The 142,168-nt window shown below is 52.4% G+C and overlaps 2 protein-coding genes across 3 annotated transcripts; one reads left to right on the forward strand and one right to left on the reverse strand.

Moving 5' to 3' along the window:
* The first annotated feature begins 3,381 nt into the window (after positions 1-3,381).
* On the forward strand, positions 3,382-9,931 carry PPIF (peptidylprolyl isomerase F). The gene is made up of 6 exons (XM_070433066.1): positions 3,382-3,644; positions 4,967-4,997; positions 5,445-5,533; positions 7,116-7,212; positions 7,706-7,781; positions 8,935-9,931. The coding sequence occupies exons 1-6, from the start codon at positions 3,453-3,455 to the stop codon at positions 9,068-9,070; spliced, it is 621 nt and encodes a 206-aa protein (XP_070289167.1). The 5' UTR covers positions 3,382-3,452; the 3' UTR covers positions 9,071-9,931.
* A 6,756-nt stretch (positions 9,932-16,687) lies between these two features.
* ZCCHC24 (zinc finger CCHC-type containing 24) lies at positions 16,688-88,427 on the reverse strand. 2 transcript variants are annotated; one of them, XM_070433068.1, is made up of 4 exons: positions 88,095-88,427; positions 76,532-76,732; positions 37,907-38,071; positions 16,688-18,096 (listed from the first exon to the last, which is right to left on the reverse strand). In XM_070433068.1, exons 1-4 carry the CDS (start codon positions 88,335-88,337, stop codon positions 18,064-18,066), a joined length of 642 nt encoding a protein of 213 aa, XP_070289169.1. In that variant the 5' UTR covers positions 88,338-88,427; the 3' UTR covers positions 16,688-18,063. The 2 variants fall into 2 exon arrangements, with proteins under 2 accessions (XP_070289169.1, XP_070289168.1); XM_070433067.1 differs by lacking the exon at positions 16,688-18,096 and adding an exon at positions 27,453-31,384.
* Positions 88,428-142,168: the final 53,741 nt, after the last annotated feature.

A 142,168-nucleotide genomic window follows, 5' to 3' on the forward strand; every position in this document is an offset into this window, starting at 1 on the left:
GACTGGTGTTACAGGACCCATGGGTGACGAAAGCCCCGGATTGACACCCTGGCTAAGTCACTTGGGCTGAGTAATGGAGAAACTGCTGTTTCCTAGGATGACACAGAGGCTATGAATAGCCTCAGAGCCAGGTGAGTGCTGATACCTGCCTGTCCACTTGTGCCACAGTCCCAAGGGCTGGGCACTCTTCAGTTGATGGCTCAGCCCACGGACTGTGCCTCTTCCTGATGCCACTGAAGACAGTCAGGAAGAGATGGCCACACCGCTGAGCCCGTGGGGGAGGGAAGCTTTCCTCTTTGGAAGAAGGTAATGATGATGCTTGGTTTTCTAAAGATGGTGGAAGGCGTAACAGGAGTGAAGGAAGCTGGTACTTGGTCCAGGTCCTGGGGACGGGGTGGGGGGGAGGGACGGGGGCATTGCACCATCAATGGGTCACCAGTTCTAGCTATCCAACAACGTCAGACTGTGCTGGGCTGCATATCTGGCGCTTCGGCCAGGCGGGGCGCTCTGTGCTCTCTGTTCCTAAAACGTAGATAGGAAGGTAGTCACTGTACTGATGCTGTACTGTGTTGGGAACAAATTGTGTAAACAAGGCTTTGTAACTAACTTTGTGGTTTTTGCAAATAAAAACGCTGTAACTCCTGTAGTCGGCACTGCAGTTCAGCCTCTGCTTCGGCAGGGTGCTGTAACTGTCGTCACTGGCCAGCTTAATAAAGGCTCCTAAATCTTGATCTGAGTCCCTGGTGGTTGTCTCCACAGGTCGCCCCATTACAAGACCTCAGCCTGGCCTCCAGGGCCCCTGTGTTTCCCCCCACATCACCTCTTTCAAAGCCTTTCAGCTCATGGTCAATGTCACAGCTTTTGCTTGAAAGTGCCCTGATCTCCCCCAGCTCTGAGCTGGTTTTGGCTCATTCCCCCTCCTCTCCACATCTTTGTGTCTCTGCCCCTCAAATGTGCTCCCCCAAGCAGATACCTCCCCAGTTCCTGTCTTCCACAGTCCCTTGGCTAACTCCTCAGTCCCCTGTCTTCCACAATCCCCTGGCTAACTCCTCAGTTTCTGTCTTGCTGTGTTGCCTATTCAAGGCTTGTCTCCCTTGCCTTTCTCACCCTGTCCCAATATCCAGCTCCTCAATGACAAGTGAGAAGGCCTTCACATACCTGACCTTGGAGTCAGACAGATTCCAAGGGAATGAGGGCAGCTCTTCCCAAGTAGGGCTGCTCATGCTTCAGTGGTGAGGATAAACTGAGGCCTGCCAGGAGCAGGCTTGAGGGACAAGCGGTACCACTAGGGCTGGGTGAGCTGGGGGCCTGAAACTGATGAGTGGGGTGATTCCTCTCTTTCTCTTTCAAATTGACAGTATGCACTGATACAGGGTAACCTGGGAGATGGGCCGGGGGGCCCAGGTGGGCTCCCCCTTCAGGTCACAATTGTGAGAACGGGGGAGGCATTTCCCAGGAAAGAGTGAGGCCCTGTCCTGAGCTGACCTAGAGAGCAGCTGGGGCTTCACTGAGTGACCGAGTCCTCCTAGACCAGGAATACAGACAAGGGGACTGTGAACCTCCATGAAAGGCCTAAGCTAGCATTCTCACGAGGCTAGGACACTCCGCTCTGACCTCCTGACTTAGCTCAGGTCAGCATTTTGCGGCCCACCCCCTTCCCAGGAGTTGGTTCAGTCTGGCAGGAAAGCCCAGAGCTGGTCCCAGCTCAAGTCCACCTGGCTTCAAGTCCGGCTGCCACCCTCTTCTCTGGCCCCTCAGACCTCTGAGCCCCTGCAAAGGAGACCCATTGCTGTCTGAGCCCCAAACCCTGAGCAAAGACTGTTTAGACTCTGCCCATTGCTGGTGGCATAGTACTTAACAGGTGACAGACTCCTCTCTCTCTCTCTCTCTCTCTCTCTCTCTCTCTCTCTCATCTTATCCTCCGAACAGGTTGGGAAAAGGCAGAATAAAGATTATCCTCACACCCTTATTCTTATTCTCCAGAGAGGAACCTGAGGCCCAGAGAGGTCTGGGAGGACTGGCACAGGCTGGTGGCGGGGACTCCAGGGTTCTCCCACCCCTGGACAGTGCTTTCCTCTCCCTGGGCCTCAGTTTCCCATCTGGAGGGCACAGATGCTCTCCTAGGACCCCTGCCTGGTAACCCCTTGCTGTGGGCCTCCCATGCCTCGCGGGCCTCTGTGAAGCCCACCTCAGCATGTGGGGTCAATCCCACACCCGCAGTTCCTCCCACTCAGTTCCCTTTCTCTTCCTGTCTTGCTTTTTCCCTTTCCCTGCACTCCCTATGCACTGACCCCTGTGCAGGCAGCGGGAGGTCTGTTTTGGGGCAAGTGGGGGCGGGAGGGGAGCCAGTAGCCTGGTGGAGGGGCAGAGGATAAGGAGGCAATGTACAAAGACCCTGCGACCTCAGACCCAGGTGAAAAGTTATGAACTTGGGTGCTGCTGTGAGACAGAGGAATGGGAGGGCCGCAGGATGCGCAGAAAATGTGTGTGTGGTTCATTTATTCCTCCAGCCCATTCACATATACGGCGGAGTCAGACCCAGTCCTGGTGCAGGGCTGGGGCCTGTGGGAGCAGACAGGCCCAGGCAGTTTCCAGTTTTGCAGGAAGATCTGACCTCTAGAAGCATCTGCGGGCAGGAAAAGCCTCTGGTCACCGTTGGGAGCTGTCTCCTCCTGCCACTCCTCACTCCAATCGGCCTCTCACTCCACCTTTCCTTGACTGACTCTCAGTGCCACTATGTCCCTTGGTCTATGCTTGCAGGGCCTATGGGGGTGGAGGGGAGGGCGGGAAGGGGTAGCCCTATAGTCCAGTGGTCGGCAAACTCATTAGTCAACAGAGCCAAATATCAACAGTACAACGATTGAAATTTCTTTTGAGAGCCAAATTTTTTAAACTTAAACTATATAGGTAGGTACATTGTTATTAACTTAATTAGGGTATTCCTAAGGCTTAGGAAGAGCCACACTCAAGGGGCCAAAGAGCTGCATGTGGCTCGCGAGCCGCAGTTTGCCGACCACCGCCCTGTACAAATGTAGGCATTTGTTACAGTCAAATAAAAACATACAGATGCTCATATTTTGGAGCTAACCACGTTTTAACATTTGTTCCCTTTTTGAAGTTAATCTATTGGGACCCTCACAAAATGGAACTGGCCCCCTTTTTGCGAGGTCGTACCTGTCCTCAGGTCTCTGGTCCTGGTGAAGTTCAGAGGACATCGAGCTCTGCCGCCTCACCAGTCGGCTGCGTTACCCATCGAGGCCGACAGGGGGCGCCCGCGGACAGGCCCAGAGGGGGCGTGTCGGGGGCGGGGCCACGAGCCTGACGGGCCAATAAAGGCGGCGCGCGGCGGCGTGGGACTTTATTCGTCCGGGTGCGCGTGACCTTCGCAGCCGTTTCCTTCGCTTGCACCGGGGATCTCCCGTCCCGACCCGATCCCACCGACCCGCGTCGCTATGCTGGCGCTGCGCTGCGGCTCCCGCCTGCTCGGCCTGCGCCCTGTCGCGCGCTCCTCGCCGCTGCGCCTCCCCGCGGCCCGCACCTGTAGCGGCGGCGGCGCCCGCGACCCCTCCGCTTCCGCCGGGAACCCGCTCGTGTACCTGGACGTGGGCGCCGACGGGCAGCCGCTCGGCCGAGTGGTGCTGGAGGTGAGCCACGGCCGGACCGCGCCGCACTGCGGTGGGGGGCGTCCTCGGGAGAGCCCTGGACCCCAGGCCGGCGCTGTGCCCGGCGCTCTGGGTGCCCTTGCCTCCCACTCCCGGGCTCCGGCCTCGGTTTCCCCATCTCTAGGAAGGGGCGTCGGACGGGTCTCCGCTCTCCCCCCGGAACTTCGGGGAAATGGAGGCGGGGGAAGGGTATGTGTGGGCGGGAGAGCTCAAGGTCAGGTCGTGGATGGTGAGGGCCCGGCCCACTAGTCCGCCCGGGTGAGGGGAGGGGTTCCCGGGCCGCTCGGTGTCGGAACCGAGACCAGAACCGCGAGGTGGGTACCAGGGGTCCGGATCCTGATGGCGCGGTGGGCCGGCCTGGGCGCGCACGTGGCGGCCTTTGCTCCGGGCGAGCGAGGTCCGGCCCCGCCCCCACCCGGCCCGCTTTCGGGCTCCCGGGCCATCGGGCACCCCTGTGATCGGGCTTCTCGGACATGGGGCTCCCCGTCTTCGGGCTCCCCCGCCAGGCTCTGGGGAAGGAGGGAGGTGGCTAGGACACCGCCCCCGGCGGAGTGCGGGGCTGGGCGGCTCCCGCCACCAGGCGGACCCCGGGTACCGAGCGGGCTGTGTGCCTGGACCCCAGTTCCAACCCCAGCCACCCTTCCAGTCAGTTCCTGCTCCTGACTCTTCGGGCCGTTTTTTTAAAACGAAAGCAAGAAGCAAAGAGTCCTGAAGGTAACGGCGGGAAGATATCAGAAGCTCCGTGTGACCTTCAAGCGTGGCCCTATTTTGAGCAAAGGGGGCTCAGTTAGGCCTCAGCTTCTCTGCTGGAACATGGAGATCGGCGTTCCTGCTCCCATGTACTTTCATGGTTTGGCGCCAGGGTGGCGTTTGAAGCTGGGAAACAGGGACCAGCGTGCCCGGGGCTCCGGCCTCCTTATTCCCACCCCTCTTGCCTCTCTGAGCCTCGGTTTCCCATCTGCGCATTGGGAAGCGTGAACTGGCTCCCCCGGGCCATGAGGCTGGTGCTTTGGGCCCAGCTGTATGGATAGCTCTTCCCCGGGGAAGCAAGCCACGACCCTGTGATCTCTCCTGACACATTGGGAAACCGAGGCTGCCTCCTCCCAGCCTTGGATTCAGGAAGCAGCTGGCAAAAATGATAGTTGCTTAGGCTGCCTCCTACACAGCGGGAGTAACAGGAATGGAATGGCACATGGTGATTTCTCCATCTCCCGGCCTCTGTGGAGGTTGGGTGGTGAAGAGGTTCCTTCCTTCACCGGCCTTTGGACTAACCATCTTCTCTCATCCCTCCTCTCTCCCTGCAGCTGAAGGCAGATGTTGTCCCAAAGACAGCGGGTAAGAGAGGGGCAAGGCCAGGTGGGTGGGCTGGCAGGAGGGGTCTGGGCAAGACGCAGGATCAGATGGGAGTTCCATGTGGGGCTCAGTGTTGGCCCTGCCCACCTGTCTGGTAGCAGCCTCAGTATCAATAGAGGCCACGTGTAAATTTCCCTGGGACAACTTCCTCCCTCGTGGTGTCCAGTGTGACCGGCTGGTGGCTCACAGCCTTGAACTCCCTACCCCGCTGGCCTGGTGCTGGAACAGCGAGGATTGTTTGCTCTGCCACTGAGGTCAGAGAAGGAGATGACATGTCCCAGGTCACAGCCAGAGCAGACTTGGGGCGGGCTAGGGTCTTCCATGCCCTGCTCGCCTGGGGGGCTCGAGGGGATGCTGGGTGGAAGGAAGTACCACCTTTGGGGCTGAGTTGAGGCCTGGCCTGCTGACTGACTCTCCCTTGCACCCTAGAGAACTTCCGGGCCCTGTGTACCGGGGAGAAGGGCTTTGGCTACAAAGGCTCCACGTTTCACAGAGTGATTCCGTCCTTCATGTGCCAGGTACTGTGGCCTCGCTGCTCAGGGGCCTCTGTGAGGGGACAGTGGGGGCCACTTCACAGCAGTGTTCTGAGGGGTGATGGGTGAGCATGTGCCTGGTGCTTGGAAAGTTCCCAATGGAGGGCAACTGTAATTACTCTCCTGGCCTCTCACCCTGGGAGGCTAGAACCTGTCTGCGCTGCCACAGCCCTTCCTGCCCCAGAAGTTATGCAACAGGGCAAGTGGCCGAGTGGCCCTGCCTAGCTGCATTGGGAAAGTTGAGCCTGTGGAGGGAGCACTGGCATTGGGTATGGACGTGCGTGGAGGTGGATCTTAAGGCTTAGAGGACTAGTGTACAAAGTCTGAGGGTGCCCCTGTGTGTCACGGAGCCTGTGACATGGGAGAAGAGGAAGAGGAAGAGGAGGAGGGAGAGCACGAACAGGAACGTGCAGGTCTGGGCTTGGAGCTTCCATTTCCAGAGAAGAGCATCTCTCGGTTGGATGAATGTGTTGTTTAGTCATGTGTCCTGCCCGTTTGTCAGAGGCGTTAGCCCATTTGTCAGAGGCGTTAGTATTGCTGAGTCAGGTTTTAGGGTAGCTGTCGACAGCAAGAACTTCCTAGGGGTCAGGACCTGTGCTTCCTTGGGGATTGTCCTCTGTTGGGTCAGACCCTTCTAGGGCAGGGGGCTGGGTCCTGAGCCAGCAAACCCAGAGGTAGGGTAACCCTATGGTAGCGAGTGGCATTGGGTTGGAGCTGGGCTTGCTAATGTGGTAATTGCCACAGGAGGGGCAGAGAGGCTGTGGCGTGGGACAGGCTTGGCCAGGCCCTGTAGCTTTCTGCTTCAGAGGCTCCCAGGAGCTGCGGTGGGTGTCCCGAGCCGGGCTAGTCTTCCTCTGAGCAGCGGCAGACAAGGCGGGGACTTGCAAAGCTGGAGGCTCTCGGAGGCCTGAGGAGGCCCCACCGCAGGGCCCAGGCCAACGTTTAGAATCATCCCTCCTTGGGGACACCTTATTGGCATTTGAGGGTGCTGCAGGTGGGCTGCCCAGGTCACCCCTGTGACCTGAGAAGATCCCTTCTCGGGAAAATGGCAGCAAGCCCTGAGGAGGGGACCCATCCCTGCAAAGGCAGAGGGGAGCCAGGGAAAGACTGGGACAGGGAGGGGCTCAGCATGGGGACCGACTCTGTGCCAGCTGCTGCTCCCCACATTCCAGACCTGGGATCAGGCCCCTGGACACCTCCCTGTTTATCCTCTAAGTTGTGGGTAGAAAAGTCTGGGTCAGTAAGAATCCTGTCCTTGGTTGTTAAATCCTTGAGGGTCATTTAAAAACTTGCTCAGACAAAAAATGAGTCATTCAGAGACCAGGATAGTTATTGTCAAAAAATATTGAAGCTTATTTTACTTTTGCTTATTTTCCTTATTATTTTATTAGTCCTTATATAATTGGATGTTTTTTGACCCCTTTGCCTAAAGGCTTCCAGCGGGGTGGGCCTGGTGGGTGGGTGGTTTCTGAGGGGGGGTGGTGGCTGGTGAACGAGGGGCTCCCCAGCGCTGCAGCAGTGTCCCCCTGCCGTCTGGCAGCCGCTCAGAAAGTGCTCTGTGCTACAGGCTGGCGACTTCACCAACCACAACGGCACAGGGGGGAAGTCCATCTACGGAAGCCGCTTTCCCGATGAGAACTTCACACTGAAGCACGTGGGGCCAGGTGAGTGGGGGCCGAGTTCCCTGGTCCGAGTGCCCAAGCTTTGACCCCGCCTCTGGCGTGCCGGGCAGGCCTGGAGGCTGCAGTGTGAGCCCTGACAGCTCTGTCCCATCATGCGCCTCCTTCCTTCAGTGCTCAGTTTGTTGGGGTTTGCCTGCAGCTTTTTCCTTCTGAGCTCTCCATTTAAAAACCAACTAGCCTTTGGGAACCTGGTAAGGGGGAGAGCCTTCTAGCCAAACCTCAGCATTGTGTCGGCTTTCAGGCCCACGGTGCAGCGTGAGAAGCCCAGAGTCGGTGGATCCTGCCCTGGCTCTAGCTGAGAGCTTCCCAGCCCTCTCCTTCCTCTGGAGGGCGGCCCGGAGCTGCTCGTCCTCGGGGCCTGGTCCTCTTCTGACTCAAGGGTCCTTGGTGTCGTTTGAGCCATCTGCTCTTTCGAGTGACACCCCAGGTGAGATGCCTCCTGGGGCAGTGTGGCTCACCCCTGCCTGTTTCTCAGGTGTCCTGTCCATGGCAAACGCAGGCCCCAACACCAACGGCTCCCAGTTCTTCATTTGCACCATCAAGACAGACTGGTGAGTTCCTGCTCCTGGCTCCAAGCATGGGGGGCAGCCTTGCAGCTGGAGGAGGGGTTGTGTGCTTTGGGAGGAAGGTAGTTTGGGGCTGGACTGTCTGCTCTGGGCCAGCAGCCCTCCCGGGGCTGTGCCTCTGTATGAGAGAAAGAGGAAGTTCCTGAGAGGATTGAGGGAGAGTATGGGTAGTTCTTGCAACTCTTGCGGTCAGTTGGGATTTTCTCAGTGTGTTTTGCACACACATACAGAGTACATTTGGGAAGTGCTGCGGAACATATCAGACCTCGTGGCCTGTCCTAGAAGCCATCTCCTGTTTGCCTGGTGTGAGCTGTTGTTTCCCAGGCTTATCTGGACCGTGGAGTACACTCGGAAACTGTTGTAGCAGGCTTATGGGTGTTAACCCATTTTCATCAGGCATGAGCAGAGGCCTGCAAGCAGCCCAGCCCCTTTCCCACATGCCCATGGATTTTAGGGACGTCTTCCCAGCAAGGGATGCGTTTCTCTGCCAAAGACCCTTGTGTCCCAGCCCTGGGGGCTAAGACTTACTAAAGCCCATTCCTGAGGACTCTGGGGAGACCTGGGTGAGGGTAGATACTAGTTGTCTCCAGCCTCCAAGCCAGAAGGGCCGGTTGTCAGGCTGGGCAGGCAGTTGCTCGCTCCGCCTGCTCTTGGCTCGGAACCCTTCCTGGGCCCTGCAGTTCTGCCCTTGGCTGACTAGCCGGGGCCCTGCTGGTGCTGGATGAAGCTGCATTTTAGATTCTCGGAACTCTGTCAGGTTGAGGACTGCTCAGGACTCAGTCTCACACACTTGCTATCTGGGCTCTCACTTCATGACTTAAAATAGTTCCATTTACACAGACCTATTCCTTTCGAGTGGTTCACTATCCTGAGCAGAGCAAGAATAACTCCTTTTTCCTGGGTGAGGTTGCCAGGCCCGGGCACACAGTGGAGCCCTGGGGGAGGCATCCTTCGCTCTACTCGGGGAGCTCAGCAAGGCTCGATTGATTGCAGGAGCCTTGGGGGGCAGCTCCCACTTCTCGGTGTGCGTCCCTTTCAGAACGGCTGTTCTGGTAGCTAGTGCCATGAGCAGTGACCGTGATGTTGGCTGACATGCACTCCTCTTGCTTCTGTCCACCTGGCTCACCTGTCCTCACAGGTTGGATGGCAAACATGTTGTGTTTGGCCACGTCAAAGAGGGCATGGATGTTGTGAAGAAAATAGAATCCTATGGCTCCAAGAGCGGGAAGACGTCCAAGAAGATTGTCATCACGGACTGCGGCCAGTTGAGCTAACCCCTGTGGCCAGGGTGCTAGGCCCACAGCAGCTGCACCTGGGAGCCGACTCACCAGGTGGCTGCCTCGGGCTCCCGGTGGAGGCTCCCGCAGAGGTACCTGTGCTTGCTCCATCACCATGTGCTTGAGGGAGGCATCTCGGACATCAGAGCTCCCCGGACCCCCCAGGCTGCTTCCTCAGTGCCCGCCCTTCTTCAGGACCCTGTCTGGGCCCCCGTTGTGGACATCATGTCACTGCTCCTCCTCAGGAATCGGTTGTGGCCGTCTAGCCCGAGTACACACGTGCCTTGGACATTGGGGGGTGGTGATGGGTTCTGATTTCTGCCTTTTCCTCGATCAAGGGGGAAAGCCAGATGCTGCAAAAAAAAGGCTGTGAATGTCTGTAATGATATCTTCCTAATAGGAATCATTTAGTTAACAAGACTACCTGGAGATGAAGCTGTGACACTAACGACTCCATGCTGTGAGGTGGCCCCGTCCACAGACCTCCAGCACGTGGCCTCTGGGACGCAGCCAGGGCTTCTCTGAAGGGTCTCGTGGCCCAGGCCTGGCCCAGCCCCCGGGAATCCTGGCACCTTGTTGCTATTTCTGAGGAGAGTCTGTGGGGCAGAAGCAGATGAACCTGGGAACCAGGCCGTTGCGAGCTGAGCCTAGTCAATGTGAATGCCTGGGTGGAAATTGAAAACGGCCCATGAGCACCGTGGGCTCTGGGAGAAAGTAAATGTGTGTTTCCTGGTGGGCTTTGGTTTTTCTGTATTTAATAATTTAATCAGTAATTTGAATCTACTGATGATGTGTAGACTTCAGGGACATGTATTTGTGTTCTCCTTAAATGTGAAAATAAACCCTGTTTTCTATAAAGATTGGTGTGTGTGACCGCCTTTACTGAGTGACTCTGTGTCTGCTGCTGTGCTGAGGGCGTTTCCATGGACTGTCAGTCACCCCAGCCACCATGAGGGTGTACTGCCCTCCTGTTTTACAGGTGAGGGAATGGGCTCAGACATCAGCCTTTCCAGGAGCACTGCTTCCACCCAGCATGCCAGCTGCCCTTGGTGACAAACTCAGTTTTGCTCAGCTCACAGGGGAACAGTAGCGCTCACCTCACCGGGTGAGGGTCTGCTGGATGCATGCGGAGCATGGCACAGTGCCTGGCACATCTTAGCAAGCACTTGGAGAGGCAAGGATGGTACTTCCGTGTGTCAGGATTTTAGAGGAGAAGGCTCCATCATCTAAGGTTAGGCATGGACTTCACTATCCGAAGTGTGCCGTTTACATTTGGAATAGTTTCTAGGTGTTTCTGAATCCACAGGGAAGGCAGACTAGGGGGTAAGAGGAAGACTAAGAGCGTCCCTCATCAGCCAGCTGTGGCACAGTCCACACAGTGGAATAATCATTGTATTCACAGTGGGAATGGAATTGTTTCACACGGGTTCCCGGGTCAGATTGTGTGTGGTCACATGTCCTTATAATCATCTTGAGGTCAGTGGCTGGATTGAGTCACTGGGAGGAGGGGGCTGTGAGTCAGGTTTCGTGGCGTCACAGGTTGACATGGTCACTGGAGTCATGGCTGGATTGGGTCATGTGGTGTCATGGAGAGTTTCCATGAAGTCAGAGCTCTGCTGCATGGGTTGGGAGCTCAGCCTACCCAGCAGTTTTTAAATAATGAGAGCCTTAGGGGTTCTCAAAGTAGAACAGCAGGGAGAGAAGAGGAGGGGCTTCTGAGCCCCATTTTCAACCAGGTTCCCCCCAATTTTTTCTTATTGGGGCTCTGCAAGGAATTTCATTTGAATAATGGAAATTTGAGCTGAATAATAATAATTAGCAATTGCTCACCCAGTCCCACATTTTATAGGTGGGTAAACTGAGGACACGAGTCATGATTGCCCAAGGTGAGCCTGTGAATACCCAGGCAGAGCAGGGGCTGGGAGGCTAGGGTTCAGTCAGGGGCTTTTCAGAATGCACAGGCCTCTGTCCTCAGGTCACACACATCTGAGGTCACAGCTTCAGTCCCTGCAGTTTCCCTTGACCCCCAGGGATTAGGGAGGCAGAGGTGCTGTTGACAAGTTTGAGGAGTGCCCGCCCCTTGAGGTGGGACCTGCTGGTCCGTGGCGATTTCTGAGGTGGTCTCGGTGTGTGGTGTGTCCATCCAGAGGGCTCTGAGGTATGGGGACAGGGCCAGTATGCAGGGATTTTCTAAAACAGTTTCCTGAAAATGGGGCCATTTACAGCAGCTCCCTTCCCAGCACCCTGCACAGGAGCCAGAGCCTGGTCTTATATGAGCAGAAGCCTAAGTGATAACACAGGCAAGACACTGACTTATTGCTGGCATTGCTGGCGTGAGTCCCTTAGGCATGAAGGGGCAGTGAGTCATGCACATGCTATCAGAAATTAATCACGTGGAGCCGTGTAAACACGTGTGTAAATATCTGGAATCACATTTTTCTCAGACACTTCACAATGACTTCATTGAGGCATCGTTTGCATACAGTAAACTTTACACATTTTAAGTGTATAATCGATGACTTTGAGGAATTCATACACGAAGGAACCACCACTCAAATTATAGGACATTTCCATTCTCCAGAAAGTAACCTTCCTGTCCCTCTGAGGCAGCTACTGAACTAGAGATTAATTTTGCCCGCCCTAGGACTTTTTTATCAATGGAATCATACAAGCTTTACTTTTCGTGTCTAACTTCCTAGTGTAGCAGGGGTGAGAACACGGAGAATTTCAGAGCCTCTGGGCTCTGTGAGATGCTGGACTGGGATGAGCAATGTCCACCGATGTTTCTCGGGCTGGTAAGGCCTAGGCAAGGCTCCCAGAATCGCAGGGGCTGGTGGAGAATGAAGATCCCCCAGCCGCCCCCGACACCTGCTGAATGCAGGTTTCTAGGGTGGCATCTAGGAATCTGAATTTTAAAATAATAATTCTGCTAAAGCGGGAATATGTGCGTGTAGGCCAGAGAGGCAAGATTGAAAGGGAGGTCATGGCTCACGGCTCGAGTCCTTGTTTACTTCTGGGCACATACTTGCTGGATGCTCTGCGGGTCTGAGTGAGACCCTCCGCTTATAAAGATGCCTCACCTGAGGAGTCACCACTCTCGGGTGGAGGCAGCTGTGCTCTCCATAGACCAAGGGCAGCTGCCGCCGCCTCCCCATGGCCGCCTGTGAGGGAGGAGAGTCCCACGGTGGCGCCTCAGCTGCTCCTTTGCCATCACGGAGGAGGGTCTGGCTTGGGTGGGCCCATGATGGAGGGAACTTCTCAGTGAGTGAGAAACGGGCACCAGAAGTCAGATCATGTTCCAAGTCCACTGGAACGGGGTAGGTAGAGAGAGTCTGGGTTCCACACTGCACCCCAGATCCGCCTCAGCTTTTAGAATCATGATGCTAGTGTTATTATTTACTATTATATTGTAACTAGAGGCCCGGTGCACAAAAATTTGTGCACTGGGGGGGGGGGGGGGAGAGGGGGTCCCTCAGCCCTGCCTGTGCCCTCTCGCAGTCTGGGACCCCTCAGTAGATAATGACCTGCTGGCTTAGGCCTGCTCCTGGGTGGCAGAGGGCAGGCCCAATCCCTAGGTGCAGCCCCTGGTCGGGCTCAGAGCAGGGCCGATTGGGGAGTTGGGGCGCCGCCCCCTGTCATGCACAGAGCAGGGCGGATGGGGAGGTTGCGGCGCCACCCCCTGCCACGCACAGAGCAGGGCCGATCAGGGGGTAGGGGCGCTGCCCCCTGCCATGCACAGAGCAGGGACCATCAGGGGGGTTGAGGCTCTGTACTCTGTCACACACAGAGCAGGGCCCATCAGGGGTTTGGGGAGCTCCCCCCTGTCATGCACAGAGCAGGGCCAATCAGGGGGTTGGGGAGCTGCCCCCTGTCACACACAGAGCAGGGCCAATCAGGGGTTTTGGGAGCTCCCCCCTGTCATGCACAGAGCAGGGCTGATCAGGGGGTTGGGGCGCTGCCCCCTGTCACACACAGAGCAGGGACCATCAGGGGGGTTGAGGCTCCGTACTCTGTCACACACAGAGCAGGGTCAATCAGGGTTTTGGGAGCTCCCCCCTGTCATGCACAGAGCAGGGCCGATCAGGGGGTTGGGGAGCTGCCCCCTGTCATGCACAGAGCAGGGCCAATCAGGGGGTTGAGGAGCTCCCCCCGTCACATACAGAGCAGGGCCCATGGGGGGGGGGGGTAGTTGAGGCGCCACACCCTGTCACACTCAGGGCAGGGCCGATGGGGAGGTATGGCTCTACCCCGTCTTACATAGAGCAGGGCCCGTGGGGGGGTTGGGGTGCCGCCACTGTCACACACGGAGCCGCAGGACAATCGGGGTTGGGGCGCCGCCCTCTATCACCCACAGAGCAGGGCCGATCAGGGGGTTGGGGCGCTGCCCCCTGTCACACACAGAGCCGCAGGGCAATCAGGGCGTTTGGGCGTTGCCCCTTGTCACGCTGATCCCGGTGCCGGGAGGCCTCACGGCTCCGCTGATCCCGCCCGGCAGGGTCCCAGATCCAGGTCCTGGGACCGCAGACAGCCTTGCCTGCTGCCGCCTGCCTTCAGTATGCAAATTAGCCGCCATCTTGTTGCTTCAGGGTGGGGGTCCCCACTGGGGTGCCTGGCTAGTCTGGGTGAGGGACTGAGGGCCGTTTTCAGGCTGGTGGGCGACTGGAGCTCCAAACCTCTCCTTTTTTTCTTTTTTTTTTTATTCTGGCATTTATTTACCTCCTATGGCTGTCACTGGAGCTGAGAGCCGGCTTTCTCTCTGAGGCTTGGCTGAAAGCAGGTTTCTGGCCTTTGTTTTCTGTATTCGAAACAATGTTGCGACTCCAGCTCTGAGATCCCGGCTGACTGACAGGAGCTTTCTGGAGTTTTGTTTATCTTCTGTAAATGTTACTATGTTTCCAACTGAAGCTCAGAGGCCGGCGGGGAACGTTGGAGTACACAGCAAGCAAGCCTCCTGTTAGCTTCCAGCTGCCTGGCTGCCGGCCGCCATCTTGGCTGACAGTTAATTTGCATAAGGATACGCTGATTAGCCAATGGGAAGGGTAGCGGTCGTATGCCAATTACCATGTTTCTCTTTTATTAGTGTAGATGGTTAACCTGGCTGGCCACAGGGTGCCCAGACACCTAGGCAGGTATTATTCTGGTTGTGTGTGAGGGTGTTTCTGGGGGAGATTAAAATCTGCAGAAAGCAGGCTGCCCTCCCTAATGTGGGTGGCTTCACCCAGGCAGTCGGCCGTGAGGAGGAAAAAGGGAACTCCTCCTTCTGAGCTGGGACGGGAGCAGCTTTCTCTCCTTCGGACTCGCACTGAAGCATCAGGTCTTCCTGGGTCCTGGGCCTGCTGACTTTTGGACCTGAAGTTACCCCACGGGCCCTCCTGGTTCTCAGTCCTCTGGACGTGGACGGAACTTACACCCCTGGTCCTGGCTCTCAACTTACCGACTGCAGGTCCTGGGACTTCTCCCCATAATTGCACGAGCCAGTTTCTTACAGTAATTCATTCATATTCATTCTCTCTCGCTCTCTCTCTCTCCACCCTATTGGTTCTATTTCTCTGAAAAACTCTGGCTGATACACATATACTCATTTCTCCTACTCATAAACCAAAATGTACTTGTAAAAATTCAGATGTTACATAAATAAGTAATATAGACAATTAAATGACCTACAGCCCTGTCATATTAGTAATTGGTTTGGGTATCTGCATTTGCTTAGGAGGTAGAAAGCTGCAAAAACCATCATTCCTACCCCAACAAGAAGAGAAGGCTGAATAAGTAACAAAGTCATAACTTTTTGAGTTCATCAGAAAGGCAACCAGGTGACGTGAGTTCCAAAGAGGAACAAAGCCCTGGTGGGAGAGATGGGACACGAGGAAGATGTGGCCATGGGACAAGCGGGTAAGATGAAGGTGTGGCCACGGGACAGGCGGGTAAAATGAAGTTAGGTGGAATTTTAATGAATTGCTAAAGGCAAATGGCCTGGTGTGTCCGTCTGAAATAGCTGGGGCTCCCCACGGGTTCACTTGCTGGCCAGGTCTCCCGTGGGCTCACGTGATGCTCAGGAGAAAGGCTGGGCATGGGAGGGCCCAGGAGGGCCTGCCTTGGAGCGCAGGCTGTGGCGGTTTCAGCTCTTGGAGCAAAACATGAGCCGTGCTCACTCCCAAGGTTCTCCTCTCCTATGAAGCAAAATCCCTAATCCCCTGGGGAGGACAGTGGTCCCTTCACCCCTGAAAGAAGTAGAAGCTCACCACGGCTGGGGACAAGGTAGAATAAAGAATTATACCCTTGGGGAGGGGCGAGGGAACATCCAGGGCCAAAGAGCCTATACTGATACCAACCAGAAATCAGCTGCCACTGGGGAAAGGGCAAACGCCCACTGAGGACATGCCTCAGACTGAGGCTGGACCAGGGCCGCACCCCAGCCTGGTCTACTGCTCGGCGGGAAGGAAAGGCACAGAGAGATACCTTCTGTGCTGCAGAAAGCTGCAAGTGGAGGCCAAACACTGAGAAAAACCCTTCAGCACCCCTTTCCCACCCCAAGCACCGGCAGCAGTTGCCCACACCATAGGCATTTGCACCTGTGGGACTCCGAAGGTAAGGACACCAGCACCAAAACTCAAGCCCAGCTCAACTCCTGACAATCAACTCAATGCCCCACAGTAAAGACCTGAAGCAAGTAACAGCACACCCACTTTCCAGTGTGCATACTATATCACTCTCTTCTATTGCACAGCAATGTTCAATATTCAATAAAAAAAACTAAAAGTCACTAAAGAGAAAGGGAAAAAATAGTCAATAAGTAAGACAATCAACATAATCAGACTCAGATATAACCCTGCCAGCTAGGGACATTAAAATAACTATGATTAATATGTTAAAGGATCTAGTGGGGAAGGTGGGCAACATGCATGAACAGATGGAGAATCATTTTAGCCAAGAGGAATGATAAGGAAGAGTCAAATGGAGATGCTACAAAAAAAAGGATACCAAAAATGAAGAATTCCTTGATGAACTCAACAGTAAACTCAGCACTGCTGAGGGCTATGTCAGTGATTGGCCAAAGGATTATAGATGTAACACCAAAGAGCAGTCAAGAAAAGAAAAATTAGATAAGTTGGAATTCACCAACATCAAAATTTAAAATGTCTGTGCTTCAGAGGACACCATAAAGAAAGTGGAAAACACCCCACACGATGGGAGAAGATAATTGCTGTGGTGGGATGTAAGGTGGCCCAGCCTGGCAGTTCCTCAAGTGATTAGACATAAAGTTAACAAGACCCAGAAATTCCACTCCTGGGAATACAGTGGGGCCTTAACTTACGAGTTTAATTCGTTCAGTGACGGAGCTCATAACTCAAATTACTTGTATGTCAAATCATAAAGTGAACGAGTGAGACACGTGATGCTGGCCTGATGTTGTAGCGTTCACTGTGACGTTCGCTGCGCCAACTAGCAGTGGGGTATCTGAAGCTGGCTCGTAACCCGAATTTTAGCTCGCAACTCAAAGCAAAAAAAATCGGCCGAGAGACGGCTCATAACTCAAAAAACTCGTTAGTCGGAACATCCGTAAGTCAAGGCCCCACTGTATACCCAAGAGAAATGAAAACATGTCCACATGGAAACTTGCACACAAATGTTTATTGTAGCATTCTTGATAATGGCCACAAAATGGAAACAACCCAAATGTTCATGGTGAAAAGGTAAACCCACAAAATGTGGCATAGCCATCCAGTGGAATATTATCCTATATAGTAAAAGGCTAATATGCAAATTGACCGAACAGCAAAATGACTGGTTGCTATGACACGCACTGACCACCAGGGGGGAGACGCTCAATGCAGGAGCTGCTCCCTAGTGGTCAGTGCGCTCCCACAGGGGGAGAGCTGCTCAGTCAGAAGCCCTGAGCTGCGCTCATGGCTGGCGAGCACAGCGGTGGTGGTGGTGATGGTAGCCTCTCCCTCCTCTGCAGCGCCTCCCCTAGGACTGATGGGGAGATAAGTGGGTGACATCTAAAGTGTATGTATGATTATGTGTGATTCGAGTTTTCTTCAATGGGATGATAATAATGTTCTAAAAATCAACTGTTCTGATGGTTGTAGATACCTGTGAATATACTGAAATCCATTGAATCTTACACTTTAAATGGGTGAGTTGTATGACATGTGAACTATATTTTAATAAATCTGCTTAAAAATCTGTAGTAGTAGTCTCAATTTTTTTTTTTTTTTTTTTTTTTTTTTTTGTACATGTAAGCTCTTTCCTCAGAGTCCCCTGCTGTTTCTTTGGGAAATGCTGAGATTTGACCTCGTTTTGGAAGTTGTGGTGGTGGGTCTTGGGCATCACCTTTGAAAGCATCTGTCCCAGGTGAAGTCAGCAGAGTGTCTTTAAGCAAAGAAGCCTATTCTCAGACGCAGAAGGGAAGCTGCTCTGGCAGGGGAGGGACAGAGTGCCTTGAGGGTTCAAGTTGCTTCCTTGGGATCCAACGAGATGTCCCCATCACAGATTTCAGGATCCCACTCTTTCCCATCAATGTCCTTGCACAAGACGAATTTATTGTGACTGTGAAGTCAGGTGATACTGTAATTAATCCACCTACACAATTAAATTTCTGTCCGATTTTAAGCGATATAGTTAGAGAATCTTTTAGAGTTGTAATGGAAGCTTTGTGGACACACCACAATTTAAAGGACATGAGTTTGTCATTTTCTTTTGGTAAGTAATCAAGCATGCTCAAAATGATTCATTCCACGCCACAGTCCTTACGGTCGTCACTACTGACATTAACAGCCAAGTGCTGCAGCCACCTGGCCTCCCACGGCACACGCTTCTCTCATCACTTAATCACAGGTGATAGCATGATAAATTGTGGTGTCACTGCATGCCGTACGTGACCAGAATTCCATTTCTCCTTGTCAGGTAATTCAGCCTTGCCTTCAAGTCCAAGAGCACAGCCAAACAAATCTCTAAATCCCATCTTTGTGGGGTCATCTCCAGTGTCAATTCTTTATTGGATGGGTCCAAACAGGATCCTGGAACAACACAGTAATTTCATCAGGAGAAGCTCAATATAAAAAAATTATTAACCATAGCATGTGTTTACCTTCTGAGGGAAAAAAAGAGAATGCTGAAGAGTAAAGTGTCTCTCCAGTGCCCTCTACTGGTAAAGCTTAATATAATTTCAGGTGGCAATTACTTTGTCACAAACGGGGCAATGGAGGATGATTTACAACTAGAGAAATGGACTCATAAGGTGCATTAAGCATTGCTTTCTTATCCAACCTGATGATCTCTGCCATTCAATTAAATATTTAGACCATTTATACTTGATTATCAATATAGTTAGATTTAAATTGGCCACCTAGCTATTATTTTCTCTTTGTCCCATCTGTTTTTTGTTCCATTTTTTACTTCCTTTTGGAATGTGTTTCCCCCCCCCAAATGATTCTATTTTATCTTTATTATTGACTTATTAGATTTAATTCTTCATTTTATATTACTAGTGGTTTCTCTGGGGTTTACACTATGTGGTTTAACTTATTACAGATTACCTGCAAATGGTACTATACCACTTTACATGTAGTATAAGAATTGGTGGGTCAAATGGCAATTCAATATATAATGTTTTGAGGAAACTTCAAACTGTTTTCCAACGTAGCTACAAATATTTACATTCCCACCAGCAATGCATGAGGGTTTCAATTTCTCCACAACTTCACTAACGCTTGTCATCATCTGTCTTTTTCATTCTAGTCACTCTAGCAGATATGAAGGGTGGCTCGTTGCAGTTTTGATTTGCATGCCCCCAGTGACTAATGCTCTTGAGCACATTCTCCCGTGCTTATGAGCCATTTGCATATCTTCTTAGAAGAAAAGTCTATTCAGATCCTTTGCCTGTTTTAAATTGGGTTGTCTTTATTGTTGAGTTGTAAGAGCTCTTTCTATGTTCTAAATACAATGCCTTATCAAAGATGATTTGCAAATATTTTTTTCCATTGTGTGAGTTAACTTTTTACTTTCTTAATGGCGTCCTTGAAGCATAACACTTGTACATATGGAGGAAGTCCAATTTATCTATTGCTTTCAAAATGACCATAGGCTTGAATATTCCCCCTCTCTGTTTCAAAAAATAAAATAAAACCAGTTTCTCTGTGGAGAGCTTTGGAGCTCTTGTTTTAGGGATTGCTCCCCTTCCTGGGCAAAATCTCCGAGCCGCTCCTCTGGAAGCCGGGCAGGTGGCAGCCTCTGATGCTCTGGGCTCACTTCTCATGGTGTGGAACCTGTGCCCTGGAGTGAGCTGGACCAGGGGAGATTAGGGTCCCGTATTCTTGATGCTCTCCCTGGGGTAGAACCTCCATCATATGGGTGAGGAAGGAGCCCCCGTCCTCTCAGCCATACGCCTGCAGAATTTAGCCTCTTCGACGTGAAGGTGGAGGAGGCTGGACATTCTCTGGCCTACCTCTCCTCCTCAGACAGAGCGAGGTGAGGGAAAGCCTCATCTTCTTGGCAGCCCCACCCGCTGAGAAGCTTCCACCAGGCAGAGCTGGAAGTGGGGGGAGGGTGTCGCTATGTGCCAAGGCCACAGGCTCTTAAGTTTAGTGAATTTTCCTGAATAACTGTTTTTTCATTTGTTCTACACTCTTATGAAAATTTCCAGAGACTTTAAATGGTTTGGCTTTTTAAAATAGTTTTTACCAACTCTGCTTACTTCACAGAGGACTAGGTATATGGAGCTCTTCACATGCCTTCCATAAGGGGGACATCACCTTTAATTTGCATCTTTGTATTTAAAGGTGGTGTCTTGTAGACAGTATATGACTGGGTCTTGGGTTTTTTTTAATTCTAGTCGTCTTTGTATTTTAATTGGTTTGTTTAGACCACTTATACTTAATGTAATTATTGATATGGTTGTGTTTGTATTTGCCATCTTGATATTTCGTTTCTATTCATCCCATAGTTATTTGTTTTCTTTTCCCTCTTCTTTTGCCTCCTTTTGGATTGAGATTTTTATTATTCCATTTACCTTCTCTGTTGGATTATTAACTATAATTTGTTATGTTGCTTTAGGTTTATAGTTTACATCTTAAACTTAACACAGTCTACCTTCAAGAGACACTGTACCACTTTACATATAGTATAAAGACTTCACCACAATAGACTTTCATTTCTCCCTTACATGGCCTTTGCTCTACTGTTGTCATACTGTTGACATGCTATAAACATATATTGTGATTTTAAACAGTCACTTATCTTTTGAATACATTTAAATAATAATGTATTCACTATTTTTAAAAAGTCTTTTGTATTTACCCACATTGTAACCATTTTTCAATGTCTTCATTCATTTGTGAAGAAGTAGATATCTATCTGGTATAATTTTTTTTCTGGCCAAAAGACTTCCTTTATATTTCTTATAAAACATGTCTTCTGATGATGAATTATCTTGTCTTTGAATATCTGAAAAGTCTTTACTTTGCCTTCATATTTGAAAAATATTTTTGCTGAGTTAGAATTCTAGACTGATAGTTTCTCCTTCCAGTAATGTTGCTCCAGTGTCTTCTGGCTTGAATTTCTTTGTTTCCTGATGAGCAATGTGCTACCATTTTAATATTTATTCTTCTTTATGTAATGTATCCTTTTCCCCAATCTTCTTATCACTGATTTTAAGCAACTTGATTATGATGTGACATGATGTGGTTTTCTTTCTTTACTTCTTGTATTTGGGTTGATTGAATTTACAGGTTCATAGTTTTCAACAACTTTTATCAATTATTTCTTTGAATATCTTTCTCTTGTATTTTACTTTTCCCTGTCCTTTGGAGACTCCTATTATTTATACTAATCTGACAGGAGTTGTCTCACAGCTCATTGATGCCCTGTTCTTTTGGAAGGTTCTTTTCAGACTTTTTATATTTGTGTGTTTCATTTTGAATAGTTTCTAAAACGATGTTTTCAATGTCATTGATCTTTTCTTCTTTTCATTTGCTGTTAATCTCATTCAGTGTATTTTTCATATCAGAAATTTTATTTTTTACCACTAAAGGTTTGATATAGGTCTTTAAAAAGGTAATTTCTATGTTTCTCTTTGACCTGCTCATGCTTCCCTCATTCTCTTGAACATATGGAATTCAGTTATAATAACTGGTTTTATATCCTTGTCTACCTGTCATCTGTGTCGTGTCTGTTTTAAATAATTTTTCCTCCTCGTTATGGGTTATACATTTCTGCTTCTCTAGATACCTAGCTTATTGGATGCCAGACATTTCAACTTAAGCACTGAATATGTTTGCATTCCTCTAAATACTCATAAGCTTTATCTGGAATGCAGTAAGTTCTTTGGAAACAGTTCAGTTCTTTTGAGCCTGGTTAGAAGAGACTGGAACTCGTTAGTCAAGGACTGAGTTTGCCCACCACCAAGGTCAGATCCTTCTAAGAACTCTCCCTGTTTATTATTGGGTTTTGCAGTCTGGCTGATGGGAACTCAAACTATTTCTGGCCCCTGTGAGCTCTGGGGACTTAGTTCTGCTTGTTCCTTTTTGTGGTCTTTCAGCAGCTGAAGGTAATTTCCTCACACACGCGTGCTCATCAGTCTCCAGCTGGAGTTGAGGGAGTCACGCGCACAGCCTGGAGCCCTCTCTCTGCAGCTTCCTCCTCTCCAGGGCATTCTCCATTCTTGCTTCAGCTCTCTTCTTCCCAGTACTCTGGTCGGAAAGTTCTACCCATCCCTTGCCTTCCCAAATTCCCAACCCTGTCTCGGCAACGCCTGGCTCCGGCCCCCCTTCCCTGCACGCCGACCTGGAAACTTGGGCCAGGCAGCTCGGCACCTGTAGGGCTCACCTCATTTGCTTTCCTTTCTCAAGAACTCCTGCTCTGCACTGCCTGAAAACCATTTCTTCATATATTTTGTCTTTTTGTTTAGTTGTTTAAAGCAGCAGGGTAAATCCTGCTTTTACTCCATCAGGGCCAGAAGAAGTCATCTGCTGTATTGTCTGAAGTGCTTACAAGGAGAATACATCCTCTGTTGCTTGGGTAACATACAATGTCAGCACAGGGCTGGGGGAGCCAGATATGGGCGCCCACATTCCCCTCCTGGAGAAAGCAGCCAGCCAGGGGCCCGGGTGCACCAGAAGAGGACTGTGGGTCAGACCTCAGTCTTCCTCTCCGAGTCAGCCTCACTCTTGAGGGGCAGCAGGCTCAGGTCTGAGCAGGCAGCACCCCAGGCTGTTTCTCTCCACAACTGTCTAAGTGCTCAGTGGCCTCAGGCCTCAAATAGGTTTTGAGCTCACAGGCCCCCCTCACTGCACCAGCCCCCAAAACTGTATGGGTGACCGCAGAGCAGCCTGTAGGCTCTGCCAACCCAATGGGAACCAGCTCAGAGGGATTGCCAGGGTGAAGGTTCTACGTGGAGCCCAGTGCCCTAGTGTGCGGATGGGGAAACTGAGGCCTTGGGGTGAGGCATCAGGATGTGATCAAAAACAGTGGGCTGAGACCTATCAAGTCAGACCTTGGCTTTCCTGACTCCAGATCCTCCTACTGCACCAAACAAAAAGGTAATTAAAAAGAAGACTGACTTTCGAAAACAACAGTGCTTCAATAGGGGATTGATAAGTATGTCACTCAACAGAGGAACGCAATTAGCTATTAGACAAAGGAGGCAGACCTCTGTGCTAACGGGCAAAGGTGGTGAAGAAAGCAGGTTACAGAGCAGCATGTCACGTGTGATCCTGTTAACATATGTGTGTGTGTATGTTCATCACACACACATATTTATACAAACAAAAGACCATGGAAGGATATTGCCAGACGCTGGACATAGTGGGGGAAGTTGGGCTACTAGGAGTTTTCAAATCCTGCTTCCTGTTTTCCTGTGCTGTTGCCACTTCACATTGCGTGTGCATTTTTTTATAATTGAGTAGAAGATCCAGATATTACAACGTGACACTCTTACCCAAGATAGGTATATGAGGCCTGAGTAGCCCTGTGCTGGAAGATCAGGACTCACCTGGGATTTGGGAGAGAAAAATAATTCTCTTTTGTCCACCTTACAGGCTTGCAGCCTACAGGAAAGTTGCATTTCTCAGCTTCAGCCACCAGGGGGAAGCAGGGGATCAGGCGATCCCTGAGGAGGAAAGCCGGGAATTTCTGAGCTGGCCAGGATGTGGGGGGAGCGGGACCACACTGTTTGAAGCCGGCTCCACTGTGGGGCAGGGCTGGGGTCAGGTTCCAGGGAGAGGAGGCCCAGTTACATGCCAGGGGAGGGTCCTTTGCCTCAGCACAGAGGGAAACGGAGACAGACGCCAGAAATGAACTAACAGAGTGTGGGTGCCTGAGGAAGGAAGGCTAGGATCTTGGGTCTGTCTGGCCCCTGGGCGAGCAGGGAGCCCTCACTCCTGCCACCTGGTTCCTGGGTTGACAGGTAGGAGGCAGAGCAGAGGGGAAATTGAGGGCCATTTTCAGGGCAGCACAGGCCCAGGTAACAGTCACCGCCTCCGTGGCGGGTGCAGTGGCCAACACGGTCTTGAGCACGTCCCAGGTGCAAGCACTTAGCCTCACCCCGTCAGTCCTGACGCTGACCCTCACGCAGGTGGCAGGCAGCATCATGCCCGTTTCCCAAGGCAGGGAGTCGGGGCCGAGAGGGGAGGTGACTGGCTTAGGGGGACGGTCCCTCTGACCCCCAGTCCTTGCCAGGATGAGGATGAGGAGGCAAGTGCCACGGTCCCGGACACACGAGGCAGGACTTGGGCCCCAAATGGCCCCACAGGCTGCAGGGCCGCCCCAACCTCAAGGGGTGACCAGAGGTGGAAGTGTGGGATGTTGAGAAGGTGTAGGGAGGGTGCTGCTCGGCTCTCAGCATGGGGTGTGTGGGGTGGGGAGGAAGCCCCTCTGCTTCCTGGACCAAGAGGGAGGAGGTGGGAGGGCGGCTGACCTGAGTCCAGGTGCTGGAGGCTGTGGGCAGGCGAGGAGGACAAGAATGAGCGAGCGTCCAGGAGAGAAGGTGCAGGTGCCAGGACTGGTCACCCTGGAGGCAGTGGAGGCAGGAGCAACTGGGGTTGGGGGCTGTGTTGGGGGCTCTGTTGAGTTCTGGCTTCCACACAGGCCTGCAGACCCACCACGGGGCTTGGACTAGTTGGTTTTGGGCTCTGAGCGACAGCAGAAGGCTGGCCGGCCAGGCTGGGCAGGTGTGAGGGCCCAGGGCAGAGTGGAGGACTGAGGTCAGGCATAGTAGGTGTGTATGAGTGTGTGGCAGGGGCAGGGGCAGGGGCAGGGGCAGGGGCAGGGCCATCATGGGGCCTCTATCATCTCTGATAAATGGGGGGTTTGGAGGGGCCTTTGTCCCAGGACAGGCTGCTCCTGGCTCTGGCCAGAGCTCTGGGGAACAGCCAGAGAGAGGCCTGACTCCAGAGGTGGCGAGCCTCCCCCAGCTGGTGGCCCCTTGATCTTAGCTCCTCTAGTCCCTTCTCCCCCTCCCCGGCCGGGGAGCTGGGTCAGGGCATCTGGGCGGAGGGGCTGATGCCAAGTGCTGGGCTGGCCCCAGAAGCGCCATAACGTTTGCCCAAGGCCTGCACAGGCTCCTGGGAACCACTGGGCGTCTCGTCAGGATCAGGAACAGCTCGGAGCTGGGAGCGGGGGCGCAGCAGGGGAACCCAGCTCTTAATCTTCTGTATCAGGCTTCTCCCGGGCCTCAGTTTCTCCACCTGTCACGTTGGCATATTGTTCCCTGCCCTGGCTCCTGCCAGGCCTGTTAGGAGGGCACAGGAGAGACTTGGGCCTGGGATGGGACTAAGCACAGAGCCGGAGGGCCACCCGGGCCCAGCCTGGGGCGTGAGGAACTGCAGGGGGTGGTGGGAAGGGAAGCAGCCACACGGAACATCTGGGTGCAGGCGCTGCCTGTAGTCACTGTAGCCGCAGGTGCGTCCCGATGGCCCCGATGTCAGAGAAGGACACAGGCTCATCACATGTCAGGAAGGGGTGGTGGCGGGAGCCTGGCCTGGGGCACGGGAGGGGCCCTGCTCCTGCTGTTCTGGTGCTGAGGAGCGAGGGGGGGGGGGGGTGAGCGCTGCGCCCTCTCCCGCAGGCCTGGGCCTGGCATGGTCGCCCTTCTCTGTGTCGGGAGCAGGTGCCAGGGGCTCCTTATACCAAGGCCTTTGTGGGTTGGAGCAGCCTGTCCCTCCAGAGCACCTCAGCCCCGGGCTTCATTCTTCACCTCACCTCTGCACCCCTGGGAGCAGGAGCTGCCTGGGCCCCGCCCAGGTCCGCCTCAGACTGCACTGAGTGGGAACTGGGGTTCGGATCCGGGCTCGGTCCCTGCCCGCGGGGTGCCCTCCTAGCCTTTACTCACTGGGGCCTCGACTTCATTCCGACAGAAATATGGGGTGGGTGTCAGTTTCGAAGGAAGGCGGGTGTGGGCCCATCGCTGGGCCGTCCTCCCTGGGTCCCCTGACGCCCCTTTCGGTGGCGGACTCTGCTCTCTCCCAGCCCTCAGCGCTGGCAGCCTCTGGACATGGACATTAAGTCCGACCGGAAACCCTTCCTGTCCAGGGGAATGACTGGTTTCCACGGCTCTGGGAGATGTCGAAATGCAGGCTGTGTTTGCCTTGGTTTTTTTTTTTTTTTCCACGGAAAACAAAACAAGCACAGGGGCACCTGCACACTGACACGCAAGGGCAGATGAGCGAGTGTGAAACTGTAGCCTCAGCCCAGCACACAGTGGGCACTCGGCGAACCTGGCACACAGTGGGTGCTCAGTGAGCCCAGGGGTCCCAGGAGGGAGGCCCACTCCCCCTCTGACTTCCTGTGTGATTTCTGGCAAGGCTTCTTCTGCCTGAGCCACAAGCAGTGGGAGCAGGAGATCCACTGCCCCTGGCTCCCGGGTGCCAAGCGTGCACCGCGCCTCGTGCTCCCTGGGCCATCCTGTCTGCACCCTAACCCCGCGGAAGCTGGGGCTCGGAGGCGAGGATCTGCCACCTCACACAGCCGGGCAGGTCTTGGGGACGGGGCGCACTGAGACAGACCCTGCTCTGTCCTCAGCCTGTCCCTGGAGGGCAGCCCCTTCCTGGCCACTGGCAGTGTCTGCGGAGCAGCAGGGGCAGGTGATTATTCTCTCTGCCTCCCACTCTGTGTGGGTTGAGTCCCCTCACCGCTCACGGCCTGGCCAGCTGACGCCACCTGCCTTCAGACCTGGCCCAGCGCCTTGCACACGCCTGAGGGGAGGCCGCAGAGGCGTGTCCTCCCTTTGTGCCCATAAGCAGGAAAGGGCTGGCGGCTTCCAGACTCGCTGTGCACCCCAAGGGAGACAAGGGGTCCTGCTCTGGAGTGTGGGGGGGTCTCTGTTCCTGCCCCATCCCAAGGCCTCCCATCTTGTTTCTCTGCCCCATCTCAGAGGCTGAACTCAGGAGCTGGCCCGCAGACATGGTGTGATCTGTACACTTGGTAAATATTTAGCAAACTAGTTGCCAAAATTAAAACGGACAATTTCACACAAGAACCTGCATTTCCAGCCTCCCTCCCCCCACCACACACACTCTGGGCAGTACACTCGCAGCACCACTGGCTGGAGCCCAGGGTGCGGTGCCCCCCAGTGAGGCTGCCCCGCCCACCTGCCTCCACACGATGTCACTGTCACCCCCACGGGACCACGAGGGACCACTGCGAAGCCCGGTCTCCTCAGCTGTGCCCATCGGCCTGACCAGGGCTTTAAGAACCCGAGGACATGTCCAGGCCGGTATCGCAGGGTCTCCGGTGAGAACAAGGCCCCCGTAGGTGCTTCTGTGAGCAGAAAGGCTGGGGATGCCCAGAGTCTGATCCTGGGCCGAAGACTCCGGATGCAGGTCGCTTTGCGTGGTTCCCGAGCCGCTGAGCGTGGCTTCCTGTCTGTGGCCCCAGCAAAGCCCACCACGTGACAGCCCAGCCCCTCGGGGACTTGCTCAGAAGAGGGACCCTCGGTTCCTTTGCCTGACTCCCCAGGAGGCCCGGGACACGGCGCTTTGCTGACTGTGATGCCCAGCGTCAGAGGCCCCAACCCCAGCCTTGGCATGAGGGCCAGTGTGAGCAGGGGCGCAGGGCCCAGGGCGCCCGCTGGCTCTGCTCCCAGGAAGATTCGCTCCTATATATGGTCACCGGCAGTCCCATCGCCCAGCTAACGTGTGACCTAATGTGCTGACAATCTCGCCCGACTTGGGGAGGGCTCTCGCCCGGAGAGAGTGTCCACTTGGGGCAGAGGGGCTGGGGGGAGGCCCATCAGTGGATGGAGGCAGAGCACGGACGGTGGACCCAGGCCCTGGAGAGCAGAGGGCGGCCGCAAGTCCCTCCCTCCCCCTCGGCCCTGAATCTGCGAAAGCGCCCAGCTCCCCACTGATGTTTGTGTAAACAAGGAAAGCCACGAGCCTCCGGCCTTTAAAGTCCTTTAATGCCGCAGGAAAAGACTATGTTTCTATGGGCAAGCCGCATACAGATTCTCCAGGAATAAGGCACACAACGGAATGCCATCCCGAGGGCGACCCTCGGAGAGGTCAGGGGCCTTGCCGTGCTCTCCGAGCTGGGCCCACGGGCCATTTGTCTCTTTAGCTGGACACACACGCATTAATGGATACAGACACGGACAGGTCACCCCACGGGAGTGGAGGAGGTGAGCGGTGAGGCCGGCAGCGGAGAGCAGCAAGCCCGCTGCCACCAGCCCCGGGGACACCTCCCGCACGTCAGGGTTAGTTGTTGCGCTGGCTACAATGTAGTGATGTTGGTTAAATACTCAGGTAGAATAGGTTCAAGTCTATTAGACGTTGGAGGGCAAGTGAGGGCTCTGGTTGACAAATCCAAGTTCTAAGAGCCTGGGGCTCCGAGGCATGGCTCAGATGGCCACCCAGAGGGGTGTGAAGACTGCCTCCCTTCCTCTTGCTGCCCTCCGGGACCCTGCTGACCGGGCCTTCCCCAGGCAAGGCCACAGCGGGCTGGTTAGTCACATGCCCCTCCCTCCCCTAGCCCACCTCCTTGCCCCCTACTAAACTAGTAACCATAATAACGAGAGAATAATGAGAAGGTGCAAGGAAACGGATTACAATGCTGTTTGTTATCCTCAGCTGAGGAGGCTCAAAGGGGTCACCATCCCCTTTCACTACATACCTAAGAAGAGCTTCCCTTAAAAAGGCAATACTTTCCAGATACACATATGTATAAATACAGGACAGACACATATCACTGAGTCTAAGCACTGGGGTAATATGCTGGTTACTTAATACTGATATTTTCATCCAAGGAAAACAACACAGAATAGCAACAATATGGCTTAAAAATTGCAAAGGTGTTTTTTTTCCTCGTCAGAATTATGTACCAACTTCATAAAATATTCTATGGAGACAATATTTCCTTCTTAATGTAGTTCAGTTGCATACTTTTTACAGACCAAAGTATAGTAAAAAAAAAAAAAAAAAAAAAAAAAATCAAACGAAAAAAACCCCAGGAGAGAAAAGTTCTCACCATAAATATTTTCTCGCACCTCAACAAGAAGGTTTGCAAAATACTTCCAGATATTTTGTTTGATATTCTATTGCCCTCCCAAAAGCTCTGAAGTTTTGAAAATGCCTCTTTTTGTTTGTTTGTTTTTATGTCAAAAATCAAACAATTATTTTTTTCTTTTCTTTTCTTTTTTTTTTTTTTAAAAAGGCCTTCAAATATATACAGACAAAAATCACTGTGAGGATTTTTCAGGAGAAGGTAACAAATTCAGTGTTGTGAGAAAAATTGGTAACTATGCAGAAATTTTAACATCTATGATTTTTTTTCAAAATACACAAATAGTATTTTTTCTTTTAAAAAAGGAATTCTGTGTCAAGTATAACTCAAAATAAATACAAATTCACAAGTAGAACTACTGAATACTTCAAATGGGGTAAACACTGTTCTCTCCCAGCTACATCACTAGACCTACTAACTGCAAGCGATTGTCCCTTTTGAACATATTAAACCACACACTTGCTCGTCCCCTGGGCTCCCAGGCCTCTGAGCACTTCATTCCCACAGCAGCCAGCCTGGGCATCAGAGGCTTTTGCTGACCAAGTTCTGCCAGAACAATACCGGAGGGGGGTGCAGAGGGCCCAGCCCCCCGTGGCCAGCTGGGCACAGATGGCAGGGGCAATGGCTGCCAGCTGGACAAGCCCACGGGGAAGGTCACTTTGGGTGATAGTCCATCTCCTGTGGCCCGTGGAAGGCCCTGGCCTCCGGCGCCCTGGAGTCCCGGTTGTTTTAGGGTATGGGCTTCCCCCACCTCTGCAGCAGACTTGGCAGGTCCCACTGTGGGGCCAGGTCCCTGGGAGAGTTGGGGCCAGGTGCTGGCAGTGGACAAGCACACTGCCCACCACTGGGAGCATTACCTGTGGCTGTGCACTAGGATGACCGGCACAGTCTCCTCGGGCACAGTGCCTCCAGCCAGGGCGACTCCGCTCACCTTGGCCCGGTGGAGACAGCGGAAACAGCTGGGCAGGGACTCCACAGTGGCATTCCCAGTGGGTGGGAGGGTGGCCACAGCCAGCGGTCAGGCATGGCTGCTGTGGGTAGGAGGGAGGCAGCTTTGGGGCTCAGGTTGGAGCAAATACCCCCCTTTTAAGTGCTCAGAGGCCGCGACCCCCTGAAATCTCCTCTGCAGCCCCCCTGGCTTCAAACACACTCACTCCATCTTCTCCACTTGCTCCCTGGACTCCTGGTTAACTTGACTGTAACTCCTCAGCTGTACAAACATTTTCATTTGAAAACAAAGGCACTGGACCCCGGCTGGGTGTCCCTGAGCCGCGGTAAACACTGGATTTCAGGCCCATTTCGTGGTCTGACTTTTTCCCACAGAGGCATCATGTTGGGGCAAAATCAAGTGACTCAGTCCTGCCAACCAGCTTTCTCCCTGTCCCTGGGAGAAAGGAAGGACGCAGGACAATAGAAACAGGCTCCTCCCTGAAGAGGGTGGTCCTCCCGCTGCGCTGCCGGACAGTGTCTCCCTGCTCCCCCGGGGGGAGGGGTTCTGCAGCGTGGCTTGGGGCTGCCCCGTGCGAGGTGGAGGGGGACCCTTCTCCTTCACTTTTGCAGAGGTGGGGACCACAGGCAGGGATGGGGACCACAGGCAGGGGTGGGGACCACAGGCAGGGATGGGGACGACAGGCAGGGATGGGGCTGGCACCCTTGGTTTGACTGCAGTGATGGACTGATGGGGGATGGTGTGAATGTGGGACCTAGTGACACTCTCCAAATTCAGTCCTGTGCCCAGGAGGTGCCCCCCCACCCCCACTTACTAGTGTCACTCACTGACCTAATGGGGAAACTGAGGCCCGGAGACGAGAAGTCCTCCCCAGGTTCCATATTTTGTCAGCAGCAGGGCCAGCACTTGAACAAAGGTCTCCAGACTGCCAGGCCCGTGCCCTTCCTGCCACAGCGGCTGCCACAGGGCCCTCCAACCTCCATCGGGGATGGGCCGGGGGTGGGAGGTGAAGAAGGGAAGGGATGGGCTGACACGTGGGGAAAGTGTGTGGTGGGGGAGGTGATGCCTGGTGTGCCCCAGGCCACACCTTGGACTCTGTCCAACATTCACTGCTGCCCCGTCCCTGACCTCTGGGTCTTTGGGGAGGCAGGTGCAGAACCCGAGTGTAATACCAGTGACGTCAGAGGCAGTCAGGTTCGGGGCTCAAAGTGGACAAGGGGCAGAGAGGCTCACTCCCAGCAGCCGCTAGACCAGGCCTCAGCTCGCCATGACTGCTGACCTGAACGGGACACAGAAACGGGGCTCTGTGAGGGTGCTGTGTGCACGGGGCAGCCTGGAAGGCCCAGGGGAGGAGAAGGCGCCGGCTGGTCTTGGGGAGACAACCCCCACAGGCTTTGGGATTCACAGTAAATTTAGTGCACTTGTGGCCAATGCAAGGCTGCTCACCAAAGGGGTCTCAGAGGAGGAGAGCCTGCAGGGGACCCCGAGGGCTTTGTGGGTCCTGTGCATCCACCCCTGCTCGCCCCCAGTCCCCCACAGACTCAGCCCACCTGGGGAGGCCCAGAGACCCCGCCTTCCGCGGGGCAGCTATGTCAGTAACACTGTTTGTCAACACACATGAAACAAGAACCTAAGACCCCCTGCCCAGACCCGCATGCCTGTGAGGACACCCTCACACACATGGGGACACGCAGCAACATGGACGAACACGGCGGGTCTTCTCTGGCTGGCGGAGGCGGCGCACGGGCCGGTCATTGCACTCGGCGGCAGTAGTAGCCCAGCACCTTGCACTTCTCGCACAGGTGCTGGGGGTGCTCCTTGCTCTGGTCGGACACGTCCAGGCCATCGGGCTTCTCCAGGGGCCTCTGCAGAGAGGAAGTGGGAAGAGGGCTCAAGGCGGGGAGACCAAGGGGCAGCAAGAAACACAGAGTGAAGCCGGAGAGAGAGAGGGCGAGAGAGAGGAAGAGATAGGAGGAGTGAGACATACACAGAGCGAGCCCAGAGGGAGTGTGCTGTGGCCACAGAGGTTGCTTCCCTAGGCACCAGGGCCCTTCCGGCCTCTGGCTGTCCCCAGAGGCACAGGCTGGGGCCTTGGGCTGGGCCAGGGCTGGGGGAGAGGGTCCTATACCCAGAGCCCGGGTCTGGACACCCTTTGCCATTCCCCAGTACCCTCTGAGCAGCCACCGCCAGAAGCTCACAAAAACCTGGGATAGAGGCAAGACAGGTGCACAGACATTATGCAGAAAAGGGAACCAAGGCCCCGAGCCAGGGAGACCCCAGCCCACACCTCCGGCCTCCCGGCACCCAGCGCTTCTTCCCTGGCTGCTGTCATTCCCGTGCCTCCCCGTGTGGCCTCGGGACTCAAGCAGAGTTTAACCTGGACACGGTCGCAACTCTTCAGGTCTGAGGGAATGAGCCCTCAGTTCTGTGAGGGGCCGGCAGCCGGTGCTCTGGATCCCCACTCCCCAGGGCCAGGCACGCCATCTGCCATGTCTGTGGAGGCTACATGAGCGGAACCTCCTGGTTTCCTAATAGGGAAACTGAGGCCCAGAGCAGGGAGCTGTCTCGCCAGGCCTACAATGCTGCTCACTCCCTGTGCGACCTCAGGAAGCCTCAGTTTCCATGTCTGTGAAGTGGGCCATCGTCACACCTCATTTGCAGGGCACCGGGAGGATTCTGTGGTCTTGGCGTTTGTAAACCAAGCAGCGTAGGCACCTTTCTGTTACCAGGAGCACGTCCCTGCTCCCTCTCCCCCCACCCCACCCCTCCCTGGCCTCACAGCCAGCCAAGCCTGGTCTCCTTGGAAGGTTTATGGATGCTATTAGGTGCGTTCCCGAGCAGTTCCTTGGCACAGCCCTGACCCAGAACCCTGCCTGCAGAAGGGTCCCCTGCACGGATTTGGGGGGAAGCTGGCCAGGGCGGGGAGTCTTAGGGCCATTGACCATGACCCAGGATGGTCCTGGGAGGACAGTGAAGGTGAGCGCTGCCCCCTGGCTAGACCGCAAGCCACTCAAAGGTAAAATACTGCCTTTTCTGCCCAATGATGCAGCGCCTGGCCCCAAGGTGGCACTCAGAGTGAGCAATTGGGGATGGAGAGGCAGAGGGCTCTGAGAGATGCGCATAGGGACCGTGGGTGGGCATGGTTAGGATCCAGGGGCAGGAAGCCCATCCCTGTGCTTCCAGGCCTGAACAACACAGGACGGACTGGAAAAAGGATGGGAGCATTGACCTCATAGCCAGGGGCTTACAGATGACCGGCTTTCCTGGCCAGAGAAGAATTCGTCCCCAGGGCACCTGGGCTGGACACCAGCTCTGCTGCCCGCGACCTTGAGCAGGCCACCTGACCTCCCTCCGACCCTCCATTTCCCCATCTGTAAAAGGAGATGTTACAACAGGTTTCTTATGAGATGCTGTTCCAACTCAATGAAGACCAGGAATAGAAAGAGACGGCACATAGACGCTATTCATGCTGCTGCCGCCGATGATGATGGTGATTAATGGAAGGGGGACAGTTGGTAGAGTCAATACAAGTTGAAGCCAGGATTCCAAGCTGAAAGGCCCAGGCAGGTCACATCCCCTGCCCCCGCCCCCCCCCCCCCCCCCCCGCCCCCCAGACATCTCCACAAACACCTACACCATCTCCATGGCCTACAAGCCCCGAGGGCTGGGAGCTCCCTGCAGGCCCGCTGAGCTCACTGCCTGAGCTGTAAGAAGGGCTTCCCGATCTTGCACTGACACCCGGGTCCCTGTACCCCCATCCTAGTGATCCCGGCCACACAGGGGTCACACAGAAGTCTCCCATCCCCTGACCAAACCCAGCCTGGTTCCACTCCCTGCCCCCCTCTTCATGCTGGCCAGGGCCCCTTCCCTGAATGGGTCTTCCAGGTGGGGCCAGAGAGGCAGAGGAAGCAGGCTGACACTCCCTTGCTCCCACGGTCTATACTTTGCAAAGTGCTGCCACATAAATCATGGCACCTGACCTCACCCTTCCTGTGAGGGGCAGATCACCATCTGCCTCACAGATGAGGAAACTGAGGACCAGGACATCACGGGCCTCACCCAGGGGCCTGCAGCTTCACCTCTTCACCAAGGGCTGGTGGCCAAGATCTTTCTCCTCTAGAACCTCAACTTGCCCTTCTGTAACCGGGGCGGGGGGCGGGGGGGGGGGGGGTGGCGGGGGGGACGGGGTGGTTAGTCACATTGGCTGTATGTGTGATGGAGACAGCACTAAATGAGATCACTTTATAACCATCAAGAGCTCTGCAAGAGTTGTTGCTGTGTGACATTTAGCAAGTCACTTAACCTCTCTGTGCCTCAATTTTCTCCTCTGTAAAACTGGGCTAATAAGAGGACCCACTTGATAGGGTTGTTGGGAAGAGTAAATAAGCTAATATATGCAAAATTGTTAAGACAGTGCCTGGTACATGAAAAGCAAAGTGCTGGCCAGTATTAATATCATATATTATTACCATTAGTGCTATATAGGGCTGGGGGCAGGCTAGGAGCAGGGGAGCCAGCTGAGACCTGAACCACCCCTGCAACATCCTCTCGGTCCCCCTTGCTGTGATCCTATCAGTGCCCTGCCCGCCTCTGCTGTTCCCCCTCCCATGGGTCCTGGCTCAGCCCCGTGTGGGTGAAGGAGCAGGGAAGCTGTCAAGACGACTCCCCTCCACCCTCCACCCTCCTCAGAGGGAAACAAGCAGCAGCTGGGACTAATCGCTCAGGGCCAACCCCACCCCTGCAGTGAGGCAAAGCCCCAAGTGTTTTCCTCTGTGGGGGGCAGGGCGGGAAGGGGGCTCAGCTGGAGCCTGACAGAAAGCAGATGTGGCAGGGGAGGGAGGAGCGGGGAGGAGGAGGGTTCTCAGGAGATGGCTGCCCCAGAGGTCAGAGCTCAGGGGGCAGGAGAAATAAAGCAGCCCCTCTCCACCACCCCACCACCGGGGCCAGGGGAGGGACACCAAACCCTCCTCTCAGCTCTTCAAAAGCTCCTGACACCACCCCTCACCCTCAGCCGGGTCTGCAGCCTCCCTGAGGGAGGAGACCCCTGTGGCAGGAGGCGGGTGGTGACGGGAGCCCGGTCCTAGGCCCCTTGGTGCTCCAGTTCCGGTCCTGCCTTGGCCTCCGTCTCCCTGTGGCACAGCGAGGGCTCCACAGACAAGGGCTGGATGGCTGAGGAGGGCCTGGGGACAGGGAAGCAGGCCACATGCTCTTGGAAGAGCCTTGCAGGTGGGGCCAGGACTCTGATCCTGGGCACGGAAACGGGGAAGGGGTCAGGGAGGCTGTGCTCCACTGAGCTTGGCAGGAAAGAAACGAGGAAGCGGATGAGGCACAGCCGGCCTGAGGAAGGTGGTGCCAGCCAGGATGGGCCTGGCATGGAGGGAGGGCTGCTGGGCAATGTAGGGGCAGGGCCTAGGAGGCTGGAGCCGCTGCAGGAAGTGGGTCCCACCTGCCTGGTGGCATCGGTCATGCCTCTCTGCTTAGGTCACAGAGGGTGTGAAAGTCACAAAAACGAGCCTCCCAGACCCCCAGCACAGACCCCAGCCCCTGCCCACCCGCGCCCCGGCAGGAACTGGCCCATTCTGGCTCCCTGGCTCACCAGCCACGTGACCTGTCCTCCCGGGTCCCCTCATCCCCACCCAGGCTACTCATCTGCCCCCTGCAGCCCCGAACTTTCTCCCTCTTTTCTACTAACCTTGGGTGAGTCACGTACACCCCTTGCCTCATTTTGCTCCTCTGTAGTTTGGGGAAATAAGAGAGCTGACTTCAGGGGGTGGCTGAGAGGACGAACGTATAAAGCACTCGGAGGAGGGCCCGCCACCGCTCGCTGCGGTCACACTCTTCCCAGTGCTGCCTCTCCCGCCACTGAAACCTCCTCCCTCCTGACGGGGACCATGGCACTTTGGTCCAGCACGTGGGTGGGCCCAGCTCACGGGAGGCCGAGCTGGGGCACAAACTGGGCCTGTGTGCTTCAGGGCAGGGCTCCCGACAGCTCAATAGACAAGGGCAAGTTCAGCTCTGGGCCCCACTTCCACCTGGGGATCCTGGGAACCCCATGTGGCTTCTCAGGACCGTGACTTCCCTGCCTGTGAAATTGGGATGAACGAACCCAGGGAGGGCGTGCGGGGGCTTGGCACACGGTACCGGGGTGACCACGCCCGCGATTCTGATGCCAGTGGCTAACCCTGTCTGACCTGTTCGCTTGGAGAGGAAGCTCCTGGGATGCCTAGCACCCCCGACCTTCACCTTCTTTCAGCGCCTGCACAGACCTGGTGAGAGCCCCCGAGCCCCCGAACAGCACGGCCACGCCCAGGGCTGGGAGCGCGGAGCCCAGCCAGGCGAGCCTCTGACCATCAGAACGGTGCGTGTGTTTGTGGCCTGGGCCCAGGCCTTGTCAGGAGTCACCAGGAGAGCTCAGGACCGGACGGTCTCCTCCAGACTGCCCACCCCACTCCAGCCCCCGACATGCTCCCCAACACTGTGTGCCCTGTGCCCGCCCGCCTGCCCGCTCGGTCACCGGGGCCTCTCCCGCAGCGCCCTTAGGATGTGGGCCTGCCCCTTGGCCACGGCCAGTTTCCAGTCTGTCCGCCTGCGTGTGACTGTGGCTGATGGGACCATGAAAACCTTTGGGGGTGGGGGATGGTGAGCCTGCAAACAGGAAATGGAGGCCAGCACGAGGGTCAGACAATCACAGAGCATTTGGACCATGACACACTCTCCTCCTTCTTCTAGTAGGACAGGGGCCAAGTTCTCTGCCTGGCCTCCAACGGCCCAACAGCCGCCCCGCCCCCCCTCCAGACTCTGTTCCCCCCAGCTCCTCCCACGCCCCGTGCCAGCCCTGCCCCCTACTTGCACATGCTGTCCCCTCACCAGCAGTGCCTGTCCCCTCTGCCACTCCCACCCAGCCCCCTGAGTCCATGACTCCACTCCCCATCCCAGCTCATCACTGCCTCAGGGGGCCTCCCCAAGTGCCCCCAATGCCCGCCTCCGCACCCCTCTGCCTCCCTTCCCCTCAGGCCCCTCCACCTCTGGCTGCCGCCACTTCCCTTGGTGACGCAGCTGACACAGGGACGACTCACCAACCCCGGCTCCTCAGTGCCCCAGGTCTCATCAATAGTGACCTCTCTCCTACCATCTCCTGGGCGGTCCCCTGCAACAACTCCTCTCTTTCCAGAACCCTGGCGCCCGGGCCTCCCCCAGTCCTGGCCCCACCTCTCCATCAGGACCACTGTGGCTTCCCTTCCTGCCACCTAGTCTGACACCCAGGATCATGCATTACCCCATTTGTCTAAATATGCCCCACTCATCAACCTTCTTCCCTCTGACACACTCTCCCGCCTCCACCCCCTGCAAACCCCTCGTTCACCCGCCCCCCAGCCAGGCTGCTCACCTGGCTGACAACCACTCACCCACTCAGGTGCTCAAACCCCAAGTGCGATTGTTCTGGGTCCCTGCCCCGCCCGCGCCTTCCGTATCCAATCCGGTGACCCTTGTGTAGAGTCCAGATGGAGCCACCCCCCTCATTCAGACCTCGGCCAGCTCACGTGGGACTTCCCAATGGTTTCCCATTTTCAATCTCTCAGTGCCCTCCCCACCCCAAAACTAATCCTATACAACCGGAGTAACCGTCCCAAAGGGGAGCAGCTGCCTTGCTGCTCAGGAGTCCCCTCTCGTGACCCCCAAGGCTCTGGTGACCGCCATTCGGTGCCCCAGCCCTTCCTCTCACTCCACTCTCCTACTCTCCCACTGAGCTCTGGGCCAGGAGCACCCCAAGTCCTGTGGCCTCAAGGCGTTTGCGCCTGCTACACCCCCCCCCCCCCCCCCCGCCCTCTTTCTAGGATGGCCACTCCTGCTTGCGAAAGCTCTGGCTTCCTTTGCTCCCTCAGGTCCCAGAGTAAATGGCCCCTCCTCCTGGCAGCTGCAGTGAGTGGGTCCTCCCTGGATCAGCTGCCCTCCCCCCAGGGCAGGCCTCTGGGTGCCTTGACCACTAGCCCTGTGCACAGCGCCTGGCGCCCTGCAGCTGCCCCGCACACGTGACTGGGCTGGAGGAATAAACGCACAACGCGCATGTTTCCTGTGCATCCTGCTGCCCTCCCGTCCCTCTGTCTCACTGCAGCATCCAGGTCCCAACGTCCCTAATGCACCCGGGCTGCGTCTCAGGGCCTCGCGCATTGCCCTTATCCTCCTCCCCTTCCCCCTTCCCCTGGCAGTGCTCTCTCACCCCATCTCAGATGAGACAGGAAAGAAAGCCAACTTGGAGAGATCTGGTCTCATCCTTGCCATAAGAAGGCCTAATGAGAGACAAAGTCACCCTCCCTCAGCCCTTCAGAGCCCTGAGCCCCCTGCTTCCCGCCCCCACCCCCCCCACCCGCCCCGCCCCGCCCGCTCACCTGCTTGTGCGGGTACACGTTGATGTGGCACTTGATGCACTCCTGCCCCATGTTGGCCCAGGAGTTCCCGCTCATCCATTTTCTCTTGCACTTGGGACACTTGTACTCGCCGAAGCAGCGCTTTTTGCCCTGGTATGGGGTCAGACCCTCGCCTTTGGGGCGTGCCTGGAGGACAGGAAGAAAACACAGGGGGTTGGGGTCCACCAGGCCAAAATGCTGCCCCTTGGGGTCCCCCTCTTCAGCTCTTATACCCCGTGTCCCCATGTGCAAGCATTCTGTCCCCAGTCCTGAGAACACCAGGGTCACCCCAGAGCACACACGGGAATCCAAGGCTGGGGGCAGAGGACAGAGGACAGAGGAGGGGGGGGCACACCTTTTTCAGTTAAGGGAGCGAAGCCCTTGGTGGTGCTAGGAGTCACTTCTTTAGCTCAGCTGTCACAGAGGCGCGTGAACCCGCACACAGGTGCTCCTTGGCCCACAGTGTGTGGTTTAATGGTTACTGACGAGGCAACATGGGCACCGCAGCTTCGTACACATGCCGTGCCTCACCCCTGCTCCCCGCCACCCTCTCCCCGACCTGGAGGCTCACCACCCCGAAGACACACTTCGCACTTACAAACATATGCAACATATGTGCACACACACTTTCTTCCCCTCGCTCGCTTAGAGACGTTATACTGGTTCTGCCTCTTTCTTTTTTTTACTTAACAATGTATCTTGGACATATTATTGTAAGATATACACAGGATGTCCCCCAAAAGGTATGCACACTTAACAGCTAATAACTCAATTGATTTTTCTTTCTTTTCAGATTTAACCCATTGGAATTACTAATTATTCAAAGTGTGTATACCTTTTTGGGGACACCCTATATCTAATCAAGTATCTTTCCCCACATGAGGACAAACAGAGCTACTGTTTTCTAACGGTTGCCCAGTATTCGCACACTTGCAGTTCCAGTACAGTCACAGAGCATCTGGGTGGTTTCCACTCTTCCGCTATTACCAACAACGCTCCAGTGAATAATGTGCATGCGTGTGCGTGTGCGCGTGTGCGTGTGTGTGTGTGTGTGTGCGTGCATGTGTGTAGAAAGAGAGAGAACATTTGCGGAATAAATTCCTAGAAATAGAAGTGGACATGCACTTTTAAGTTTTAAAGGTAATGACAAATTGCCACTGCCTCCCTCTGCGTGTCTGACTTCACCTCACCAACAGTCTCCATCGTTGTTGACATGAGAGGCAACCTTCTCAGAGCAGCTTCGACTCCTATGTCTTCTATGAGGAGCAAGAGAGATGTCCCCCAGGCATTTAAGAACCAGCTGCAAACTTTTAGTTTGAATCCTTTGTAAATCTTTTTCCCTGCTGGGGTTTGGGGTTTGGTGATTTGTAACTGCACTTTATACGTTAAGGAAACTAGCTTTTCCTACATGGCATTTTTAAAAATAGCTTTATTGAGACATGATTCTACATTTTACCTATTTAAGGTGTACGAGTCAATGTTTTGTGGTATAGTCACAGTTATACAACCATCACTACAAGCTAATTTTAGAACATTTTGTCACCCCCACAGGAAACCCTGTACCCATTAACAGTCACTCCCCATCCTACCCCCACCTCCTCACCACTCAGGCCTAGGCAACCCCTAATCTACTCTCTGACTCTAAAGAGTTCCCTATTCTAAATATTTCATGTAAGTGGGATCATGCAATAATGGTCCTTTTGGGTCTGACTTCTTTTCCTTCGTGTAATGACCTTAAGGTTCATCCATATTGTGGCATGTGTCAGTACTTCATTCATTTTGTTACTGAACAATAGTCCATTGTATGGGCATGCCAGGTTGTATGTGCACTCATTCACCAGGTGATGGACACTGAGCTGCTTCCAGTTCTCGGCTGTTGTGAGTAACGTTGCTGTGAACACTCATGTACAAGCTGCTCAGTGCTTTATAAAGTTGAATCCGTTGCCCCAATATTTAAAAATGAGAGACTGCACACAGAAATATGACCACATTGGTCTAGAATGCTTATGGCGTCTACCAGCTGAAGTTGCGAAGTGGCCACCCCATCAGACCGACGCCACCTGCACTGTGTCACCTACGTGGCATGTGCAGGCTCGGAGCCTGAGACAGGCTTTCACACAGGCCCTGCACTGTGACCACACACCTGTCCCCTGTCCCTCCTGGACTGGCCTGAGCAGCACCCCGAGGACGCGTTAGAAATGCAAAACCGCAGGCCCCACCTCAGATCTACAGACTCAGAATCTGCATTTCAACACGAGGCCCAGGGGGTTCCCATGCCATAGAGTTTAAGAAGCACTGAGCTATGAGATGATCTGTTTCCATAGTAAGATTTGCCTGGGTAACTGCCTGTTTATGAGGTTGTGCACCAGGTTAAGAGCACAGACTCCGGATCCAAATCCAGCTCCGTGCTCCTGAGCAGGTCACTTCACAAGGACAACGACAGGAGCTTCCACAGAAGCGCGCTCTCAGGACTACAAGAGCTAATGCACGTAAAACGCTTAGAACTGCAGACCACTCGACCTCTGTGCCTCGGCGTCTTCATGTGGAAACCCAGGTGACGATGGGCCTGCCCGGGGCTGTTGGAAGAACGGCTGCTTTCGTGCACATGGACGTCTTAGCTCGGTGGCTGGGCACGGCAAGTGCTCCGTCCCTTCGGCGATTTAGTGTGATTCTCTCCGGGGCCTGCCCAGGGAGAGGGAGCAGGCTCCGTCCAGGAGAAGGGAGGCTAGGGCTGAGACCAACAGGTGCGAAACGTAAGAGGAAAGTTCCCAGGGTGGGGGGAGGCCCGGGTAGAGGTGGGCTTGCTACCCCTGGGCTGTGGGGAAGCGAAAAAGGAGCAGCATTAGGTGCCTTCCCCTCTGGAATGCTCAGGCAGGGACCCAGAGTGAGGAGGCTACGGAGGGGAAGGCGAAGAGAACAGACATTTACGAAGCACTGTGTGTGCTGGCTTTGCGCTCAGGGCTCCGCATCCTGCAGGCCCCCATTCATCTCTCCTCATAACCCTGTGGGGCAGGGGATATTACCAACCCATTTACCAGATGGCAAAACTGAGGCCCGGGAAGGAACAGGACTTGCCAAAGAGTTTCCAGTGTGAGAAGCAGGAGGTGAGGCCCAGTCTTGGCTCACCTTTCCCAAGCGTGTCCCCATCATAAAGCTGGGGCCTGTGCTCAGGAGGAGAAATCCACCAGGCCCCGGGGCCCCCAGCTCAGCTGGCCAGTGGCTCTGCCCTCCTGCAGGTCAGAGGAGAAACGTGGCCTGGCGAGCAGGGGTGATGCCTCCTGGAAGGGCACAGTCCCAACGTGGTTTATGCCTACAGATGAGGGTAGGGCCAAAGGGAGCAGGACTTTTTGACAGAACAAAGGCTTCTCTACCCCCCACACGATCCCTCGGCCTCTTCTCATAAACTTCGCATGAAACAGCCGGTTATGCTGACGGCTCTGCAGGGGCCGCCACTGCCTCAGCCGGGAAGGGTGCCAGGTCCAACCAGGCTCTCCTGACCCGGGCCCCTGCCACGTCCCCTCCGGGGAATCAGATCTGCCAGGAGCCTGGGCAAAGCTCTCTGGGGCTCAGAAACTACTGCTTCAAGCACAGACGGGCCCTCTGGATACCAGAGAATCAAGGGTCTTGCTCAAGGACACACAGAAGACCGGGGACTGAGCTGGGACGAGGGACGGGGTCCCCCTGACCTCCGAAGCTGGGGTGGAATTGCCGTGGGGGCAGCCTGGGAAGTGGGCGGTGACGGCCGGCATGGGAGTAGGAGGAGGCCCTGTGCCAGGAGCAGTGAAAGCGGGGCTGGGTGGGGGTGGGAGAGCCGTCCAGGCGGCCAGCGTCTTGGGAAGAGACACAGATGATGCTGACACTATTTGGGCGCTTCTTCGGTTTTCTTTCCACCAACTCATGAGATTTCTGGCCGTTGGCCATAAGATGGTGCCCTGCCTGTCACAGGGGATAGGAAAGCAGAAGCTGGGTGAACAGGAAAGTTGCCAAGGGGACTTATGACCTGGTCAGGCAGTCAGGCCGAGTAACTCTGAGGGCATCTCCAGCTCTGCAGTCCTTTCGCCTCTTGTGAAGGGCCACCGGGCAGGTGTGAGAGGGGCACGCGCAAAAGCTGCTGGGCTGAGGGTGGAACAAGTATGTTTCCTACTGTATTTTCATCATGCAACTTGGCAGTAAGACTTCAAACGTGGAAAAAAAAAAAAAAGTCCATCCCTTCCCCTCAGCAAATCCAGGCCTGAGCGACCATCCTAACCGTGACCAGAGTTGTGGACCAGAGTCCTGTCCTGGGATGTTCATCATTGTTTATGACAGTGAACAACTGGAACAAGCTAAGCATCCAACACGATGTCACACCCACTGGATGAGTGACAACAGAGCCACTAAAATATTTATGAGGATTTTTTAAGGGTTTGGGAAAATGCTTATAAGAAAGCAGGATAAATGATCACATATCGACTGCTTGCAGGGCGAAACTGTAAAAAGGAAAACGAGGCAAGAGAAGGGCTGGCGGGAAATCAGCCTCCAGGAGTCAGCGTGCTCTACTCTGTCTTCAACGCGTAGGTATGCCTTCAACGAAGATAGTTCAGCGGACTCCCTGGCCTGCAGGCTCTGCCTGCCCACAAGGGGGCACCCTGCACTTTCCCAACAGAGATGGTGGCTCTTTCCTGCTTTGCCCCTGCAGGTGTGGACACTGGGGCCTGGGTTCAGGGCACTGGTGACCTCTGGCTGCTGGTTCTGTTGGACTCTGCTCGGGTCCAAAGAGCTGCCCTCCCGCCATTCATGGAGTGGACTTCCTACTCCTGGATCCCATCTGCTCCCTGGGTTTGAGGACAGCCAGAGAAGTATCCACACCTGTCACAGGACACAAGAGCCCAGCTGGTCACTCTGCCCATTAGCGTCCCTGCCCTGCTTCCCAAAGTCCCACCAGGAGTGAGCCAGCCTTTAGGGTGAAGCAAGTTAGAGGGAGTCCCTTTTGCGGGGAGATGACTCAGCTGTGGCAGCGTGAGGCCGAGCATCCCAGGGACCCTGGGCTCAGGAGGTGGTCGCACCGCGGGGTTGCTGAAGACTTGCGGCTACGCCCTGCACAGCCCGACCCCAGGCCGGTTCCACCCCAGGACACACAGGGTCTGCTCTCAGGGTACTGTCCCGGCTGTGGGCCCAGCGCAGGGCCCGTCCCAGCCCTGCCGCACCCCCTCCACCTGCCCAGAGAGCAGGCTGTGCCTGGCCAAGCTCTGGGACAGACGAATAGCCACACAAGTTAGGTGTCTAGTCAGGGCCAGACCCTCTCTGAGTCACTTTATGAACCCAATAGGATTAGTCCCAGGTTTGGGATGAGAACCCCGAGGCGTGAAGAGCTTGAGGAACTTGCCCAAGGCTACACCACCAGCAAGTGGCAGAGTCTGGATCTGAACCCTGGCCGTCTGGCTCAAGCCCACTCTCTCAATTGCCCTGCAACATGCCAGGAGGGACCCGCCCAGCCAGGATGGTGAGAAACAGGGAAGGGTTGACACTAGCGGATATTGGCACACTGGGTGGCCTGGGAGGCAGCCTTCCCCTCTCTGGGCCTCAGTTTCCCCATCTCCAGCATGAAGGTGACCCTGACCGCTGGGCAAGGTCACTCTCCTCCTGAGATCCAGAGGTCGGCTGGTGCTCAGCAGCCCCACGGCGGCTCCCCCTCTGCCATGGGGCTCTAGGCCGGCCCCACAGTGCGTCCAGCTGAGAGGCACTGGCTGGAGCCAGAGGAGCGGGGAGGAAATCAGGAACAGATGGGCTCCCGCTGGCTCGCTGTCCGCCCGTCTGCCGGCTCTCCTGCAGCTGGGCCACTGAGGTGGTCCTGGCCGAGAGGAGAGGCAGGAAGAGCCGGGTCTCAGGACTGCGCAACGCCCTTCCCGCAGCTGAGGACACCAGGCTGAGAGGCAGGGGGTCTGGCCCACAGGCCCAGGACTCTGCGCATCCTATTGGCCCTTCCTGGACAGTCCCAAGGGTTCTGGGGACCCTTTCTGGAGGCTAGGGGGCCGCCATGGGGAGGACTGTGCTCTTCTCTCTTTTGCGGGATAATCGATCCTTTTGAGCCCCGCCTCTCGGCCCACAGGCGCCCCTCTGCCCTCCTGTGTGTCTCCTGGAGCCTGGGCCAGTGGGGAGGAAGTGGGCTGCGGCCAGAGGCCCCGATTTGGGCCGGGCTGCCTCATACCCGGCTGAGAGCCTCCTTTTCTTCATTTGCCAAGTGAGGGGCTGCTCTGGAGGAGCTGGGATACTGACCTTTTTATTTTTTTAAGTCTTTCTTTATTTTATTTTTAATTTTTTTTTTTATTGATTTCAGAGAGGAAGAAAGAGGGATAGAGAGATAGAAACATCAATGAGAGAGAATCATTGATTGGCTGCCTCCCATACCCCCCCCCCCCCCCCACTGGGGGCAGGGAGGGATCGAGCCCGCAACCTGGGCATGTGCCCTTGGCCAGAATTGAACCTGGGACCCCTCAGTCCGCAGGCCGACACTCTATCCACTGAGCCAAACCAGCTAGGGCGGGACACTGACCTTTAGTGAGCAGTTACTATGTGCCCTCCACTTCCCGACCCCCTCCATCCGACGGGAGAATACACTGAGGCCCGGAGAAGCCAAGCATCGTGTTCAGGGCCCCCCAGTCGCGCAGCCAAGACCTGAGCCCTAGCTGCTGACTCCAAAGCGACACTTTCCACCTCACGCACGGCCTCTCACGAAAGGTTGTGAGAAAATTAGAGAACAAGCCTGTTCCAGGAACACGACCCACCTCTGACCTCCGACCCCGGGCCACCACCCCAATCAGTTCTTCCTTCAGCTAACGTTTAGTGAGCACCCGCTCTGCACAGGCTTGTGGTACCTTCCAGGAACATGGACGTAAGGCAGACAGATGAGGAATCCTCTCAGACTCCCAGGCCTTCCAAAGGGGCCAGCCCGCTGACCAACGGTGGCCCTGCCAGGCACCGACACCACCAGCCACACTTCCACACCCAAGTCACTCGCACCCCCAGGAACACCTTCGGACCCACAGCCTTAGGCAGCGGCCGCTCTCCACCCAGCCCTCCTGCGTGCAGGCCTGCGGCCAGCGAGGGGCCCATAAAGTGATCGCTCATCGATGCAACAGCCCCACGCGATGAGCACCCTTGACCCTAATGGCCGGTGAGGAAACGGGCTCGGGATGGGGCAGTGACTGGTCTGAAGTCACCATCAGTAAGCGGCAGGGCCAGTTTCTGAGCTCAAGTCTGTTCAGTGCCAAAGCCCACGCTTTCCTTCCCACGTGCTCCGAGTGACGCTGTTTTAGGGACACTCAGGAGACTCCTACACTCCAGCGTCCGCAGATGTGGCCTCAGGAGGCGGCGGGAGGACCGGTCCAGCAGCTGCAGACTCCATGGAGGCCCCAGAGGAAGCGGAGATCAGAGGACAGGTGGGCTGGGCCGAGAGGCCGGCCGGCTGCAGGGATGGGGGAGGACGCTGCGAGCCCCCCCCCCCCTGCTTCCTCCGAGCCTCAAGGGCCCCCTTGTCTGAGCACAGGCATCCTCGCCGCCCGCCCCAGACCCCCTCCCCTCTTCGGGTTCCTGCCGCAGCCCAGCATGGGCCCAGAAGGCCCAGCCTCCTCGGCACTCCTCCCACTGGGTTCCCAGGCCAAAGCCACCGCAGAAATGCCATCCTGACTCCACAACACTGGGGTTTGTCAGAGTGCAGGGAACAATGGGAGCTTTCACAGTGCCAGGAAAAGGGCTCAGGGAACCCTGGGGAGGGGGCACGGAGCGGGCGTGGAGGGAGGGGAGGGCCAGCGAGAGAGGAGAAACCAAGGGGAGACAGAGGCAGGGAAGAGAGGCAGCGGACAGCAGGAGTCAGGGGCAGGGGGTGGGTGGCGTGAGAGCCGAGGGCATGAGCAGGACAGGACAGAGTGGGAAGACAGGGCCACTGCTGTGAAGGGCGAGGTGAGAGAAGGTGGGAATGAACAGAAGGAACAGAGGAAACGGCACAGGGTGAGACAGAGGCCCTTCCAGGACCCAGAGGGGTCCGAGGCCCCAGCACCCCCACATGCCTCGGGGTGCATGGCCCCGAGGAAGCCCGGCCCAGAAGTGAGAAAAGAAAGCCCTCTCTCCAAACCCTGCCCCGGGCCAGGCGATTTGAAGTTCTCTCGGGCAAAACATTGTGGAAAGCGAAGACTTTTTAATCACATGATCCGCCACTCCCTGAGTTATCTGTTTCCTGCTTCTGGCTTTCCTCCACTAGCAAACCGCACAGAGCAGAGCTGGGGCGGGAGGGGAAGAGGGGCCGTCCACAGGGGTGGAAAACATCCGAATCCTAGTGACTGCCGAGGCCTGGGCCTCCCTCCCCTCGTGCGACTGCAGAGCCTGTGCGGCCCGGGGGTGGGGTGAGCCCTGCAACCACCAGCCGTGGGCAGATAGCTGGGTGCTGCTCGAACTCAACACCACTGCTGTCCCGAGTGGTTTCCAGGTCCCTGTCTGGGGGCTGTTCGCTCAGTTAGTCCTCTCCGCTGCCTGTGGCCCCTGCCCTGCTACAGCCACGACCCCGTTCAGCCAGGTGGAGCCCCCTGGGGACTTCAGTGGCCATTTCAGGCTTCAGGGTGGAGGCAAACACTCGAGGCTTTGGAGCCCCTTCCCCTCTGGCCCAGCTGATCTTCTGGTTGCTGCTACTCCCTCCTACAAAACTCATACGCAAACAACAACAGTCAGTTCCTGCAAAAGATGCGTCCCACCCCCACCCCATTCCCCCGAATTTGCTGCTCCCTGCACCCCACACACTTCTCCGCCTGGCGCATGCCCGCGTAGCCTTCAAGGCCCAGCTCAAAGGGCACCCCTCTGGTCCCCCCCCCCACCCCCACCCCCTGCAGCTCAGACAGGCTTGGCTCTCCTCCGGCTGCTCACCCCACCTTCTGAGTCCCAGCCTCGTGCGCTGGCGAGAACCCTCCTGCGGCCTCCCCAGAGGAGGTCTTGGCTCCCCAAGCTCCCAGGGGACCCTGTGGTCTGCACCACTTACTCTGCTTCGGTCATGTCCTGCCCTGACCCGGCCTCCGCATGCCAGGGATTTCATCCCAAATAGAAAGACTTCCACGAACTGCTGTTTCTGGCGTCTTGTTTCCCACTGGCCTCTGAGCGTGCTACGGCCACACGAGGCCCTCCGTGTCTCCTGCTCCCTCGGAGCACCCTAGGGCCTCAGCACACAGGGAACTGGAGGGGACACAGGTGTGGCAGTGTCCAGGATGGGTGAAGAGTGCCGGCCAGGGCCAGGGCAACCCACGCAGGAGGTGGTGATGCTGGTCCCCAGCCTGGCTCCATCCACGGCCAGGACGCCCTCCGGGGCTGTGCTGACCACTCTGGTGGGCCACCTCGGGCAGGATTTTCACAGATGGGCTGGTCCCTGGCTCTGCACCTGAGGCCGCCCCTGGTGAGGCCTGGGCAGAGGTGACCGGGCTAGATGAGGCCACGACCAGCCCAGTCCTACCTGGGGGCGGGACCGGGGGCAGGAAGGTGGTGGGTTAAGAGGAAGAAAGGCTACAACCTGGAGTGCGGCTTTGGGTGTGAGGGCCACAGCCCTGGGAAAAGGGGACAGGGAACTCGGCTCAAAATAGCGATGGGGGCAGGGTGTGGAGTGGCTGAGTGCCAGGAGGGAAATCTGAGCTGCCCTGGCCAGGGAAACGCTGAAGTCAGCCGTTTGGGGCCACTCTGGCAGGAGCCGTGGGGGCTGGGAGGCTGCAGGCCTGACTCCAGCTTGGGCTCATGCTCCTATCAGTCCCTCCTTTCCCGGGTCCCACTCTCCTCCTCTGGCCACTGAGGGAGAGGGAGAAGCACGCTGTCTGTCTGGGAGAACTTTCAGCAGGTGCGTGTTGGAGACCACGGCAGCCACAGCAGCGCCGTGCACCTGCCTTGTAGGTGGCTTCCTGGTGACCCCATTTCCAGGTGAGAAAACAGAGGCCCAGAGAGGTTAAGTCACCTGTCCAAGGTCACAAAGCAAGTAAGTGGCAGGGTTTGAACCCCAGGCTTTGTGGCTATTGTCTGATACCTTCATTGCTGAGTGAGGTCCAGAAGGCTGTGGACTGCTTTCAGGGTCACCAGAGGCAGCTGTCGTGGGGCAGGGGTTAAGAGATTCCCGGGGGCCAGCCAGGCATCTGCCAGCTTCCACTGTCGCTGGTATTGGAAATCAGCGGGAGGAGAGTGTGTGTGTGTGTGTGTGAGCATGCAGGTGTATTTGAGCGTGGTCACGGCAGGGCGCCGTGGTCTTCCCCTTGGGGGTGGGGGGCGTCTCTCAGTGTAAGAGCTGCTCTGATGTCACTTTCCAGGGAGCCCCGGGGGGTGGGAAGCAACCCTGACATTTCCCACGCCCACAGCCCAGGCTGCCGCTGGCCTCGCTTCTTCACCCAGGGCCTGGAAGCGTCTGCAGAACTGTCCCTCCCACGGTCCCCAAGGGAAAGGTGCCTGCATGGCTCTGCAGGAGGCAGGATGAGGGCGCCGTGCTGGGTGCCCCAGATGCTCCGTTCCTCTCCCTCGGCTCCGGGCCCCTCAGCTGTGAAGCCCGAACAGCTGCTGCCACGTGCAGCATCACATCCACCCACCAATTCCATCCCCACCATAACTCCTACTGAGGGGGACGCCGGGCACAGAGAGGCTGGGAGCTTTGCCTGAGGTCACACAGCCAGAAACTAGCAGACGTGGGATCCAGACCCAGGCCTGGCTGACTCCCGCAGCACCACAGGCCTTCCACGTGGTCCACAGCTCTGCCCTTTTGAGGTGCCCTCGCCATTGTCTGTGGGCAGCCTCATGTGACCATAACCTTGCTGGTGCCCTGAGAATGGAGAAAGAGTGTGTGACCAGTACAGGGGAGGGCCTAGCTGGTGGTGCTCACTCTCACACCCACCTCCGCACGTTCTAAGGTGCTAGTCCACCACCTGGCAGACCTCTCTCCCCAGGTGGAAGTCGCACCTTCCGGGAAGCTCTCCTTGACTGCTCCTGTCTGCGGGGGCCCCTCTGGTCTCTGCTCCCCAGGGGGCTCCCTCTCTGTGCCACAGGCCCTCAGCAGTCCCAGGACCCACGGTGCCGCTGCTGCGGCCTGAGCCCGGCCGACGGGGACCTTCTTCTCGGAGCGCGTGTCCCGAGAGCTCTGGTATGGGGGCTGGGCTGGCCGGGCTGGGTGCTAACCGTCTCGTGTACTTGGCACAGTGACCCTACCACACACAGTGCTAAGAACACCAGTCCATTTTCCTTACCAGAAAACTAAGGCTCCTTTCCAAGCCACACAGATGCCAAGTCTGCATTCCATGTTTCTGACTCCAGATGCCCAGGCTCCTCATTCCAGAGCCCAGGCTGGTTCTCGCCCTTGAGCAGGCATCTGAGCCACAGCCTGCTGGGCCCTGGCCCAGACTCCCTAACCCCCAGGTCTGGGTGGGCCTGAGAATCTGCATCCTAACAAGCTCCTGCGTGAGGCTGACTCTGCTGATCCCACTCCAGGAAACACTGCTCTAAATGATTCTGCGAAAGCAGGAGTGCCGACCAGGGACCACCTTCCCCACGCTGCCCACTCCCCACAGGCTCACTCTACCCCGGGAAACAGAGGCACAGGGGAGCAGGGGCCTGTCCACGCCATAGCTTAGGGTCGGGGCCAGGAATGGAGCCCGGGCGCCTCACTGCAGAGCGGCTGATGCGGGACAGCGAGGCGGCTGCGCTCCCTCGGGTGGGGCTGCGGCGGTGGAGGTGGTGGCAGGGTGCTGGGGGTGGGCCAGCCCGGCTCTCCTGGACCAGCCCCAAACCTGTGACTCCTCGGCATCTGGAAACTATCACGGGGAACAATGAAGGGAGTGGGGAGCCTGGCTGCTCGGGCTCGAGCCTTGTCTGTGTGGGACAGCAAAGGACCCGAGGCCTGCAGGCACCCCCTGCCCCCACCTCCACCGCCACTGTTTGCCTTGGCCTGGACACACAGGTCCCCAGGGCCAGCTGTCAGGAAAAGCCTGCCCCTGCGCTGCAGTGGGGGCTGCTGGCCAGGCTGGATGCCCAGGAGCCTGGCCAGCAGTCAGGAGGTCCCAGGCGGCTCAGCTTCCTGCTCAGCCTGCAGGACTCCGAGCTGATTATTGTGCCTCCCTGGGCCTTGGTTTCCCCAAAGGAAGCTCAGGTACCACCCGCCTGGCTGGCTGCTCACCACATGCCAGCGTGGATCTGACCAGCTTGGTGCCGGGGCCTACGCTGCCACTGTCCCCTGTGGAGCAGGAGAGGGACCGAGGAATAGTCACCGTGTGCACTTGCCCTGCCCGCCACCCGGTCCTCCGCTCGTGCCCTCAGCTCCCATGAACCGAGTGCCCACTGTCCACAAGGCCCTGGAGCAGGTGGAGCAGGGTAATTAACAAGAACTTACAGTCGGGAGGAAGGAAACAAACAAGTATTTCATGCAAATGGAGTTGTGAGGAAGCTATGGCAGAACTGGGTGCCACAACAGATGCAATGGGAATCCGTTCTTCAGAGAGAGGGCGGCCACACTGCAGGTTCTGTCCCAGCCTCTGACGTTGCACAGCTCAAACTTCTTCAAGGTGGGTGTCTTTAACTGCCCCCTGCCCCAGCCCCAACACTGTGGCCTGGGACGAGTCCTCTCCCTGCCTGGATCTCAGATTCCCCAGGTGTCAACTGGGTGGGGGAGAGGCGGGGAGTCAAACCAGGAAAGGCAAATACTTCTTCCTGGGTGTGCATGCCAACTACTTGCTACCAGAACACTGTGTTGAGGATTCTGCAGCTGTATCCTAGCTCAATAGGCCAGAATGGCGTGATTTTGGTGATGTCCGCCTCACCATGGCCATGGGCAGGAGTAACGTGACCTGTGTTAGCATTCCTGCCAAGGTGATTCCTAAAGAGCCACCTGGTGCATATGCTCTCCAAGTAGACAGCACGCAGGCTGGAGACGCGGAGTTCGAGCCTAGAATGAACCCTGACCTGTCGTGAGGAAGGGGCCATGGTTTCTCCCCTCTTGTCACAGATGCTAGTCTTGCCCTGCCTGTGTCACGTGGCTGCTGTGTGCCAACACATGATGTGGCTGCAAAAGCACTTTAGACCATGTAGGACTCCTCTCTGATCCCCGGGCCCAGATGGGTCTGGCACAGAGCACGGAGCCCCTGGGGAGGAGGTGAAGGACAAAGTGACCGTTTTAGACGTGACTATCACCTAAAATAAGTGGCCAGAGGAGAAAGTCGGGAAGAGCCCGGGGAGGGGGCAGGCAGCAGCCTGGTGACTTCCTGGGCAAGCACGCCAGCCCATGTCCCTGGTCCTCAGTGTGGCTATTGTCCCTGCTGGCCCAGAGAGCGGGCTCAATGGGGCCTCTGTCCCTCCTCGGGCAAGCCAGTCCAGCTCGGTGGCGTCCCACCCAGGCAGCTGGGAAGCGAGGGCCGACACTTCCTGTCCCCACTGCGAGTGTTCGAGTGTTCGGAGAGGCAGGGGGAGGGCAGGGGGGCTCTTAAGACAAGCACCCATCTGTGTCCCCAGAGGAGGGCTGCCCAGCTGGGGGATGCGGCGGGAGAGGGACAGCAGAGCTGAGGCCGGGCTCACCCCTGGGCTCAGCCCCTCTCCTCTAACCCGTCTCCTCTGAGCTGGTGCTGTCAGGAGGCTAGCTGGCCCTCTGGCTCTTCCTCGCAGGCCAAGCACGCCCTTGCCTCCCCAAGGGCCTTTGCTCTTGCTGTTCCCTGCACCAGGAATGCGCTTCCCCGGATCTCACATCATCTGTTCCCTGCTTCAAGTCTCTATTCCCGTTGCACCTCCTCAGACAGGCCTGCCCGGCAACCCTGTCTGAACACGACCTAACACCACAGCATCTGTTCTTATGTCTTTACTCTCTGTCACCCCACAGCAGGTGACCTAAATTCTCCCCTTCTCTTTCATGGTCCTAGAACAGTACCTGGCACATAGTAGGTGCTCAATAAATACATGCTGAGTGAGCAGACAAAGGAACACACACTGATCTACATGTCCCCCACCCCCACCCCCGTCCTTCAGCCCGAGGTTCACACAGCAGGTGGCTGATTACCAGGACTCCAGGGGAGGGGACGCCAGCATCACAGCCTGTGCAGGGCAGGACAGAGCTCGGACCTCCTGGATCCAAGTCCAGTGCTAGACGACAGTCTGAGGCAGAGACAGAGAGGAAGGAAGGGTGGCCCACTTCCAGACAACTCTTCCCGTCCCTTCTGGAGCCACTTGCTCAGCCAGGGACCCCCGCCATGCTGCCAGAGGGCTGCCAGGCCGCAGGAGAGGGCTGGTCAACCTGACCGGTATCATCAGGGGCACATCTTCCTCCCAGGGGGGACGCCAGGGCAGTACTAGGTACAGGGGCCCAAGGCAGGCCCCTGGGAGCCCCCCACCCCCAGTCCCTGGAACCCATCTGTGGGTGCCCCTTACTGGTCCCTGACCACCTCTCGCATCCTTGCCTTGCTCCCAGCAGCCCCGAGGCCAGAACAGCAGGAGTGGAAGGAACCACCCGGGCGACCTGGGCTTGTGGAAGCCCCAGAGCAAAGCTTCCTCACTCTGCCCACAAAGGGGCATTGAGCCTGCGCACTGAGCTGGCCTGGGCGGGCACATGGCCGCAGACAGGCACCGGCTGGCAAGGCCCACAGGAACGACGCGCACAGCTGGTGTTCACGGGCACACACTTTGGGATGACCTGCCAGCTCTATTTTAAGTCAAACGACAGGGAAAGAAGGGGTCGAGAAGGCAGTAGCAGCTCCCTGTGCCTGTCCCAGGGCCTAAAGGAGGTGGGTTGGCTGAGCTTCCTGTCCCCCTCGGGGCTCCCTGGGCTGGCGGCAGTGTGCAGCGGTACGGGCCTCTCTGAGTGTGCTCACCACCACAGCGGGGAGGGGTGTGCACATGGCTGGGCAGAGCCCCCTGCAACACACCCACCTCCACAGCCTCAGTAGGTTGGGGGTAGGTCAGGGCTGGTCAGCCACAGGCAGCTCTGGATTTATGGAAATGATTCAAGATAAATGCATGAGCCCCGCTGAGGGTCGTCCTGTACACCAAAAGGCTGCAGGCTGAATTCCTGGACAGGGCACACATCTAGGTTTCGGGTTCAATCCCTGGTTGGGGCGTGTTCGATAGGCAACCGATCGATGTTCACATTGATGTTTCTCTCTCTTTCACCTGTCACCACCACCCCGCGCCCCCCCCCCCCCCCGCCCCCGGTGAGGATTTAAAAAAAAAATCACTGTGTGAAAAATTAGGAGAATCATGCTGAAGGAAGGAAAAATGCAATCATACTTGTCTCTTCTGGAGAATGTCTTTCTATCCCTTGCTGCATGAGGAGGTGCCTACTGTCCATCTCGTGACCTGCATCTTCTCTGCCATCCGAGAGCAAAGGGAAAGAGAGCTGTGGCTACACACCTCTGGGACCTGGGTTCGAATCCTGACTCTGCCATTACTGGCAGCAAGAGTGTGGGGTGGTTCCCCAGCCCAAGTGGGGATAACATTATCTACTGGGCGGGGAACTGAGAAGATGTAATGAGCTTATGAATGCAAAGTGCTCCGCACATGGTTGTCACTCAATATAAACACACCTCAACCCTCATTGTCACTAGATGGATACTTAACCTGAAATCTCAGATGTCCAAGGCCTTTACACTTTCTTCCCTATCTTGCTAACCCTCTGAAAATGCAAGTCTGAAATCCAAAATGTCACCCTCAGCAAATATAAATAAGCCCACTCAGCCTCCTTCAACAAACACGGCTGCTGGTCAGAGCTGGGCCGAGTGCGAGGCACTGGGGCGGAGGAGGCCGCCTCTGCCCCTCCCAGCTGGTCAGGTTTGCCGTAGAGGAGCTCGCTTAACCCTCACAGTCACAGTCACAGTCATGACCCGCCGGTCCCAGCATGGGAAGGCCCAACGAGGAGAGGGACTTTCTCAAGGTCTCACAGTGAGTACGTGGGGGGCTCACCCCACACCTGTCTGTCCCAGCCCCCCTTTGCCTCCTGGCCTCCGAGCCTGACGTGCAGGAGTGCAGGAAATGGCCAGGGGAGGTCGCACGGGGCAGGGAGAGCCAGGCCTGGGGAGATCCACCGGCTCCGGTCATCCTGAGCCACAGGGCTGGTCCCTGTCACCTCCGGGAGACCCAAGAGTCAACGAGGTCCTGCAGAAGGTCAATGGTTCAGCACAAAAAGCGAGGCCTGCGAAGGACGGACGGAGACACCCTGAGGTAGCTGGACACTTAGCTGGGAGCCCTGGGTTCGAGCACAGGCTCTCTCAGGCAAGTCACTGCCTCCCCTGGGCCTCAGTCTTCTCATTGGAATCGGGGTGTGTGTTTAGGGAGATGCTTTGGGTGCAACAGACTCATGTCTGAGCCAAAACTGACACTGGGGGAACCGGCGGCTCTGCTGTGAGACGGGCCAGTGAAGGGACAGAATAAGAGATGCTGCTCCGAGAACTCGCGGCCCTCCTGCTGTGGGCAAACAGGGCCCACACTTGCTCCACCTTCCGCTCCATCTCCCACTCCTCTGTCCACGGCGATGGAGCCAGAGCCTGAGCAGAGAGCGCCCTGCGGGGTCTCCGCTCTCCCCTTCCCCGCTCTGTCCCCCAAGAGGCCGTCCAGGCCAAGCAGGGGAGGGGCACACGTCCAGGCTCACACAATCGCCACCTTGTCTCCGGGAGGCAAAGGCCAGGCTCCAGGCCTTGGCGGCCAGCTGCCCGGATGGAGTGGCAGATCACAGAGCAGCCGCATTTGGAATTTTTTAAAACATTAGACCATAGTAGCTTAGAGTCTTAGAATCTCTAAAATCCATAATAACAACAGACGCGGAGAAGCCTCCTCTCAAAGAAGTGCAGCAGCTGTTTCAGGAGGTTCCGAATCACACGGCTTCGATACGGAACCTCAGACTTGAAAAATTCAGAACCTCCAACATCAGAATTGCCCAGTGTGGGAAGCCCAGTTTTTCAGAATAATACAACTTTGTCATCACACGGTCTAAGACACCTGGGAGTGAACATCGGATAGTGTCACACAGTGGGACCCCCTGGAACATGGATTTGGGAATCTTACGGAACCGGCAGTCCACCATTCCTGGGACCTCAGAGGACCTGCAGTCCCCATACCCCCACCTCACCCCCCCCCCCAGCCACACACACACCTGCCTGAGCACCACAGCACTTCAGACCTGGGCAAAGGTGTGTCCGAATCACCAGGAGAGCTAAGCAAATGCCCGTAGCCAGGCCCACGTTAGAGCTACTGAATCAGAATTCCTAGCACCAAGCTCAAAAAAGCTCCCTAGGTCCATGGTTGGCAAACTGCGGCTCGCAAGCCACATGCGGCTCTTTGGCCCCTTGAGTGTGGCTCTTCCTAAGCCTTAGGAGTATCCTAATTAAGTTAATAACAATGTATCTACCTATACAGTTTAAGTTTAAAAAATTTGGCTCTCAAAAGAAATTTCAATCGTTGTACTGTTGATATTTGGCTCTGTTGGCTAATGAGTTTGCCGACCACTGCCCTAGGTGATTCTAATGTGAAGCCTCAGGTAAGAATCACTGATCTGGTAACCTCTCTTCCCTATTAAAAATGGGGAAACAGAGAATGCATGTAACCAGCCCAAGGACACACAGCCTCTAGACCAGCAGTTCTCAACCCGTGGGTCCGACCCCTTTGGGGGTTGAACAACCCTTTCACATTGGTCGCCTAGACCAGCCGTGAGCAAACTACGGCCCGCGGGCCAGATCCGGCCCGTTTGAAATGAATAAAACTAAAAAAAAAAAAAAAGACCGTACCCTTTTATGTAATGATGTTTACTTTGAATTTATATTAGTTCACACAAACACTCCATCCATGCTTTTGTTCCGGCCCTCCGGTACAGTTTGAGAACCCATTGTGGCCCTCGAGTCAAAAAGTTTGCCCACCCCTGGCCTAGACCATCGGAAAACACATATATAATTACATATTGTTTTTGTGACTAATCACTATGCTTTAATTATGTTCAATTTGTAACAATGAAAATACATCCTGCATATCAAATATTTACATTTTCATAACAGAAGCAAAATTAAAGTTATGAAGTAGCAACAAAAATAATTTTATGGTTGGGGGTCACCACAACATGAGGAACTGTATTAAAGGGTCACGGCATTAGGAAGGTTGGGAACCACTGCTCTGGACCAAGGTCAGACCCCTCAGGCCTCTCTCTCTACCCGTTTCCTCTGCCTGGACCCCTCTGGCCCCAGGGGTCCCGTCCCCAACTCTCGGCACCTGCCTCCGAGCCCCCCGCTCCAGGGCTGCTCCTGTGTCTTGGGCACCAAGTGGGCCAGGACGGTGAGAGACCTGGAGGCCACTCGGCTCCCAAAACCAGCCCCTCCCTCCTCCCACCCACACGCTCAAAGCGCTCCAGGTTGTTCCAAAGCCGGGGCTGCAGGGCCACTATGAAGGTCACCTCGAGGGAGGCCTGGGCCATAAGCCGGCTGTCACTAGCTTCTGTGTGGCCTCAGACAAGTCACTCAGCCTCTCTGGGTCCAAAGTGCTCAAGGCAGAGGCTGGACAGAGAGCCCCTGGGAATCCCTTCAGCTCTGTCTCCCGACCTCACACCACATGGCCACACACTCAAGGCCAACGGAGCCCTCAGATCCTCTGGCTTATTCCCGATCAATCAGGAGGTTCCTTCTTACATCTAACTTGAAACCACCTGGCTATAGTTTCGTCCCTTTGCCTCCTGCATAAAGATGGAGACTATCTGGGCACACATGCCCTTTCCTTGCTCAGAGGAAATCCTGCCTTCTGCACCTGGCTGAGGGGCCCTCTCCCTGCCCTGGTGCAGGTCTGGCTGGCCTGCTGACTCCCAACAAACGGGGGTGGGCCCTCAGGGGCTGCAGGAGTGAGAGGCTGTCAGAGCCAAGCCTGACCCCAGTTTTAATCGAATGTGCTCACAGCCCCTGAGCAGCTAGGAGGGCGGGGGTCCTGCTGGCCGGTGCGTTTCCTCCAGCCAAGAACCCGTGGGCTGTGGAGAGAAGAATGGAGAAGCCTCGGGATGGAGAAGCAGAGCCCAGACAGTCCTTAGACCAGTGCTTCCCAGATTTTACCGCAGCCACGTGTCCTGGGAGCTTGTGAAAGTGCTGATTCTGGCTCAGCAGCTCTGGGGCGGGGCCCTCAGTTCTGCATTCTGATAAGCGCCTGCTGAAGCAGCTGCTGGCCCTCGGACCACACTGTGCGAGGCAAGCCTAGATGTTCACAAATAACCATCTATTCTTCCCCAGGAGCCCTACTCTTGTTCAGCTTGGCTTGCAGGTCATTTCCAGTTCTGTCAGGTCATGAGATCCACATGGCCGTGCCGAGGGGCAGACAGACTGCATGCTGCTGGGCCCATTGCACAGAAGGGGAAACAGGTGTAGCAAAGGCGAAGGGCTTGTTCAGGGTTACCCACCTGGCTATGCTCCCTCCTCTAGACTCCTCCTTCGTGACGGGTTAGAACCATGCGCCTGCAATGCCTTACCTCAGCCAGCGACTCCCTGTCCTGCCGCCCCACTCTGCAGGCCTGGAGGTAGCAGCCAGCTCCTCTGCCCGGAGGCCTCCCAGGGGTCTCCAGGGACCCTTCTCTGAACTGTGCTGGCTGCTGCTCTGGCTCCCAGTGGGCTGAGTGGGTGAATGGAGAGTTAGGAATCGGCTGGATTCACTGGGCCTAAATCCCAGCTGTGCCCTTGGCTCCTATGCGACCCTGGGGGAATTCCTGGATGTCTCTGAGAACATCTTTGGCCCCCAGCACATGGAGGGTACTCAGCCCATGTCAGCTCCCTGCCCTCCTTTCCTTCCCCACATCCCAAGTGAGTCTTGCTCATTTTCCCTTCCTTATTTACATATTTATGACAGCATGGCCTCTGAAGCAAGACTGCCTCGAATGATATCTGAGCTGTGTGACCCTGGGCAAGTCACTTACCCTCTCTGTGCCTCAGTTTCCTCCTCTGTGCAATGGGGATAATAAGAGGAGTAGATGAGTCAATATGTGTACAGTGCTCAGAGCAGCACCTGGGACACGGCCAACGCTCCCTGAAGCAAGAGCTACCACACCGTTAGCACCTTCTCCATACGACGGCCCGGCTCTGCGGCAGGTGTCCTGGCAGACACTGGGGCCACAGTATCGAAGCAGCAGCCATGGCTCACGTTTGCTGGGCACTCAACATGTGCCAGGCACTGTGCTGGTGATTGTGTGGACTCCCTGGCCCCACCCCACCCCGCCCCCAGATCATAGTCAAAAGAGAAAACCAAGGACTAAGCTGGGCCCTGGGTGGGGTCAGACAGACTTGGCCTGATATTAACCAGCTGTGAGACCATAGGCAAGTTACTTACCCTCTCTGTGCTACTTTGTTACAAAATAAAAGTAAAAAGAAAGGAAGGGAGGAGAGAGTGACAGAGAGAGAACAGGCTAGACTGAGAATCCAATGAAACCGTGAGGTGGAGGTGCTTTCAGGCCACACATGAGGGAGGTCTCATTTCTCCAGCCTCCCCACCCCACCCCAGGGAGCCCTTCGCTGTACCTGCGGCCTGATTTCTCTGCAGCCTCAACCTTAGGATGGGGGCAGGGGCTGAGGAAAAGGAAGCCTGGCTCTTTAAGGTCGGTGGTGCCAAGTCCTCAAACCCAGAGGCTGGGCCACCTCCAGCCCCAGACCAAGCCACAGGGTGCAGAAGGGACTCAGCGCAGGCTCCATCCCCATCCGGGGAGGGGCACCGGGACGCTGTGAGTGATTTGCCATCATAGGTGTGCCTGTGAGACCCTGGCAGGCAGGGCAGGGCCTTGGCAGCCCCCTGGCTCACACCCACCCCAGAGGCCCCTAAACCCTCATTGCTCCCCTCCAGTCATGTCAGCAAACACTGAGCACCTGCTGAATGCAGGGCCTGAGCTTGGCTGCTCACCGAGCAGAGGGGCACATAGTGCAACGGTGCTGTTTTCAAAGCACGTTTGCTTGTCTCCTCGCCTCCGGGTCTCACAGAGGCCCTGACGGAGGGGCCTCGTCGGTGACCCCATTTCACACACCGGCAGGTGTGGGGCTCAAGGGCAGGGTCGACTTGGCCCAGGCTGAACAGCTACTGAGGATCAGGCCTTGGATAAGAGCTCGGGTCCTCTGACCCCGAAGCCCATGTGCCCCGTGCCTGCCAAGCGGACACAGACCCTGCCTGAGATGGGCCCTCGGGAAGCTGGGGACACGGCTATGCCAGGGTCAGCCCCAGGAGAGGCCGGGCTCAGCAAGACAGTGCGGGAGCACGAGGACACCCCAGGGGAGGGGAGCGTTTGGGACGGGCGTGGAGGAGATGTGCCTGAGTACTGGCGAGGGCACAGCGCGGCCAAGTCCCGGGCGTGTGGAGGCTCAGCAGAACTCAAATGGCAAACAGCTGGACCCGCTCCTGACACCCAGGCTGGAGCCACACTGCAGGACCACGGCCGGGCAGAGTGGAGCTCACACAACGAGGGGGCAGCCCCTGTCCTCCAGGGACCAGATGGGGAGGCAGGAGAGGTGAGAGGCCTTAGAACCAGGCCCTGGGTGGAGGTGCTGGCCATGAACAGTGGGGTTCAGAGAGGAGAGCCTGTGGGCCTGGCGTCGCTGGGGAAGGTGTCCCGAAGATGAGGGTGGGGGTTCAAGCTGGGCTCTGAAGGAGCGGTAAGGAGGGAGAAGGTTAGGGAAGGGCATGCAGGCTGCGCAACCGCATGAGCATCGGCACAGAGGTCGGGGAGCCCCAGGTGTGCGTGTGTGTGTGTGTGTGTGTGTGCGTGCAGGTGTGGGTGCGCACCTGTGTGGGGTGAGCTGCCTGGCCGGGAGGGGCAGGGCAAGGAGGCTTAATGCCCTGGCGTTCAGACTGATGCTTACCTCCCTCACACCAACCCCGCAAAGCCAAGCTCCTGATCCTCACTTTACAAACGAGGGCAGATGGGCTGGCGGCCCAGCAACCTGACAGGTATACCAACAAGAGAGCTGCCACTGACTGCTGTTGGCCACCAAGCCCTGAGTCCGCTGCTTTGCCCACACATTTCCCAGGAACACCCACACGGTGGTAAGCCCCTTTCACAGATGCCGAGGTGAAACTGTGAGCGCACAGTAGGGACACAGTGGGACAGGGCACAGTGAGGTCTGAGGCCACCTCAGGAGACTCGGCTGCCTGTGCACTGAGGCTGAGGAGAGCAGAACAAGACCCAGTCAGAACCTTCCATCGCCCTGAACTACTCAAGAGGAAAGCAAGCCGTGTGAGAGGCTCGGGTCAAGAGTGTGGCCTACAGCAGGCCATGGCAGGGGTTGTTAATGAGTGAGTGAGTGAGTGAGTGAGTGAAGGGGGTCCTTCTGGTGTTCAGAGGAGAGCAATCCTTTTGAGCTTGGGGACAGGTGAAATCAGAGAAGGCTGCTAGGAGAAGGTGACACCAGGCAGCTATTCAGCCCAAGGATGCAACTGCTCCCCTCCAGGTCTCCATCCACTAAGCCTTGCAGGTGATTCAAGGACCAGGATGGTTCCTAGCTCCCAGGCTCTGCCAACATCCCTGTCCCTTGGGGCCCAGGGGCAGAGGAATGAGAAGGTGAGGCTAATCAATATGGCAATATCCTGGGGGCTCTGATAAGTATGGGAACACGGGCGCTCCGAGTCACCATCTGTGGTCCATTTAAAAGGAGAGCTGCCTGGCCGGCATGGCTCAGTGGTTGAGCATTGACCCATGAACCATGAGGTCACGCTTTGATTCCTGGTCAGGGCACATGCCCAGGTTTGGGGGCTCAATCCCCAGTAGGGGGCGTGCAGGAGGCAGCCGATCGATGATTCCCTCTCATCATTGATGTTTCGATGTCTCTTTCCCTCTCCTTTCCTCTCCCTGAAAAGCAATAAAAACATTTTTTTTAAAAAAAAAAAAAAAAAAAAGGAGAACTGGCAGCTGAGGATGTGAAAGTGGCCCTGTGGGACTCTTCCCTGCTGGTCTGGAGCAGCAGGAAGGACATACAAGTGACTGCCTGTGAGCCCCACGCCCTGTGCCCCGCCTCTCCATCCCCCCTGCAGCTGCTCTCACTCCTCTGTGCCAGGGAGAGCACTTGGCAGGGTCATCCCCCTGCCTGGCCAGAGCGGAGCTGACAGGCCACAGGTGGCACTGGGCACCTTCCAGCCATGCCCCACCACCCCTCCTCCTGGAGCACCCACCCTGTGCCAAGCAGAGCCTCCAGGACCCAGTCCCTCCCTCCTCGCCCTTCAAGCCAACCTGGGTGACCCAAAGTCGCCAGAGCCTGCCCTGCCCCCGCCCCAAGGCTCCTGAGAAAGCGGGCCTTGTTGCATGGCCTCCCTGCAGCCCATCCCCAAGGCAGCCCCTCTGTGGGATGAGGGTGTGATGGAGGACCAGGGCCCCCTGTGATAGCCGCCCCCCCCCCCCCAGCCCTGAAGCACCTCTGGAACGTCGCGAACCATCTGAGGCGTAAAAATAATGACAGTCGTTCATAGTCACTACAGAACACTCGGTACATATGGGGTGCCCGGCTCTCTGCTAAGCACTTTATGTGAAATAACTGCCCTGTCTGGTGCAGCTCAGTTGGTTGGAGCAGCATCCTGTACACCAAAAAAGGTTGCGGGTTCGAGTCCCAGTCAGGACACATAACCAGGTTGCAGGTTCCATCCCCCGTCAGAGCGCAAGCAGGAGACAACCGATTGATGTTTCCCACATCGATGTCTCTCTCTCCCTCTCCCCCGCTTCCTCTCTCTCTAATATCAATAAGCATGTCCTCAGATGATCATTTTAAAAGATAACGAAGTATCTTTTAAAGGTATCATTAAAGGTATCATGATCTTCATCTTACGGAAGAGAAAACTGAGACCTAAAGACATTGACTTTTCCCAAAGGCCCCCGTTAGTTCGAGGCAGAGTGGGGGGCTGGCTCCAGGCGGTGCGCACCTCCCCACATCGCAAGGAGAGGGCCTTGGAAAGGCCAACGCCAGCAGTCAGCACACCATCCCCAGCAACACGCAGCCAGGCTAGCATTCCCTGGGCACTCGCCACATTCCAGGTTCTATGCCAAGTGCTGGAGCATCGCAGCCCAGGCCCCTTGGCCAGCGAGCCAGCCCCAGGCTCCTGAGGGGCCCTGCAATGATGCCTGCGATGCTCACAGGCCCGGACCCAGTTCTTGCTCAGTGGAAGCTACCATGACGCTGTGTCCTCTCTCCCTCCCTCCTTCTCCCAAGTATTCCTTTCTTCCTTCCTTCCCCACCTCCTTCCCGTCCTCGCTCTATTGATCTTTCATAACATGCAGGGCCCGTGCTGTGAGGAAACCTGTTTCCCCAGCGGCACATGGATGGGTCTGAACCAATCAGCGCCCTGGCCCCGGGTTCTGCAGGGGAAATCCCAACACCCTCATGCCCCTCGGCCTGTCACCTCCCCAGGCTGCAGCCACTCCGGCCGATGAGACCCAGGCCTGCAGTGAGGTCAGCACCTGAATGGGAAATTGGAAACCCAGGCAGGGGTCAGACACAGGCTGATGGCATAGGCCAGTGATGGCGAACCTATGATACGCGTGTCAGAGGTGGCCCGCGAACTCATTTTTTTTGGTTGATTTTTTTTTTGTTAAATGGCATTTAAATATATAAAATAAATATCAAAAATATAAGTCTTTGTTTTACTATGGTTGCAAATATCAAAAAATTTCTATATGTGACACGGCACCAGAGTTAAGTTAGGGTTTTTCAAAATGCTGACATGCCGAGCTCAAAAGGTTCGCCATCACTGGCCTAGGCCCTCCCGGCCTCCTGGGGACACCCACAGGGACCAGGCTGCCCTGACCTGGGTCCAGAGTGCAACAGAGACCGGTCAGGCAACGGAGTCTGGACCAGTCTCTGCCTCCCCGTTGCCTCCCGCCCCTCCCCCAGCAGGACCCTGAAACGATTTACATCCCTCCTCTAAGGTTTCAGCTGTTCTAGGATTCGATTCTTTCCCTGTTCTATTTTTCTTCTTCTTTTTCGATCTCCAAGAAACCCGAGCCGCCAGATGGGTGGGGGTGACGATTGTTTTCTGTCTGACATCTGGATCCCATTAGCAGCGCTGGGCATGCTGACTCAGGACTAGCAGCTCCCTGAGCCCAGCCCTCCCCCGGCCCCTCACAGCGCCCATCCTCTGCTGATGTGGGAGCACAGGTGACAACACCCTCAGCCACCCCTCAAAGCAGTTAACCGGCCCCCTAAGGATGCCTTGCGAGTGGTGGAGGCTGAGGCTTAGAGAATTTCTGTTTTCAGCTCAGTGGACGGTTGCCAGGCCGGGTGTGGCCGGGCCTGACCACCATGAAGGGTGGACAGAGGGATTAGAGAATGGATGCCAGGACCTGGAGCTACTGCCCCCATCTGCACCCCAGTCTCCATTCCTACAGACGTGCCAGGTAGGCCATTGGGCAGGAAGCCCTGCACTGACCCCAAATCGCACATACATTTTGGAGGTGAGGAAAGGTGGCCCAGAGAGGTTAAATGGCTTGGTCGAGGTTGCACAGCAGGTAAACAGCAGAGCTGGAATTTGAACTCTGGTCATTAGGTTATAAAATTGAAGCCGTTTCCTTTGACCTCAACAAGCTGTCCCCTCCCTAAGATCAGGGTGCTTATGTGGGCATATGGACCCTGACCCTGTCTGACCTTCAGATGGCAGGTGAGAGCTGGAGTTTCCACATCCTACCCCCAGAGAGGCCCGCGGTGGCCCCCCATCTAAAGCAGCCACGGAGATTCTTCAGGGCCACAGTGTGACTCCTGTGGGCCAGTTCCTCGGTAAAAAAGTTGTTAAAAATGATATTTCATTGCTGCATTGGTATAAAGACAAGCATTATCCCGGCTGGATCATGATTAGTTTATTTATTCTTTTCTCCCGGCTTTAAAATAAGGAAACGCTAAAGCATTTCTGTGGGCCCGTAACATATCCTGCCTGCTGTTTGTCCGTCAGAGCCTCGTGCCCTGCAGAGCGAGGCTCCTACCTGCTCTCTCCTCATCTTCTTAACCTCTGCCTGTTGTCTAACTTCACCGACTAGAGGGTGAGCTCCACAAGACGGGTCCGTCCTGGGCTGTTCCTTATGGCACCCTGACCCGTTGGGCCATAACAGGTGTTCAGTAAATACTTGCTGAATGAATAGAGCAGCGGTTTTCAACCTGTGGGTCGAGACCCCTTGGGGGTAGAATGACCCTTTCACAGGGGTTGCCTAAGACCATCGGAAAACACATATATAGTTACATATTGTTTTTGTGATTAATCACTATGCTTTAATTATGTTCAATTTGTAACAAAATACACCCTGCATATCAGATATTTACATTACGATTTCATAACAGTAGCAAAATTACAGTTATGAAGTAGCAACGAAAATAATTGTATGGTTGGGGGTCACCACAACATGAGGAACTGTATTAACGGGTTGCGGCATTAGGAAGGTTGAGAACCACTGGAATAGAGGAAGGAGAGCCTATCTATTCAGGCAGGTATATGTGAATCCCAGTTAGTAGCACCACACTTGCCCAGGTGGTCACCTCAGAAAGCAGGCAGCCCTCCTGACCCCTTAGCCCTCTGCCCCTCCCCCTCATGGTCACCTGCCCCACAGATGCTACAATCTCATGGTGTCCAGAATTTGTCCCTCACCTCCAATTTTTGCTCAGTCCTGCCCTGCATCTGGCTTTATCCTCTATCCATGTTCCTGGACCGGTTTTGTCTGGAGAATTGCCTCCTCCAACCCAGCCTCTAACCTGCCACCAGGGTGACTTTCCTTCCTCCCCCCCTTCCTTCCTCCCTCCCTTCCTTCCTTCCTTTGTGATATTTCAACCTGCCAGTCGGGGATGTCACTTAAAACCCTTGGGTGGCTTTTCCCTTCCCTCAAGATAAAGTCCAAGTGTGTGCAGCCTGGCACACAGGCCTTCCCCACAGCGGTGGCCACACCTCCTGCTCCTCCCCTCAGGCATCCAGGGGGCCAGCTGTCACCAAGGCCTGCAGTTCTCCTGCTAGAAACATAATGGCTTGGAAGGTGTTCCCCCCTGCCCCCTCCAAGCCCAGACTCCTCCCCTTGGAGGTCCCCCAGAAGCTCAGGCAGAACTGGTTTCTCACTGCAAACCTCAGATGTAGCCCTGATCACCCTGAAAGGCCAACAGTGTCTCCGTCTGTCCCACTGAGGACAGGGGTAGGGCCTTACCTAGCCTAGGCCTGGCACACAGTAGGCGCTCAGGCAGGGCTGGGGATTGTAGTGAGTCCTGAGTCTGGCTCTGTCCTAAATAGACTGTGTCCTGGGTACAGATGTGACACCATGCCAAGTCCTCACCACACACCCACATACGTATGCAGGCAAGTGCAGCGGGCTGAGAGTGTACTGTTGCTCGGGTCTTCTCGGTCCTGCCACATGGGTGTCAGAGGCCAGCATGAGATGCCCAGGCAGACAGGCCCAACAGATAGCAACCAGGGCTCTCCTACAGCCACCTGGGATCTCTGTAGCCTCTACAGCGGGCAGCCCCAAACCAGCCCTGGCCTCCTTGACTGCCCTGGGGCAGTAGACACCCTGGAACTGGACCAGTGGTGGAATCGACTAAACACATCGACATGGCCAGACCAGGCCTAGTATGACCTCTGTCCATGTTGTCCTTGTCCCTCTTTATTTCCAGTAATCCATCTTTTTTTTAAACCCTGACTTTCTGAGAATGATAGTGAAGAGCCAAGTTTGGATGCAAAGGTAGATAGTAGAACCTATTTTGAAAAGCATGGGCTCTGGAATTGGGAAGACCCCAAGTTCCAATTCCACATTAGCTGTGTGACTTTAGGCAAGTCACTTAACTTCTCTGGGCCTCAGTTTTATCATCTGGTAATCAATTGATAGAGTTTTTAAATAATTAAATGAGCTAATGCATATTACGCATTACACTCAATGCTTAGAAACTATTATTATTGTCAATGTTATTATTATCCTTGAACTAGAGGCCTGGCACACTGTCTGTGGACAGCAGTAGAGGCAGGCTTTTCAAGAACTGAATGGTAAACATTCTTGGCTCCCTAGACTTCTTGAGCAGGTCCTGACATTGGCTGGAGACGGACCCTGGTCCACGCAAGTCTCACCCCACAACAGGGGCGCCCTTCAGTGAATTGGAAACTGGTCTCCAGCACCTTCCATCTCTGCTTTGGGTTCTCCCATTCTTCCTACAGAACCCAATCCCCCGAGAATACCCCCGGGACCTATGAGAAACCCCACTGGTCTGATGAGCTGAACTCTGGATATCTCTATCCTACCCTTAAGGTTGGAAAAGAATAGGTTTCCATCCCCTGGTTCCTGGTTGTGCCACCGGGGCACTGGCAGTGAGCGTTTTAGCAGCACTTTCGCTGCTGCCTTCCTCAGAGCCCTGCATGAACAGCTTCAGGAGCTAGGCAGGGCTGGCTCGGGCTTCTGCACATCCCACTCCCAGTTAGTCCATTTAAAAGTGTAAAGGCATTTAGATCATTTAAAAATCATTCCACAGGAGAGGAGAAAAGAGCAGGAAAAATATTCAAAGAAATAATGGCTGAAAACTTTCCAATCTGATGAAAAACTTTAATCAACACATCTAAGCAGCTCCAGAGACTCCACGTAGGAGAAATGTGAGGAGAGCCACAAATGAACACACCAGAGTAAAACTGCTGAAAGCTAAAACAAGGAGGATATCTTGAAAGCATCAAGAGAAAAATAACACACCATTTACAATGGAATGCCAATAATATTAACAACTGACTCCTCATAAGAAACAATGGAGGTCAAAGGGCAGTAAGATAACACAGTCAATGTACACAAAGGAAAATAAAACAAGTCAGCCAAGAATTCTATACCCAGCAAAGCTATCTTTAAAATGAAAATGAGATAAAGACATTCCCAAATAAACAAAAACAGAGATTTCATTGCTAGCACAGCAATCTTTCAAGAAATGCTAAAGGAAATTCTTCAGGCTGAAAGCAGTAATGTAAATACACATGGAAAAAAACAAAGAGCACTGATTAGGGGATTGTGTAATGTAAAAGACAGTGTAAATAAGTATTTCCTTTTGCTTCTTCTTTAGTGGTTCTCAACCTTCCTAATGCCGCGACCCTTTAATACAGTTCCTCATGTTGTGGTGACCCCCAACCATAAAATTATTTTCGTTGCTACTTCATAACTGTAATTTTGCTACTGTTATGAATCGTAATGTAAATATCTGATATGCTATATGTGTTTCCCGATGGTCGTGACCCACAGGTTGAGAACCGCTGTAGCTGATGTAAAAAGCAATTGTAGCCTGGCCAACATGGCTCAATGGTTGAGCATGGACTTATGAACCAGGAGGTCAACAGTTCAATTCCTGGTCAGGGCACATACCCAGTTGCAGGCTCAATTCCCAGTGTAGGGCATGCAGGAGGCAACCGATCAGTGATTATCTCTCATCATTGATATGTCTATCTCTCTCTCTCCCTCCCCTTCCTCTATGAAATCAATAAAAATATATTAAAAAGAAAAAAAAAACAATTGTATAAAACAATATGGCTCTGGCCAGTATGGTTCAGTGGATAGAGTCAGCCAGTGCACTGGGTTCAATTCCTGGTCAAGGGCACATACCTGGGTTGCAGGTTTGATCTCTACCCCAGTCAAAGCACATGGGGAGGCAACCAATTAATGTGTTTCTCTCACACTGATGTTTCTCTCTCGCCCCTCATCCCTTCTCTCCCTTCCACTCTCTCTAAAAATCAATGGAAAAAATATCCTTGGGTGAAGATTAACAAAAAAATAAAACAATATGTATATAATTATACCATTTGTCCTATAATATATAGAAATGTAATATATTTGCCAACAATAGCACAAAGGACGCAGGTAAGCACAAATCTGTCTTGGGCTAAGAAATAAACTCAAAATGTATAGAAGACTTAAATGTAAGATGGGAAACCATGAAAATTTTAGAAGAATCCAAAGGCAACAAAATATCAGACATATCGTGTAGCAATATCTTTACCAATACATCTCCTAGGACAATGGAAACTAAGGAGAAAATAAACAAATGGGACTATATCAAAATAAAAAGCTTCTGCACAGCAAAAGAAACCATCAACAAAACAACAAGAGAGCCCACTGCATGGGAGAACATATTTGCTAATGTTATCCCCGATAAGGGTTTAATCTCCAAAATTTAGAGGGAACTCATACAACTTAACAAAAGGAAGATAAACAATCCAATCAAAAAATGGGCAAAAGATCTACATGAACACTTTTCAAAAGAGGACATACAGAAGGCCAAGAGACATATAAAAAAATGCTCAAAGTTACTAATCATCCGAGAGATGCAAATCAAAACAACAATGAGGTACCATCTCACACCTGTCAGAATGGCTATCATCAACAAATCAACAAACGACAAGTGCTGGCGAGGATGGGGAGAAAAAGGAACCCTCGTGCAATGCTGGTGGGAATGCAGACTGGTGCAGCCACCGTGGAAACAGTATGGAGTTTCCTCAAGGAATTAAAAATGGAACTCCCATTTGACCCAGTGATCCCACTTCTAGGAATATATCTCAAGAAATCAGAAACACCCATCAGAAAAAATATATGCACCCCCATGTTCACAGCAGCACAATTTACAATAGCTAAGATTGGAAACAGCCTAAGTGCCCATCAGCAGATGAGTGGATTAAAAAACTGTGGTACATCTACACAATGGAATACTACACTGCTGTAAAAAAGAAAGAACTCTTACCATTTGCAACAGCATGGATGGACCTGGAGAGCATTATGCTAAGCGAAATAAGCCAGTTGGAGAAAGATAAATATCACATGATCTCACTCATTTGTGGAATATAATGAACAACATAAACTGATGAACAAAAATAGATCCAGAGACATAGAAGCGTCAAACAGACTGGCCAACCTCAGAGGGAAGGCAGGTGAGGGTGGGGAGGGGTGTAAAAGATCAACCAAAGGACTTGTATGCATGCATATGAGCATAACCAATGAACACAGACAATAGGGGGGTGAGGGCATGTGCTGGGGGGTGGGAGTGGCCGGGGAGAGGTCAATGGGGAAGGGGGCGGGGGGAGAAGAAGGCTTATGTAATACTTTCAACAATAAAGAATTTAAATTTAAAAGAAGAAAATGACTCCAGGTGGTAACTTGAATCTACAACAACAAATGAAGAGAACCAGAAATAGGACATAAGAAGGTTAATCTGACAAAAGCTCTAACATATATATATATACTAGAGGCCCAGTGCACAAAAATTTGTGCAGGGGGGTGGGGGGCCCAGCCCGGCCTGTGCCCTCTCGCAGTCTGGGACCCCTCGGGAGATAACGACCTGCTGGCTTAGGCCTGCTCCCGGGTGGCAGAGGGCAGGCCCAATCCCTAGGTGCAGCCCCTGGTCAGGCTCAGAGCAGGGCCGATTGGAGAGTTGGGGCGCCGCCCCATCATGCACAGAGCAGGGCGGATCGGGAGGTTGTGATGCCACCCTCAGTCACGCTCAGGGTAGGGCCGATTGGGGGGTTGGGGCACCACCCCCTGTCACACTCAAGGCAGGGTGGATGGGGAGGTTGCGGCTCCACCCCCTGTCATGCACAGAGCAGGGCCGATCAGGGGGTTGGGGAGCTCCCCCCTGTCACGCACAGAACAGGGCCGATCAGGGGGTTGGGGCGCTGCCCCCTGTCACTCACAGAGCAGGGCCCATCAGGGGGGTTGGGGCTCCATACCCTGTCACACACAGAGCAGGGTGGATCAGGGTGTTGGGGTGCCGCCACTGTCACACTCAGGGCAGGGCCGATGGAGAGGTTATAGTTCTACCCTGTCACACACAGAGCAGGGCCCGTGGGGGTGGGGGGGGGCACCGCACCCTGTCACACACAGAGCCGCAGGGTGATCAGGGGATTGGGGAGCTCCCCCCTATCAGGCACAGAGCAGGGCTGTTCAGGGGGTTTGGGCGCTGCCCCCTGTCACGCTGTTCCCGGTGCTGGGAGCCTCGCTGCTCCGCTGATCCCAGTGCTGGGAGGCATATTACCCTTTTACTATATAGGATAGAGGCCTGATGCATGGGTAGGGGCTGGTTGGTTTACCCTGAAGGGTGTCCTGGATCAGGGTGGGGGTCCCCACTGGGGTGCCTGGCCAGTCTGGGTGAGGGGCTGAGGACTGTTTTCTGGAAGCGGGTGACTGAAGCTCCCAACCGCTCCTTTTTTTCTTTCTTTTTTTTTTTTTATTCTGGGCCAGCTTTAGCTCTGAGGCCTCACTGCTGAAAACATCGATACAATGTTGCGGTCCGGCTGGCTGAAGCCTGGCTGAATGAAAGCCGGTTTCTGGGTGTTGTTTAGCTTCTTATTTGCAACATAGTACATAGTTGCTTAGAGTTGCAGCTGAGAGGCCAGCAGCAGCAGGCGGGGAACGTTGGAGTTTGCCGTCACTGGAGCAAGCAAGCCTCCCTGCTCGCTTCAGTGCATGGCTGCCGGCCACCATCTTGGCTGACAGTTAATTTGCATAAGGATATGCTGATTAGCCAATGGGAAGGGTAGTGGTCGTATGCTAATTACCATGTTTCTCTTTTATTAGTGTAGATATGTGTGTGTGTGTGTGTGTGTATTTGCTCTCTCATGTATATATTTGCTTTCCTTTCTTCTTACAGCCTTTAAAACACATAAAATTATATAAAGTAATAGTTATAACAAGTATTGTTGAATTTATAACATATATAGATGTAATATGTACAACTATAATATCACCACCAAGAAGGAAAAGAGACTAGAGCTATATAAGAGTGGCAGCCCTATATCTCCTTGGTGTTAAATCAGTATACATCTGAAACAGACTTTGGTAAGTTAAGATATATAAGATAAGCCCTGGAGTAACCACTAAGTAAATAGCTTTAAAAATAGTAAAAATTTTTCATTAAAGAAATTAAAATGTTACATTAAAAAATATCATTTAATGCAAAAGGAAGGAGTAAAAGAAGAATAGAAGACCAAAAAAAAAAAAACATGAGTAGTTTGGAAAACAGAAAGTAAAATGGAGCCAAATCCAACTATATCAATAATAGCATATCTCAAAAGAGCATTAACAATAGCATTATCAATAATGTGAATGGATTAAAAAAGCCAAACAAAAGGCAGAGACTGTCAGATTGGATAAAAAGTAAACCAAGATCTATCTGTAGGTTATCTATAGGAGACACACTCTAGGGTCAAAGATTTGAACAGATTGAAAGTTAAAAAAATAAAAATAAAGGAAAAGATCAATCATGTAAACGGCAACCATAAAAATAGCTGGCTACACTAATATCAAACAAAATAGGTTTCAAAATAGAAAATGTTATTAGAGATAAAGAGGGCATTTTTAATGATAAAAAGGATCAACCAGGGAAGTGCAATTATAAACATAGATGTACCTAATAACAGAGCACCAAAATACATGCAGCAAAAACTGGCTGCATTGAAGAAAATTGAAGAAAATTGAAGAGAATTGAAGAAAAAATAGGCAATTAAACAATAATGGAGATTTCAGTACCCCTACTTACTATAATGACAGAGAAGTAGGCAGAATTTCAAGGATTCAGAAGATGTGAACAACACTATAAACCAAACAGACCTAGCAGACATCTATAGGACATCCCACCCAACAACGCAGGCTACATTCTTCTCAAGTGCACACGAGCCGTTCTCTAAGGTAGCCACATGCTAGGCTACGGAATAATCCACAATCAAGTTAGAAGCATCGGAATAACATAAAGTATGTTCTGTGACCACATTAGAATAAAATTAGAAATCATTTTGAAAAGATAACTGGGAAACTCATAAATATGTGGATTTTAAACAACGCACTTCTAAATCACCAGTGCGCCAAAAAAAAAAAAAAAAAAAAGCAATATCAGAAAATACCCTGGGATAGGTTAAAATGAAGACAGGACACTCCAAAACCTATGGGATGCAGCTCAGAGGAAAATGTGTAGTTGTAAACCTCAATGTCATTGGTACGATTATGTGACTTTAAGTGAAACACGAATAACGAAACCGATTTCATCATGGGCTAATTGATATAAACAGGAGTGAACTTTCGACGGCATCTCATCGATGTTACAATGAAGGCACACCGAATGATGATGTGCTGTACATATGAGAAGGAAGAAAGAATGTAAAGTCAGTAACCCAACCTTCCACTTAAGAAACTAGAAAAAGAAGAGAAAAGAAACTCAAAGCAAGCTGAAGGAAGGAAATACGATTAGAGTCAAGACTTAAAAGTAAGGACTCAGCCCTAACCGGTTTGGCTCAGTGGATAGAGCATCGGCCTGCAGACTCAAGGGTCCCAGGTTCGATTCCAGTCAAGGGCATGTACCTTGGTTGCGGGCACATCCCCAGTGGGGAGGATGCAGGAGGCAGCTGATCGATGTTTCTCTCACATCGATGTTTCTAACTCTCTATCCCTCTCCCTTCCTCTCTGTAAAAAAAAAAAAATCAATAAAATATATATTTTTTTAAAAAGGCAAGGACTCAGAAGAATATTTGTACACCCATGTTCATTACAGCATTATTCACAATAGCCAAAAGGTGGAAGCATGCCAGTTGTTCATTGAAGAATACATGGATAAACAGAATGTAGTAATCACACACACACACACACACACACACACACACACACACACACACAGGAATATTATCGCCCTGGCCGGATGGCTCAGTCGGTTGGAGAGTTGTCCCATGCACCAAAGGTTGTGGTTCAATCCCTGATCAGGGTGTGTAGGGGAGGCAACCCATTGATGTTTCTCTCTCTCACATAAATGTGTGTGTATGTCTCTCTCTCTCCCTCTCTCTTTCTCTCTAAAATCAATAAAAACTTATCCTCGGGTAAGGATATAAAAATAAAGGAAGGAAGGAAATCTTGTCACATACTATATCGTGAATGAACCTTCCAGACATTATAAGTGAAATAAGTCAGTTACAAAAGAACAAATACTGTACAATTCCACTTATAAGAGGTTCCTAGAGTAGTCAAGTTCACAGAGACAGAAAGTAAAATGGTGCAGGGGCTAGGGGAGAGAAAGAAAGGGAGTTATTGTTTAATGGGGATAGTTTTGCAAGATGAAAAGAGGTCTATAGTTGGGTGGCGTTGATGGTGGTACAACAATGTGAATGTACTTAATGCCACTGAACTATACATTTAAAAATGGTTAAGATGGTAAATTTTATTTATATGTATTTTGCCATAATTTTTAAAAGAATAAACTGGAAAGCAATGAAATAGAAAATAGAAAAATAATAAAGGAAAGTAACTAAACCCAATGTTGGTTCTTTGAAAAGTTCAATGAAATTGACAAAACTTTACCTAGCTTGACCAAGGCAAAAAGAGAGAAAAGACTCAAATTACCAGAATCAGAGATGAAAGAGGGGGACATCAATACCAAGCTTACAGAGATAAGAAGAATTATAATAGAACAGTATGAACAACTGTATGTGTAGTTTGTGTCCTAGAAAGACACACACAAACTACAGAAACTGACTCCAGAAGAAATAGAAAATCTGAGTAGACCTGTAACAAGAGAAGAGATTGAACTAGTAATTTAAAAAACCTACCCACAAAAGAAAGCCCAAGCTCTAATGCTTTCATAGATGAATGTCACCAAACAATTAAGAAAAAATTAATATTAATTCTTAGAAAATCTTCCAGAAAAGAGAATGGAACACTTCCTAAATTAGGAAATGATGAATGAAACTTGAAAACAATATGCTAAGTGAAAGAATGTAGGCACAAAAACCACATAGTATATGATTCTATTCATATGAAATGTCAAGAACTGTCAAATCTATACAGCCAGAAAGTAGATTAATGGTTTCCTAGGGGCTGGGGAACAGAGAGTGACAGCTAAAGAGTGTGAGGTTTCTTTTTGAGGTGACGAAAGTGTTCTATAACTGAATCGTACACTTTAAATGGGTAAATTATATGGTCAGTAAATTATATCTCATTAGTTATTACCAAAATAAGCATTCCACTTTTAAATATTACATATTCTGAGATATTTATAATATTTTGCTTGAGCAAAGATTTCCAGGCCTTATAAAAGCCTTCTCCACACATCCCTCCATTCAGGAAGGTTTGCCCTCAGCACCTGCTATGTGTGATCTCTTGGGGGTCAGACAGCGAGGGGTACACAGCTGAATCTAGCCCAGCACTGCCCCTGAGCTTATGGTCAGGTGAGGAGTGGGGAGCATCCAACCACATTCCAGCCTGCTGAAACACCTAGTACCTTGCCAGGGGGACGCAGTGACCCACGGCAGAAAAATAGTGCTAGCCAACGTTTATTAAGTGCCCACTGTGTGCCAGGCACTGTGCCAAGCACTTTCCATGCATTGTTTCACTGGACCCTCACAATCCTATGAGTTAGTGTCCTCATTAGCTTCACTTTACGATGATGAAATTGACGTTTCCAGCCTTTGCCCTCTACCTCTTGTGAAGAATGGAGGGAGATTCTTGGGCCTGAAGGAGTCCTAGATAGAAGCAGGTTTGTGATGGGGCCAGAAGGGAGAAACTGAGGCTCCACAGGCCATGGGTGTCTCACCTGGTGGCCTGGGTGCTCAGGGGGCAAAGAGCACAGAGGTCCCAGGACTGGGTGCCCGTATTCCCCGCCCTCTCCTCAGCACCTCACCTCCCTGGGGCTCTGTTTCTTCAGCTGTAAAATGGAGCTATTACTCCTAATTCTGCCAGAGTGTTAAGAGCCCTGCACAAGGTAAGTGAACACACTGTACAATTCACATAAAGGAAGAACCAGGTTAGCCCTGCTCTGGCAAGAGAGGCGCCGAGGGCAGGGACCCCCTGCCCACATTGAGAAGAGCTCTGGCCCTGTCTGGAGAGGGCATTGCGATCACAGACACACACACACACACACACACACACACACGCACATGCCTCTGCCCCAGACCCTCACCTCTGGCTCACCACCCTTTGCCTTGGGATAATGGTCATGTTGTGGGAGGATCTGCCGCTCTTCTCCCATCAACCTGCCAGCCCCACTCAAGCCCTCCTTCTCCTGGAAGCCTTCCCAGGCTGAGCCCAGCGTGAGCACACCTCCTTGGGCCAAGCGTCTGACTGTCACCACCTGGGGGGAGGGGATAAATTCCTGGATCCCCTAGATCAATGGTCCTGTGTAGTCCTTGACTCACACAAAGCATCAGGTAGCACAAGGCTAATAGGAGCACTTGGCACGCTGGGTAGCTGTGAGCACTGAACACAATGATGCTGGAGGACCACTCCTCACAGCGCCTGTGTCCTGCTCTGCCCCCTCCCAGGCTGCAGGCAGGGAGGGATGGAGGGCAGTTTGTGAGGTGTTGCTGTGCATGACTGAGAGCAGAGAACCCCTCTGCGGCGGGCTCAGCTGGGGAGGGCACTAGGGGTGCTGTCCATGGGTGGGCCACGGACACAACTCTGAAGACCAACGGAGTCCATAGTTGCTCCTTTGGCCCTGGTCCTACTCAGAGAGCCCCTGGAGGGTGGGGCCTCACCTTCTGCTGAGATCTCAGGCCAGAGCCCTGCTGACTCTATACTGAGGGGAAGACAGGCCTACGGGATGTGGATCTGGAGAATGGCCACAGTGGGTTGGCCACAGTGGGTCGGCTGCCCCTAACTAGGGAGGGCCTCTCTTGCCCAGGGTAGAGGGAGGCCAAGGTCCCTGACGTGAATCACAGGCAGGGGGTCTCACTACAATGCAGCTCTGGGAGGCCTGCGCGTCTGTGCTTTCACACGCTCCCAGGCCACACTGACTGGCCACGCCTGACTGTGCTCGAAGCAGCGGGGACAGAAAGCATGGCAGGGCCACTGTGAGGGGAGTGCTGAGCAAGAAGCACATCGCAGCCTCCCAGTCCTTCGGGGACCGGCCCCACCCAGCCATGCCCTCGGCTTCCAACATCTGGAGGGTGAGACAGCATGGGTTTTCTGAGTTTACAGGATTCCATTTCCATTACATACACAAAATAAGTAGTACCACATCATAAAAACACTGGAAAATATGAAAAAATAATAGGGGAAAATCGCTGATAATCTCGCACCGCATTTAAAGCAACTGTTGACCTCTCTCCCCAGGATTCCAGCTCACCTCGTGGGTGGGAGCTGCCCCAGCGCTCCACCCTGTCTCGGCGAAGCATTTGGTGAGAGACCCCCAATCTCCTACTCCCCTTTCCTCCCCCCACAGTGCCTTCCCCAGCCCCATGGTGGGGCAGCCCCCTCCGCGCTGCAGGCAGTGGGCTGAGGAGGAAGCCTGGTGCAGAGCAGGCAGAGGTGGGTCTGGGGGAGGGGCGCACATCTGGATTCCTGGCCCAGAGCCCGCATTCCTTCCCTGTGAGTGCGAGGAGATGGGGTCTCAGGGGAGAGCTGTGAGGAGGCTGCTGGCCCCTGTCCCACCTCACGCCTCACAGTAACAGGACCCGCCCTGGCAGAAAGACGGGTAGAGACTGAAGGTCCAAAACCTCATTTTGGGGTCCCCCACCCAGACTGCTGCCTTACTGTACAGGTCCGCGCTGGGCCTCTGCCCCGCTCACACCAGCCAGGCTTCCTCAGGAATACCAGGGGGGACAAGAAGGTGGAGACCAGAGAGGGCCCAGGGCCCCCTGCTCCGGGAAGGGGGCAGAGCAGGGCTGCCCGTCCACAGAAGCTGCCCACAGGGCAGCAGGCGTCCAGAGCCGCACTGGGCCAGGCTGCCTTACCTGGGGGCAGTCCTTGATGTAGTGTCCTTTGTTGAAACACAGGTGGCACAGGTAGTTGGGCGGGGGCCTCTTGCTGGGCTTCCGGGTCTCAGAGGTCAGGGTCAGGTCGGAGAAGTGCTCGGTGAGGGAGCTGAGGCCGTCGGCGATGTTGTTGAGGGAGCCGTAGGGCGAGGTGCTCTTGTACACGCTGCTGCTCAGGGCCTGTGGGGACAGAGGCTGTGAGGGCCCAGAAGGCCTGACACACTCAACCACAGCCATGACTTCAGGGGCATTTCCTGTGGGCGCGCGCGCGCGTGCGCGCGCGCGCGCGCGCACACACACACACACACACACGAATTCACAATGACCCCGATGCCCACGGGCTCTGGCCTCCTGGAGCTTGGGTTCAAATCCAAATCTAGTCGTGGGTCCATGGGCAAGCCAGTTAGCCACTCTGGGCCACAGTGGCCCATCTGGAAAACGGGAAGAATGATATCTGTCTCCTAGGGTTTCTATAAGATAACGGAAGTCACAAACGTATAGCACGCGTCTCCCGCCCGGCACTCGTATCCGCTCGGTTGGTAGAGGGCGGTGATGCCGATTCCAGTGCGAGTTATTTTTCCCATTAGTCCTTCTCCACACACTGCCAGGAGATACGCTGGTCAGCAAGACCCACCTGCTGGGTTAGGGGCTCTGCCACTCACTGGTGGAGGGACTGGGGACACGTCCCTTATGTCAGAGCTGACTCAGTTTCCTCCACTTGTAAGGAAGTGGAACGCGGGGGCAGCATGGTTTCCACTGAGCAGAGAGCAGACTGAGAGCCAGCGCTTGCCGGGTCTCCGGCAGCACGAGGCCTGTGCAGGCTGTGTCCGGGGAGCCCTGGGCCCGGCCTGGCCGGCTATCTGGGAGCCCAGGGAGGAAGTGGCCACCTCTCCCACCTCTCCTACCTCTCTCACCTCCAGCTGACAGGAACCAGATGTCTTGCCTGGCTTCAAAGCAGACGAGGCCCAGGCCCCCTCCTGCTGTATACACCCTCTATTTATAGGAGTCCCCGGCTCCGCGGCCAGGCACACTGGAATTTGGTGAAGGTGGGGCCTGCGGTGAGGCCATGGCTCCCTTTCCTGGGTCAAAGCCAAGGCTGGGAAGAGGCAGCTTCCTCAGGAGGGTCAGTGACAGGCCTGGGCATGGGAGTGGGCACCCTGACCCCAGTTTAGTGCCCAAGAACTCTGAGCATGAACGGTGGCCTTGGAGGGCCATGGGTCTAATGGAGAGACAGGGCCTTGTTCTCAGGAGTCCCCAGGCTGATGGGAGAGGAGAGGCCCTGAGAGGAAGTTGCCTCTGGCTCCCTTACAAAGATGGGGCAGACAGCGGCCCAGGGTGGCGACGGTCCTTTCTGTGTCCCCTCAGTGTGAGAAGGAGAAGGAGGTGAGCTGAGAGCCTGCCCCAAGGGAGCAGACACCCCCACAACCAGGACAGACCCCACCGCTCACACATGTCCGCCTCAGTCACCCTACTTGTTCTGTCTCTGGGGTCTGCACTCCCCTTCTAGAGGACAGAGCCTTCAGCGTCACCCTGCCGTGTGAGTGCGGCCTGCCCTCCCCTCTCAGCCTGTTCCCTCGGGCAGGTGTGCCCTGGAGCCTAGGTCTGGAAGGGAGACACAGACCATGTCCAGGGCAACCCAGGCCCAACACAGTCACCTCCAGCCACTGGGCACAGAACTCAAAGGCTCCCAATGGCCATCTCTGCTCTGCCACTGCCCAGTGCTACCATGCCACCCTGGACCAGTAGAAGATACCACACAAACCCGCAGGTCTGAGGGCAACTCTTCAGCCCTCAGATGGCCCAAGATGGGGTGGTCCACCCTGAGAAACGGAAGGTCCCCATCCCTGGATGGGTAGGAGCCAGGACTGAACAGCCTTGGGGGTGTGGGAGGGCTCCAGTGGGAATGAGATGAGATGATAACTGAGCATCTACTTTGTACCAAGGCCTGCAAACTTGACGCATGTTAAGACAGCTGATGCTCACAAACCGATGAGTCATTGTCTCCCTTTGTACAGATTAGATGAGTATGTTCCAACTTGTAGTGAATGGCCTGGGAAACTTAACAAATATAGTTTTCTGGACCCTGCTTCAAACCTAGAACGCAGCCACCTGGGGACCTGGACTCTGCTGTTGTTATTGTGCTAAATGATACATACATAACGTCTATCATTTTGGCAATTCTTTTTTTAAAATATATTTTTATTTATTTCAGAGAAAGGGAGAGGGAGAGAGAGATAGATGGGAGAGAATCATTGATTGGCTGCCTCCTACACGCCCCCTACTGGGGATTGAGCCTGCAACCCAGGCATGTGCCCTGACAGGGAATCAAACCTCGACCTCCTTGTTCATAGGTCAATGCTCAGCCACTGAGCTATGCTGGCTGGACTTGAATCTGCATTTTTAAAGCTCCCCCAGGTAGTTCAGTACAACCAGCCCCGCGTCACCTGGGGGAGCACCTGAACTTTCCAACTGTCAGGTCTCTCCTGAGGTGGACTCTAGGCCTCTCCTCACCCACTGGCCTGAGGCAGGGCAGCTCGGCCCAGCCTCCCAGAGAAAAGTTCATCCAAACAGAAACTCGAAGCTCCAAATGCGTGAGTCACCCTCACGGCTGGGAAATGCAATTTCACAAATAACAACCCTCTTTCCCCCCTTTTCTTTTCCTTTTCTTTTCTGGATGAGATTTAAGCAAGTCCACAGGCATCAGGACTGTTTTGGCAGCAAGTCGTCGAGAGGAAGGGGAAGCGTGGTGGGTGCCAGAGAGTGCACGAAGTCCCCCCCGCAAACCTTTCCCTTGTCTTGTGGGCATGTGCCCCTGCCCATGGCCCTGCTGCTATCCCTGGGCAGCCTGAGGCCTCTGAGCAGCCTGCCCTCTCGCTGGCAGCTCGACACCTACGAGGGTCACACTTTGCCCGTCACAAAAGCAGCTCCTGGTCAGAGGGCGAGCCAGAGTCCTCTCCTCACTGCTCCTCCCGCCCCAGCTCCGGGCTCCGGCCTGTCCCTCACGGTGCTCCAGCCCAAGTCAAGATGGTACCACCTTGGAGCTGGAAGGAGAGGTGAGCTGACACAGCCTCACCCTCACAGATGGAGAAACTGAGACCCAGACCCGGGCACAGGGCCAGCCCAAGGGCCAGGAGGCCTGCCTGTCAATGTCGCAAGGGTGGGTGGGGCGGCAAACTGTTTCCTCTCCGAATCCCAGGAGGAGCTCGGGCCATGGAGGTGAAAGGTGAGTCGGCCTGGCGGCCTGTGGCGACTGGATGGAGAGGAGGTCAGGACGCCGCTTCCTCCCTTCTGAGTGCGGAGCCGGGCCTGACCTCCGGGTTTCCCATGTGCGAGATGTGAAACGGAGCAGCGGCGGTGGGCAGGCCTGACCATCCCTGCAGCCTCACTCTCTTAAGGTCCGACACCAGGAGCTGACAGATACCCCTGGGGCCCAGCGTGCAGACAGCACTCAGCCTGACCTAGGCCCTGCCATCTAAGGCCGAGGGCAAGGCTGGGCCGCCCTCCCTGCATCCGTCAGCCCCTCACTGGGCAACAGCCGGGCTGCTCCTCCCTGCGTCCCACGGAGCAACTGCTTTCCCACCTCTGGTTCTGCACTTTCCCGCCCCGGAGGCCCCTCTGTGCCCATCCAAACCTCCTCCAGGACCCGGCTCCTGACCAGTTCTAACCCAGTGGTGGGGCCTGGAAGCCACCCCTTCCTCTCACTCAGGTCTCCGGACAGTGTGAAAAGCCCAGACTCAGGTGCTCCCGAGGCGTCACTAGTCCCAGAGGCCCCAGCCTCCTCCGGGGCCCCTGGGCCTCCCTGCCATAGCCCTTCCCCTCCATGCTACAGGTGGGGGTAGGAGCACCCATGACCCCCCTGCCCTTGCCTGGAGGAGCTCTGAGTCTCTCTGATCTCTTTGCAAGGTGAGCCTCCTCATGTCTCCACAAGGCCGGACATACCTGAAGGCAAAGATCCTGCAACCCTTGTCCCTCCAGAGCCCAGACGGTTGGGCTGCTCCTTAAACGGGACGATCCTGGGTGCCGACCACCACAGGCAGGGGAGGGCCTGGGAGTCCCACTTGACAGGAGAGGGAATGGATGCCTTAACACCTTGAAGGGTTTAGGTTGAGGGCTCTGAGCTCCTGTGGACTAAGTCGCAGGGTGGTCTCACCCCAGATTCAGCTGCTCTGGGCACTGGTTGGGAGCAGCCCCTAGTGTGATGGGCGGAAGCCTCTGGGCCATCAAGGCCCTAATCTCCAGCCTGGGAGGGGGGAGCCACTGTCCTTCCTCCCTGGGTCAGCGGCCCAAGCAGCCAGCAGGAAGAGAGGGGTCCTCACACCATCCTGGGGGACAGAGTCAGGCTCCTGCCCGTTGCTGGAACTTCTCCGAGGTCTGGCTTGGCTGCTGGGGAACGTTAGGTGGGAAGACATCCCGCTTGTGTCACATACTAGACTAGAAGCTCTCCGGTTCTCAGTCCTTGGCATTTACTTTACTGAACTGGAAACTGAGGCTCAGCAACTTGCCCAAGCACATGGACGGCTGAGAGGAGATTCACACACATGCAGGTCTGGTGGCCTGTCCTACGTCAGCCACCACTCGGCCTCCAAGGCTTGGCTTCCCCGCCGGGAAGGGGAGCCAGAGGGAAGTGCCAGGTGTGAACCACTCTTCTTGGCACAGAGGCCTCCTGACATCATATTGCCGAGCCCCTGGGCACTAGCAAGATGAGGCACCAGCTTTTTTGGGCTACGTGAGGGATCTGGGCCCTGGGGTTGGGGTTCTGCTGAGGGATTTGGGGAACAGAGGCAGAGATTTCCAGGGCTGACTCAGCCTGCCAAGCTGTGCTCCCTCTCTCCTCCCATCCCCCGCCCCTCCTCCCCACACCAGCACAGCAAGAAGGTGAAGTAGGTGGGAGACAGGCCAGGATTAGGGCAGGTGGGCAGAAGCTTCCGAGACCAGCGAGAGGGAGAAGAGCCCAGTGCAGGGCAGAAAAGTAGGACTGCTGGCGGACATGGAGCAGCACCTGCTGGGAAGGGCATGGAGGGGCCAGGCAATGACAAGGGTAGCATCCCAGGGGGCCTGGCACAAGCAAATAATGAGCCCTGCCCCGCAGGCCTGAGATGGATCTGGAGGGGGAACCTCTGATGCTAATCTCCAGCTTTGTGGGGGTTCTTTCATCAGTTCAACAACTGCTTTCTTACCCCAAAGTCTCCCCTGTATGCTCAACACGGACGCGCGCACCCATGCTTCTCTCTTTGAGACAAGAAACCATTCATCTCACAAATGACCCCACCCCTTCTCCAAGGGACCTGCACATCTACCCCTCGCGTCTATCTGGGGCTCCAGGCCCAGAGTCAAGTGCACGCACACAGGCACGCACCCTGTACACACAAGCAGAGGCGGATGTGGGCTGGGCTTGGGGAGAGGTTGTCAAGGCAAGGAGTCAGCCAATGGGAAATTGAAGCCCCATCTGATGGGAGGCTTCCCTGGCCGAGGTCAGACCCCAGCCCTGCTCCTCTTTGTTTCCATGGTTCAAGCTGACCTGTAGGTCAGGAGCTGGCAGCCTCACCCAGGCAACCCTTCACCCAAGACCCCCAAGGGCACCATTGCCTCCTGAGGTCCATTCACCCAGGACGTGCAAAACACAGTTCCGCAAACACAGCCTGCACTAAGTGAGACATGCTAATTTTAAAAAGCAATCCATGTTCTTTTTGGTAGGGGAGGAGCAGGGAGAGAGAAATGGGAAAAGGACCAGGAGGTGGAGGAGCAGTGGCAGCAGGACAAGGCACAGAGGCACAGGGAGACCCCCTCCCCTCCCAGTCCTTCCTACTCCGGCCCAAGTCACCAATCAAGTGACAGGTGCTCACGTTTCACAGCCATATGCCCTCTGCCCAGCTAGCTCATCAGCACTGGGGACCAGGCTGCCTCTCACTGCTAGAATGCATTCGCTGAATGAATGCACAAAGTGTGAATCTGAATCTGAGAACTAGAAGGGACCCTAAGATTTACTCAGTCTGGGCTACCACTGAGGCTTGCAGCTCCAATAGCAGGGGGCCTTGATTAGGGCTCCATTGTTGATATAAGGTGCCATGATCCTCTTGAAATCATGCACAGCCATGTGTGTACCTTCTCCTCTATTCTCCCGTTAACTTAATTTGATGGGAGGGTCAGGCCACCTCAGCCCACAGGGCCTCCAATGACGGTCCTCCTTGCTTGAGTCAGAGCTCAGATTCCCAGGGGGAGGCCGAAGGGAGCCAGGCATCCTCTCAAGCTCCTGGGTCTGCACTCCCACCCCACCCACTCTAGCCATCTTTAGACTCTCAAAGAGGTCGATAACCAAGAAGGTTAAGAATCATCAGCATATCTAGGCATCTGCTGAGACTGCTCTAGGGACAAGATTTCACCATCTCCAAGTCATCTCTTTCCAATTAATCAAGATCCATAAACAATTCTTCTGTGAGATAAAACAAGAGGCCCAGGGACTGAGGAGAGCTTTCACATAGTCACGTGTCTGGAGGGAGAATAGAGGAGAAGGTGCGATTCAAGTCATCTTCCCACACACCCACCCAGTAAACGTTAACTGAGCACCGATATGGCCTGGGCATTGACTAAGCATCGGATGCTAGGGCTTGTAAGGATTCCTGCTCTCAGAGTGCTGACAACAGTGCTATTGAGACAGACACATCCAGTGTGCATTTCATGGTAAGACCAACTGTTAAGACATGCTTTACCGGAAGCACATACGATTCTTCTGTCATGGACAGAGAAGCTGGAGGAGGCGTGCTCCCCGTGACAGCCAGGTAAAGCCTCTCAGAGCAGGGGCTTGCGCCATAAAGAAGTAATTTGGAGTCTGTCGGTTGTACAAGGGCAGGGAATAGCATTTTAGGTGGAAGCAAGAGCAAGTGCAAAAGCTTTGAGAAGTGGGACTGCCTGGTGTTTTCAGAAACCTCGAGCAGACCAGTATGGCCAGAGGACAGAATAAAAGATTATACACCCCGCCCCCGCCCCCCCCTCCCCCCACACACACACACACCAGCGTCCTGAGACCTGGGCTGGAGCCCTGGGCCTGCCACAGATTTCCTGTTCATTCTCCTTTTGAAGAGCCTTAGTTTCCCCATCTGGACAATGGGGATGCTGCTGCTGATTAGCAATTACTAATGCTGCTTGCTTTCCTCACTCCCACCTGACCCAAAAGGTCCCTGAGGTGAGGTCTCTCTGAGGCTAGGCCCACTCCGTTAACTTAATTTGATGGGAGGGTCAGGCCACCTCAGCCCACAGGGCCTCCAATGACAGTCCTCCTTGCTTGAGTCAGAGCTCAGATTCCCAGGGGGAGGCCGAAGGGAGCCAGGCATCCTCTCAAGCTCCTGGGTCTGCACTCCCACCCCACCCACACAGACTGCAAGGGCTGCTGGGAACAAATTCAGCTCCTGAAACCCCACTCTTAGGCCCAGTGAGGCAAACTCTCATCTTCACACAGGTATTTGGCTTTGTTCTACACATCCACACTGGTCAGGTGACCTCGTGGCTCATCTATACCTTGGAGGGCACAGGTAACAAGTCAAAACCTTCAGAAGACTGTCAAGACCTGGGGCCCTTTTAAAACAGGAGCCCACAGTCGCTCCTCCTGGGGTTCTTAGAGCCCTGTCTATGCAGTAGTGCTGTTAAGCCTGTGACACTCTTGCTGCTGTTCTCAAATCTCCCTCAAATCTCCCACGGGTGGGCCAGAGTGGTAAAGAGGAGGGTCCTCAGGGCTGCAGAAGAAGTGCTGGGACCTGGGTTCACAGCTCCAGGAGGAGCCTCCTGTGGGTAGGAACAAGGGAGAGGTCTGCCCGATGGGGCGTCTCCTGGGCTTGGAGATGTTCTGATGAACACTGGTAGGTGTTCTGTGCCAAAAATGTGCTCCAATCCCCTGGCTGGTTTGGCTCAGTGGATAGAGCGTCGGCCTGGGGACTGAAGGGTCCCAGGTTTGATTCCGGTCAAGGGCATGTACCTTGGTTGCGGGCACATTCCCAGTAGGGGGTGTGCAGGAGGCAGCTGATCGATGTTTCTAACTCCCTATCCTTCTCCCTTCCTCTCTGTAAAAAATCAATAAAATATATATTTTTTAAAAAACGTGCTCCAATCAAATAGGTATGGAGAATGAGGGGTTGAAGAAAGGCTAACAGGTTTTGTGCTACAGGACTTCTCAGAGCCTTGATTTACTGCGCGAGAGGGCATTGTGTGTCTCCAAAGGAGGGACAGTATGCTACGCTTTCCAAATGCATTTGACCCCAAAGTCTTTCCCTGACCCCCACAAAGCATCACTTGACCTTAAGGCCACATCTCCAAGCCAAACCTGTCCCTGGAGGAAGAGGAAAAGAAAACGGCTGCCCTCATCGAACCTGGACTGGCACAGCCATATCTGCGGGTACAGACGCTACCCAGGAGGGTCCCTGGGCATCCCTCTGAGGAGCACAGAGCTAATGCAGCAGGTGGTAAGCACTTCTCTGGAAGGAGTCCCACAGGACGCACACTGCTGTGAATTTTAATTCCAAACAAAACTTTGCAGGGAAGCCCCCATGCCCAGCCCTGACTCCCTCTGAGAGCTGCCTTCCTTGGGTACCTGGAGAGAGAGATGTGCTACGCCAAGGCACTCAGGAGTCTCTCTCCAGTGACATATAGTTGTCACAGGGGTTCATAAGAAGACCAAGTTACTAGACCCAGTGACCTTTAAAGAAAAAGCTGCACGAAGGGCCTGTGCCTGCTTTGGCCTGGCACCCTCACCACGAGCTGAGACGCTGAGGAGCAACCCCAGGCATCCAAGTTACCTGCCGATGCTCCTGCACTTGCCCATGAACTCTGCCATCTCTCTCCCTCGCTCTGCTTCCAGGGCCAGTGCTCCACTCAGAGCCCTTGGCTTATCTTCAGCTTCCAGAGCTGAGGTTCCAGGGGCACAATGGGCTTCTGTGCCCCCATGTCCCCACCCCACCCCCAAATCCCAGCTGCATTCATGGTGTTTTGCTATTGTGGTGGGAGCAGCCTGGGGGTGGTGCAGGAGGGGGTGGGCTCTTGGCACAGAGACTGGCGCAGACAGGCCGTGGTCAGCGGTCAGCATGCAAGTCACATTCGCAGGCACTGCCACCGGGCCTGCCAGCCTCGCACAGAATGGCGACGCTCCTGGGCCCCTGGGTCCCTTTGGAGAGTCCCCTCCGGGCCGCACACGACCTGCTTCCTCTCCGGCCAGCCCCTCGGTAGCATGCAGGTGGGCAGGATTTTCTCCTGCCTTCTCAGCTAGTTGCTATTTTGGAGCCATATTAGGTCCCCGGCCCAGTCCTAGATGCAGGAAAGGCCCATCTGCAGCAGCACAGCTGGGGCTCCACGAGGGGTCAGGAGGCAAGTGGCTGGGAGGTGAGTGTGGGTGAGCCCAAAGCCAGGAGGGCCTTCGGAGAGCCAGCAGGCACAGCCTTCAGCCTCTCCGAGGAAGCCACCGGCCTCGGAGCACAGGGGGGCCTCTGCTGCCTCCCCTAATGCAGCCTGTCTGTGGGCACATCCTCCCCGGTTTGTACAGCTCTCAGACCCCATACACCCCTCCCTGACAACAGCAGAGACGGGATGTAACAGATGGGTGAACAGAGGCTCCCCCAAAGTCAGGTCATGAGAGACTTTTTGGGCCCCAGGGAAGGAATGTGCCTCGTCATGGGGAAACTGAGGTAAGCAGCAGTGCAGGGACAGGAAGCCAGGGCTCACTGAGAGCCAGCCAGGATCCTGGGCGACAGAAATTTCCGAGAGGAGGCACACCAAACTCCTCCCATAAGGGACTCCTGATGGCCCCAAACCCCTTGTTCTCAGTGGGGAACACGGCCACACCATAGGGTGGGGGCATTGGAAAGCTAGCAGGGGCTGATTAGGGACCCCCACTTGTCCTGCGGGTCACAGTCACCCTCCTCCCTTAGGGCTTCCACAGGACCCCCATAAAATCACGCAACCATTCACCCTGTATCTTCCTGTCTATCTTCTAACCTGGGCCCCGTGAGCCTGTGAGTGAATCCCCAGGGGCCCACACGGAGCTCAACGAATGTTTGGTAAGAGAAGACCCACACACTGAAAAAAGACCCCACACACTGTCCCTCCAAATCACTGATCCCTAAAGCCAGTTCCCTGAAGAGGCAGCAAAGTCTCTTACAAGAAAGAAAGATTCCCAGCCAAGAATAATTCCTCGTGTGGAGAGTGCTTTACAATTTACAAAGAGCTTTGGCATACAAATTCTTTCTCCTGGCACCAAAGGCTGCCACTCCACGCTCCTCTCCTTCAGCTGTGCCCAGCCAGCCCAGCACAGGTCCCCTCTCCGTTCCCGGGCACCAGCCCACCTCTAGCTCTGAGGCCAGCACGCTATATGTCCAGTCTCCCCTGGCCAATAAAGGCAGAGGTGAACACGTGATGGGGCCAGAAAGGGTGACCCTCTGTCTCACCCTTCATCCCCAGTGCACTGGTCTACACAGGCCTTCTCCCCCAAACGTTCAGGCCTCTGTCTCTCCTAAAACTAACTGGTGTGTTCAAGTCTTGAAGGAAAATTACCCTCATGTGTGTCCTCTCCCTCACCCCTTCCCCCTGAACTTTTACAGGGGGAGCTGCCAGAGGGGAGTGAGTGAAGGCCACAGAAGGGTGTCTGCAGTTCACAAATGAAGCAGGAGCAAGTGGGAGTGGGGGAGGAGGAGGAGTCCAGCGGGAGAGAGAGGGGAGCGGGATATGGGAAGACTCTGAAGACCCTCAAAAGGGCTGGGAGTTCCTGGCAGTCTGTGTGTTTATGTAGCTGGGAAGATGCCCTGCCCCTCGACTCTGTAACTGAATCCACCCAGGAGCAGACTTCGCAAGCAGCCGGCCCAGGTTTCTGGGGAAGGCACTGGCAGCTGGAACCTCTCCCGCTACCAGCCCCCCTCCCAAGAGCTCAAGAGGATTTCCCTTTCATTTCCTTCCAGGCTGGGAGGGCGGGGGACAGCGCAGTCGGTGGGGTCAAGCCCTCAAAAACCACTTCCTATGTGGCTGGGGGAGGGCGAGCAGCTGGAGGACGTTTCTGGGGGTCCCAGCGTGCGAACTGCAGGTAAAGGCCTCTGGGCGAGTCACTGCTCTCCAGGGTGCCCCTTGGGTCGGAAACCGCTGAGGTCGATGGAGAACGGATTTGAGGTCCCCCTGTCCGTCCCAGCTAGCGGTGGCCAAGAAGGGGATGGGGTTGGGTGTGGGAAGGGCACTTGGAAGGGGCTCCCCGCCCGGCTGTCTGGAGAGAATCCGGAGCCCCCCGCCCCGTCGCCTCCCTGCCCGCCCCCCCCCCCCCTTCAAGCTGGGCGCGGGGGGCTGGGAGAGGAGACGGGAGGGCCCCGCCCGCGCCCGAGCTGCTCCCGGCTGGGCTCAGCCGGGAGGTGACGCGCTCCCGGCGCCCCGGGGACTTCGGGCAGCGAGTTTGGCAGAGCTGAGCAAAGCCAAGCCAAGGAGGGCCGGGCAGTACGGAGCCGGGCCCCGCCAGGAAGCGCGGGTCTGATAGGAAAAGGCCCCGCGCTGTCGACGGAGAGCGGGGGCGCGCAGGGGCACCCACCTCTCCGCGCTGCAGCTGGAAGAAGCTGTTGAGATAGCTGGAGTGCAGGGGCGAGCCCAGCTGCTCCGGGCGGCCCTTGCCGAAAGCCAGCTCTGGAGGCGCAGCGCCGGCGGGCGGCTCGGGCCGGAAGGCATCGAAGGCGCTCGCCTGGTGCGTGTCCTGCAGCGACAGGTAGACCCAGTTGAGCAGCTGGGCCGGCTGGTACACCGAGGCGCTGGTGTCGATGGCCGACAGCAGGCTCATTTTGCGGCGGCGGTGCCGGCCCCTCCCCGGCAGCCCGCTCGCGCCCTCCACCTCCAGCGGAGGGGCGGGCACCGGGGAGCCTGAGCCCACTGCCCGCCGCCCGAGCCCCGACGGCGATCGCCCCGCGCCCTGCGCCCCGCGCGCTGCCCGCAGCCGCCGCCGCCGCCGCCGCCTCCCCAGACTGCGGCCGCCGCGCGCGGGCGGAGGAAGGAGGCAGCGAAAGTTGGGCAGGAAACTTTTGGGCCCGCCCCCTCGGCGCCGCCCGCCCCGCCCCGCCCCGCGCGGCGAGCCGCTATCTGCCTCCACGCTGACCCCTTCGGCGACCGCTCCCGGGGTGGGGCTCACGGAGGCCACGCCCCCACTGGCTCCGTCCTCGCCCGCCATTGGCTGTATCCTTGAATATAAAGTAGCCGGACGGGGCGAGTAGGGAAATGAGGCGAAGCTGATCTAAATGTGCAGCCGGTGCTGGCCCGTCCCTGGGCGGCCCCTCCCAGGCCCCCCGCCCCCGCGCCCCCCGCAGTCCTCCCGAGCCCGCGGGAGCTCAGCACAGCCCCGTCCAGATCCAGTTCCTCTCGTGCTGCCCTCAGCTCTCCTCTGTTTCGCGTTCTTGCCAAATCCTCGCCAATTATTTCATTTTCACTCGTTTTTTTCTTTTCTATTTTCCCACTTTTCTCACACTCTGTCTTCTCCCTTAGACGAATATCTCCTGTGCCCCTTGTCCCTGTCTGTCTTCTCCCTGGCTGTGTGTCTCTCTGTGTTTCTCCTTCGTCTTTTCCATTTCCGTCTAGTCTGATGTGTCTGTCTCTCCCAACCTCCCAGATCCAGACACACACACACACACACACACACACACACACACACACACACACTCCTCCCTCCTTCCTCCCTATCACCGTAGGACCCTCCCCCGCCCCGTTAATTCCTTCCATCTGCAGAATCGCTTTGCCGGGCGGCTCTGCCAAGGGGGGCCCGGGTTCCTGCCCCAGGAAGGACTCCCCGCCCCTTCCCTCGCCTTCTCCCACCCCCTCTTTCTCTCCTGTTTCTTCTCTGGACCAACCTTGTTTCTCCTTCTACCCCCCACCCCCCCACCCCCACTTCGAGGTGCCCTGCGAGTCGCCAAAACACCAGATGGGTCCGAGGGAGCTCAGAAGACGACTGCCACCACCACCCCAGACAACCCAGCTAGTCCAAGTTTGCACCCCCCCCCCTCCTCCGCCCCAGCTCCGACTGACTCACCTGAAAGCCCTGCGGCCGCTCACTCTGCGTAACCAGCTGCACCAACGCCAGATTCCGGCTTAGAAGCTCCTGGAGGGGACCTGAGTCACCTCTCCCACCTGAAACCTGGTGCCATTTTGCCAGCGTCCAAGTGCCAGCTCTGCCATCTTCCAGCTAAGTAACCTAGGCCTGGCACCTAACCTCCAAGAGTGAACCTGTAACATGGGGACAGTCACCGTCTGCCTCGAGATGTTTGTGAGTTTACCAGTTTGAGCTTGGTAATCAGAAGGTATGCCATAAAGGTCAGCTCCCTGCCGCCCCTATGGGGATTTCTCCCACAACCTGCATCCATCCACCCCGGTGGGTGCTTGGGCCCAAAAGAACTTCAGTGATGGCCAATGAAGCTCGTTCCCACCATGTCACTAACCAAGAACCCCTTTGGTTTTTTTCTATCTTATTTGATCTTATTTTTAAGATTTTGTGTATCAACTGATTTGCAATTACTGATAGAAACCATGATACTCATAAGTAATTTCATTTATCAGAGAAACACCTAAACAGTACCCTTTATTTTTAAAAACAGTATTAAACCTATTTGTTTAAAGAGAAGGTACACATTTGTTAGGAATGTGTGTGATAACCATTTTACTCCTGACAATATTGGGGCTCATCTCTGGAACTCTGCTGCTATATTTGAGGTTTGGTGGTAGAGTTTGGAACCACTGATCTAGGCTTTCCCTGGATTTTATAGAGAAAACTACTCTTCAGAGAGGGGTCATCTTCCAATTGTACGAGCAAGTAGTTGGGGAGCCCAGAGGAGCCCCTGAGGCACCCACCTCCAGCTAGAGCAGCGGTTCTCAACCTGTGGGTCGCGACCCCTTTGGGGGTCGAACGACCCTTTCACAGGGGTCGCCTAAGACCATCGGAAAACACATATATAGTTACATATTGTTTTTGTGATTAATCACTATGCTTTAATTATGTTCAATTTGTAACAATGAAAATACATCCTGCATATCAGATATTTACATGACGATTCATAACAGTAGCAAAATTACAGTTATGAAGTAGCAACGAAAATAATTTTATGGTTGGGGGTCACCACAACATGAGGAACTGTATCAAAGGGTCGCGGCATTAGGAAGGTTGAGAAGCACTGAGCTAGAGCTTTCTGTTTCTGCCTCCCACTCTCTGGGCCAGGGTAGTCTTGTTAGTTTGAAGGTAGTCCTATTCAAATTCAAATTGCTTTAGGGGTCAGGCAGATACCACCAGGTATCAGGCAGTAAATAGGTAGTGATGGTGCTTGTGAACTAAAGAGCTAGCCACACAAAACCCTCTGTCATGGTGCTCAGCCTGGGTCTGGCACCTGCTTAGAGAGACACGTGTCCTGGGTTCTCTGTCCTTCAGAGTGACTTGATGCTGTGAGGTTGCTTGTCATGCCTGGTGACCAGACTGATGCCCTCTGTCCCTTTCGCATACCCCCCCCCCAACCCCCACCTCCACACAAGGCCTGGTGCATACATAGTAAATAATCCAAAACTGTTTGCTGGGTCGGTGGTTAAAGAGCCCATGGAGAGACCGTCAGATTATGCTCCCCTTTGAAGACTGGCTCCCTTGGTTTTGTACTTTTCTCCCTCCCCTTGCCCACGGCACACCTGCTTAGCACGTGGGCTCTGTACTCAGTGGGCGATCAATAAATTTGAGCAACTGACAGGCAGTTCGCCTGGATAGCAGCTGATTGACCTGAGGTCAGCTCCTCAGCTGGCCTCTCAGGATCCCCTGAGACAGCACCTCCTGTAGGGTGGGGGCAGGGTGATGGGTGAGGGTGGCCCAATGGGCATCAGAGGCCTGGGTACTAGGCCCAGAAGAGTCGGCTATAGCCACGCCTTCACTGGCAGAGGTGGAGGCACCATGGCCAGAGAAGGAAAGGGACTTGTTGAGGCTCACCCAGGACGCCTGGTGGCTAAGCCACCTGCTGTAACCCACTCCACATCCTAACTCCCGTCTGGTCCTGGTCTGGCCGTCTCCTGTGTGGCAGCACTGTCCTCAGAACTGCAGGTAGGAGGGAACTCCCAGGTGAGGCTTGAGCCCCTGCCCCTTTCCTGGTGCCTCTGCCCAGCCCATGGGCTCCAGAATGGGACAGTGGAGAGAAGACAGATTTGGAGAAAAGAAATCTGGCTGAGTGGCCTTAGGCAAGTGCCTGCCCTCTCTGGAAACCTCAGCTCTCTCAGTGACTGATGGGGTCAGAGGAGGATGTGACAGGAAGGCAGTTTGCTAGCTGTGAATAAGCAATCACATGGCAGTAAATAATCACATGGCAGCATTAATAATTTCAATAAGAGTAACATTCCATTTATCTAGAGTGGTGGTTGGGAGGAGGGGGGTGCATGTAAGGAAGTGTCTGCCCCTGAAGTGGCCCAGGTAATAGGTCTGATAGGTGTTGAGTGGAGTTTCAAACCAAGAGCTTTGAATTCAGAGAAGCAGGAAGAACTTCAGAAAGAAGAGCAAGCGGGTCTTCATGGGGGAATCAGCTTTCCGTTTGGGCTTGAAAGGCGGGCAGAGATGAGCAGAAGAGGGGTCTTCTCTAAAACACGTCTCACAGTGACTCATAACACAAAGCAACCCCTAACCCTCTTGAACTTGCCCGCACTCCATGCCTCAGGAATAAACAGCGAAGAACACACCGGGAGGCAGAGGTTCCCCCTCCTCTGGCCAGAACTGGGCACTGGGCTCCTTTGGGCTGTGTGTTGACACAGAAGGTGTCAGTTTACAGCAGTGATAGCAAAATGGCAAATCCTCTCCCTGCAGGAGCCACTGCCCATCTCCGACCCAGGACACAAATCACCGGGTGCAGAGCCCCTTCCCAGGTGACTTCAGATTCCTTCCCAACACAGCCATCTGTGTTGCTGCTAAGGGTGGAATGACCCAGTGGATGAAAACAATTTACCATCCTTGACTTATATCCGCCCTTCCAGGACCCTTTCTAACCTATACGGTGACTTTGTGCAGATTAGAAAAGAGGTTGTCTTCAACTGCAGTGGGCTCAAATCTTGTACGGAAGGCACCTTTGCGGCCCCATTGTTGCCTGGGCATAAGATTTCAGCCTGACTGCAGCACCACTAACCCCAGATATCTTTGTGCGGTGCTATGATGGTAAAACCTTAGGGACAACCTGATTGCTCCAGCCCCAACCCCAGACTCTTGACCATAAGAGAACCACAAAAGGTGGCAAGACCCATGAATCTTAAACTCCATACAGGCGCTGAGTTGTGGAAAGTGCCTGGGCTCTTGGAGACGTCCTTTCCTAGCTGTGTGACATTGGCACGTTGAGTATCCTCTACTGGACAGTTTGCTCATGTGTAAAATGTTCCCACGGTTGCTTGCATCCCAGGACACAGGAAGGCATGGACACTCAGAAGGCCCCGGCATCTGGAAGGCCCTTGCAGAGTGTTTGCTTGTTTTCAAGGCTGGACACTGTGAGGTAGGCATGAGGGTGTCGACTTGGATGTCAGAAGCCCAGGGTCCTTCGCCCAGCTCTTTAGGCATGGCCCAGGGCAAGCTGGCAGGAACCCCTGGACCTCAGATTCCTAGAAATCACAGAAATAGGCCTAGCAGCATTCCCTCCCACCCTCGGTGCTCCCCAAGGAACAGCCCTCAGAAAAGTGACAGGGCGGCATTGGGCCCTTTCTCACGTAGGAGCTGTGGCAAGAAATGACTTTCCTCCTCTCCTTCCAATTTCATATCCACTTTTCTCAAAAAGTAAAAATAAAACCAAAAAAAGCAACAACAAACCATATACTAGATTTTATCAACAGCTTCAACCTGTGGAGAAAACCCAGGCCTTCGGGGCTGGAGAGATGTAAACACTCAGGACCAGTGGTTGAGTGTGAACATGTCCTGTGGGGGACGAGGGAGAGCAGCTTTGGAATATGAATGTTTTTAGGCTTAATGGGCATCTGTTTGGAAGATGGGGTTAAGACACTCGCCCTAAAGTTGAGTGTGCAGAGCTCCCTACGTTGGGAAAAGTCTTACCCAAATCAAATAATGGCAGGGAAGTGGCTAACAGACATTTTGGGAGGAGTGGAAACTGCCCCTTGGTCACCCCTTGGTCTTCCTTGCCTACTTAGAATCTTTCCCTGGCTGCCCATTGGATAAAGTCCAACCACCTACTGGGCATGACATTCAGCCCTTTGTCCCCTGACTCCTGACTACCTTTCTACCCTAATTCCAGGTGCAACCTACCCTCCAACCCCAATACCACATGGGCAGCCACCCCTACCCTCTAATGAAACGAAACAACTGGCCTTTCCCCACCCAAGCAAGGCCTTCCTTGCCTCCATGCCTTTGCACATGCTGTTCTGCCAGGAAGAGTCTCCTTTTTCAGTTTTCCTGGCAGTCTTCTCTCACCCTTCACGACCCCCCTGAAAAAAATTATTTTCTCAAAGAAGCCTTTTGTCATCACAACATTGACATCTACTCTCACACATCCCCATTAGATATTCTCTTTTATTCTCAACCATAGGGTGTTCATATGGATTACTAGAGGCTTTGTCTTTCTTATTTATTTATTTATTTATTTATTTATTTATTTAAAAGTATATATCTTTGATTTGTTGTTTAACTTTCTTAAAAGAGTATCATGATGTCGGATATCTTTGTGACTCGCTTATTTCACTTCATATAGCACTGCTAAATTTTAATCCTATGAAGGCACGCCACTCTCATTCATTCATTCATGCAGATAGCTGCGCTCTCTTCCGTGCGAGACTATGGCACAGTTTCCTCAGCCCCTCTCCTCTTGATGGTTCTGCACCAGTGCCACTGGGACTCTTCCTGACATGCACCCGCTGCACTGCAGGGCAGTAATTGTGCACCTTTACAACATACACCTAACGGATTTCTAACAGGAGAGTCCTGTGGGCCCACACCTTCCCCACCATTTGATTTCAGGCTTTTTTATTGGGCCAAATGTGTGTGCTGTTACTTCTGTTGACAATATGGCAGGCTCCCTGACCTCCCTGGACCTCAGTTTCCAAATCTGCGACAGGGAGCTGATATGCTCAGCACCCACACAGCTCCTGACGTGAAGATGGCGTGGAGAGCAGGTGGCACCCATGAGGGACACCTGAAGCCAAGGAACCAGAAGGCTGGCCTTGCTTCTGCTGTGGTCCTCACGGTGAAGGGCAGGTAGCTACTGCCTCCGATGTCTTCCTTGACCTGGCACATGAGACCAATTCAGAGCAGGGGAGCTGAGACTCGGCTGTGTGGTCAGCATGCTGGGAGGTGGGAAGCAGAGGCAGGCCACGTGAGAGCTCGGGCCTGGGGAAGGACTCCAGGCCCACCCGGTTGGCCAACTCATCACAGACCCCCACTCGGGGGGTTTCCTGTCGGCTCCTGAAGTGATGTTCAGTCAGGGGTATTGTTTTCCCGGCCTCTGCCATTGATAAGACAGAGAAAAACAGCTCTCACGATGACATTGAGGCCACCAGCCCTTCCTGCCGCTTGTCTTCCTGGTTGGAGTCCTTGTCTCCTGTGCCCTTTCCTTTCTCTCCTTCCGGAAACTGTGATTCAGGCCAAGATGTCTGTGGGGCCAAGGACTCAGAGGGCTCGTAGCTCCTCCGAACCTTCAGCCTGGACCTTCAGCCTGTCTGACCCACAGACTCCTAGGCAGTGGTGTGGTTGTGCTGGATGCCTAAGAGCCAATTTCTAACTGTTCAGGGATTTTGTCAGCCACTTGTTAAACACATTGTTAAAAATCAAATTATATAAGATTACAATGAAATAAGTTATATTAAAAACAAAGGTAATAAATACTCAAAACTCATCGCACCCTAATGATTTGAGTATGTTTTGCTCTTACCTACGCTGGTGAGGTGGTCCACGCATTGCATTCATGGTGGAAGGCTCTGCGATGTGCTGCCAGCATCCCTCCCCAGTCTGTTCATCACCTAAATACAAACTTGGAACTGGTGGGAGTATCCGTAGCACAAAAATCAGCTGAGGCTACAAATCAAGAACTGTTTTTTGAGAGCCGGTTGCTAAACATTAACCAGGACACCACTGCTCCCAGGCACTGTCCCTAGGATCCTCCTCCGAGGACCTGTGGTCCAGAGGGCCTCGAGGTTTGACCAAGGCCACACGGTGAGCCACGGGCAGTCCCGAGATGAGAGCCCAGGCCTTCCGAGGATTCTACCACAACACACTCCTCCCTGTCCCACGTGTCCGCATCGCATACGCTAGATGCACAGAACACTGTCGCAATTTGTTTCCTATCTTTAAAAGAAATTCTTTTACGATGGCTGTCTATTATCATTGTCGTAAATGTAAACCGCCTGGAATCCCGCCAGCCAGTGATAACCAGTGTTCGCCCTGTTACATGCATCATTCTTGTCTTTTCTCTGTGCAGATATACAAACATAGTTTTACCACAGAAGCAGATAAAAAATTGCATGCACTGCTTATGGCCTGAATCCTGCTTTTGTTTTTCGACTCTGTGATATAATGTGGCCATTTTCTGAGTCGCGATTCATCCCTCTCCAGAGATGGAGTACCTCTTCCCTTGGCAGAGCTATATTTTGCCGTCAAGCTGGCCCAGTTCAACTCTCAGCTCTGGTACATATTTGCTGTGTGACTAAGGACAAGTAAAATAACCTCCCTGTTATCTTCTGTAAAATGAAGACAATGAATGATAGCACCTGTTTTGTAGCATTACCTTGAGAGTGGAATGAATATGTGTAATACTCTTAACACTGCCTGACAGGGAGTAAGCCCTGAGTAGATATTAACTAAGTTTTTTGTTTTTCTTTAACAATGCACTGTGGGGCTGCTTTCTACCTATTGTGTACTTTCTCTGCAGCTGATTTTAAGTCTAGAACAGAAACAATTAAGAGGAATGAAATTGACATGGCCCAGCCCCTACTGGCATGGCTCAGGGGTTGAGCGCTGACCTTTGAACCAAAAGGTCACAGTTTGATTCCCAGTCAGGGCACGTGTACCATTGCAAGCTCGATCCCAAGGTGTGGGGCATGCAGAAGGCAGCCAATCAATGATTCTCTGTCATCATTGATGTTTCTGTCTCTCTCTCTCCCTCTCTGAAATAAATTTTAAAATATTTTTTAAAAGAAGAAGAAATTGACATGGCCCAAACAGAAGTCTTGGTTATCTGCAATCTACTCCTTCCCTGGGTAACCCATGTCACTAGTCATCACTACTGTTCCCTGGAAACCCAAGCCTAAAACCAAGTCATTATTAATTCCTCCTTCTCTCTCCCTTTGCATCTAATTCATTAACAAGTCCCACCCATGCTGCTTCCAATATATATAGCCCATGTCTGTCCACCTGCTTCAGTCCTTCAGTCCTCACCTCCCATATGCCAGTCCAGTTCTCTCTCCTCTTGTGCTTGGATTTGTGCAACTCCCTCCTTGCTGCCCTTCCTGCTGCTTCTCCTGCCTCCCTCCACTCTCCCACAACATATTTTACACCCAGGGGCCAGTGATATTCTGAAAGCAGCTCAACATATAAGTCACAATCAATGAGTGGGCTGTGAAATTAACTTAATGGGTCTTGACCGATTAAGACCCATTTATTTTATTGAAATAGAAGAATCGAGACTATCAGAATACATTGTGAAAAATATCTATTGTTTTGTGATACTTTTATTTCATTTATAAAAAACATACACTTGTATACATCCTTGTGTACCTGGTCATGATACAACATTTCTTTCTTTTCCCTTTCTTTTGTCTTGTGTGTGTGTGTGTGTGTGTGAGAGAGAGAGAGAGAGAGAGAGAGAAGAACACAACCTAAAATCTACCCTCTTAGCATATTTTTAAGTACACAATACAATATTGCTAACGATAGGCACTTTGATGTACAGTAGATCTTCAATCATCTTGTATACCTGAAAATTTTTACCCTTCAACTAATAGCTCCCTATCTCCCCCTCCTCCCAGCTCAGGCGATCATTGTTCCATCTCTGAGTTAGTGGTATCAAGTAGTATTTGTCCTTCTGAGACTGGCTTATTTCACTTAGCACAATGTCTTCAACATGCACTTCCTTAAGCCACCTTTTGAAACATCTACCAGATGCTATTACAATGCTGCTCAAAACCCCTCAATAGCTTCCATGCTCAGAAAAAGCCCAGAGTCCTTACCTGTGCATGGTCCTGCCCCTCCCTCTCACTTCACCCACTTTCTTTCTAGTCACTGGCCTTCTTTCCATCCTTCTAACACCCTCAGCATGGTTGCCCCTGAGGACCTTTGTACTGGCCAGCTCCACTGCCTGGCCTCTCGGCCCAAATATTTGCGTGCACAGATCATTCAGGCTTCGGCTCAAACGTTCCTCCCTGCCTGCTTATTTGTTCATTTATTTATTGTCTGTCTTCCCCACTCCACCAGGCACACCCGAGGGTGTAGGTCTCATGAAGGCAGAGACCTTGCCCAGCATATGCAAGCTGCCTGGCACACAGTAGGGCATCAGTTCATGCTGGTGAATGAATGAGCTGACCCCAGCATCTGGGGCAACACTCATCATCTCCTGACAATTGGAAGGTAGCTTGAAGGTCTCTGAGCTCCTCTGAAGAACCCTTGCTATTCAGCTCACCCCCGTGCTTTATGGCAGAGGAATATGAGGCCCAAAGAGATAAGAGATGCCATAAGGTCACCGAGGGCATCGCTGCCTGACACCACTGTCCCTTGCTGTCCCTGGCTTCCCAGTCTGTAGCCAAAGGCTTTGCACTGAGGCCCCCTCAGGCTCTCCTGAACCTTCATCAGAGGGTTTGACACCTTAGTCTTTTAGTTTTGCTATTTTATTTTTGCTGCACTTTATTTCATTTCATTCGTTTATAAAACAGTCCACAGCTTCTGTGTTCCGGGGAAGGCTAATCATTTACTAGCGGATCCTGAGCTTTGGTCATTTTTCTCCTCCCTGCCTCTTCCTCTCTCTCCAAGCTGGCTCTCTCAGGCTCCGTCTCCTCTCCCCGCCCCTCCCCGCCCCCTTAGTGGCACCATGCTTCCCAGGGCTTGGTGCAGGGCTTGCCAGGGCTCCTGCTTGAGCTGGTACCCTTTCCTAAGAATCCAACTACAGAACCTTCACAAAACCTCCCTGAACCTCAGCGCCCTTGCCAGTGCTCCGGGCATAGGGATCTGTGCTGTGGCCACTTCCCAGAGCTAAAGGAGCCAATTAGAGTAACAGCTCTGAGCACCTTCTGTGGACTCCAGGGCTCTACCTGATGTGAGCCAGTGTCAGAAAGCCGTTCGCATTCACCACCCTGGCCTTCGTGTCCACAGGCTGACTCTGCCCATTTAGAGTCCTTTTCCCTCGCTAACCGCCTCCTTTGGCTGCCACTCTTCTCAGCCATACTCAGATCTGGCCCTGCTCTCCCAGCCTCCTGGTCCACTAACAAGGCTCCCTGATTCACACCACCACTCTGGCCTTCTTGATTGCCAGATTTAGCAAAACAAACAAAAACAAGGTTGCCCAGGTAAATTTGAGTTTCAGATAAACAATATGTTTTTAGTATTATTATGTCTCGGTGCAATATTTGGGACATACTTATACTAAAAAACGATTCGTGACACAGACATGCTCCCAGGACCCAGGACCAAGCTGGAATTACAACTAAAATACAAAAAAAAAAAAACCCCATCTTGAATAATCAGCTGAAGACTAGCTGGAGACCTGATAATCAAGGACAGAAAGTGGAGACCACATAGAGACTGGTGGGAAGTGCAAAGGCATGAGAGGGCTGGCTGGGCTCCCACAGAAGCAGCTGAAGTTCTGGAGAGATATCTCAGCAGTGGGGGTTGCCACTGAGAACTCTGGGGTTTAATCCCCAAGCTGGGCCCCCCAATAGAGACCACCAGAACTGAGAAAGGTATCCACATAACATGTGACTGTGAAAAGCAGTAGGGTTGCTATCTGCCAGGGAGAAATGGCTGGAAATGCAGGCACCCTCTTAAAGGGCCAACACACAAGATACCCTGTGCAGCCACTCACCTTGTGCTCCAGCAAAGGGAGGTCAGAGTGGACTGGAGCAGTGTGAGCAGAAGCCAGGATTGGGGGCTTTGGGGTCAGAGCTCAGAAGGCAGACACCCAGGTTTCCTGTGCAGAGTCATTCCCTCATGCTGCGAACATCTTTCTCAGGCAGAAAATTGCTATCCAGGCGGTTTTGCCTGGGGGGTGGGGGGGGTGGGGGGGCAGGGGCGGGGAGACAGTCGACCACCATATTGGAAAATTTTCCCCACTGTGCGGAGCAGGGGTCCTCAAACTATGGCCCGCAGGCCACATGCAAATACAAATATTGTATTTGTTCCCGTTTTGTTTTTTTTACTTCAAAATAAGATATGTGCAGTGTGCATAGGAATTTGTTCATAGTTTTATTTTAAACTATAGTCCGGCTCTCCAACGGTCTGAGGGCCAGTGAACTGGCCCCTGTTTAAAAAGTGTGAGGACCCCTGGGAGTTTCTGAGGCCCATGAAGAGATTGAGAATAACAATTCACCTCTAGGAAGAAGCAATTATCCCACTCTGTTGGAAATCTCTTGTCACACCTGTGGACGATTACCTGCGGGCTACTCAAGCCAGAATCCTATCAGTCTGTAAGTAGAGGAGGGTCTCTGGAGGCTTTGAGTCTGCCTCATATAATTAGTCAGAAACAGCATTTGACACTGTCTTGCACTGGAAATTGAGAGGTGTAGCAGATCTACCCAAAATGAGGAGACAAAGAAATAACCCCCAAATGAAAAAACAAGAGAATTCTCCAGAAGAAGTGATAAATTAAATGGAGATAAGAAATTTATCTGATATAGAGTTCAGAATAATGATGGTAAAGATGCTCAACTATATGAGAAAAGGTATACTAACTATGAAAACGGAAATTAAGAATGACATAGCACAAATAAAGAACACATTAGAAGGAATACACAGCAGATTAGGGGAAGCTGAGGATCAGATCAGTGAATTAGAAGACAGGGTAGGAAAAAATCACTCAATCGGAGAACCAAAAAGAAAAAAACAATTAAAAAATGGGAGGACAGCTCAAGGGAGCTGTGGGACAACATGAAACCTCACAATATTCACATAGTAGGTGTGCCAGGAGAGGCAGAAAGGAGAAATGATAGAGAATGTTTGAAGAAATAATGGCAGAAAACTCCCCTAACCTGATGAAGGAAAAAGTCACACAAGTTCAGGAGGCACAGAGAGTCCTAAGCAAAAAGAACCCAAACAGGCCCATGCCCAGACACATCATAATTAAAATGCCAAAAGTTAAAGACAAAGAGAGAATCTTAAAAGCAGCAAGAGAAAAGCAAACTGTTACCTACAAAGGAGCTCCCATAAGGCTATCAGCTGATTTCTCATCAGAACTCTATGCCAGAAGGGAATGGCATGAAATACTCAAAGTAATGGAAAGCAAGGATTTGAAACCAAGATTACTATATCCAGCAAGGCTATCATTCAAAATAGATGGGGAAATAAAGAGCTTCCCAGGCTAAAAAGGCTAAAGGAGTTCATCACCACCAAGCCAGATGCTAAAGGGACTGCTGTAATGAGAAGAAGAAATAGAGAAACCTAGGCATACAGAATTAAAATGGCAATAAATAAATACCTATAAATAATAACTTTAAATGTAAGTGGATTAAATGCTCTAATTCAGCAGTTCTCAACCTGTGGGTCGTGACCCCTTTGGCAGTCGAACGACCCTTTCACAGGGGTCGCCTAAGACCATCCTGCATATCAGATATTTACATTACGAGTCATAACAGTAGCAAAATTACAGTTATGAAGTAGCAACGAAAATAATTTTATGGTTGGGTCACAATATGAGGAACTGTATTTAAAGGGCCAGAAGGTTGAGAACCACTGCTAATCAAAGGTAGCTGAATGGATACAAAAACATCTCCCAACTATATGCTATCTATAAGAGACCCACCTCAGAACAAAAGACCCATACAGGATGAGAGTGAAGGGATGGAAAAATTTTTCCATGCAAATGGAAAAGAAAAAAAAGGTGGGTTAGCAATACTCATATCTGACAAAATAGACTTCAAAATGAAGGCCATCACAAGAGACAAGAAAGATCATTACATAATACTAAAGGGATAGATCCAACAAGAGGATGTAACCCTGGGAAACATATATGTATCCAATTAGAAGCACCTAAATATATTTTAAAAACTTCTAGAGGACTTGAAGGGAGAGATCAACAACACAGTCATAGTAGGGGACTTTAACACCCCACTGACTTCACTGGATAGTTCTTCCAGACAAAAAAAATAACAAAAAACAGTGACTCTAAAGGATACACTGGATCAGATGGACTTAATTGACATTTATAGAATATTTCACCCCAAAACTGCAGAATATACATTCTTCTCAAGTGCACATGGGTCATTTACAAAGACAGACCACACGTTAAGACACAAAACAATTCACCACAAATTCAAGAAGATTGAAATCATATCAAGCATCTTCTCAGATCATAGTGGAATGAAATTAGAAATCAACTACAGTGAAAACACCCAAAAAACATTCAAACACATGGAGGCTAAATAGCATGTTATTAAACAATGAATGGATTACCAATGAGATCAAGAAATAAATAAAAAAACTTCCTGGATGCCGAAACCGGTTTGGCTCAGTGGATAGAGCGTTGGCTTGCGGACTGAAAGGTCCCAGGTTCGATTCCGGTTAAGGGCATGTACCTGGGTTGCGGGCACATCCCCAGTAGGGGATGTGCAGGAGGCAGCTGATCGATGTTTCTCTCTCATCGATGTTTCTGACTCTCTATCTCTCTCCCTTCCTCTCTGTAAAAAATCAATAAAATATATAAAAAAAAAAAAATACTTCCTGGAAACAAATGAAAATAAACACACAACAACCCAAAAACTCTGGGACACCGCAAAAGCAATCCTGAGAGGGAAGTTCATTGCACTATAGACCTACCTCAAGAAACAAGAAAAATTAATAAGCTATTTAACACTACAACTTAAAGAATTAGAAAGAGAACAAGAAAAGCCCAGAGTAAATAGAAGGAAGGAAATAATAAACATTAGAGAAGAAATAAATGACATAGAACTAAAAAAATATATATATACAAAAAATTAATTAAAACCAAGAGCTGATTCTTTAAAAGGATAAACAAGATTGACAAGCCATTAGCCATACTCATCAAGAAACAAAGAGAGAGGACCCAAATAAATAAAATCAGAAACAAAAGCTGAGAAGTAACCACTGACACCACAGAAATACATAGGATTGTAAGAAAATATCATGAACAACTATATGCCAACCAGCTGGACAATGTGGATGAAATGGAAAAATTCCTAGAAAAATACAACCTCTCAAAACTGAATCAGGAAGATTCAGAAAACCTGAATAGGCCAGTAACAACTGATGAAATAGAAGCAGTACTAGAAAAACAAACAAACAAAAAAACTCCCATCAAACAAAAGCCTGGGTCTGGATGGCTTCACAGGGGAGTTTTACCAAACATTCAAAGAAGAACTAACATCTATCCTGCTCAAACTATTTAAAATAGCCAAGAGGAAGGAACACTTCCAATCTCTTTCTATGAGGCCAGCATTATCCTAATTCAAAACCAGATAAAGACACTACAAAGAAAAAGAATTAAGGCCAGTATCCCTGATGAGCATAGATGCGAAAATCCTCAACAAAATATTAGCAAATCACATCCAGCAATATATTTAAAAGATCACACCCCAAGACCAAGTGGGATTTATTCCAGGGATGCAAAACTAGTACAATGTTCGCAAATCACGAAATGGGCTACCTCACATAAACAAATGGAAAGACAAAATCACATGATCATGATCATATCAATAGATGCAGAAAAAGCATTTGACAAAATCCAACACCCATTTTTATAAAAAACTCTCAGCAAAGTGGGAATAGAGGGAGCATATCTCAACATGATAAAGGCCATATATGACAAACCTATAGCCAACATCATACTCAACGGGGAAAAGCTAAAACCATTTCCCCTAAGAACAGGAGCAATGTGGTATCACCTCACACCTGTCAGAATGGCTACCGTCAACAAATCAGCAAATGATAAGTGCTAGTAAGGATATGGAGAAAAAGAAATCCTAATACACTGCTGGTGGGAATGCAGACTGTTGCAGCCATTATGGAAAACAGTATGGAGTTTCTCAAAAAATTAGATATGGAACTGCCATTTGACCCAGTGATCCCCCCTCTAGGACTATATCTTCTAAGGAACACCCCGCCCCCCGCCCCCCAAAAAAGAACACTGTGCTAAGTGTGACTTGTGTGTGTGTGTAAAGTTGAAAAATCTCACTGTCTAGCTTCATAACCCCACCAGGTCTGCAGGTGTGATCTGTGCCCTCCACCTCCGCAGCAAAGCTTCCCACCAGGGCTTCTGCCTCTGGGTGAGCTTCTAGGCCTGCAGCCCCTCCGTCCCTGTGACAGCACGCCGGGGCACTGCCTTTTTCTGTCCCGAGGCCTGCCGTCAGCCCCAGTGCCTAAGTATTGGGATGGCTGTGTCTCAGTTTGCTCAGTACAGTCATCCCTGTGCAGACTGTACATTAATGACACCTCCTTTCACTGCCCGAGGTGGACCGGAAACAATGTGAAGGCTCATCACCACGCTCCCTCTCAGTCCTTGACAGCCTCATTTCCAGGGACCATCACTCTCTGCACTCCAGTCCTCACACTGCCCTGGCCACATTCTGGCCACGTCACTCAGAATCGCCCGCCTCTGCCAGTGCAAATGCAAACATCTCTCTTTGACCATAACTCTGCTCCTTCCAACTCCATCACCCACCTTCTCTTACTTGCATTTTTCTTCTTTCCTCATATCCCTTACTTGTCTTGGTATATCTTGTCTATCATTCTTGTCAGCATCCCACTGGTCCCATTGGCCTGGCATCTCACCTTTCTAGAAAATGTCCAGTGTAGATTTGTCCGTCATCAGCCTTCTCTGGATTTGCCTGGACCATCACAGGATGCTGGACAACTTCAGGCAATCAATCACACAGTCTCAGGCCACGCCGTTCTTGGTTGAAGGTATGACATGATTGGCAGATGCTTGGCCACAATGTTGACGGTACCCTGTGGGGAGGGCCTAACAAGCAGGGGCGAGAGAGGAGGTGTTCAGTCACCAAAACTTTACCGAGTACCAGCTTTGTACAGGCCCTGTTCTAGGTACTGGAGACAAAATAGTCCACAAAACACAGAAAACCTTTGCTCTCAACAAGCTTATATTTTTGTGAAGGAATTTAGACAATAGACAAGTGCATTAGTCCAGGTTCTCCAGAGAAACGGAACCAATAGGAGATACCTAAACCCCGATATCTGCATCTCTATCTCTCCATCTGTACCTACATCTAGTCCAGGTCTGAGTCTAAAAGCAGGAGAAGACCAGTGTCCCAGCAGAGAGAGAGAATCATTACTTAGCCTGTTAGGCCTCCCATGGATTGGATGAGGCCCGTCAGATAGGGGAGGGCAATCTGCTTTCCCTGGCCCACTGCGAATTTCCTCCAGAAACACCCCACAGACACACGCATAGCCAAATTCTTGTAAAATTCTTTTACAAGAATCTGGGCACCCACTCAAATTGATCCCCAAAATTAGCCATCACAACAAGTAAATAAGTAAAATAAATAACATGTTAGGAATTATAAGTGCTAAGGAGAAAACAAATAAAGCAGGAAAGGAGGCTAAGAAAAGCCAGCAGTTGGTGCTCTACATGGGGCAGTCAGGGTAGGCCTCTCTGAGGAGGTGACAAGTGAGGACCTGAATGAAATGAGGGAATAACACCCTGGGTATATCAGGAGGAACAGCATTCCAGGGAGACGAAACAGCAAGTTCAAAGTCTCTGAGGTGGGACTAGGCTGGCCATATTCAAGAGACATGGAGTAGGACCCAGGACAGCAAGAGGGTAAGTAAAAGACGATAGGTTCGGAGGGGAAAGGGGTCCCACACAGACCTTTAAGGGTCATTGTGAGGAGCGTGGCTTTTATGGGTGTGATATGGAGGGGCACTGGAGGGTTATGAGCAGAGTGACATGATGTGAATTATACTTAGACGCAAGGTGAGGCAGAAGCATGGACACCAGTTGGAAGACATTGTGGCAATCCAGGCAAGAGATGATAGTGGCTGGGACTAGCTTCTTAGCTGAGAAGGTGGTGGGAATTGGTTGGACTCTGGATATATCCTGAAAGTAGAGCTGGCAGAACTTCCTGACAGATTTCTTGTAGAGTGTGAGAGATAACACCAAGCATTTTTTACCCAAGCAACTGGAAAAACAGAGTTGCCATTAATTGAGACGGGAAGGACAGACTGCAGGAGAGTGGGCTTGTGGGAAAGATTAGGAGCTCAGTTTGGAACATGGTTCATTCAGGATGTCTGCTTGACATTCTAATGGAGCTGTCAGGTAGGCAGGTAGAGATACAGATTAAAGAGACTGGTCTGGACTAGAGCTGGAACCACCAACATAGAGATGGTATTGCGATCCATGGGACAGGAGAGAGCATCGTGGAGTACGCATAGGTAGGAAATAGCAGTTAAGAAATGAGCTCCTGTCTTGACCTGTTTGGCTCAGTGGATAGAGTGTCAGCCTGCGGACTGAAGGGTCCCAGGTTTGATTCTGGTCAAGAGCACATGCCCAGGTTACAGGATCGATCCCCAGTAGGAGGCGTGCAGGAGGCAGCCAGTCAATGATTCTCTGTCATCATTGATCTTTTTATCTCCCTCTCCCTTCCTTTCTGAAATCAATAAAAATATATTTTAAAAAAGAAATGAGCTCCCGGGAACAACAGCAGTTAGAAGTTAGTGAGAAGAGGGTGAACCAGCCAGGCAGACTGAGGCGATGCAGCCTGAGGGTTAGGAGAGCAATCGGGCAAAAGAGATTCATGCAGATGGTATCTCAGGACAGGGAGAGGCCACTGTGTCAGATGCAGGCCGTGGGCGAGGGAGGGTGAGCACTGGGAATTGCTGGCTTCGGCTTGGTGGAGGCACTGGAGATCTTCGTGAGGGCAGTCTGGGGCAGTGTGGGTGTAAAGGCCTGCTGGAGTTGGTAGGAGAGACACTAGGAAGACATGGAGAGAGTGGACGATGTCGCAGTGTCCTAGGAAACCAATGTCCCCCACTGCACGTGGGCCCTGGGACCGGAAGGATGCAATCAGGTGCCCAGAAGGGGATATGGAAGAGCAAAGCTCTAGGACGCCGCTCAGCTTTCTGGCGTGAGGCTCTGACTGGATAGTCAGGTCTTTCTGAGATGGCAGCATGGGAAGAGCAGTAAGTTTTCAGGGAGAGGCGCGGAGTTCAGGACAGACATGCCGAGCTGGGGGGTCCTGAGACTCCAGGTGGACAGGCCTGGGATGGGTTGGCTATTCAAGAGTTCAGGAGAGAGCTAGGATGAGGTGCCCATTTAGGGGATGAAGGAAGAGATTAAAGCCAGACCAGGGCTGCGAGCTGGCTCTGCGGTACATGATACAGGAGCTTCCATGTATCAAGCCCCTCCAGCCAGACATTAGACCAGCGGTTCTCAACCTGTGGGTCGCGACCCCTTTGGGGGTTGAACAACCCTTTCACAGGGATCGCCTAAGACCATCGGAAAACACATATATAATTACATATTGTTTTTGTAATTAATCACTATGCTTTAATTATGTTCAATTTGTAACAATGAAATTGGGGGTCACCACAACATGAGGAACTGTATGAAAGGGTCGCGGCATTAGGAAGGTTGAGAACCACTGCATTAGACCCTGGTATGCCTCACCTCATTTGCTCTCACCTCCCCGTGACATCATTTTCCTGGATGTGGGACAAACATTTGAAAGCGTTAAGTGACTTCCCCAAATCATCCTCGAACTAAATGGTAATTCAGCATACAAACTGTTTTGACACCAAAACCCAGGCTCTTTCCAGGGCCTGTGAGTTTAGCAAGGACACTGGACTCCCACCCAAACCCCACAGTGTGCAAGGCTCGGTGCTGAGGTCCGGGGTGAGGGCCCTGTGGTGGCACGGGCACACAGTAGGAACTTTCTAAGTGATGCTGGATCAGAATGTGCTATTGAGTTCTGCCCAAGTCCATGAGTGTGGGCAGCCTGGGGCTGGAGCAGATCTGTTGTGGTTCCTGTCCACTGGCAACTGTGCCTGGTCAGGCCGGCTTGCCCTGGCAGAACCTAGAAGAGCCCCAGAGACAAGCTTCCCATAGGGAAGAGATGACCAATAGCAGCTGCACGGAGATCAGGAGCTGAGCGGCACCTTCCTCGCTTCCCCGAACCTGCCTGCCTTGCCCATGCTCCCACCCTTAGCCAGAGCTGCCAGTGCTAGAGACTGGGTCTTGCCCAGGCAGCACCGTCTTTCTCTCTTGGAGTGGGGGAGGCGGTGCCAAGTCCCAGCCCCCACCACTGTCCCCACAAACTGCTGCCCTCGGCTTGGCGGGAAGCCAGGCTCAGTGGAAATTCTTGCTGTTAGTGGACAAGCTTCAAGCAGGTCAGCCACTGCCGACCCCCTCCATTGTGTTTACGTGTCTCCCCTCTTTGCGGGGCCTTCACATCAGAGTCCCCCTCCGAACCCGTGAAAGGGAAATGGATTTGTCTGCAATACGTGCTTAGACCCAGAGAAGGACCTTCTGATCACTGGTCATTATCGCAGCCATCATTAAAACTTTAATTATTTCACAGCGTGGACTTGTTTTTCAGAATTGGTCACAGCCCCTGAGACTCTATAATTTGAAACAGGTAGAATTGCTGAAGATACAAGTAATAGAAAAGACATTTGCAAACATCAGGCAAAATTCGGAACTCCACAGAAGGAAAGAATTTGACCTTAAGGTAAAAGACTGAATGTTCTTAGATAGGCCACCAAAAGCAGAAGTAACAAGTGAAAAAATACATAAATTGGACTTTATCAAAATTAAAATTGGGGGTGCTTTAAAGAAAGTGAAAGAAAAACCAATAGAAGAAAAATCTTGCAATTCATATATCTGATAAGGAATTTGTATTTAGACCATGTAAAGAACTATTACAACTCATTTATAAAGAGACAAATAACCAATTTTTTTAAATAGACAAGGATCTGAATAGATATTTCTCCAAATAAGACATACAAATGGCCAATAAGCACATGAGAAGATGCTCAACATCATTAGTCATCAGGGAAATGCAAATCAAAGTCACAGTGATACTACTGCACAGTCACGAAGATGGCTCAAAAAAAGGAAGAAAATAACAAGCATTGATGAGGATGTGGAGAAATTGGTGGTGCAAATGTAAAATGTAACAGCTTTGGCGGTTCCTCAGAAGGTTAAACATAGAATTATCATATGACCCAGCAATTCCACACCTAAGTATATACCCAAAAGAATTGAAAACAGGTACTCAAATAAATACTGTATACATGTTTGTAGAAGCACTATTCACAGTGGAAACAACCAAAATATCCATCAACTGATGAATGGATAAACAAAATGTGAATATTATTCAGCCATAAAAAGAAACGAAGTAATGATACATGCTACAACATAAACCTTAAAAACATTCCACTAAGGGGAAAAAGCCATACACAAAAGGCCTCATTTTGTATGATTCCATTTATATGAAATGTCCAGAATAGGCAAGTCTATATATATAGAGAGAGAAAGCAGTTTAGGGGTTCCCAGGGGCTGTGGAGAGTAGTAAAAAATTGGTGTGAGGTCCTGGCCAACATACCTCAATGGTTGAGTGTTGACCTATGAACCAGGAGGTTTCTGGTTGGATTCCTGGTCAGGGCACATGCCCGGGTTGCGGCTTGATCTCCTGTGTGGGGTGTGTAGGAGGCAGCCAATCAATGATTCTCTCTCATCATTGATGTTTCTTTCTCTGTCTCTATTCCCTTCCTCTCTGAAATAAAAATATTTATTTATTTATTTATTTATTTATTTAAAAAGCCGAGTGTAAATGCCTAGGATCCGTGGTCGGCAAACTGCAGCTCGCGAGCCACATGCGGCCCTCTTTGGCCCCTTGAGTGTGGCTCTTCCTAAGCCTTAGGAGTACCCTAACTAAGTTAATAACAATGTACCTACCTATATAGTTTAAGTTTAAAAAATTTGGCTCTCAAAAGAAATTTCAATCGTTGTACTGTTGATATTTGGCTCTGTTGACTAATGAGTTTGCCGATCACTGCCCTAGGTCATGTTGACTCCCATTCTCCAGCGCCCGCTATGGGTGAACACAGACTCTGTTGCCTCTATCCTGGGCTGTGCTGAGGAAACAAGAAGTGTGGGGACAGGAAAAGGAGCCCTTTCAAAGTGGCTTGAGCAGAAGGGAAGATTTATCAGGTGCAGAAATAGTTCATGATGCCTGTGGGCAGGCAGGGCAGGACTGGGGACGGGGAGGGGGTGAAAACAGGAAGGGAGAGCTGGGAACCAAGGCAGGCCCGCTCCCTGCCTCCCTCTTGTCTCTCCTCCAAGCTCTGCCTCTGCTTATGTAAGAATCCACATGACTGCCCCCAAAGGCTCTGTCTGTTTCCCTCCAGAGGGCAGCACTGGCTGCCATATGACCCTGACACTCTGTGCTCCAGTTCCTGGACATGTACAATCTGATCGGACCAATCCTGCTTCTGGATAGATTCCCTTTCCAGTCGGCTGGACCTCGGAGAGGCCGGGAAAATAGTCCATGCCTTTTGTATCCTAAGGGTGGTCTGTGCCACCAAGCAGCGGGACAGAAGGCTGAAGAACACCTGACCCACGGACTCAAACATGCTGTGTCATCTGCCCCTGCTCCTGCCTCGGTGGGTCAGCCTTGTTCCCTCGCTGCTACTGGTGTTTGCCACATGGCTTCCAGCAGCTGCAGGTCTCTGCACCTTAGAGAAGGAAGCATTCTTTCTTCCACATCCAACATGAAGACTCTCAGAGAACTGTTTAGCCCAGCTTAGGTCATAGAGGAAGAACATGAGGCCAACGGGGACCCGGGGACGGGTAGTCATCCAGCAAGGGCCTCCCTCTACAGCCATGTGAATGGGGTGAGCACCTCCCAAGAAGAAGCAGGCGAGACAGAACCACGATGTCTTCTACAGGGTCTACCCTGGAAAAGTTGGAGACGGACAGTACAGGGACACTGCCTGTCTGATCAGTCTGTGAGGGCATCTTGGAGGACGGCAGGAGTTTGGATGTGTTTCCACGACAGAAGAGTTGCCATCTGGTGCCTGCAAAGGTGCAAGGATAGTGCGACAAAGGATCAGTAGCCATCTCAGCAGATTCTGACAACCAGGGGAGCATGAGGGAGGCCTTCACAACCACGCACCATAATCACATCCCTGTTAGGAACCCAGTGTGTGCTCCCATTCCCAGAGCAGAGCACCTTTGCAAATGAGTTTTCCCCCTGCTGTTCAGATAAGGGAAACTGAGGCTCTGAGAGGCAACCTCGCCCATCCCAGAGGAGCAACATTCCCTGAAGGACTCCTGACGCCAGCTCGGACCCCTTCCATTGTTGTGTACACCTCACCCTGTGCAGCCCTCTGAGGTGGGGGGGGGGGGGGGGGGGGTCAGGGCTGGGGCTGGGTTGGAGCCTCGATTGTGTGGCCAGATGGGAGCAGCGTGGACCTCGGGAACTACAGCTACTGGGCACGTGGCCATGGCCAGACACTTCAGAGCTCCTGCGGGAGCTGCGGGGGAGGGGCAGGCGGAGCGCTGCCTGTCTGGGAGATCACAGCCTCCAAATAAGCACGCCCACCAGGGAACCGGGGCTCCTCCCTGTGACCCAGGCATTTGTTTTGAGCCGCACACTGGCGACCTGGAGACTGGAGGAAGCTCACCTGTGGCTCCACCAGCTCCAAGGTGCCTGCCCTGAGGGCCCCCCAGACCCCCCTCCGGGTCCTTCTGTGGCCTCCACCTCTGAGGAGACAGCCTGGGAGGGGTCGGTTTGTCCAGAGGAGTCTTGGAAATGCAATCACTGTTTACACTTCCCTGGGAGGCTGAGATTTAGGGCGGATGAAGCCTATGTGGGCTAGAAACCCAGGGAAGACACAGATTCCAACCCGCTATGGGAGAGATTTCTATTAGAGACGTCTCTAGAACAAATGTGGGTTGCTCTGAGGATGGGCCCCTGTTGCTAGAGGTGTAAGAGCTGAGACAGGTGCCTTTGGAGGACAGACAGGAGGGCCCTGCAGCAGCCCCACTGGGTCAGGCTGTGTGGCCTCCAGAGTCCTCTCCTGGCTCCAGGCTTCTGGGCCTCTGCACGCCTCTCCCAGGCTTCGCTCCCGTTCCATTCCCTTTGTTCTAGGGCAGTGGTTCTCAACCTTCCTAATGCGCAACCCTTTAATACAGTTCCTCATGTTGTGGTGACTCCCCAATTTCATTGTTACAAATTGAACATAATTAAAGCATAGTGATTAATCACAAAAACAATATGTAATTATATATGTGTTTTCCGATGGTCTTAGGCGACCCCTGTGAAAGGGTCGTTTGACCCCCAAAGGGGTCGCGACCCACAGGTTGAGAACCACTGCTCTAATGTTTCATTTTTATGAACAACAAATTCCCTCTCTGGTTTAAGTCAGCTTGAGTTGGGCTTTCTATTGCAACCAAAATAATCGTGAGTGACTTAATTCACCACATGGAGAACCCCAAGCGTGGCCTTGCAGGGTGGGTGGCAGACAGCAGATGCTTGAGAATAAGAAGGAGAGACAGCCCGCGAGGAGGACAGAGCCGGAGGGGCACAGTTCAGCTCCCAGCCCTGCCCCTGGTCGGAGCCACTTCTCCTTTCTCAGGCTTAGTTTCCTTATCGGTAAAACAGGAGTGACATTACCAGCCTTTCAGGGTTATTGGGAGTTTTGAACAAATAACACTTCAAACGTAACTAGCATGTGGCAAATGTTCAATAAACCGTAGTTATCATTGATAACAGAAGGAGAAAGGGGGAGGAAGAGGAGGATTTAACCTGCCCTGGGAGACTGTAAGGAACCGACGTTCAGAGCTGGGGAGGGAGCAGGGACTGGCCCAGTCTGAGTGGGATGCAGAGAGGCAATGTAGGAGCTGGCAGCTACAGAGCACTTTCTGAGCACCAGGCACTGTGCTGAGCACTTCCCATTTATCCATCATTCAATCTTCACCAAAACTCTCGGAGGCATATGCTATTATTACTTTCACGTACCAGGAAGGAAACTGAGGCATGAAGAGGAGGAGTAACTTGCCCAAGGTCTCCCAGCACGGACGTGGCAGAGTCAGATGGGAACCCAGGGGGTCTGCTGCAGAGCCCACAGTCCTGACCTCGCTCTACTGCCTCTTTGCAGCCTGGAGAGAAGAGCCCTAATGCTGCAGGGTCGAGTGGCTTTCGTCACAGGACAAGGCATTCGGGCTCTGTCCCGCAGGCAGCAAATGTTTACTGGGACAGGCCTGGGGACAGTGAGAACATTGCACAAACCCCATTAAATAGCTGTGGGGTCATCCTGGGAGCAGATTTTCATCCCATCCTTCCCATGGGAACAAGACCTCCAGTGCATTTTCCAAAGGGAAGCCAGGGATCTGGGAAGCTGTTCTTATCCCATTGGAGCGGAGCAAATGGTGGAGGAGAGAATGACAGTCAGAATAAGCTTGACAAAACACTGCCAAGTGCTTGTGAGACCCGAATCTGTGCAAGAGGTTGGGAACATCATTCTCTGAGGAAGGCAGGCTTTTGCTCATCGCGAGACGGCCTGGGCTGAAGGAATACATTAAGACCCTTCACAGATGAGCCCCAGGAAAAGGACACACATGTTCATCCAAGTTTCAAGCCACACAGCTGTTTTGCTCCCCCCCCCGCCCCCACATCCAAAGACATAAAATATTACAGCAAAGATATTTAAAAGCCACCAAATAAATACATAACAGTTTTTAGAAGTAAGAAGACGATATATAAGTGAACCGGGAACACGGAGAACCTTTAAGAAACGCCAAACAGTTGATGGGCTTGGATCAAAAGAGGACAGTGTGATGCAGAGTACACCGCTGTGATCACCACAAAACATCTAGGGAGAGCAGCTCTGCTCGGCTGGAGGTAAGGAAGGGGAGGGTGGCTGGAGATACAGCCTGGGGAGTCCTTAGGATCCGGGCTGCAAGTGAGGGCACCGAGTGGATGACTCGCCCGGGAGAAGGCACTCTGTGTGAGAGATAAAGGCAAAGGATATCAGGGAGTGGTCAGAGGGAGGTGATTCTACTCCGTGACCCATCATTCCGTTTCTTGACTCTAACCCTGAAGTCACCACCCCTATCGCTCCCCGCAGAAGGTTTGCTGCCAGACATCATTAGGGAGATGAGGATGGATGTGCCAGAGACAGATTTATTGGTGGGATTCTTGCTCTTTTCGCCCCTAACCCCCACCCCACTGTTTGTGTCATTTCCCCAGCTGAGCGGTAGCTCTGAGGCCTTCAGCTCAGAACATTGAGCCAATGCCCCTCCCTTCCCAGTAGGTTTGAGCCTTCCCAGTCCGAAGGAAGGACTCATCAAGGGCAGGGGTTGGGACTGAGACCCTGTCTGGGACAGATTTGAAGCAGAGGGTCTTCTCACATGACTGGAGTTGCAGGATCCACAACTTCACAAACACTCCCTCCTCCATCCCCAGGGAGACCAAGTCTCAGCCTCTGAGAAAGGAAGGGGAGGTGCTTCTGGTTGCACGTGGTGGGTTGAACACTGACATTAGCTTTCACTCCATCATTTTCTAAAATGACAGTAAAAGGTCACGAAAAGGTCAACCCACAAAATAATGGGACTGGAAAAGGACTGATGCAACATAGTTTTCCAGGCTGGAAAGCAGATGTAAGAGTGTCACTTCACTTAGTAGAACAGAGAAAGCGGAATCATAAAAGCGCAGGTGGAAAGCCATGAAGCAAGTTCATTTACAGCCAAACCCCAAAAGGCCTGGGAACAGGCAACACCCCTTTCCTCTGGAAGTGGGCGTGAAGGTGGAGCCAAAAAGCCTGTTTAATTACCCAACTGATTTGAAAACGTCTGCCCACACAAAAACCTGCATGCAAATGCTTATAGCAACTTTATTCATAGTTGCCTCAAACTGGAAACAGCCAAGGTGTCCCTTAACATGGACAAACAAACAAACAAAATTGGATACTCATAGAATTGAATAATATCCAGTAACTTTAAAAATGAGCTTGGGCCCTGGCCGGGTAGCTTGGTTGGTTAGAGGGTTGTCCAGATACACCAAGGTTGCAGGTTGATCCCCAGTCAGGGCACATGCAAGAAACAATCAGTGGATGCATAAATAAGTGGAACAACAATCTGTTTCTCTCTCTCTCAAAAAAAAATCAATAAATAAAAAATGAAGAAAATAAATTAATTAAATAAATGAGCTATGAAGCTGTAAAAAGACACAGATGAATCTTTATTGCTAAGCAAAAGAAGCCAGTTTGAAAAGGCTACATACTGTATGAGTCCAAATATATGACACTCTGGAAAAAGCAAAACTATAGAAAAAGTTTAAAAAAAACAAACAAACAGGAAGTGGGGTAGTGTTAAGTAGGTAACGCACAGGGAATTTTTGTAGGGCTATAAAACTACTTTGTATGACACTGTAAAGGTGCATTTCTAAAAACCATAGAAGCTTGTAGAACAATGAATTAACTTTAACATATGCAACAATTTTTAAAATATATATTTTTATTGATTTCAGAGAGGAAGGGAGAGGAAGAGAAAGAGAAAGATAGAAACATCAATGAAGAGAAGGAATCATTGATTGGCTGCCTCCCACATGCCCCTTACTAGGGATCGAGCCTGAAACCTGGGCATGTGCCCTTGACCAGAATCAAACCAGGGACCCTTCAGTCCACAGGCTGTCACTCTATCCACTGAGCCAAATTGCCCAGGGCTATGCAACAATTTTTTAAAAATCATTCAGGAGGTCATCAGATCCCAGGATGGGATGCATAATGTGACAAAACAATCTAACTGTATTACAGCTGTATGAACGACCTGACTAAAGGGGTTGTCGGGCGGGGGGGGAGGTATTGACCTAAGCAATTTTGGAAATGAGTGGAGTTTGTAGACTAAAGGCAAGGGAAACTATGCATAATCACTGCACTCTAGTTTTATTTTGTACTCTAATCTAATTTATAGGAGTAAATTAATTAACAATTTGGATACTGCTATACACATATCTTGGAATTGAACAATTAGGTAAATGATGGAGCCTGGTTTCTCACTGTTGCAGTGGGAAGTTACAAATAAGTAAGGAGAAGAGGCTAGAATGATTATTTGTTGATGGATTAGAGCGGGAGGCAACAATATATAACATATTTAGCTTGATATAGATACCGTATAGACAGTTGCATCTGGGAATATTTATGGACAGCAGTATATACATGACTCAGTATACACACATACATTTTTTGCTCTATCAGCTGTGATGTGTTCTGGACAATGTGACCAGAATGGCCTACAGGCTACACCATCCCAGTGTCAATGAGCACACATAGCACTTGGATTTTGGTTGCTAATAGCCCTGTCCAATAAGAGGAATCAGAACTCCTTGGAGAAATTGCTGATCTAGAACTGGTGCAGAAAAATGTGCAAATGAGCCCGGAGTATCTTGTGGTTCCAGAAAGTAAGGAAGTACATTCACACACACACACACACACACACACACACACACCAAACCCACAATGATGGGGGCATGTCAAAGGACACTAAAAGAGATCCTCATCGTCAAAGTTGGAACAATTTGAGCAACTACATGAAATAAGATTAGTTTATAACTCAAAGAATAAAACAAATATCAATGTGTCCATACTGATATAAATAAATAATGATTAAATAAAGTAATAAAGAATAGCTCAAGCTCCCATGCAGAAGAATTCCAAATAATGTATGTAAATACTCTCCCTCAAGGAGGTGGAGCATAACTCCCCAGTCCTTAAATATGGGCTGTAAATAGTGACTCCGTTCCAAAGACAACAGAATAGGAGGGAGGGGGAGGGGAGACCGTCACTTTACATACCTCGGTCAGGGGATCAAAGGTAGCACATCAGTGATAAGCCATGTTGATGTGATGTGTTCTGGACAATGTGACGAGAATGGCCCTGTACCTCTCTGGCCTTTCGAGGACACATCGCCCCAGTCTAATCATGAGAGAAACGTCAGGCAAATTTCAACTGAGGGCCATTTTACAAAATACCTGACCTACACGCCTCAATATTGTCAGGTCATCAAAACACCAGGAGCGTCTCAGAAATTCATAGCTAAGAGGAGCCCAAGGAGACATGATACCTAATAGAAAGTTTATTTTTAATAAATACTTGGAAACTATAAATAGATAATGCTAGCCCGAATACCGTGAATAATCTACCCAACTAGAATATATAGAAATATCTCCTAATAGGAATGTTTTGTCCAAGTTCCGTCATTATAAATACAGATCTTTGGATGAACAAATGACACAAGCGCATACATTTTAGTAAAATCTTATCATAGGGTGACAGAAAAATAACTTCATCATATTTTTATTAAAAGAGATCATTGGGAATTAGTGTAAATACACAGAAATCACCATTTCTGATTTTAAAATGTTAGTCCACACGTAACATAAAAAGACGTTAATGCTCTCCTTGTAGAATACTAAAGCGCTGGGGGAAATGAGATTTCCCCTTTGGAATCAACGCAATACATTATGCCAAAAACGTCTAAGAAGAAGTTTAACACCCAGATCCATTCCCTTCCTCAGGACACAGTTGGGGGACTGTGTGTTCTCGACCTCAGCAGGAGCCTGAAGACTCGTTATCTAGAGAGGATGAAATGAGGCTATCCAGACAGGAAGACACCAGGCACAGATGTGTGGAGGATTAAAATGGAGATTTAATGGGAGTGTATGTACTGGATGTTCAAACTTCCAGTCTTCTTCCCCCATTCAAATCCTAAACCACTAGCAGCCAGGCTTAGCACATACAGGCAGGCTCCCTACAAAACAATCAGCCCCATTACTCTAGAAAGGAGCCCATAGTCACCAAGCACCCCAAACACACACACACACACACACACACACACACACACGGCATCCAGTCAGATCTTCGGTGTCTTTCTCAGACAAGAAGACAGCCAAAAACCACCTACTGTTTAAGGGAAGCCTATACTGCCCTAGCCAGTTTAGCTCAGTGGATAGAGCATCAATTGGCCTGCAGACTGAAGGGTCCTGGGTTTGATTCTGGCCAAGGGCACATGCCTCAGTTACAGGCTCCTTCTTGGCCCAGGTCCTGGTCAGCACTCATGCGGGAGGCAGCCAATCAATGTGTTTCTCTCACATCGATATTTCTGTCTTTCTCTCTCTCTTCCACTCTCTAAAAAAAATCAATGGAAATATCCTTGGGTGAGGATTTAAAAAGGGGGGGGCGGGCGGGGAGTGAGCCTATACTGAGAAATAAAAGCAACTTGGAAGACACAGACGCTGTGCAGGGAGAAGAAAACTTCAGGGGAAATTGTCAGGAACATCTCCAGAGAGACAAGAATTACTGCACCCATGAAACAAAAAAGAAGGAACTCGAAGAAAGAACATCCAGAGAACAAAAACTACCTCTTAGGAATTAAACTCATAATAAGAATAAAATCTCAGTAGATTAAGAGAATGAAAAGACATGCTGAAGACTGGGAGAAAATATTTGCAAAACACACATCAGATAAAGGCTTGTATCTAAAATACAGAAAGAACTCTTAAAACTGAACAATGAGAAAACAAACAACCTAATTAAAATTAGGCAAAGGTCTGACCATATACCCCCTCAAAGAAGATATATGGATGACAATTACGAAAAGAAGCTCACCATCATATGTGATTAGGAATTATAAATTAAAACATCAAGGTAACACTACATACCTATTTGAATGGCTAAAATCCAAAACCCTGACAACACCAAGTGCCGGTGAGGATGTGAAGCAACAGGAAATCTCATGCCGGTGGAAATGCAAAATTTCACAGCCACTTTGGAAGACAGTCTGGAAGTTCCTCACAAGGCTAAACACGCTCTTAGCATATGATCCAGAAATCATGCTCCTCGGTATTCACCCAAATGAGTTGAAAACTTATGTTCACACAAAAACCTGAACACATGTGTTTATAGCAACTATGTTTATAGTTGCTAAAAACTAAAAGCAACAAAGATGTCCTTCAACAGATGGATTTAAAAAGCATTAATACAGGCCCTACCAGGTAGCTCAGCTGGTTAAAGCGTTGTCCCGATGTACCAAGGTTATGGATTCAATCCCTGGTCAGGGCACATACAAGAATGAACCAATGAGCCTGGCCAGCATGGCTCAGTGGTTGAGTGTCCACCTATGAACCAGGAGGTCAAGGTTCAGGGCACATGCCGGGTTGCAGGCTCGATCCCCAGTGGGGGGCCTGCAGGAGGAGGCAGCCGATTGATGATTCTCTCTCATCGTTGATGTTTCTATCTCTCTCTCTCTTCCTCTCTGAAATCAATTTTTTTTAAAAAAAAGAATCAACCAATGAATGCATAAACAAGTGAAACAACAAATCTCTCTCTAAAATAAATAAATAAAACTTTAAAAATAAAATAAATGAAAGTATCAATACAAGCAAATTATTTGTAAATGTGGAAGTAAATACCAAGAGAATTGTTAAAATGAGTTGAAAGTGGTTGCCTCCAGGGAAAAATAATTAGTGAGGACAGGGTGGGAAACAGTTGTTGTAACAAAAGACTAAGTTACCTCTTTAACTAAGTCCATGATAAAAATCAATAACAAAAATAGAGAAAAAGAAAACAAAACCTAGAGCGGAAGGAAAACAGCACGCGCTCTGAGCCAGCGCTGTTCCTGACGGCCCCTCACGCTTTGTCTCAATGAATGCCCACCACCGGGTAGAAGGCATCACCCCTCCCGGCACCGGGTGAGAACCGGAGGCCCAGAGGCATTGAGAACCTGCCTGGGGAACACGTGGGGTGAGAGCTGCTCAATCCATCCATCTCCTGCTCCCAGCCCTTCGGGCAACATTTACCCATTGACTGCACGTTATTTTTCTTCTGATTTAGTTCCTCAGGGGAAAAGGTCAAAGCCCTTCCCCAAAGCCTCTAGCCCCTGCTGACTCGGGACATAGCTCTGTCGGTGAGTTAATGCGCTCCAGATGGAAGGCTCCACTTGGCCCCTAAAGCATGCCTTGGGCAGTGCTGAGATTTGCAGATAAGCCCTGGGATGCAGGAGAGCAAGACAACCGGAGGGTGAGAGAATGTGAAGGCTGGCGGTAGGAGGGATGATTTCGAACCTAATAAAGCAGCCTCCTCCACAGCTGTCAGGCTTGTGGCCAGGCTCCAGCGCCTTGGGCCGCCAGCCCAGAAGCTTAGAGGCAAAGACACATGCACTCCACCCATTCACAGATTCCCCCAACACTTCTGGAGGCCCAGTGGCCGGCATTGGGGTGGGACCCGGGGTCCAGTGTTGAATCGGACCAAACCTCTGCCTCTGAGGGGTTCACAGCCGGCAAATGAGAGAGTAAGGTGGGCAGACAGGTGGATAAGCAAACATTTAAATAAACATTATATGAAGTGGGGACAGAGTGCAGGGAAGGACAGAAGAGAGTCGGGGTGATGAAGGATGGTTGGTGAGTCAGAGGAGCAGAAGAAAGTTTCTGGGAAGAAACGCAGGTCATTTGGAGCTGGCATCATAATATGTGGTGTCCGTTCCTGGCCCCTCCTCAGTGTCTACGAAATGGGGAAGGTAGATTTTAAAACATGAAAATAACAAATTACATTGTATTCTCCTAAAATCAAGAAATGTTCTATACAATTTGTGCAATAAAAAACAAGTTTCTTGGGTGAATCCTCCCTACCCTGACTCACTTCCCCAAGCTAACTTAAAAAAAAAAAAAAATAGTTGGTGCCTCTGGTTCTGAAACTGTCTGGAAAGACTTTCCTTTTTTTAAAATATATTTTATTGATTTTTTTACAGAGAGGAAGGGAGAGGGATAGAGAGTCAGAAACATCGATGAGAGAGAAACATCGATCAACTGCCTCCTACACACCGCCTACTGGGGATGTGCCCGCAACCAAGGTACATGCCCTTGACCGGAATCGAACCGGGGACCCTTCAGTCTGTAGGCTGACGCTCTATCCACTGAGCCAAACCGGTTAGGGCCTCAAGCTAACCTTTTTTAAACAAATTATATTTTTGTTTATTTAGGGATGTTAGCCCCTATAATTTCAAATAAAATGCTATGAATCTATTTCTTGCTTTACCAACTTTAAGCAATCTATTGACTCCATGGTATAAACAATGAAAATGTAGTTGATATAAATTCATTCCTTTTCCTCTTCAGCTCTATTCTATCTATCTATCTATCTATCTATCTATCTATCTATCCATCCATCCATCTATCATCTATCTACCATTTATCTATGTCATCTACTGGTTACATTTGAACATTTAAAAAATGTACTTATACTTCTTTTCCTTGTTTTATCAACTCAATTCAGTATCTCAACAAACCTGTATGAGGATTAGACTATTAACTTCTCCATCTTTATTTCCCATCCTCCCTTCCCCCGACTCAAGTATACTTTTTTTTGTAAGAGAACATTTATTTGGTAAATTAAAGAGGTGGAAGAAGCAATTCCTAGAAGAAATGGGCTTAGGAAATAAGTTGTGAAGGTAAAAGAAGGGCCCTTGGAGCTTGGAAGTGCGAAGCTAATGGTAACGTGCCTGGGGGCAGGGAGAGGGAAAAGGGAAAGGCACAGGCGTGCTCCTGGGAGGAGAGCCTCGAGTATACATTTATTATGCATTTATTTTTATACGAGAGGCCCGATGCACGAAATTCGTGCAAGGGGCTCGGCCCTCGCAGCTGAGACAGCTTGCCTCTGCCCTCTAAGCCCCAACTTTGTCCGGTAGGTCATCCGGAAGGACGTTCGGAAGGTCATTCTACTGTCTGGTCTAATTAGCATATTATGCTCTTATTATTATAGATTGGCAAAATTGCTAACATTTTCATTCTCTCTAATCATCACTAAGCTTCTATGCTTTGTTGATAAGTTTTTCTAAAAGTAAAAATAGTGTTTATATTCTTATAACTACATAATATTTACAATGTAATCAATAGTATGTTGTAATTACATTGCCTTTATTGTTTTTCTTGTCTTTTTTTTTTCTTGGAGTTTATCATTGCCTTTCTTTTCCCCTTGCATTGTCTTAGTCTACCCTATCCTCAAGTTCTTCCAGTGTCTCCAGGATAATATAAAGTCTGTGGAGTTTCTCATTGTAAGCTCCTCAAGGGCAGGAGTTTTTATCTGTTTTGTTCAGTGCTGTGTATCCTCAACCTGCCATCTTGAACCTGAGGTCACAATAATTTTTCTCTACCTGTTAAGACTAATTTAAAACTCAGCTGTACCCAAACTACTTATTAGCTGTCAAGTACTATAAACTTAAATTATTGTTTTAATTTTTTCTATTTAATTTTACTATTTTCATTTAAACGCGTAAACTTTTCTATCACCTCCCAGACTAATGACTGTTCCACCTCTGTATGCCGTAATGAAAAGCTCACTTGCTGTATTTAAGCATCTCTGATTCCTAGAACTTCTTTCCTCTGTTAAACTCAAATTGCCTCTCTGTGATTCCTTTTCATTGGACCTAGCTCTTTTTCCTGGGGTCTCAGAATGAAGACAGCTCACTGCTTCCTGGGCCAGTCCTTCAGAGACAGATGGCCAAACGATAACCTTCTTGGGGCTCATCTTCTGTAGTGTGTACTTCCAGCTCCTCCCTTCCCCCACCCCCTCACCATGCGGGTTCCCACCCTTCACCCTCCTGACCATCCTGCCCAAAGGGCAGGGCCTAATACTGCCCACAGACACTAAGCCCTTCACAGGAGACACTAGGTGTAGAGATGCTATCACTTTCTTAAATTTTCTTCAACTCTCCATCTTTGGAATAGCACAAGGACCGAATATAGAAAGCAATGGCGATAATACCTCCTTTGCTATGAAAATGTCAGTTCTTAATATTTCATGGAAAATGTGCTGAACTCCCAGTACCGACACCACCTTACTATTGCAATCCCACACGGCTGGAGCTACGCGCAGACCAGGCGCTCACACTGGCCTGCTCCCCAAACCCTGGCCCAAGGACACAAGCTGCTTTGTGGTCAGTTTTTCATTTGTTTGTGCAAAAATAGAAAAAATAAGGAAAATATAATGAATGTTCCACAAAGTTAAATTTATTAACTGAGAAGACTTTTCTTTATTTGGACAGTCTGTTTCTCTTTCTTGTTTTGGTATTAAAGTAAAAATATTGATATTAAAATGTGTGCCCGGAGAGTGGCTCAGTTGGTTGAGCATCATCCTGTGCACTGAAAAGTTGCCAGTTCAGTTCCTGGTCAGGGCACACAGCTGGGTTTCAGGTTCAATCCCAGGCCAGAGCATGTATGGGAGGCAACTGATCAATGTTTCTCTCTCACATCATTGTTTCTTTATCTCTCTCTCACTCTCTCTCTCTCTCTCTCTCTTCCTCTCTCTAAGCAAGTCCTTTGGTGAGGATTTTAAAAAATAATAAAAAGGATTCTTTTAAACTATTTCATAAGAAATAAATAAACTAAAAGTTGTAATAAAATTATTTTATAAAATGATGGCTTATTCCCATTCAAAGTCTCCAGGAACTATGTTTTGGGAACAAAGAAGTGCAGATCAGATAATATTTTAATGGGCTTCTTGGCAAACTTAAAAGTTGGAAACTTGATTTGGACCTATAAATTGAGAGTTACTTACAGGCCCTTGAATCCAAAAGCCTGAGAACCCCAGGGCTGAATAAATGGAGAGTAGAAATCCAGGTGGTCTCTGACTTCATTTATTTATTTATTTTTAAATCCTTACCTGAGGATATTTTTCCACTGATCTTTTAGAGAGAGTGGGAGAGAGAGGGAAAGACAGAGAGAAACATCGGGCCCGCACCGAGAGGAGCCTGCAACCAAGATACCTGCCCTTGACTGGACTCGAACCCAGGACCCTTCAGTCCCCAGGCCGGCACTCTTTCCACTGAGCCAAACCAGCTAGGGTGAGGTGGGCTCTGACTTTAGATGCAGTGACTTTTAGTTCCCTCTGAGCATATGCTCTCACCTTTGCTGCTCTGGAGATGATGAGTGAGCTGGTGGCTTGCACTAGGCAGGATGGTTGATGAGACGGTGAACGGGAAGGGACCAGGCTAACTTGCTGGGGCTCAGGCTTATGGACCGGGTTGAACTTGTGGGGGATTGGGATGAGTCTCGTCTTTTTTTCTCTTGGAGATGTTGTCTTGAGGGCCCTGTGTCTCTACTTCTAAAGAATGAAGGGAGGAACGAGGTTTTGTTATACTAAGATAGTTAGAGCTGAGCATCCAGAAAGTGACAAAAAATGCAATATAAAGGGGAAAGGTAGTGAGGCTGTCGCCCCAAAAGCCCTGGGTTTGCTACAGAGATCTGGGACTACTTTTTTGGGGGAGAGGGGGTTAGTTGGGCCTGCGTGTCTCAGGGAGAGTTAGGGTGTGGTATGGGAGCGGCGGAGTGCATGATGTTTGCAGGGAGCACAGGGGAGCAGCTGGTTCAGGTTGGCGGTAGCAGGGTGACCTTCCTACGATGTGTTACGTGATGTAAGTTGGTATTAAACATGGGAAAAGGGGCCCTGACTGGTTTGGCTCAGTGGATAGAGCATTGGCCTGTGGACCCAAGGGTCCCAGGTTCGATTCCAGTCATGGACTAAAAAAAAAGAAAAAGAAACATGGGAAAAGGGGTTGCCCTGTCCATTAATTTGGAAAATGCTTCATTTAGCAAAGTCATACAGGGCTTTTAACATAGTGGTATGAACTTACGACTCTCCAGGAATCAAATATGCCCCAAATTACAGATCCTTTACCTGGAAGTGATATGGAAAATAGGGGAGAAAAGGGGGAAGAGGTTTGATGGGCTAAGATCCTAAGACCATGGAAAGCCTCGAACCTCAGGTTCTCAGTCTCTCCTGTGTATGAGAGGACCGAAGGCTGAGTGCTAAGCATGCAGATTCCCAGGCCCCCTCTCCTGACTGGAGGGCTAGAGCAGGACCCAGGAATCTACACGTCTACAAACCGATTCCCATACAAGGGGTCTAGGGACCACAGTTTGAGAACCTGGAGGGCAGATGAGTCAGTTTCAACGGACAGAGGCCTGGAAACTACAGACCATATTCATGGATTCAAGCCTCTGCGGGCATAGAGAGCTGACAGCTGCGTCAGCTCCTCCTCTCCCTGCTCAAAGGTGTAATGGTGGGGAGAGCCCCGTGGGCCTTCTTTCCATCTGAGCATAGGGGTCCCAGCAAAGCCACTTGTCTCCCCCCTGGTGTCCATATGCGGTACTGCAGGTCAAGATGTGCAGAGCCAGAGAGCAGGTTGACCAGCAGCTGCCCTAGGAAAGTAAGGGGATGAGGCTCAAACCTTGCCTGCTCCAAAAAGCCTCTCTTAACTTCCGCCTCCTCTCTAACCTCCTGCAGCACTCATTCCTGAAACACTCTACCCCACTTTGCCATTCCTCCTCCTGATGTCTCTAAAGTGCTCATTGTAGAGCCTGAGGGACACCGAGAGCTTTATCACAGAAAGTGTGGAGCCTGAGGAACACTGTCTACAGCTAAAGGTCACACGTACTAACTAGGGTTACAGAGACAGCAACTAAGGAACAAATACCAGTGATCAAGCTGGACAAGGAGGAAGCTCGAGGGGACAGAGTCATCTCCCTTCTAATGTGGCCAAACCTCAATAAAGCAGAAAAAACAAGAGAACAACAGACAACTTGTGGGAAAAGGCTTTTAAAATCCTGGAGATCATAGTTACATCAATTGTTGTCAGAGAAGACCTGGGGATGAGCTGAAGAAGGTAATTGCTTTGCAGTCAGGCTTGAAGGCAACAGGAAAGGGAAATATATAGGGGAAGGGGAGGCTAGAGAAAGTCCCAGAAAGCATCCTGCCTCTATGGACCATGTGACACTTGTGGGGAAAACAGCCTGCTTGTCCAGAACATAGAACTCTCCCAACTCTGCCCTGGCTGCTGACTGCTGACTGCTGACTAATGTCTTAGGGATGTGAGAGGCCTGGGAAGGGATGTGGCCAAGGATTCCGGGAGAGGAGATCACAGGATCTTGGGTAGGAATGAGACCAACAAAAGCAACTGACTTGATTAAGCTTCACATGTGCCAGTATGGTGTGCATATACTATCTCATTTAATTCTCACAACAATCCTATGGGGTTATTAGCAACCCCACATAACAGAGGAGGAGACTGGAGCCCAGAGAGGTTAGGTAATGTATTCAACATTACAACTTGACAAGATTTGGGGATGAGCTGAAGAAGGTAATTGCTTTGCAGTCAGGAAAGGGAAATATATAGGGGAAAGGGAGGCAAGAGAAAGTCCCAGAAAGCATCTCGAAGAGAACGAGATTTGAATGCAGGCACCTCTGGCTCCACAGCCCTTGCCCTTATCCACCACTGCCCTTTACTGCCACATAGGTCGTCTCCCATCACTCCAGGGATGGTGGAGTCTCTGCCACCACCTTCCTGCAATACGTCCCTCCTGCCTCGGCTCGCACACCTCTGTTCCCTGGGAAGCTCCTGCTAAAATGGACTTAGAGTCATAATGCATTCACCTAGAGCCCCAGTTATGCCTTTGGGCCCTGAACCGTCAGTGCTACCCATCCAAGAATTCCATCTGCTCCTGGACACGGGGTGGGACTGAGTTCCAGGGCCTCCTGAAGTTCAGTATTCCCATGTGACTTCCTTCAGCCAGTCAAATGAGAAGCTTCAGGAGCCAGCGCATATTCTCACTCTCACTGCAGTGTTTGGGGAACTCACGTATGGAGGAAACGGACTTGGGTTGGATCCCAGACTGACTAGAACAAGCCGAGCTTTCTCCTGACCGGTGCTGAACATGTGATATGAGCAAGAAATAAGACTCAATTGTGTAAGCGACTAAGATTGGGGGACTGTGCATTATTGCAGCAAAACCTAAACTATCCTGGCTGAATCCGTCCCACGGAACAAGTCTGCTCAGGGCCCGCAACAACCCAGCCTCCTCTAAGTCTTGTCTAAGCCCGAGCCCCAGTTTTTCAGCCGAGCCTCCTGTGACAGTTAGTCAACTTCTCGCCTGATCTTTGCTTCTGGACAGAATGCAACGTGAGAACTGGACGTGACAGTCCGGGAGCGATTTGCAAAGCCCGCTGCCCTCCCCTCCTCTGCAGGGCTCTACCTCAGGGATGCAGCCAGTGACTGCCCTGAGCCTCGGGCAGGCTAGCCCCATCCTGGCTTCCATCTGACCTACCTGGTTCTAATTCTTTGGGGCCCAGATAAAGAGAGGGCTCAGAACTCTGAATTAGATTGGCCTGGGTTTTTATCTGGGCCCTGCTCCTAGCTTACTGGTCACTGTGGGCAAGTTACTCAGTCTCTCTGAGCCTGTTTCCTCAGCTGAAGGATGGAAACAGTAAGTCCAACCTTGACACAGGTGCAGGTATCACCTTTTCTTCTTGCCTCTTCTCCTTCAAGCCCACAAAATGGGGGAGGGGATGGCATGTCTGGAATGAAGCCCTGGGCGGTCCCTGTACCATTGCTGTGTCCTAATCCCTGAGTTTTAGGCCATTTGGGGCCCCCTCCAGGTGGCAGCTGTCTGCTTCCCCTTCCCCCGTCACAAGGGCTGCCCTGTGGGGCTGGGAGAGAGGGAAGTGGACTCCTGCAGATGTTCAGAGCTCCGGGGAGGCTGCTGAGCTAATCCTGGGGCTGCAGGGGAGGCTGGGCCAGTGCCTCAGAAGTCGCCTTCCAGGAGGCCCTCCCTGCTGCAGCAGCCTGTGGCTCGGCTTGAATTTCTGAGGCCCCAGCTCAGGAACAGCTGCGTGCCTCTCGCTTTCTCTCCTCTCTCCCCCCAAATAGGCGTGGAGCAGGGCTGGCCGGGCGTCTGGACAGAATCCAAGAGGCTCCCAGCCCCTCCGCCCAGGTCTCTGCAGCCGCAGGCAGCTCAGACACAACTCGGAGACATTTCCTGCTGCTCTTCATTTGGCCGAAACCTCGGCCCCGGCTTTGATGTTTGGATTCTTGTCCATCCCTTTGCCCCCTGGCTGCTGGGCTTCCCAAGAACCTCTCCCCAGTGTGGGGGCGGGACAGGACTTGGGGTGGGGCCTCTTGGTTCAGCAGCACCCCACCTACAAGCCTCCCAGCCTCGCCGCACCCAGCTCCCTAATGTCTTTCCCAGCTGTTTTCCTACATAAAGGTACTGTTATGTGCGTCCTTCCAGGTGTCCGACCTCTGACCTCCCTTTCCATGTCCATCAACACCTGCCACTTCACAGAGGTGTGTGTGTGTGTGTGTGTGTGTGTGTGTGTTTGTTATATGAAAAGCTTGTTCTATTTTATCCTCAACTATCTTGCTTTTTCTCTTTGTCAAAGAAGGACATACAGAACCAGAGAGGACAGGAAACTTGACTTACTCACAGAACTATGATATGGCTAAGCCAGGATTTGAACACAGTTCCCATGGTCTAACGACTTTTGAGCCCATGCTCTTTCTCCCCTCAACCGCATGATCTGCTAAAGGCCAGCCCAGTGCTATGGCCCAGGAGCATACAGGGCAGCTACACAGTGCACCTCCACATGGACACCTACAAGCCTCCCCCCACCCCGCCCACACACACACCCCAGCTCCCTATATGTATTTTCCAGCTACCTTCCTACATAAAGGTACTGTCATGTGTGACATTCCAGGTGTCCAACCTCTGACTTCCCTTTCCATGTCCCCATCACCATGTGAGCCATGGACCTGAGCCAGTTCAGCTGAACACGCCTGACCAGGAATGAGAATGATGGAGCCCACGCGGGAGACCCTGTGATGCCCATATGCTGGGAGGTCTCTGGCTATTTTTTGGATCCCCAGTCTCGGGTGCAGTGCACGTTCCTTTTCGTGATGGGAGTGACTCCGGGTGAGCATGAAGGTGCGGTGTGTGTGACCTTGAAACACAAGTCAGCTTCTTTACCTGAGCCCACCAAAGAAACAGTGATAGGCGGGGCCCTTGTGGTTTCATTGAGGAGCTGCATGGACGGACCCACCAGGTGTCTCTTAGGATGTTTTCAAGGATAATTTTTGACTATACAGTCTTTGCCTGTGCTTACAAACTAACCCCAAACATCTAATGGTTGTTCCTTACCACCAAGGAAATCGCCTCTAACAGTGGGACTTAGGGTCTGGGGGGAGCTGGGGGACACTGGGACCTGGGCCTTGGGGAGCCATGAGCTCCCTGTGTCCCTCCCCCTTTAGGTTTTCCGCATGGTGCCATGAAGGAGTATTAGATGGGGAATGAGATCTGGGTCCAATGCAGCTGTGTAGTGGGACCCTGAACAAGTCACTGACACCCGCTCTGGGCCCCAGTAACCTCATGTCAGGTGCAGCTATTGGACAAGCACCCTATGAGATGCTAGGCCCCTGGGCACCCATCTGGGCCAGGGCAAGCTCAGGACCAGGCCTGGGAGCCTGTGCTGACTGCAGTACCAGCTATGTCCTGCCTAGGGCCCCATGAAACTTCTGCCCATCACCAGTGGTTGCTTTGCTCAGGGCTGGCTGCTAGATCTGCCACTAGGGCGGCGCCATCATCTCATGTTCTCTGTGAGAAAGGCAGCTTTGTTGCCTGTGGGCCTGTCAGCCTTCCCTGGCTTCCCAACAACTCCACCTCCCGCTGTCCCCCTGGCTCGGTGTCCCCTGTTCTGACAACATCCTACCCAGGCTCGGGTCCTCACAGGGCTCCCCCAAACCAACTAGATGACCCCATGCCCCAAAGAAGTGCTGCCTGCTCTTTTCTGCTTCAAAAGCTTGTGTTTTGGCTTAAAGTAATCCTGGACCCAACTGCCCTTTCGCACCAGCTCTCCGAGGCTTAGCTTCGACGTCTGTGCAGTACGGGCTGCAATCATAACGTAATTCGGGAAGCAACCTTGTGTGGTGCTTCCTATGACACAGGCAGAAAACCAAGGTGCCCTCCCCACCATGATGTTAGAGCAGCTGTTTTTGAGATGAAGGACTTGAGGTTCAGAGAGGGTCAGTAGCTTAAGATCACATGGTGACCAAGTGGTGGAAGTGGGACTGAACCCGGAATTCCAGCTGCAGGGGCTGCCCGTGGGTCCTTCCGTAACACTGTACTTCTGGGACCTGGCGAGGCTGCAGGGAGATGACAGTGTAAAGGGACTTGGCAAAGACTGGCAGCTCTTTCCCCACAATCTTATTGTATCCAGGTTGTCATATCCGGTGGGTCTTCCTGGAGAAACTGGGAGCAGTGGGCCATCTCCGAAGCCCTGGGATTCCATCTCAGGGGGAAGGGAGTTAAGCGCTGATCTTACGTGGGTGTCCCAGGAAGGCCTGGCTTTGCCCAAAAGTCTGGGCATTTTCTAGCCATGGCCCAGGCTGAAGGTAGATGCGTGCCGGCTGGGGGCTGCAGTTATGTGGCCCCTGAGGTCTAGGCCTGTGCCCACAGGGCCCTGTGCGTGGCAGCAGGGCTGAGGGAGTAGGACAGAGGGGAAGCTTGTACTGGGGTGGTTTTGGGGAGTAACAGGCCTCGTGTGGCAGTGCAAGGGGCCTGGCCTGAGGTCCAGCCACCCACGAAGGAGCTGCAATGTGTCAGCACTGGGCCCCTCACATCCCACCGTCATGGGGGGAGAGAAAGGTCCTGCCTCTCAGGGGTGTTGTGCGAATCAGCAGGGGCTGGTATACAGCAGGTGCTGGTGACACAGGCACCGCGGTATTCAGTTTCCTGGGGCCCCGGGGGGAGTGCTGGCCAGGAGCTGAGGGGCTGAAGCTCTCCTGACAGCAGAGGAGGGTGGGATCTGGAGGGGTGGGCTCGCAGTGGGATCTGGAGGCCACAGGAGCTGGGGGGGAGGGGAGGTGCAGACACCCTGGGGCCAGGGCATTAGCCCAACTTTTAAAAATCAAAGTGAAATTCATGTAACATACAATTAACAATTTTAGAGTTAAAATTTAGTGCAACCACCGCCTTTATCACGTTTTCATCACAACAAAAAGAGACCGCGTACTCATTAAGCAATGGCTCCTCCTCCCCCCTTCCCAGCCCTGGCGCCACTAACTCTTCTTCTGTTTCTTGCATTTACCTGTCTGGCTGTTTCGGATACATGGGTTTACACTGCATGTGACTTTGTGACTGGTTTCTTTCACTTAGCGTACGCTTCCCGAGGTTCCTCAGGTTATAGAAGAACCCGCGTTCCATTCTTCTTTATGGCTGGACAACGTTCCATTGCAAGGGTTGCCACATCTTGTCTCCACTCATCCACTGGTGGGCGTGGGCCCCATTTGGAAGTGAAAGTATTGACAGCCTGGGGCCCCCATCATCACTCAAACCTCGGGGTGAGCAGAAAGACCCCGCCCGGAGCCCCCCTCACAAGGGACCACACAGTGGGACGGGCAGAGAGGCACCTTCCCACCCAGCAGCTGCTGTGGCCGCCACGGTGGCTTACGGAGCAGCTGCTGGGCGGTGGGCCCTGAAGAGCCGCTCTGAGTGGCTCTGGCCTTTACTCAGATCACATGGCCCAGCAGAGGGACAAGAGGGTGGGAAGAGAAGGGGAAGATGGCAGGAAAGAGAAAGGGCTCCCGGGGAAGCCTCTGGAAGCTTCTGGAAAGTGAGAGGAGTCTGTGGAATCCAAAGCCTAGTGTTGTCTGAGTCTCACTGAAGCCCACCTGGGCACCGTCAAGGCGACAGGCCTGGGTGCCCAGGTAGGGAAACTGAGTCCCAGGGAGCAGCGGTGCTCGCCCAATCTGCAGCCAAGCTGGGGACCAAACCCGGGTACTCTGATTCCCAGCGTCATGACATCAGCACAGGGCCTGGGTGCCACCTCCCCGGCGGGCCTATTCCACAGCCCGGGAGGCAGAGGCGTGTCAGCCTCCGTCCATCACAGGCTGCGAAGGAAGAGCGAGCCCCTGGAGCCCTGGGTTCCGCCGCCACCAGCTGCTCCTGCAGGCCTCGCCCTCGCACTTCCCTCTCCTCACCAGTAAAGTGGAAACCTGAGTTCCCTGGCAGGGGTTGTGGGCCCAAATGAGACCACACCTGTGAAAGGTGTGCAGGCTGTTCAGCCCTTAACCTGCTGTGGTGACTCGCTGTGGCCCGGGCAGGTGAGACCCAGCCGGCCTGTCCTCCTGGAGGAAGAACTGTCCCAAGGGGGTGCTGGCCTCACCCCCACTGGGCCTGTCCTCAGGTCCCTGTGGCCGGTGCCACACTTGAACCACCCCCTGCCTCCCAGCCTCAGCCTCCAGCCTGGAGAAGAAAGGCATCCATCCTCCCAGGGCCAGTCTCGGGCTAAAGCAAGTCTATCCCAGGCCAGGGGTTCCGTCCCCAGACACGGAGCGCATCCTCCCTCCTGCTCCCCTCTCCCCCCCGCTGTGCCCTCCCTCAGGCCCCCACCTGCAGCCCCCAGGCTGCCCTCGCCTCTGGCTGTGCCCAGGTGGTAAGCAGGAGGACCCAGTGGGGAGGGGGCGCTGCCCCCTGCCCCTCACCACAGGCCCAGGCCAGGCGGAACGTTGGGTTAGGCCCCTCCCTCCTCTCTTCCTTCCCTGCACATATCCTCTGAATGTCCTGCACTCCCTCATCCAGGCCGAGCAGGTCCCTGCCCTCAAGGAGCTTGCCTTCCCGGGAGGGGACAGGGAGTACACAGGTGGAGTAAATGACCAGGAGGAAAAGGGGCCACAAAGGGGTCAGGAGTGAGTGGGGGGAGGGGGCTCAGCAATCCCAAAGAGGGGGAGGGTGTCTCCCTGTCAGGATGACAGCTGAGGCCTCTGGAGCTCAGCCACGGATTTGAGTGCTTAGCATGCTGGCGTCAGGCGCTGGGCTTGGCTTTTCCGGGGGTGGGGAGGGAAGGGGGCGGGGACACGGCTCTTTTGGGTTGGCTGGTGATGGTCCCGGGCACGGGGGCTCTTCTGTGGGTGGAGGGCCTGCTGGAGTTTGGGCAGCTGGTTGACCCGGACAGTGTCTGCAGTCAGGGACGGGCCCCATGTGAAATCCCGTCTGTGCCAAAAATTTGGCTGTGTTTAAAACAAAGGAACATGTACTGCACACATGGAGCAGGCCTCAGCTGGGCATGCAGACCTAGCTGGGCCGTGACACCGGGTGGGCGCCCGGGGGCCGTGAACCTGACACATGTGCTGCTAGAGGCGCTAGTGTCCTGGCTGGCCCCTCAGTCCAGCCCTGCCCTCCCCACACTCACACACACACACACACACACACACACACACACTATGCTGTGTAGACTCACACAGGTTGCACATCACACATCTGACCACACTCATGAGAACATACCCACCACACACACACGCACACACATTAATGTACACTCACACATACGCATCATCACACAGCGCAGACACACAACACACACACCATCTACACACATGCACAACATATCACACACACCAACCATCACATCACACACATTACACCCACCCCCACATACCCTCAAGTGAACACACCCAACACACACACACTAGTCCACACAGACTAGTGGTTCAATTCCCAGTCAAGGCACATGCCCTGATTGTGGGCTTGATTCCCAGCCAGGGGCATGCAAAAGGCAGCCGATTGATGATGTTTCTCTCTCATTGATGATTCTATCTCTCTATCCCTCCACCTTCCTCTCTCTAAAACTCAATAAAAACATATTTTTAAAAAAGAATGAAAGTGAAAAGAAACATATCAGAAATAAACAATATACCAGGAACAGCAAAAGAACAAACACTGGAAAACTCAAAAAGAAATGGGGTATTTCTTTATCTTACCCCAAATCAAGTGACATGTGCTTGGAATGAATAAACAATTCAACAGATTAGAGAGAAAAGTACAGATATGGAAGATAGATGAAGAGCGTCCAGTATAGGGAAAATGTATCCCAAGACATAATAGACATGGAAAGAACCTGAAGAAATGCGTGCAGCTGTCATTGGGAGCATTCACGTTGAAAGGGCTGTGTGCCTAGAACACAATGAGCACAGAGCACCCTCCCTAAGCCCCACACCCAGCTTCGAACCACCTCAGGCACTGACGGCCAGCGACCTGCCCAGGCTCTCACTGCACAATGAGGAACCTGCATCACCTCTTGTGGAAGGTAACACCACCCTCACTTAGTCTCTGCAGTTCAGACACCTGGTCTACCAGGAGGCAGGGCCGAAGGATGGAAAACCAAGAGAGAAAAAAATAGCAAGAAACCCACAAATGATCCCACTTCTTATCAGAAGTTATCAGACACAAATGTAAACATAACCATGGTTAATAGTCATAAAGAACAGATGAAAATATGGGGAATTTCACCAATACCTGGAATTTGTTTTTGAGAGGAATTAAATAAAACTCGCAACTAGAAAATGAATGTCAGGACAGCCACTGCAGGCATGGCGATGATAGTCAGCAACACTGTAGTACATGCTTCAACGTTGCCAAGAGACCAGGTCTTAAATGTTCTCACCACAAAAAAAGAAATGATAATTATGTGACGCAATAGAGGTGTTAGCTGACGGCAGTGGTAATCGTATGACAATATATAAATGTATCAGAGCAGCACACTGTACACCTTAAACTTACACAATTGCTGTATGTCAATTATATCTCAATTTTAAAAAGGAAAAAGGGGGGAGGGAATACAGGGAAACCTGTAGTGACTGCAAACAAACAAATAAATAGAAATTATAGGATTGAAAAGAATAATTGAGAGTAAGAATCCAATAGGTATGTTTAACAGCAAGTTAGACAAAACAGAAGAGATTGCCCTAGCAGGTTTTGCTCAGTGGATAGAGCATCAGCCTGCAGACTGAAGGGTCAGGGGTTCAATTCCGGTAAAGGGCATATGTCCGGGTTTGGGGCTCAGTCCCCAGTGGGGGTGTGCAGGAGGCAGCCGATCAATGATTCTGCCTCATCATTGATGTTTCTACCTCTCTCTCCCTGTCCCTTCCTCTCTGAAATCAATAAAAATATATATATTAAAAACAGAAGTTTAAGGAAATGGAAGTTAGGACAGTAGAAAACACTGAAATTGATGCTCAAGAAGAAAAAAATGAAAGATTTGAAAAAGTGAGTGAGAGACGGGGAACATATTGCAAGTGTCTAACATGTGAATAATGTCACAAATTTAGCAGCTTGAAATAGCACCCATTTGTTTGCTCTCAGGCCAGAGTCTGAGCAAGCCACAGCTGGGTTTTCTGCTCAGGGTCTCACAGGCTGAAATCAGGGTGGTGGTAGGATTGTGGTCTCCTCCGTACTTCTGGGTCCTCTTCCCAGCTCCTGGGGTTGTGGCAGACTTAGCTCCTTTCGGTTGTGGGACTGTCTCCAGGTCCTTGTATGCGGGTATAACTGGGATTACTAATCAACGGAATATGAGTTCATCAAGAGGGAGATTATCCAGATGGGCCTGACCACCTGTAACATCCTCCTTCTGGATGCCTGCAGATCGTGCTGGTCGGTCCACAGGGTCTTCCTCTTCCTGTGGTTAAGTTTAGATAAGAGCTTGTGTAACTAACATTTTGATGCTGCGACACAGAAAACGACCAGCAGGGGGCAGCATTTAGCTTTCCGGCTCCGAACTTCCCCACCGCAGGTCTAATGGGAGAAAGTTGGTTTTTCTTTTCCTGTCGACAAACCCTGCTGCCAGGGCTCGGATTGCCCGTTGCTCCTGTTGGAAGCACCCACCCCCTCCCCCTTTGCTGAGGAAATGCCCTGAGCATCTTCCAGAAGCTCCAGTTTGGGACATGGTGGTGGTGAACATGGGGGTCCACCACGGGAGCACGAACCTGTCTGCTCTCTCCGGAGCCTGAGGGAAGGCTGATGCCCACAGAAGCCGCGGGGGCGGTGGGGGGCAGGGGGCGGCAATGGGCCGGGAGAATCCCATTTTCAGTTGGAAAACTGAGACTCAGCCTTCCGTTACCACCAAGGGTTCCTGTTACCACACGGCTCTCACACCTCCCTCAGGCGGTCCCTCTTGCCCAGCAGGTGTGATCAGTGAACAGCAGGCAATGAGAGCTGTCATTTATGGAGCACACACTTCGCACAGGATGTGTGCCAGGAGCTTTAAACGGATTATGAGCCCATTTTGCAGATGGAAAAGTTGAGGCATAAAGAAGTTAGAGTCTTGTGTCCATTGGTTATTCTTATATGCATGCATATAAGTCCTTCGGTTGATCTCTTAATCCCCCCCCCAAACCCTCCCCAGGCTTCCCACTGTAGTTTGACAGTCTGTTCAATGTTGCTCTGCCTCTGCATCTACCCCTGTTCATCAGTCTATAGGGGGTAGGGGCCGGGGGAATGTCAAGGGGGGGAAAAAGGAGACATATGTAATACTCTTTGTAATACTTCAAGAAATAAAAATTATTAAAAAGAAGAAGTTAGAAACATGCCCAAAGTTTCACAGTTGGGCAGGGAAGAGCTGGAAGGTGAACCCAGGCACATCCAACCCCAAGGCCCAACTCCTACGCACCAGAGTGTGTTTCTTCATAGCCCACAGCCATTGCTGGGCCAGGCTCCCGCGAGGCGGTGCACAGTGTTAGGACACGTGTCTCCTGTAGCAGCTGTGTTCGGTGAGCAGTGCTTTTGTTCCTGTCTACAGATGAAGAGGCCCAGTGTCTTATCCCAAGCCACTCAGCTAGTGGGTGTGGAGGCAGGATTTGAAATTGGCCCTCTAACTCAAAGCCCACACTTTTAATGTCTACAGCGTCCGCTTCCCTGGCTTACATAACCGAAGCGAACTTTGGGGATGGGATGGTGAAAGAGTGGGAAGCACACAGTGCTTCATTTCACATGCGGTGCCCACGGGGTTCCAGCAATGCCATGCGTGTAAAAAGAGGTAAAGCGGTGAGGGAGATGTGCCTGTCTCCATGTCATCGCCCTACCATAGCTGAGCCTAACCCTAACTCTAAGCGGGAGGGATGCTCTGCAGGCACCTCTGTAAGACTGGTTTGGAGGGACCTGTGTTCATCTCCAGCCCTTGTCCAGGGAGGGGTTCCCCGGCACTCAGCATGGCAGCACGGCCCTATATCATCTTGCCAACACACCATGTTCTGACTCCATACTCACCGGTGGCGCCAATCTGAGATATTTAGTCCCCTTTGTGGGGTCTCATGGTTTTTCACCAACTTAGCTCTAAGACCCTAGCCTCTGATGGGGAGGGGGATATGACCCATTGTAAGATCCAGAGTACTTTCAGGTTGCTAAGGAAAAGCAACTGTTCCACATAGAGAGACCAAAGAGCATGTTCACGTCTATGAGTGGTCCTTAGAGGGACCCCTGTGGACATAAGAAGTGACGCCCTCAGTGTCTCTACACAGATAGGGGATTAATGTCACAGACCAAATTGTGTATAATGTCCTTCAGTGTAGGTTGAGGGCCACCAACCAAGGCACAAAGCACTAACAGTCATTCTTCGAGAAGCCATGGGAGGCGGTAGGCACGCAACCCCACTGCTCTGCTAACGCGGCAACATTAAAAATTCTCTCTAGAGGTGAGTCCAGGGTGCACTTCGCAAGCACTCATCCACAGTAGCCTTTCTCTTAGCCACGCGTTAGAAAGCACATGGGGCTGTGAGGCTGGGATTTCACTTGGAGTGTTGGTACCTTCCACTGCCAATTCAGAAATGGGCCACCTCCCTTCATAATAAACTGAGTCGGGACTTGTTAGATCCTCTTATGCATCAGCACTTCTTAAAAATATATCTTTCTACTGATCTCAGAGAGGAAGGGAGAGGGGAAGAGAGATAGAAACATCAGTGATGAGAGGCATTGATCGGCTGCCCCCTGCATTCCCCCTACTGAGGATTGGCCTGCACCCCACACATGTGCCATCACTGGGAATCATACCGTGACTTTCTGGTTCATAGGTTGATGCTTAACCACTGTGCAACGCTGGCTGGGTTGAGCCACACCAGCTGGGCTAGATAAACTAAGATGCTATCTTATCTGGTAGATGCATACATTTAATTTCACACTTGGGAATGCTTCTGTTTCTGGTATTCCTGCAGTTTGTGCCTTACTACACAAGATTTCTAGTAAAATATATTTCCTGAATTGTTCAAAAAAGATGTGTGTGTATAGGTGTGTATGTTTTAATTGCAGATGTTGCCTTATCGAATATATTTGCTAGGAGAGAACTTCCGTTTCAAATAGGCATGGATGAGAATAGACTTCATGCTTAAAACTTTATACATATGATAACTGGAAGAATTTCCCATAGGCTGGCTTCTGGTCCCACGTCAAATCTTGTTTCTCCTCTGCTGTCTATAGATTTCCTAAAACAGGTGCTGTGGGACCTGTTTATCACTGAGCTGGCTGAATCAGAATGGTGACCCTAGAAGCCATCCCTACACTGGGAAGACGGGCAGCAACATAACTACACCTGGAAGTGACACAAATAACATACACATATCCGGCTAAACCCAAACTAAATGTATCTCCAGCTCGCCTTTCCCTAGCGAGATCCCAAAGATGCCGAGGGCCACGCCAACATGAGGGGCTTGAGGAAAAGTCAGAGTAGAAAGAGCCATCCATCTTCACTGTTTGCACTTAAAATAGTTTCCTTTTGCAAATTCTACAGAAACACACGGCCACGTAAAGCATTCCCGAGCCTCTCCCATGAGAACCCCTTGCAAGCAAGGGGCTCTGCAGCTTCGTGGCGAATCCTTCTCAATCTGTAGCACTTGAAAACTCAGAAACGACAAAGTAGCCATCAGATCCCCAGCCCGGATGCCTTGGCAGAAAGTGGTATCCCACGTGGGATACAGACCCGGGAGAAAAGGCAGGTTGAGAGGAAGAGGTGGTAGGTTCATTTTTCTGACATGATAAATTTGAGTTTTTTGAGGAATATTCTGGTAAAGGTATTTATTGATACACTTTTAATTCTAGTGCCATCCCCCCAAACCCCCATCCCTGTTTAAACAAAGAAAATTCAAACAACCCAAAGGAAGATAGAAAAGTGAAAAAAAGAAACAGAGAGAAAGCATATTTCACATGATATTCAAAATACTTCAGAAAAAAAAAGAAAACAGCCCTGCTGGTGTGGCTCAATGGTTGAGGGTCAACCTATGAACCAGGAGGTTACGGTTCAATTCCCAGTCAGGGCGCATGCCCAGGTTGTGGGCTTGATGCCCAGTGGAGGGCATGCAGGAGGCAGCCCATCAATGGTTCTCATCATTGATGTTTCTCCCTCGCTCTTTCCCTCTCCCTCTCCCTCTCCCTCTCCCTCTCCTGTTCCCTCTCCCTCTCCCTCTCCCTCTCCCTCTCCCTCTCCCGTTCCCTCTCCCTCTCAAATCAATAAAAATATATTTTTTAAAAAGAAATTCTTCCATCCTGATGGCTATTTTAAGACCTCATAGTGCCCCCAACCTGGTGTAGCAACAAAAGAGGCCGTGCTTGTCCCAGGGAGCACTTGGGACCTTTTCTAAGTCTCTAATTGGTCAGCAAATAGGCCAGACAAGTGGATTAATATTTTCTTTAAATATATATATATTTTTATTGATTTCAGAGAAGAAGGGAGAGAGAAGATACAGAAACATCAATGATGAGAGAGAATCATGGATCAGCAGATAAGTTTGGTGAGATGCAGCTGGTGAGGGTGAGCATTTGTCCCAGAGGAGGAGGCCAGGCCAAACCCAGCAGCCTGCAGGACACGCCCAGACACTGGGTACCCACATCAGGGAGAAGTTCCTGTGTGCCAGGCTCTTTCCTGCCCTCCGCCCCCCACGACTTGCCTGGGTTGGGGAAAGGCAGGCTGTTGGAGCTGGGCGTGTCCTCTAAGTCCTTAGTCTAAGAAATGGTAGTGTCTGTGGGAAGGCAGGGAGCAGGACCAGCTACTGCCGGGAGCTGCTGCTGCAGGCCACCTGCCCGAGTCACTCTAGTAAGGAAAGTGGCCCACGAGAGGAAATCCTAGGGGACCTCTAAAGATGCCCCCCCCCCCCCCCGAAGTACCTTCTCTTCCTGGTGGTAGAGAATCTCAGCAGCTCCCCTGGAACCAGTCACATTCACACCCCGCCCCCCCATCTCTGGTGTTCCCCTGCTTGGGAGGGGCAAGAAGTATTCCGTGGTCCCTCTGGGAACCGAACGGTCCAAGCACAGCGTGTTAGGCACACGTCTGTGGCCAGGAGGAAGAGGAGGTCCCTGCTGGTGGTGGGAGAAGGTAAGGAACTGAAAGGAGACGCAGGCCCAAACGTCCAACACGCACAGTCCAGGGTCATCACATCCGTGGGAGCGTCACGGAGAACGCAACAGTAGCCATAGCAACAGAGCACCCAGGTTCTCACAGCCCTGACCCTGAGCCAGGGAGAAGTCCTGCCCCGAGGACCCACACCCTCCAGTGACCAGGAACCACTTGGACATCCCCCAGCACTGGAAAGGCAGTAGCAACCACCTGGAGCAAAGTGCTGTCCTCGGTGCCCAGAGATACAGAGACAATTATGTGACCTTTGCAAGGAGCGGCCATGCAGTCCCTGGCTGGCAAGGTCCAGAGTCTTTGATGTTGAGCCCAGCATCTTGCTACAAGAGGAGCAGCTGGTACCCTGGGAGCCTGGGAGCTGCAGCCAAGCTAGTTCCCTCCGGTTCCACCTCAGCCAAGGCTTCCTCTCCCCCTTCTATTGTCTCCTCCTCACCCTACTTCCCAGCAGTTTCAAATGAAAGTCCCTCTCAAATTCTGCAGTCTCACCCTGGCTAGTGTGGCTCACCCTGGCCAGTGATGGGTGAACAGGAGGCAGTGGATCGATGTTTCTCCCACATCATTTTCTCTATCTTCCTCTCCTTTTCTCTTACTTTCTAAATTAAAAAAAAAAAAAATTAAAAAGAATAATTAGCCTGGCTGGCGTGGTTCAGTGGTTGAACATTGACCCATGAACCAGGAGGTCACAGTTTGATTCCCAGTCAGGGCACATGCCCAGGTTGCCTGCTCGATCCCCAGTGAGGGGCATGCAGGAAGCAGCTGATGGATGCTTTACTCTCATCATTGATGTTTCTATCTCTCTCTCCCTCTCCCTTCCTCTCTGAAATCAATAAAAATATTTTTTTAAAAGAATAACTACTTGGGAATCATCAATTCAGGCAGAAGCCCAAATAACATTCTGATTAGGAGACAAAGGCAATGGGTATTCGTCAAAGGGGGAGGGGAACAATTACATCAATAGAAGAAAGGCATTTTTGTAGTAGGTAGCTAGGTACATATGCCCAGAGCAGAGTAGAAACAATAGGCCAGGTGCAGAGGGTTACCAAGGCGGGAGCTCTGGGTGCCTAGCAACAGCAAAACCACAAGCTCTTGCATGACCACTCCCTTAAGCATTTACCTCTGGAGATGACTTCTAGGCCTCAGTTTTGTTTCAGCTCCAGGCCCAGAGGAGCAGCAAAATAAGATGGCTGACATGGGGACCAGCTGCACGGATTAATGACCCCTGCCCCTGGTGCCTGCCAGTCTGTTAGACCACCGCCCTGACCCTGAGGGGGCACACCCGGAAAGCTGGTGAATATTCTCCTGAGTTCCTCCGCTACTCCTGACAGAAGCCCTTAAGAGTCCTCTCCCTCTTTCTCTCTTTCTCTCTCTCTCTCTCTCTCTCTCTCTCTCTCTCTCTCTTTTCCTCCCTCTTTCATCTTTCAAGGCGAGTATCTCTCTCTCTAACTCATTTCCTGAGTCCATTTCTTCTGTGTTTACTTCTGCCTCTGGGACTTTCTCAATAAACTTTATCTTATAGTTTGGGAAAAAGAAATCAATGAACTGAAAATTTTAAAAAAACAATAACTGGGAAAACAATTTAAATATCCAGATTAGCAAACTGGGTGAAGAGCTGTAGAGAGAGAAACATGTGTATATAAAGCGTGAATATACATTCACAAAAACTGCGACATTAAAAAAAATTCTGTATGGAGGCCACAAAAACATCTCAATAAATTCTAAAAATACCACATTTTCTCAATTTCAAGCATTAATGTTAGAAATCTATGACAAAACATGTTAAAGCCATAATTTTTAAAACAAAAAAACACATTTCTAAATAATTCATGAATTAAGGATGAAATCTTAACAGAAAAAAATCCCCAAAATATTTATGAATGAGAGATAACAAAAGCATGGCATATTAAAATTTGTGATATGTAGCTAAAGCAGGATTTATAAGGACAGTTATAGTCTTATATACATCTACTAGAAAACAGCAACAAATGAATTTGAAAATTAATGCCCTAATGTTCATCTCTAAAAACTCGAAAAAGAACACCAGGACAAACCCAAAGAAAGTAGAAGGAACAGAACTCAAAGACAAAAGCAGGAATTAAAGCAATAAATAGTTTTGTTTTGTTTTTTAAAGATTTAACATAATTTTAAAAATTAAAAGTCAGTTCTTTGCAAAGTCTGGCAAGCCTTCTGAATCAGATCCTCTCACCAGCCCCTCACTGACACCAGGGACCCTTTACAAGCCTCTGCTAGGTGGGGTACTTACGATTTGTTCTTCCATTAGACCAAGACCTTTATTTAGAGCAACAGAGGGTTCTTCTGTGCCTCTGTCAGGGGCACCAGGCACAGGGCCAGTCTCACTGGCTGTGCTCAACCGCTGTCTGCTGAAGCAGCCACGTAAGAAAGATGACAGCACTATACTAGTCAGAGCGCTGCAGCACGTGCCCTTTGCATAGGGCACCTACGTTCCTTACCTCATTT

The sequence above is a fragment of the Myotis yumanensis genome, unplaced genomic scaffold (assembly GCF_028538775.1).
Source record: "Myotis yumanensis isolate MYYU_CA2020_CCGP unplaced genomic scaffold, mMyoYum1.0.hap1 SCAF_13, whole genome shotgun sequence".
In the NCBI taxonomy this organism is placed as follows: Eukaryota; Metazoa; Chordata; class Mammalia; order Chiroptera; family Vespertilionidae; genus Myotis; species Myotis yumanensis.

Bases quoted from the DNA above. Each gene is read 5' to 3' on its own strand.
- PPIF (XM_070433066.1), top strand. From the start codon at position 3,453: ATGCTGGCGCTGCGCTGCGGCTCCCGCCTGCTCGGCCTGCGCCCTGTC. The intron at 3,645-4,966 runs GTGAGCCACGGC...CTCTCCCTGCAG, and splicing joins TCGGCCGAGTGGTGCTGGAG to CTGAAGGCAGATGTTGTCCC. The intron at 7,782-8,934 runs GTGAGTTCCTGC...CTGTCCTCACAG, and splicing joins TGCACCATCAAGACAGACTG to GTTGGATGGCAAACATGTTG.
- ZCCHC24 (XM_070433067.1), bottom strand. From the start codon at position 88,337: ATGAGCCTGCTGTCGGCCATCGACACCAGCGCCTCGGTGTACCAGCCG. The intron at 76,733-88,094 runs GTGGGTGCCCCT...CTGTCCCCACAG, and splicing joins TCCAGCTGCAGCGCGGAGAG to GCCCTGAGCAGCAGCGTGTA. The intron at 31,385-37,906 runs GTGAGCGGGCGG...TCCTCTCTGCAG, and splicing joins ACGTGTACCCGCACAAGCAG to AGGCCCCTGGAGAAGCCCGA.